Source organism: Enoplosus armatus, chromosome 3, assembly GCF_043641665.1.
Source record: "Enoplosus armatus isolate fEnoArm2 chromosome 3, fEnoArm2.hap1, whole genome shotgun sequence".
In the NCBI taxonomy this organism is placed as follows: Eukaryota; Metazoa; Chordata; class Actinopteri; order Centrarchiformes; family Enoplosidae; genus Enoplosus; species Enoplosus armatus.
The window spans coordinates 2,602,052-2,741,371 of NC_092182.1; the positions used below are offsets into that span (position 1 = coordinate 2,602,052).

At 44.7% G+C, this 139,320-nt stretch overlaps 12 protein-coding genes and 1 non-coding gene across 18 annotated transcripts in view; 5 read left to right on the forward strand and 8 right to left on the reverse strand.

Annotated features, from left to right (window-relative positions):
* Positions 1–10,724: 10,724 nt before the first annotated feature.
* LOC139283010 (zinc finger and SCAN domain-containing protein 22-like) lies at positions 10,725–13,023 on the reverse strand. Its single transcript, XM_070902946.1, has 2 exons — positions 12,837–13,023; positions 10,725–11,684 (listed from the first exon to the last, which is right to left on the reverse strand). Exons 1-2 carry the CDS (start codon positions 13,021–13,023, stop codon positions 10,864–10,866), a joined length of 1,008 nt encoding a protein of 335 aa, XP_070759047.1. The 3' UTR covers positions 10,725–10,863.
* Positions 13,024–13,767: 744 nt separating this feature from the next.
* On the reverse strand, positions 13,768–23,045 carry zc3h11a (zinc finger CCCH-type containing 11A). 2 transcript variants are annotated; one of them, XM_070902945.1, is made up of 17 exons: positions 22,975–23,045; positions 21,303–21,374; positions 20,670–20,817; positions 20,453–20,572; positions 19,743–19,866; positions 19,448–19,630; positions 19,275–19,340; positions 18,960–19,133; positions 18,284–18,361; positions 18,089–18,187; positions 17,847–17,909; positions 17,203–17,733; positions 17,031–17,086; positions 16,420–16,945; positions 15,955–16,127; positions 15,562–15,764; positions 13,768–15,126 (listed from the first exon to the last, which is right to left on the reverse strand). In XM_070902945.1, exons 3-17 carry the CDS (start codon positions 20,721–20,723, stop codon positions 14,907–14,909), a joined length of 2,670 nt encoding a protein of 889 aa, XP_070759046.1. In that variant the 5' UTR covers positions 20,724–20,817; positions 21,303–21,374; positions 22,975–23,045; the 3' UTR covers positions 13,768–14,906. The 2 variants fall into 2 exon arrangements, with proteins under 2 accessions (XP_070759046.1, XP_070759045.1); XM_070902944.1 differs by having other exon boundaries at positions 17,031–17,089.
* Positions 20,273–20,391, reverse strand: LOC139283517 (small nucleolar RNA SNORA26). The gene has a single exon (XR_011597321.1). It is a non-coding gene; the product is annotated as a small nucleolar RNA SNORA26 (small nucleolar RNA).
* Positions 23,046–24,330: 1,285 nt separating the features above from the next.
* Positions 24,331–35,535, forward strand: sypl2a (synaptophysin-like 2a). Its single transcript, XM_070902315.1, has 6 exons — positions 24,331–24,471; positions 24,680–24,754; positions 29,301–29,422; positions 30,813–31,011; positions 32,099–32,269; positions 33,538–35,535. The coding sequence occupies exons 1-6, from the start codon at positions 24,457–24,459 to the stop codon at positions 33,661–33,663; spliced, it is 708 nt and encodes a 235-aa protein (XP_070758416.1). The 5' UTR covers positions 24,331–24,456; the 3' UTR covers positions 33,664–35,535.
* Positions 35,536–37,967: 2,432 nt separating this feature from the next.
* Positions 37,968–52,892, forward strand: atxn7l2a (ataxin 7-like 2a). The gene is made up of 10 exons (XM_070903030.1): positions 37,968–38,097; positions 39,156–39,224; positions 40,143–40,482; positions 41,493–41,749; positions 42,813–42,895; positions 45,833–46,044; positions 47,628–47,808; positions 49,128–49,249; positions 51,052–52,048; positions 52,517–52,892. Exons 1-10 carry the CDS (start codon positions 37,968–37,970, stop codon positions 52,532–52,534), a joined length of 2,409 nt encoding a protein of 802 aa, XP_070759131.1. The 3' UTR covers positions 52,535–52,892.
* Positions 52,893–54,737: 1,845 nt separating this feature from the next.
* cyb561d1 (cytochrome b561 family, member D1) lies at positions 54,738–59,932 on the forward strand. Its single transcript, XM_070902686.1, has 3 exons — positions 54,738–54,894; positions 55,317–55,354; positions 57,197–59,932. Exons 1-3 carry the CDS (start codon positions 54,738–54,740, stop codon positions 57,701–57,703), a joined length of 702 nt encoding a protein of 233 aa, XP_070758787.1. The 3' UTR covers positions 57,704–59,932.
* A 141-nt stretch (positions 59,933–60,073) lies between these two features.
* zbtb40 (zinc finger and BTB domain containing 40) lies at positions 60,074–66,669 on the reverse strand. The gene is made up of 11 exons (XM_070902933.1): positions 66,518–66,669; positions 64,331–64,764; positions 64,011–64,204; positions 63,676–63,892; positions 63,150–63,554; positions 62,692–62,898; positions 62,272–62,436; positions 61,896–62,110; positions 61,622–61,778; positions 61,133–61,371; positions 60,074–60,893 (listed from the first exon to the last, which is right to left on the reverse strand). The coding sequence occupies exons 1-11, from the start codon at positions 66,667–66,669 to the stop codon at positions 60,678–60,680; spliced, it is 2,601 nt and encodes an 866-aa protein (XP_070759034.1). The 3' UTR covers positions 60,074–60,677.
* A 1,573-nt stretch (positions 66,670–68,242) lies between these two features.
* usp48 (ubiquitin specific peptidase 48) lies at positions 68,243–80,698 on the reverse strand. Of its 4 annotated transcripts, none has more exons than XM_070903419.1 (27): positions 80,565–80,698; positions 79,914–80,034; positions 79,521–79,662; positions 78,531–78,658; positions 78,254–78,378; positions 76,836–76,944; positions 76,517–76,650; positions 76,261–76,346; positions 75,725–75,904; positions 75,339–75,476; positions 74,938–75,087; positions 74,361–74,561; positions 73,826–73,937; positions 73,588–73,730; positions 73,056–73,109; positions 72,774–72,898; positions 72,471–72,593; positions 72,289–72,350; positions 71,948–72,058; positions 71,590–71,720; positions 71,068–71,174; positions 70,836–70,943; positions 70,082–70,264; positions 69,773–69,898; positions 69,630–69,678; positions 69,498–69,524; positions 68,243–69,045 (listed from the first exon to the last, which is right to left on the reverse strand). In XM_070903419.1, exons 1-27 carry the CDS (start codon positions 80,696–80,698, stop codon positions 69,023–69,025), a joined length of 3,132 nt encoding a protein of 1,043 aa, XP_070759520.1. In that variant the 3' UTR covers positions 68,243–69,022. The 4 variants fall into 4 exon arrangements, with proteins under 4 accessions (XP_070759520.1, XP_070759521.1, XP_070759523.1 ...); XM_070903420.1 differs by having other exon boundaries at positions 73,056–73,118; positions 76,255–76,346; positions 78,531–78,663; positions 79,508–79,662; XM_070903422.1 differs by lacking the exon at positions 74,361–74,561 and having other exon boundaries at positions 73,056–73,118; positions 76,255–76,346; positions 78,531–78,663; positions 79,508–79,662.
* A 35-nt stretch (positions 80,699–80,733) lies between these two features.
* On the forward strand, positions 80,734–96,085 carry camk1ga (calcium/calmodulin-dependent protein kinase IGa). Its single transcript, XM_070903424.1, has 12 exons — positions 80,734–80,757; positions 85,861–85,946; positions 89,947–90,072; positions 90,268–90,342; positions 90,932–91,070; positions 91,351–91,474; positions 92,505–92,580; positions 92,915–93,027; positions 94,018–94,096; positions 94,211–94,298; positions 94,943–95,295; positions 96,022–96,085. Exons 2-12 carry the CDS (start codon positions 85,861–85,863, stop codon positions 96,083–96,085), a joined length of 1,323 nt encoding a protein of 440 aa, XP_070759525.1. The 5' UTR covers positions 80,734–80,757.
* Positions 96,086–97,401: 1,316 nt separating this feature from the next.
* Positions 97,402–111,318, reverse strand: lamb3 (laminin subunit beta 3). Its single transcript, XM_070902471.1, has 23 exons — positions 111,251–111,318; positions 111,088–111,136; positions 110,046–110,200; positions 106,309–106,423; positions 105,905–105,978; positions 105,585–105,776; positions 104,647–104,710; positions 104,367–104,557; positions 104,043–104,163; positions 103,753–103,941; positions 103,174–103,329; positions 102,641–102,834; positions 102,380–102,476; positions 101,472–101,847; positions 101,161–101,312; positions 100,736–100,947; positions 99,884–100,090; positions 99,586–99,730; positions 99,257–99,464; positions 98,881–99,022; positions 98,617–98,793; positions 98,269–98,431; positions 97,402–97,804 (listed from the first exon to the last, which is right to left on the reverse strand). Exons 2-23 carry the CDS (start codon positions 111,110–111,112, stop codon positions 97,665–97,667), a joined length of 3,495 nt encoding a protein of 1,164 aa, XP_070758572.1. The 5' UTR covers positions 111,113–111,136; positions 111,251–111,318; the 3' UTR covers positions 97,402–97,664.
* A 5,060-nt stretch (positions 111,319–116,378) lies between these two features.
* Positions 116,379–117,293, forward strand: LOC139283348 (G0/G1 switch protein 2-like). The gene is made up of 2 exons (XM_070903345.1): positions 116,379–116,429; positions 116,792–117,293. The coding sequence occupies exon 2, from the start codon at positions 116,804–116,806 to the stop codon at positions 117,149–117,151; it is 348 nt and encodes a 115-aa protein (XP_070759446.1). The 5' UTR covers positions 116,379–116,429; positions 116,792–116,803; the 3' UTR covers positions 117,152–117,293.
* A 6,404-nt stretch (positions 117,294–123,697) lies between these two features.
* On the reverse strand, positions 123,698–130,940 carry ldlrad2 (low density lipoprotein receptor class A domain containing 2). Its single transcript, XM_070903542.1, has 5 exons — positions 130,844–130,940; positions 127,917–128,402; positions 125,842–125,991; positions 125,527–125,667; positions 123,698–124,002 (listed from the first exon to the last, which is right to left on the reverse strand). The coding sequence occupies exons 1-5, from the start codon at positions 130,938–130,940 to the stop codon at positions 123,698–123,700; spliced, it is 1,179 nt and encodes a 392-aa protein (XP_070759643.1).
* A 3,138-nt stretch (positions 130,941–134,078) lies between these two features.
* nampt2 (nicotinamide phosphoribosyltransferase 2) overlaps positions 134,079–139,320 on the reverse strand; it is an 11,863-nt gene continuing 6,621 nt past the window's right edge. Inside the window, exons 7-11 of one of the 2 annotated variants that reach the window (XM_070902724.1) lie at positions 138,959–139,184; positions 138,409–138,528; positions 137,966–138,106; positions 137,688–137,813; positions 134,079–137,496 (exon numbers count right to left, since the gene is read on the reverse strand). In XM_070902724.1, coding sequence (XP_070758825.1) covers positions 137,329–137,496; positions 137,688–137,813; positions 137,966–138,106; positions 138,409–138,528; positions 138,959–139,184 — 781 coding nt within the window. In that variant the 3' untranslated portion in view covers positions 134,079–137,328. Of the gene's footprint in view, positions 137,497–137,675; positions 137,814–137,965; positions 138,107–138,408; positions 138,529–138,958; positions 139,185–139,320 lie in introns of both variants that reach the window. The other variant, XM_070902725.1, reaches the window with a different exon arrangement.

The window sequence follows — 139,320 nt, forward strand, 5'->3', positions numbered from 1 at the left end:
TCCATCTTCTTTTCTCTCTCTCTCTCTCTCTCTCTCTGTCTCTCTCTGTCTCTCTCTCTCCGTCGATCCTCTCATCCCTCCCTGCCCTCTGAGGAAACAGCAGCTTCAGTGAGGCGTTTAAAAATAGAAGCTGCTGAAAAGCGGAAAGTGATGGACACTTGAAGGCACAGCTCAGGTAACCTGAGAGGAACTGCAGGTGGGGGGGGGGGGGGGGCGGGGGGGGGGTAGGAAAAAAAAAGTTTTCCATTAAAGGACAGCTGCAGGGTGGGATGATGTAGCGCATGCAGCATGGACGAGCCATAGCCACGGAGATAAAGATACACCTGTCTGGCTGTCTGGAGAATTTCGGATTCAGTTCTGAAATGCCAGAAAAGATAAAGCTCATTGTGTAAATTGTGAATTTCTATCATCTGCATCAGCTTTCTGCGAATAAAAGAGAGAGCCCCATAGGAGATAGATGGGATTCGTTCAGAAATGCGACGAGCAGATACGGAGACAGTCTTTCCAAATTGATTAGCTTGGTCCATCCTGCTATCCAGTTTCATTAGGGAAGACAATTCAGTACAGGAGAACTGCACTGGGACCTGCTGAGTTGCATCAACTTGCACTGTAGGTTAGGTTACAGGGACAGCACAACTTCAAAAGGTGCCAAACATGGCATTAGAAAATATTATAGACTGTTATATATATATATAGATAGATAGATATACATACACATACATATAACATACATACAGTATATTAGATAGTAAATGATAACAAGTCAGAGCATCTACACACTTAACTCTATTGAAAACACCCGTATCGTGTATGCTAAAATTCAATGGGAGGATGCATCAGTTCCCTGCTGAAGGTGCAGCACCCAGTCGGCCCATTCTTCAAATAAAGTCACTCGGCAACTGCGGATCAAGTGGAAAACCATCCAGACGCTGTTGTCTGGCTACATAGCCGTTCCCTGCGTCCCTCCGGCAGAGTCAGACTGGATGCTGACCTGCAGTTCAGACTACATTCAATGCCAGGTGAAGTATTAAAACCCCACCATTCAACCCAGGGGGGTGGGGGGGGTGGGGGCGGGGGGGGGTGATTGTTCTGAATCCCGTGCCAAGTGAGCAACACGCACATACCTAGACACACACACAATGCCAGGTGATCATAGCGATGCCAGCGGGCTTCCCTAATGCAGAATTAATTTACCCATCACTGGGCACCGCCCCATCTTACCCACAATCCACCTGGCCTGACGATGTCCCATCTGCACTGGCTGCTCCATTTAACTGAATGGGAGCCAGGAGAGGGGATCACTGGGAAAGCAGCCATACGGCCTGCTGACGCTGCTGTGTACCACGCACTATGTAACCCGGCGCCTTGATTAATAAAGGTTTTTTCAAAGGAGATTTATTTATTGTGCCAATATAATGTATTTCTAGCGCTTTTCTGGGCAGAACAGCGTCTGCAACGGCATGGTAAAATGGCTACATTTATATATAGCGCTTTTTATCCAAAATCACTTTACAAGGTTTTTGCCGCTCATTCCCCCATTCGCGCGCACACTCACATGGCAGAAGGTGCTGGCAGCGATTTCAGCGTCTTGCCCAAGGACACTCCGACATGTGGAGGGGATCAAAGTGTCAACCCGCGCCGCCTCCTGAGACACACACCGCCCCTTAGCATGAACTCCACCTTGAGACACAAAAGCTGAGGTAATACTTCGGGTAATAGTAACATGCATGGTCGTGTGGAATCAGGCAAAATGTTTGAATGACCCTTAGCTGGTTTTAGATGTGGTGTTATGGTTGTACCCTAAGACATACTTTCCAGTCATGAGGAACGGGCAAACTATTCCTGGCTGTTTATAGAACTATGCTGTAAATTTGATGAAATTAAATGATGCAAAAAGCACCAAAACATCTCCATGTAGCAGTGTGACACCAGCGTAAATGTTCCATCTGTGTCTGTGTGTGTGTGTGTGTGTGTGTGTGTGTGTGTGTGCCATACACAACAAAACACTTCAACACACGAAGCAGCTTGACAAACCAGTGCGACTGAAGGACACACATGCATGCAACCCACCGAGTGACAGTCTGCATGTGTGAGCGTATCGAGGAAACGTGTGTTGTGTGTTAAGACACTGACATCTGCTGGCCAAAAACCTGAACTGCAGCGGTGCTGAATTCAACAAACTTCCAGCAAGATCCCAGCAGGAGTTTTCAGAAAGAAGCTTTAGGGAAATTATTACAGGATTATGGCCACTTAGATATTTTACACCCACATGACCTCTTTCCTTTTCTGTGTTCTTTATCCAAGGGTACCAAACTTTTGTCATGTCAAAGACATATTAAACGGACATGGTTCAAAGGCCCAACACAGACTTGCTGGATTCCAGTGGCTCCTAGAAAACCTGGAATTATCTAATTGCAGCTTAACAGTCATTGAAGAGTCCCAGAATGGCAGAAATTGGACAGAATATCCTGGAAGACTGTTGGATGTCAATTACAATCAGGCTGTTGGACTGTCATAGGCCTCACTAACACGAACTTGTCGGAAAAAAGGATTTCTACCTCTGATGTCACCACAGCGGCTGGCAGAATTATGTTCTGAGATGAGGCACACGCGGTTAAAAGACAAATGAGCAACTCTCAGCGATGTGTTGCCAAGCCCTTCCATCCATGTATGCATGCATGCATTGCACAGGCGTCAGGGACTGTCCATTCTAATGCATAAACCCACAGCAGCACACAGAAGTTTGCACCTCAGAACTACAATGGTATAACAGTGTCTAGAGATGTGAACATGTGCTGGGATGTGAATCCGAGCCATTAAGGGCCACAGGCTGCTTGAAGCGGAGTGCTTGTCAGGTCGTCTAACAGTGTCTGCAAGTCCATTTGCGAGGGCAGAACTGGGACCATCCCTTTTATAAGCCTTCCTTAACGGACAACTCGACAATCACGCACCGACTTTATCCAGCAACTGGCTGGAAAGTAGGAGGGATGAAAGTGAGCAGGGTCCGAACCTCTCTCAACCTCTCGTTTTCATTGTTTGCATAACTGCACTTCATTGGAGAGAGATCGGGTCGGCAGTGGGACGCAGCCTTTCGGAGCAGGAATAAACACTTTTGCCTTTAGACGTATTCGGACGACACGTCACAGAACATAGTTCGTCTGCATTACTGCATACTGAGGAGAAGTGTCTGGCCTGAGATGATTAAGAAAGCCTGACATATTTGCTGGGTGTCCGCAGCATTCACATCAGAGGAAGTCAGTCAAACTGCCGACACCTGACACCCTAGGGTCAGATTTCTCAGTTAAGGAACGCATACATATCGTCCTACATCTGCATATGTGTTTGGTGCGTTTCTAAGCGCATCGTGTTCATCTTTCCCCACAACCCACCAGATCGGTTTCAGTACAAAACCCCACCGACCATGAAACTACTGCTGACAGATGGCACAAGCCCACTGGAGCCCACCAAAACAAAGCTTGGCCCGAGGTCACGGTAACATGGAAGATGTTCTGACTGCCCTGACATCTTTAATTCATAGTGGAAAAAACATATTCCATTCAGAAGCAGGGCATGCTCTGGTAGATCTAGATCTGCAGCTCCCAGAGCGCCGTGGCCCATATTCAGTATGGAAGCCAATGGCAGACAGTCAGGACAAAAGGGAATTCGTCTGATTTTAACATACACAGTAGATCTGCGACTAAATATCGGTATAATCTGACAGACTCGAGGCGGTCATCAAGAGTCTTTCTTCATCGTTCTTGTCTGAGAATCTTCACCGCCATTTTTTGGTTTCAAATGTAGTTCAGTGGTGTAACAAGCAAAGGAAACATATGCATCGACCTACGTATCGCCTTCATCAGAGGGCAGGCATCGACTTGTTAGCTGTGTCAAAGATTCAGGGACTGGATACTCTGAGCGACACATTCCTCTGAAGGTGGGTCCTTCAGAAGACCTGAAGGTCAGGCTGAACCTGAGCCTCCTCCTGAAATGGGACGTTCTACCTCACAGAGGTAAAAACAAATGGTGGATTCGGCCACTTCTTATCAACTTTTTTTATTTTTTTTTATTTTTATCACCAGTGAGTTGCAAATGACAGTGGTAAGCTGGTGGGTACACAAGGAATTGTGGGGTAGCAAGGGCCACAAAAGATTTGGTGTTTTTTATTCATTTCCTTTAGAATGTGGCCATTATTTTGTAGCTGCCATTTCTCTCTAATATGTCTGTCTGGCCATAAAGTTTGGAAACTCACAAGAGAAAGATTTAAAAAAAGAACTGGCTGACTTTTAGTGCCTAGGCTGTGGTCTTTTTTGCTTAGGACGGTTCCTAACTGAGTGGTTCTGTGCTTCCTTTCTCTATCTCCATTAGCGTTGGATGCACTGGACCATCCTTACGTCCATCCTGCGAAAGGAAAGGAGATAATGCCGTCCCACAATTCCTGGAGGCGGCAGACCCACGTCAATAACTTGCGGCGTCGCACGATTATGTAGTCTAGTGTAAGTGCAGTTCATTTTGACTATCTGACCACAGCCCTTGTATGGGTCAAGCTCCAAAAACATAATGCAATTTTCCCCACAATGCAACTCAAAAGCATCTTTCATTAGGCCCCCTTTGCCTCCTAAATGCCCACTCTTTTGTAAAAATAAGTCTCAAGACCAAGCCAAGATGACGGTGAGTGGCTCTGGAGGGGCCACAGAAGACATTTTACAACTGCTTTCACGGAGTAGTGAACTGAACTTTATGCGTAAAATCGGTCGAGTGCACCTTTAAATTAAAGCCCTTAGAGTTTGTTTCCAACTGACAACTGTCAGAAATGACCTTTTCACTAAATTATTACGAAATGCTCTGTACTCACAGTGGGGCAGATATGTTGGCCAATAGCATTTTGAATGGGTGCACAATAATGTTTTTACCTTGACAATGTTCATGTGTTATAATTAACTTTAATCAATCAAAATGACTGTGTAAAATGTACACCCCACCCATAACAGGAAGCCAGACTACACAATTTAGGCAATTTAGCTGACACCCCAAGAATCACTTCAAGTATAATATTAAACTATGCTTTCATTCAAAGCCACTAAAGACGACGCTCAGAACTTCAGTAAATCATATTATGTCATTACGGGAATCAGATACGAGTCATGGACAAAAATGATCACTTCTCCCAGGTTCATCAGTAGGTTCGTCACAGGAAACCAACCCCCCGATGAATCAGTTACGTTCAAGTGGACGCAACGCAGCGAGCGAAAGTCTGCCGCGGTTCACTTCACTCAGATCAGCATCAGGTCAGCAGGTCAAATCTCGGACTTCGCCCCTCAGAAACCACACAACAGAATCAAGAACCGTTGGTCCTGTTCTGTTAGACCCGTCTCATTAGAACTGAACTCGTTTCCACGCTACGCTGATGGTCATGATGAAGGTGCTATGTGTGTGTGTGTGTGTGTGTGTGTAGCCCCGCAGCCTCACACGTAGCTATGCTGAACTGTTTTGTGACTTGCCCTGCTGTGTGAACAATGCTGACCTCGCCACCTTGTCAGTCCTCTACAGCAGCAGCAGCAGCAGCCAACTCGCTGCCGAGCTGCGGCCCACGTCAGCCACGGAGCACCCTGGCTACTCTACATGTCCTCTTGGCTTGTGGTCGAGGCTCGTGCAGACAAACACCCAGATTTCGTAGAAGAAGCAGATCGGTCAAAACTGGTTTCGTGTGTTCCCACATATCCAAAGGTTGTTGCATTTCCTTCAACAGTGATTTAATTACTTCTGCAAGTTGCACACGAGCTTCTGATTATCCCTTAAATTAAGCAGCGTTCAGAAGTGTTTAAACTTACGGTGTGTTGCATTGCAGATGGTTCTATGCAATCAGATTTTCTTTTGTATTTTAAATCAAGTTTCACCCTATTGGGTGTCAGTTGCTATGTGAATCTACTTGCCACCAATATTACTGATATTGACACTATGTAAAATGATGAATGCTAAATTAATGCTTTTCCAAAATACAAATAAAATTTTAAAGAAATATAATAAAAAATAAAAAGCATCAGTAAGGGGCACTATTAATGATGCATCCAGTCCACATGTCTAAAAACCTAAACATACCGTGTTTTGACCTACGACCCCAGACCAGTTTCCATAGCAAACGTGGGTGTAAACTCATCAAAATCTTGTGCGTTGCCTATAAATTGCATTTACCGTTATAGAATATGCCTATAGTAGTGTGTAAACCTGTGCGTGTGTGTGTGTGTGTAAAATAGTCAGCGAACTGTGAGCTAGACTTCCATGTAAGAACCATTCTGATTGAAATCAGTCCAGAACGAAACATTGCTTGAGGTTAAGCTTAGCATTGGGTTTGAGACTAACTGCCTGTTTCTGTGAGGTTTAACGGAATCTAATTTGGTAGGTCTAGTGTTTAAACCCATAACTTTAAAAAAAAAAAAAAGAAAAAAGAAGAAGCTTAAAATAAGGTATTAATCAAAACCCCTTTTGATTAGTGTGAACAAACAAACAAAATTGAGACCGAGCAATAATTTCTCAAAAGCTTGGTGTGGCTGTGAGTGTGTGCGTCTCCTTTTTTTTTCATTCATGTTCAGATGTCATCTTTTCCTGTATCAAGTGAATCACCAATTACTGTGTCCTTGGAAAAAAAGAAATAATATCACATAATACAGATGCTTCTGTCGCATGATGAACATCTGGCCTCTTGCTGTAAGCCCTGTGCAGTGTGTGCGTGTGTGTGTGTGTGGGGGGGGGGGGGGGGGGGGTGGTCCAGATGCTATGCTATCCTGTCCTATTCTTATGTAAGACCACTAAACTGTTGGCAGGGCACACACACACACACACACAATGGTCAGTATATGTTCGCATACTGCTGCTCAACGGGACTGCCAGTGAAAGCTCATGGTTAAAATTCATTAGTGGAAGGGGGAGGAGATGAGAGGTGACGTCATTAAAATCAACGTGTCACTGGGAGACAAAAAAAACAATGCCACTTTGAATGTTCAAAAAGTGCTTTTAAACAAAAATAGCTCCAACGAAATGAAAACGAACCGATAAGACTCTCTCAACATTCTTCACAGAGCATGTTTGGAGGATGAAGTTTGAAAACACTGGTCAACCAGTCAACCTAAAGCAGGCGAAGAATGTAAATGTAAATGTTAAATTAGTTATAAGCACTCTTTAAAGCCAAGGAAAGAATTTGCTCTCAAAGCCGATGGTTCACTCTGCTCTTCAAACGCCCTCTGTCTGGGAAGCGAGTGCAGAAAGAGGTCAGGCGTTTCTGCTTTTGCTGCGTTAGGCTGTATGAGCTTTATGTTAGAAACTCTTCGTTATTCATCTGGGACACACACACACACACACACACACACACACACACACTCACTTACACTTTCCTCTTTCCATGGCCGAGCACATGCGGCAGGCTCTCATTACACAAGTCAATAAGCAAACAGGCCACAGTCCCCGTATGAGAACATCACAGGAACATCAAAGTCATATAACAGGAGACAGGAGTTATTTTCCTATCTTATGTATCAAGTTTGCACAGCGTCAGTGGTGGAAAGTGAATCTACTCTACTGATCATAACATTTGCACTTAATACCTACACGATATTTCAGTGCTATACTTCACATTTCTACTTCACTGCATTTCAGAGGGAGCTGGCCTCTTTTCTGTTATTCTTATCTGACAGCTAATAGTCGCTTGTGAAGCGTGTCATCGTTTGCAAACTTGCAAAATCATGACCTGCAACATGACGTGTTTAATGTCATCAGTAACGATAAAACACTCTGAAAGCAGTCATTCTGCATTACTGCTGGTGCCTTTTGATACGTAAAGTAGAGCGTGGATGCTGCTGATCACGCTGCTGCACTTCTGCTGAAGTACAGCTGTGAATAAGGGGCTTTTACTGACAGTGTGACGTTGGTACCTAAAGGATGTGAATCCTTCTCACCACTGAATGGATAAATCCAATGCAGTGACGCAGTACACACACACACACACACACACACACACACACACACACACAGCCCGGCTGATACACACTTAAAAGTAACTCAGATATGACAGCAGTCAACAAACAGTGCAGGTTTAGAGGGGAAGACACAGCATAAAGTGACATCCCTGAGCTCACTGTAACACAAGGGCCACTGTTGACACACACACACACACACACACACACACACACACACACACACACACTACTGCCAATCAAGGGATTTAATACTGTGACCACAGTGGCTACTGGGTGCAGACAGGCTGTACTGGACTACTGTAAGGATCATATAGGAAGTCGTCATCACATAAGGCATTAAAACACCGTTAAGCACAACAAGGTCACCATGTAACTCAGAGTCGCTGTGTTTGACTTTTTTGTGTGTGTGTGTGAGAGAAGTGTGTGTTGTTTCGAGGTGTGCATGATATAATCCACCATAAATGCTCTGCTGTCTCTTGGAGTCGCCCCCCTCGCACTCAGATGTGCCCCCGATCCACTTCCAGCGCCGAGAGACAGACCTGACTCACCCACCCTGTGTGCAGCCCAGGCTGCAGCTCCGGGGCCTGTGCCGAACAAGCCCAACTTGACAGCCCTTTAAATGTCCCCGTTCGCTCGTCCTCTGCAGTGACACTTCTCCCCACGCATCACACGCATCACACGCACACACACACACACACAGAGAGAGAGAGAGAGAGAGAGACACACACACACACGCGGGCCTCTGTACAGGTTCAGGCGGCGAGGCCGGGGCCCGGTCGCTTCCCCCGGACTTCGGTACCTTTGCGTGCGATTTGCGCAGAGCAGCAAAAAAAAAAAAAAAAAAAAAACCCACGAAACCGCAGCATCATCCCGAAGATGCGCAAAAAGAGGCGGGGGCCCGTGTGCACCGGTTGTCCGGAAAACACCGCAGAGAGAAGGAGGGGGTGTAAGGGTAGGTTTTCCGATCCTTCCTGCACGGGACGGGAGCTGCAGCAGCGTTCCGTCCTGCTGTCATTTTTTCACATCCCCGGCCCCCCCCCCACCCCGGCATCACTCCGGTCCAGCTCCGCCAGAAGCGGGGGCACCACCCGATGCGTCAGCTCGACCGGGGCTACAACTACCACAGCAGAGAGAGTAGAAAGTGTCCGCCCGCTTACCTGCGCTGCTCCGCCGCGCTCCTCTCCCCGCTGATGCGCCGGGCACCGTCAGCTCCGCAGCGGCATCGGAACAACTGTCCACCTACTCCTCCGCGCTGTCGGCGTCACCGGAGCTCTGACTCCGTGTTTCCCGTCACTGCGGTGCAGCTCTCTCTCTCTCTCTCTCTCTCTCTCTCTGGTGGACTCTCTGCACTCTCCCCCCCCCTCCCTTCAGCTGTTCCCCTCTCGCGCTGGTCCGCAAGCGCGCATCCCCCGGTTGCGTGCGTGTCGCCGCGCGCACACGTAAACCAGGGGCGCTTCTTGGCGGGCTGGTGGTTGGTTGGGGGGGGGGGGGGGGGCAATGGCAAGAACAGGCCCATGTGTGCTTCAGTTCGTAGCTGTTAAAGGTCCCATATTGCAGGAAGTGACATGTCCATGTCTTGTCGGATCATGAAGCAGATCTAGGTGCTGTATAAATACTGGGAACGTATCAAAACGCTCAGTCCACGGAGAAATGAAGCACAGCCCCGTATTCAGACACTGCGCCTTTTAAAACGAGCTGTCGGGACCTCCGTTAGGTTGTGATGTCACAACTGTACAGCCACGCCCCCCCCCCCCCCCCCCCCCCAACAGGTCATCTGCTCCAGGCCCAGTACAGGGACGCCCCTCATCCACCCGCTCAGTCTGTCTTAAGTTATTGGAGCGCTCTGCTCAGGAACTACTCTTCAGGTTGTTGGAGGTTGTTCAGTTTGTCTCAAACGGCTTGTTTCAGACAGAGGGGGGGGGGGGGGGGGCTGTGGGGCTGCAGAAAGGGCCAGGAGGAGATACATCAGGACTTTTTTCCAACTGTGAATCACGCAAAGCTGCTCGAGTGGAATCCCAGAATAAAAACGTAGAGCTGGAAATGAGCAGAACATGGGGGCTTTAACATCCTCCACTAGCAGCCAATAGGCTACGTCATAGAATATAATTGTAGTTTTTACTAGCTAACATGTGAGTAACCCCCACAGAAAGCTGGGTCCTGTCAGTGGCAGGGGCCACCAGAGAAAAGTGAATGCAGCCCGTACAAGCACCCTGCTCTTCGGCCCAACAAGCTCTGTAGGCCTACTACTTTATTTTTAAAAAAAAACAAACATTCTCTGAACCTTAAAACAAAGCTGACAGCGCAGCATAATGTACACCGGTCATTTATGACTAATATATTAACTAACACTAACCCTAACCCAAAGTATAACTCCATCCATTCACTGACACAAGTTCTATTAAATGGTGCAATGGCTCCCGCATGGCCACAGACCAAAAACACCAACTTGGGATCAGTTGTATTGTTTCAAATACACATATAGCCTCCACAACGTCCAGGTGTTATTTCAGAGCCTGAGAGTTAATTACCCCCCTTGGCGGGTGCACACAATGTTCAAACTGACCAAAGTGTGCGAAGCCTGCGAAGCTTCCCTTGAAATTGACATTTCATATGTGTTTGCGTTCATTTCCATTTCCCAAATGAAGCTTGTGCAGCTGTGGCTACACCCTTAACCCCCCCACCTACACCTTAGCCACGAACTACTGGCAGGTAGTTAATGTGTCCTTTCGATTCCCAAGAGTGCGCTCAGTAACAGAATCAGCGGGGTACCACACTTTATTGCACAACAGACAAGACACACAGTCAAACATCATTACTGTACACCTGCAATGTGTCCAGTTAAAGCATCTCAAAAGTTGACAGACAGTCAGGTTAGTTTCCTGCTGGGAGTCCTTGTTCACTTGGAGTGCGGCGCTCTGCTCCAGCCGGCCCTCTCCCTGGTGTGGAGCCTGAAGTGGGTGTTGAGGTGCGCGGACTGGTTGAAGCACTTCCCGCAGACATGGCAGCGGAAGGGCTTCTCCCCCGTGTGGATGCGGTGGTGCCTCTTCAGCATGCTGACCGTGGTGAAGCTCTTTCGGCACACCGCGCAGCTGTACGGCTTCTCCTTGGTGTGCCAGCGCATGTGCACCTCCAGCTGGCAGGCGAAGCTGAAGCCCTTCCCGCACTCTTTGCAGCTGTGCCACCTCTGGATGCTCTGGCCCGGGTGGGAGGAGCGAGGCGGAGGGGGCTTCAGGGACCTCACGTTCTTGATCTGCAGTATGTGCGCGCTCGGTTTCCCATTCGAGCGAAGCGACCCTTTCGCCTGCTGGTCCGTTTTGTGGTTCCTGTGGCCCCTCGCAGCGCCGGCGCAAGAGTCGCCCTGAGCCGCTCTGCAGTGTGAATGGACGCTCATGCGGGACGGCAGGCCGCTGGCCGGCTGCAGTTTCCTGCCGCCCTCTCTGTCACTCTCTGCCTTGATCTCCTGGGGTGTAAGCGGAGGTGGGGAGGCACTCTGTCTGCTGCACACAGTCCGGGCTGGTGGAGGACGTGACCTCTGTAGCGGCTCGGTGTGACTGCAGTTCCCTTCCTCGGAGTCTCTCGCTTCTTGCGAACAGTCCGTTTGAATGTTTCGGAGTTTTGGTTCTTCTTTAATTTGCGGCGGCGGCGGCGGCTCGGCGCCGCTTCTCCACTCGGACTCACAGGGCTGGCCATCTTCCTGGGGCTGCACCGTGTGAGGGTCTGAAAGGTTACAAACACCACAGTCATGCTAGGTGCATTTGCATACACATACTGTATTACTGTGTCTTTTGCAGGAATGCCCAAAGATGACCTTCTTTTTGTATGCCATGGAAGCGCAACTCTAATTTCACTCCGTTTTCTCCGTCTCAACCAAACCCCATTCAAAAATCTGCAGATTTACCCACGCTTTGAGTAATGTTCGCTAAAGACTACAGTAGCTCAGCTTAGTTTCCTCTCTGTAGTTCTGTCATGGTCATCTATTTTTTTTCTCTCCTTTAGTTAATGAGAGATGAATTACAGGAAGCAAAGGCCCTCCATCTCTCCAACATGCCCCATATTAACATGTCCTGTACCCAGCAGAGCTATAAAAATGCCCTTTCCAGCTGATATTACAATACGCTACTTTATTCTGAAAGGGTTTGTAGGCAATTTGTTAGACGGACCTTATTACCGTATTATCATAATGTGAGAAAACTATCTCACATCTACATCGATGTAAATGTAGCTTCTGTAAAGCCCACATTGAAACAGGGCTCTAGCCATACAGACGAACCCTGTGGCAAGACGCCAGTGTATTCATTGCTTTACATTACATTTATATTAACAGATCCAAGGGGACAATATGAACAAATTAAAGGTCACAATAAGTATCAGAGCATTAAACATAAACATTGGTATTTGACATCATTTGTTACAACGTTCTTAAGTCCTCCTATATTTTTCACAACACACGTGTTTTTAATATGTTTTACAAATCCACTTTAAAATTTGCTTGCATAAACCCCATTATCTTGTTTTGAGATTTGTTTCCCAACAGCATCACCAAAGCCACTGCATTCACAATGTAGAGCTATAAAAATGTTTCTAACAACAGATTATTGACTGTGTGGTCTATGTGTATTTTTATTGCCATTATTGTTGGTGTTGCCTTTATGCTCTGATTCTTATACTGTACTGTCAGTTTCCATTCAATAACATACATAATACAGGTGTAGCTAATGCATGACACCGGCTGAGCGTCCCGGGTGTTAGCCACACTGCCCATGAGCATAGGCCCGTTAAAAACGGGCATATTTTGAGTGAGATTTGGCGTGACATTCGGCGCATCAATACACGGATCAATGACGAGCATCACCAGTTGCTGGTCCTCACCTGGCTGCAGCAGGAGCCGCTGGACGGCTACGTTGAGGAGCTGTTTGAGCCGCTCGTTCTCCTCTTTGGCGCGCAGGATTTCGCTCTGATACTCCGCCACCGTGTCTTTCACGGCGCGGAAAATCTCCTCGGCGGCCGCCGTCAGCCTGTCGTTCAGGAACGCGTTCAACAGCTCCAGTTTGGTCATGTCTCCCACTGCTGTCTCCAGAGGCGGAACGTCCTTCTGTTTACATCCGCTCACCCGGAAGTAGAGGTAGACACCGGCTCCTGCGCGCTGTCAGTGTCCGGAGGGACTCTAGGGGTTTGCACCGCCACCTGCTGGGCAGGAGACTACACTGCAGCGTCAAAGACGAAGTCATAATATTGATAAGATCCCAGTTACACTTTCTGCTCGGGTGTTATAATTGTATATATAGCGCAATACAGTTGCAGTTATGAGAATAGTTTTTTGCCCACTAATAGTTTAATTCAGCCTTAATTTGGGGGTCATATTTTCAACTGAAAATAAGATGTCAGTGTATTTATTGTATTAGCCAAATATTAATTAACAGATCCAAATTTTCAGAAAATAAGCATGGGGCACTATGAACAAATTATTACCTATTTCAAATATTTGCTGGGGGGAAAAAAAGGTAGTACTTACCCTTCAAAAAGTTAGAATGTCCAGTTCTTGATGGAACTGTTGAAGAGTGGCGTTTGTACTGCTGTTGAATTGTATTAAATCATACTTATTCCATACTATACATACCTTCACTTCATTGTATTTTTGTGCGGAATAAAACTAATGAATAAATAAACAAACCGTTTGTCAAAAGCTAGGTTGAAAATTAAGCCACCAATTAAGAGATTTCTTTTATGTATCAACACCAGATGTCGGTCCCCAAACCTGCCTGCGCTCCATTTTAAATCATCAGTCGACCATTGATCCAGCTGGTCATTAAAAGCATTTTTTTATTTACATAGTTAATTGTACAAGTCACTTTGAAAAGTAGGTTTGCGGGGAAAGGGTCAGGACAGAGCAAACACATTTAAGACCAAAAAAAACAAGTTGAACTTTTCTCAAACTACATTGATGAGCCAATGTGAACACAAAAGAGAAAAAGACAACTATTGACAGCTTTGTTGAATTGAAATACAGTGTTTGTCAATCATATAAAGAACATATAAACATCAGAAACAGTCCCTGAGGTGTTCATTAACAAAGACCGGAGCACTTATCACAGACTAGTTGTTTTAAAGTATGCCCACTGAATAAAAGAAGTGATTTAAAAAAAAAAACTGTCAAACATTATAAAAACCACTAAAAGGACGAGCTCAGGCAGAAGGTGCGCTCTATAGGATCTGAGTGGGAAAAAAAATCTATAAACCACAAATACCTGATGGATAGAGTGATCCATAGCAGTAACGAAAATTAACTGTAACGCCCTCTCAGGTGTCTGACCTGAGCTCCGTTGACAGGGTCACCATTTTAAGTGAAACTGGTACATTTCAATGTCATAATCTGAGAATTAGCTGGGCGACAGCAGTCCTGTCTGCTCACAGATATGTATAAAAAAATAACAAACAAAAGACAAGTAGTTGGGGGGCAGGCTACTGTAAGTGCAGCAGTATTCAGTATTTCTATATTGAGCTTTCTCTTCCCTTTGCATACACAGTACACAGATACGACTTCTCTCTAAAACGACACATTCATCATTCCCAACATTTAACATTTATCCTCCAGGAAGTGATGATGTTCTTCGCAACATATCCCAGCACCAGAACCTTTTTTTTTCCAATGTGACAATGACCATGGACAGACATGATTAAAAAAAATAATAAATGTAAGCCCTGCAGAATAACCCATGGGCCACCAGATGATCATATGGGCAGGAAATGAAAAAGGAGAGAAGATGTCTAAAATGTACAAGGACGACAAATATCAACCTAAAGCTTAAAATAAGTTGAACTTTTTAAGAAAAACAATCCATGGTGGATAGTGGGCGATGGTCTTCACTAAATATAGAGTCACGAGACAAGGTCGTGGGTGAGAAGTTGGGGCGGGGGTGTCGGTTGTGCTCGATGGAACCCTCAGCTGTCAATCATCTCTGACAGTTCCTGCAACAGGTCGTCCTCTCCGATGCCGGGGTCCACGTCTTCTTCCAGGTGGTCGTCAGTGAACTCGTTGATCAGGTCCTCGAAGTCATCCACGGCTGAGGTGGAGGCAGCGGCGCTGGAGGCGGAGGCGGTGCGGGACGCAGCTGTGCTCTGTCTCCGTGACTTGGGCTGAGTGGGGGTCTTCAGGACCGGGCTGAAATGTACAGAGAGAGGCTTGGTATTAACTTAGTCACTGAAAATGCTGCATTCATGGCGTATATGAAAATATATCAGTACAACAACCGTCAATCTTCACTGGAATTGTCTCATTTTTCTACAGATAGTTTTATAACTGTGGAAATACACTCTTGGGTGTCTTGCTACAGGAAAATAATGTACAGACGGGATGTGAAGTTGGGTTAAATAAAACAGTACGTCTTTGTAAGAAAGGCTGTTGGGACTGGCTCAGTTCAAACTCCTCACTTGAGGAAAGCTGAAATATTTGAGTTCACACTCTAGAGTCAACCAAACAATACAAGGTCGCCAGGAAAAAAAACTGTTGTGAATGTTTTAATGTAGCCAGAAATTCATCTATTGCTCCCTACATCTGCTTGCGGGTATACGTTTTAAGCTCTCTGTGGACCTTTACCTTTGGGGGACTGTACAGGCCTCTCTGGCCGCAGCAATGCTGACAGTCGGCTTGGTTTCTTGGCTAAGACTCTGTTTGAAGACGGGAACAGTCTGGAGCTCCTCTCTCAGTGGGCTGGAGCTGGATCCCGAGTCCATCAGAGTGCTGGGACTGCGGGGAACAGCAGCGCTCAGCTGAGCCTCTGCACTGGAGGTCGGGAAAACCTGACAACGGAACGAAAGTCATGAACAGCACTAGATTGTTTAATTTAACCCAAAATGTCAATGTGTGGAAATATATGGGAATATAAAAGCATATTTGTGCAATATGAAATATGCCATCAAGATTTGAAAAGGTCTTGCCACATGCTCCAGACAGACCGGAAATGTGAAGTCACCCAGCGTGCCACCCTACCTGTCTTTCTCTGCATGTCGTCTCCTGCTGTGGCTCCTCCAGCACTGTGGAGGCACTGTTCAGAGGCTTAACAGCAGCGACGGCAGATCGCTCTGCTCCCCTCCTCTTCTGGCCTGGCTTCACCTGCACTGCAGGCTTCATGACAGACGGCTTCACATTCAGTTTGGGCCTCACTGAAAAGGAGGCAGAGTTTTGATGATATGTACTGAAAGACAAGAGTACCTCGTCTCCCTTTTCTATCTTTCAGGTTACTCTAAGTCCTTTACGCCAACTAAGTAAAACAGGGTTTCTTGTTTACAAGACATTTAAGAAATCAGGTCTCTGCAGAAAACCAACAATTACAAGGTCACTCAGGTGCATGTGAATGTACAGATTGTAGTCTATGAAAAGGTCTTGGGGAGGGTTTCCTTATGCTCAAACAGAAACATGGGTAGCAAAAGTATGTATGAGTTAAAGGGGCGGTACCTTTGGTATCTGGAGTGTGTTCTGGAGATTTCTTCTGATTGTTGTTCACTGTTTTATCAGCGGTTGGGGTCTCTGCAGCCCGAGGAGCTGCTCTGGCCAGCTTGGCTGGTGACAGCGTGGTGGAGCTCTTTGTGTCTTTGTCCGGGACCTCCCTGGAGCTGCCGGGGCTCTGTGAGCGGGACTCGGTCTCGGCCTCCAGTGGAGGAGAGCTCTGCTTCACAGGGACTGAGGTAATGGCAGCCTTGGATTTGAGGGGGTTGGTTTTAGGAGTGGGGAGCTTTTGGGTGGAGAGGGTAGTGTTAGGGGCCAGAGTGGCAGAGGAAGGTGATGAAGAGCCTGACGATGTAAGACTGATTCGAGCGGGAACCTTCCTCTTCAGACTTCCCTCGGCAGTCGGTTTCTGCGAAGGCTCAGCTTCAGCCGAGCCTTTGGCCTGCTCCTCTATTTCCTGCTTGCGAAGGCGCTTCTCCCGCATGATCTCCTCGAAGGTCTTGACCTTGACATTGTTCCCGTTGGCAGCACCGGTCTAGAAGAGACAAGGGAAAATGACCATTGCTATCTAGAGACACCAGAACAACAAGCAGCCAATACTGCAGTATCTCATATCTTACCTCAGTTGTCAGTGGCCTTTCCGTCACTTCAGCACTCTTCTCTGTTGTGACGTTCCCTGCTGAGTTCAACAGACAATTTGTGTTAGTAAATTGAATTAACAACAATTCTGCATGCATTCCTTGTGTCAACCCACAAGGAACAACACTATAACACACCTAAGTGCTATCTTACTTTGAGGAGCCAGTTTCTTGATGCACAGCAAGCGAGGATTCTTAGCAGCAGTGTTCTCCTCAGTGTCAGAGCTCTTCTTGTTTTCGCCCTCCAGGGCCCGCTGAGCCTGAATCCTGGCCGCCTTCTCCCTGCGGATCTCCTCCAGGGTCTTTACTTTAACCCCCCCCGCATTTCTAGCTTCAGGACAAGGCTCAGTCGTGGCAGACACTCCCTGGCTCTTGCCTGGCACTTTCTCAGCAGCGTGCTTGGCCTTTTTAGAGCTGGGGTTCTGCCTCTGCTGCTCTTCCTGCCTTCTCTTCTTGGCTTGGAGGATCTCAGAGAACGTTTTGACGTGGCTAATGGAGTCTTCTTTGACGGTGATGGCCCGCCTGATACCCTTGGTGGTTTCAGTAGCGGTGGTTTTGGTTATGTTGACTTCTGGAGCTGCGGCTGAAGGGCCATTTGTCTTTGCAGCCTTCTCCTGTCTGATCTCCTCCAGGGTTTTGATGCGAATCTGCTCAGGAGCATTCTCTGACTCCATGTTGGTCTCAGCTGTTGGGGAAGTTGGGGGACAACAACAAACAATGTTTTAATCAATGTGCATGATTAATATCTTTCCAAACATAATAGACGATGCCAACCTCTCATACATTCTTCAGACTTACCTGGTTGAGTGGGTGCAACAGACTGAGCAGGCAATCCAAGTCTTTCCTTAATAGGTTTCAAAGCTATGGAAGCAGAAGGAAGAAAAAGATTTAAATGGTCATTATCCATTCCAGACTTTATAAATTATGAGCCCCATCACCTTCCCACCTAAATATGCATCATCTTTCAGCACGATCTGGAATAAAAGGCTACATGTGCTCCAATACCAATGAGCTGGTTCTTGACGTGCCCCGATACTCACCTTTCTGAGGGGGCATGAATGGCTCTTCCTCATCCACAACGCTGCCAAGGCGATCAGCCAGACTCCTTTTCAGCAAGACACCTTCTCCACTTTTTACATCTACAGCAAGGACAAGTCATGAGATTCTAATCCAATCTTGCACTTTTAAGGCGACACAAAATCTGTTGACAAGGTGTAACAAGAGTCCAAGTTTACCGGTGCTGGGCATCTTCCTTCCAAGCCTTTCAGCCATGCTGCCTCTTGACCTCCCAGTTTTTTCAAAGGCAAGTGGTCCTGGGTTAAAAGAGAGACCATGTGCTTGAGAACAGGGTAATAATGATTAGATTTCTCTTTAGGACTGAAAGTAACACTTACTATGCTATCAACTCATTAGAATTCATACATACATACTTTTTTTATAGTTTCCAAGTGGAGAACATCCGGACCAGATATCTTAGCACGGTAAATCCATGTTTCATCTCATCATCAGATGAGAGACAGAGCTAAGTAAAATGCTGTTTCAAAGCTACCATGAGCCAGAGCCAATTATATCTATTTTATCTGTCAATATCTACAATCCAGTCATGGTTTTGTCCAGACAACGCAATGCTTCTGTTAGAAACAGTAGCAACAGCGGTCGAGCTAACCGTCAAGCTAGCATAACCATCTTCTGGATTTTGTTTTATTAAGACCCCCAGGCACTAATATTTATTTAAACTGCCCATACACTGGTTTATTCTAGCAGTATCCATATTGAGCAACACAATTCCTCAAAATCATATTCCAGGACATCATCAGACCAAAAAACATATTACGTAATTAGTAAATAAGTCGAAACTGGGAGGAATGGTGCAGAGTTGGGTATCCAATCTCACAAATATCTGCTCTTTACCATCTCTCGCCTCGAAGAGGGACGGTCGAAACAATGACTGGATGTTTTCTTTCTCTCCGTTGGCCGAGGTATCAGCACTCTGGATGGGGTAACCCGCCCTCTTCATGCTGGCCTTCAGGGCCTTCCTCAGCCGGATCTCCTCAAGGGTGCTAACTCCAAAGTTCAGTGTGTCGTCTGTCAAGACACAACATAGACCCATAAAAAAAAAAATCTATCAAGGTCACAAAACTGTCAAAGATTTTGGGAGTACTACAGCTTCGGTCATAAATCATGATGAATACGTTTGCAAAGTTTAGTCTCTGACAGCAGTCTTACCTGATTTGGTTATTTTTCTAGGAGAAGGGCCAACCTTGCCATCCTCGCCCTCCTCTGAGAACTGGTCTGGAACATAAAGACACATAAGCGGTTAAGACTACAAGGACTAAATTTGTCTCCAAATGAGGACTAGAAGAGACAAAGAAGTACTTTTGAAGTTAAATCTAGCTCACCATCTTCATCCTCGTCATCGTCTGCTGGATTGATCACCACTGGTGGGTGGGTGGGGCTTGGTACTGCCTCCTGAGTTTCTGTCTTGATGACGCCTCTGAGCTGCGGATTGGTTGCAGTGGGGAGAGGGGCAGCTGGCGGGGGAGCCGGTTCCTCGTGTGGCTGCTCCTCATTCTTGCTTAGACCTGGGAGAACGACATCGATTATCATTACCGCCTTTCACCATTGGACATGAGACTGTCTTTAACCATCTACATTTCATTTCATTCAGTGTTTGCTTAAACAAAGGCCTCTCACTTTTATCGGGTGGGACAAGCATGCCATCAATGTAGCGGGACCTTTCATGGAAGAAGGCACAGTGTGACTTCTGGCAGCCGGCTGGCTGGTTCTCCCAATAACAAGGTATCTCCTTTCGGTTTTTCTGTTACGATGAAAGAGATAAAAACATGAAACAGCATGCATGGAGGAGATGGGCTGATCACATCTCAATCAGTGTCCTAATACATTTGACAACACAACTGAATTAAAAGAATGGTAAAATGATCTACAATTCTAATTTGATTTTCACTCTTGTACACTGACCATGTTAAAATATGGTATAATCATTGAACAGAATGGAAGTCTGTGGCCTGAACACATGGTACAGTCGTGACGCTGGACTGTAATCGTGGAGCTATTCTCTCTGATATTATGGAGGAAGAGCCAATATTTCAAATCAGCCTTATTTTCAAAGCAAACATTTAGACACAAGATTTTAGAAATCTGCTAAGGGGGAAAAAAGAAGCATGACATGATTCTACTGTATTTTGAATCACAGATGTGATCCTGTGTGTTCCTCCCAACAGGTCCAGAGGCAGGAGTGGAGCTCCTGCCCAAGGTTTACAGGGAGACTTTTTCTACCCTTCGATAATGGCCACTCAAGACACACGCAACCTCGAGTGGGCAAAGCTTGAAGGATATATTTGTGAGTTTCTGCAGTTTAAAACTAATGTTTAAATTGCACTTACTGTGATCTCCATGTGGCGAAACTTGCAGACGGTACGGAAGCAGCGTCCCTCCTGCCAGAGGTTGCAGACGGTCTCATTGCCCATAGCTGCCTCACAGTGTCTGAATGGGCAGCTGTCTCCCTGCACGATAAATGAAACACAGTGAGACTCTTCCTTCTGGTTACCACTTTCCAACTGGTTACGCTATGTGTGTATATGTGAGATCCGCCTTGCTTACCTTAGTGCAGGTAGAATAGTAAAAGAAGTAGCAGTCATCTCCATTGTTGGTCATAGTAATGCTGGTATGCCTCTTGAGTGACGGAGGTGATGAGGTTACGACCTTTAAACCCAGCAGCTGGTTCTCTTCAGGGCCAACAGGACTCTCCCTGACACCACACAGAGCAGAGCAACACATCAGAAACAGAAAACCTACTCCATTACATCAATTCACCATGCGTTTTGTAACACGTCTGCACATGTAAAACTAATACCAAGAGGCCTATTTGTTTTTCCCCCCCCCCATACAAGACAGAATGACTTGTTCAAACTTGAACTTTGAGGATCCTTACTGTAATTAAGTACACTAGCATATAATTTTAGGTTGTACTTAACCGATTGGGTTTTCTAAGTTTGTCTTGTAGTTATTTAATATGTGGATTATTTTCTTTGAATGCAATCATCAACGAAAAAGTGTCACGTAATTAATGTGACCTGTTGACCAATCAGTGGTGTTTTTTTTCCGGGAATTAAATACAGCTTCTAAGAAATTTGATGGCCAGTGAGGCTTCACATATGAGTTTTTTTAAACCGGTCGTTTCGTCTGTACTATCAAGCCATTTTTATTTTGTTTTTAGCCTTGTGCCACCTTTACCTGAGGTGGCTGAGAAGTTGTCTCCCTCTTGAGCGCACTGCTGGTGGGGTGTCTCCGTGGTGGTATAGAGTCCTGAAGGAACACTTGATCCATGAGATAAGAGGAAAGGGGAGATGGGTCGCCCAGAGACACTTGTCTTCCTACGACATTCCTTTTCTGAGACTCTGAGACATCTTTATCTCCGCCAGACTGCTAAACATTACTGATGGTGGATGCAAGAGTCCTTTGGGGATTTTTTTTATTATTTTTTATTAATTGGTGTAACCAATAAACGAAACGCCAGAAAACAAAAACAAAAAAAGATCCAAAAATGCTTAAATTGATGTGGCAAAAGGGGGACAAACGTGGGATGGTGGGTGGAAAAAAAAATCCTCAGCTTCTTCTTGGGCTTGGAGCCATTTTGTGACTGTGTGACATTTTGGGTGATGGTAGTAGGGGGAAAAATGGGCAGGATATTCAAGCTTCTAGAGATTTTCAGCTGTTGATTACCAATGCTGAAGAGAAAAAAAAATCTTCTGCCAATGTATTCTCATGGGGGGGCAAGCTATCCATATCCAGCGAGGATGGTTTTAAACCTACAAAATCAATCAAAAACACTCCCCAGGGAACTGAAAAAAGGATTATTAAGAGACAGACAGTTGTGCACAAATACATAGGAGACAGTTGGACATTTCCATACAGAGGTACAGCATCATGAGACAGATATGCTCTCCATAATGACTCAAGAGCGAACTGGAATTCGGTTATAACAGGGGTCCAGGTCAATGGACAAACTCACTGTCACTACACTGCATTATCAACCCATGTTTATTTATTTCAAGTATCCAATCCAGAATAAAGAACATCTAAATTTGCCATTTTCGGGAGTCCAGATCTGGGTTGTTTATTTACTATCGACATGGAGGCCTTGGTTCGACACTGATGATGAGCCTGAAGAACAACTCTGGCTTCCATCTTAAGGAACAGAAAAAATGCGCTCTGAGGTAACATAATAGCACTTACATTGAAATAACGGGATAAAAATAACGATTCACAAGTTACAAATTCGCGTTAGAAGGAAAACACATACTTCTCCTGGTGCCACGACCACAATACTAACGTTAGTTAACCGTAAATTGCGGTAAAATATCTAAAACAGCTCAACAGGATCGACGTTTCTTGGCAAATAAAATGGGTCACCTTCAGTGTTGATTCAAGATATGTATAGTCAAAGCTTAAAAACTAACACAGTCAAGAAAACAATCAGATAACGTAACGTTGAATAATAGAAAGTACGTTAGCCCAATGCTAACGTTAGCTGTAACGAACTACTACTGTAGATTGGCAAACATTGGAATAATGTTATGTAAAGAAACAATAGAACGAATTTGAATTTTAGTCAGCCTGGCTAAGTATTGGCTATTATAAGAATACGGTAGCGTTACATGTCACGTTGACGTTATATTCTCAACACTTGACACATAAGGCTCGTGCAGTTGAGGGTTATTTAGCAATATGCTACATAACAGAGGCCTACCGAAACCACCAATTCCTCGCGACCTATCTTTAGCGTTAGCCAGCTAAATGTTGTTAAGACTGCTGTTTATTTTGTAATTACCTGGTACTCATGGTATTCACTTTCGTATTTTAACACTATTATAAGTATAACAACAAAGTATACAATGTTAATTACCAGTTTCAGATTTAAAAAGATTAAAAACTTTGTGTAGTGTAGGAACCCCGTCCCGGTTCGTTGTCTGCCGCAGCCGCACGAAAGCAAAATGGCGACAGCAGGATAAAAGTACGGGGGTGGGCCACCCAGTGTGCTGCATTCGAGTCCAATGGAAAGATAGTAAATTCGAAAACTGGTGCTCTACTCCCATGCCGTGTCCCATTTGATTACCTCTACTCCACTACAAATCAGAGGGAGATATTGTATGGTTTACTACAAAAGCATACTAAAACATTATTGTATCAACAATAATGATTATAACAATATTACATATAATAATATACCACGATCATCGGTGCCCAGTTTCTAAGTACACCAAACTCCATGCGCTCACACAGGTGAGATGTTGAGTTTATAAGGGTTTATAAATATTTCTTCCTCCACTGGTTTTGTTGTGTTGTCAGAGTTCGCTGGTTCAATCCAGTAGACTAATTATGAGAGCCGTCGCCTTACTTCCGTTCACAGTGCAAAAAATGATATTCCCACAAGGGAGCAGTGTGAGCTCCTTTTTTCCATGTGGCTGATGTACGTCGAGAGTGATCATGTAGAAACGTTGTTCATGTATAGGCCTCAACAAATAAAAGTTTTACAATTAGCCTATGCCCTAGATGGAGTCAAGTCAGGTCAGGCCAACTACATATATACACAATAATGATTAGTGTGTATACACATATATGGATGTGAATCAGAAGTAGTAAGTAATGGGAGTCACAATTCCCTCTCATTATATTCTCCACAGAAAACACAGTTACGCTCTATTGTTTTGAGAAATCTTTTTAAGACGTTAACGTATGTGGGGTAGTAATAATGATAATGATTATGATAATAATACCTAATAATACTTCACAACAACAGTCGTGCCTCCTGTATCCGTAAAGCTGGGAAAGGACTCCCACACACTCGCTTACTGCTGGTACATTCATTTCACAATTCATTTTCATAATATAGGTGCTTTCCTCCGACGCACCGGTCACATTCTCAGGTATACTGATTTTGTCTTTCTGTGTGAGTTGTTACAGTAATAACATAATTTGGGACAGTAAATGTGATACGAAGGCAGAGCGCCCAGACTTTTATTGTTCATCATAGGCAGATTAGACCAATCACTTCCAGATGGAATAGAGCCAAGAACTAATATTCTGTGATTGCAACATGCCAACTATATAACAAATGTTTTTCTGCTTAGTGGATTATTTTGAAAAGTAATACCGGAAGTGGTTTTTTTGGTCAGTTTGACAGCGATTCAGTAGTACAGGGTTTGACAGTAGTCTTATCAGTTACTCGCCTGGCTGTTATTCTGCCGCCTGCTGACAGTCAGTAGCCGTTGTTGTATCGCTTGCTACCGTTTGAATGTGAAACGGAGTGACTTTAAATTGCCTTTACGACCAAACCGACAACTTTAGGAGTGAAATACAAGCTGCCTTGTAGCCGTTGCACGTCTCAATGGACACTGTTCAGGTAGGGGAGTTCGCTGAATACCCAGGTTGACTTGAGTTAGCGTTAGCATGTCGTTAGCAGGGGTTGGCTAACAAGGGCAGGGCCAGTTAGCCGCAAGGTGACAAACAGGTAACGATAGTTGTGTTGGTGCTAACGTGAACGCCAAATCGTCACCCTTTTGTTGTGTGCTTTTTGTTGTTCGTCTTTTTACACACCTTGTTATCCCCAGAATTTGGTGTCTGGATTTTCTCTGGACCTAGGACCACTGAAAGAACCTCTTGGATTCATTCGTGTCCTAGAATGGGTAAGTAAAGTCCAAAATAACTTTTAAAATCTTCCTAAATTAGTTAGTTCCAAGTTATTGTTATCTGTGTTCAGCCGGCATATCTACTCAGCATTCCTCTCATTTGATCCTCGTGATGTTTATGTATCATAGTGGCTAGTTTGTCCATTCCACTAATTCCATGCACCAGACAACATGCAAGATATTCTAGTGCACAGACTAAAGTGTAAAGGCTGGAAAAAAGGTTCCTCTGTCTCTGCTTAGTTCATTTGTAACTTTGGGGTCTTGGCTTTTGACCTGGTTCACTGAGTTAAATTATGCCATAGCTTGATCATTTACAATGCATGTAGCCACTGATTTCCCTTCTGCTGTAAGCCCTTGCAACCTTTCCATTGTAAACTTGGATCATGTATAGCAGTGGACCGAACTGGAAGCTGAAACAATTACCAGGAAATTCCCAGATATTGTGACTCCGGCATTGGAATAGTCGAGCTAAGATGATAGTTGTTGCATAGTTTCAGGCAGTTAAGCAGTGCAACCCGGAACAGGAGGGGTTGTTGATGCCAACCCGCTGTTACAGAAAAATCTATGCAGTGTAACGCAGATGGTTACGTAAGGTGGGCCAAAGTGAAAGCAGAGATATGAGTTGGTGCTCCTGTGAACCGGCTCAAAATCAGAATCAGAATCAGAAATACTTTGTTGATCCCCTGGTTGAAATTTTACATGTGCCTCTATGTTACATTTGCTCTATGTGGCTGTTGGGTGGAAGGCCAGCTGTTGAGAATCAAATAGCTTGGCCATGCATGCTGCTGCTCAGTAGAACATGCTCTAAATATCACTACCGTATGAGTTTGCGATTGACCTCATGATGAGCAATCTGAATGGGCCGTATACTAAAAAAAGAAAACAGTCCAGGAATGCCCCCTCGTATGTGACTGCGAATGCTCGTAGTGCCTTGTATTTCTTGTTGATGCAGACTACTTTGCAAACTGCTGTGTTACAGCAGGCAGTGCTGTGTGTTTTTTAAGGTGTGGGCTTGTGACCTGTTGATAATTAACATATGCAAACAGCAGGTATTAACTGCCGCTGTGCTGTGGAGCTTCGCTCAATGAGAGCTGTCTATTGCACTATTAATGTATATTGCCCAATGGTCACTGTTAGGTTTGGGTATCAAACCTCAATACATTAAATATCAACCAAATTGTGACCCAAGTGTATTATTTTCATGGTTTTGCAGGGTGAACCATGACACGTCCGGCGATCAGAAAGGTTGTAGGTCAACAGTTTAGTCGCATTATCTAAACCACTTTATTTGGAGGGTAAAACTAAAGGTGAGGGCAATAATCTTTACTTACAACAACAGCACGTCATCGTAAAATGTTTTGGTACAATATTATTATTTTGCTTCCAGGAGATGCACTGTAAATAAGGACCAGCCTTATTGTGACACAAATATTTGTATATTAGCAGGAATGTAGCACAACATGCAAGTGAGGTGCTTTATTTGAAAAATAATTGTGATCTCATTAATCTTGATTATTATTTTGGCCATAATCGTGTAGTAAGATAGTGTACAGTCTAAAATTTAACTAATTTGTCTAAAATCAGACGTTGTTCTGAGTTTTTAAAACTTGCGATATCATATTTCTCCTGGCAGTTCAGCAAGTTCAAGTTGTTGTTGTTGTTGTTGTTGTTGTTGGTGGTGGTCTGCTTCAGTCCCGTGGCTGAAATAGACACAACGGTGAGGCCTTCTTGTAATTCTTTTGGAAGATGTTTGCCGCAGCCTGTAAACAGTATTAGCATTAGACATTAGCCAGTTACGGCAGTTTCTAACCGTGTCAGGTGGAGGGTGGTCACTGCTAAGGGAGGTGGTGGTCTGGCTATTTTTGTAATCATGACCTGCTGGGCGTGTTTTTGCTACTCTATCGCCGTGATGTGTGCATGATGTGCTATATACAAATAAAGCTAGCTGTATGAAATGCTAAATTGCTATTGTCAGAACCTTGTGACTGGCTGCCGCGGTCTCTTATCTGTCCTGCCACTCCCAGATCAGGAGAGGTAGTGTGGAATGCTTTGGTCAGTCTGTGGGAGGCTGGGTGGGAGACTGGACTCTGGACAGGGAACCCCCACCCTGTCCGGAGGGTTTATTTGGGGTGCTGTCAGATTAGCCCGGGTGGGTCAAACAGGGCTGAGATGAAAGCTGAGCAATGTTGACACCTGAAAGATGAAACCCATTCCTGAAAATCCTCAGTGGGCCTGAAGCTTGCTAAATACTGCACTGCGTTTCTCTGTGTGTGTGTGTGTGCTTCTGTTATTTGTCTTTACTACACTACTGCAGCCTGCAGGCTGCTCACCTCAGTGCCTGGCCCTGTGCTTTTGGCCCATACTTACAACCGTTAAGCGCCCCGATGATTTGGGAATGTGCTTTGGTGTAGATGTGGGTCTAAGTGAACAAAGGACATTATTCTTGAGGAGAAAGTACGGAAGCAAGAATCACATGGCCCAAATCGGAAGCTTTTCATTGGAGGAAGGATGTCCTGGGGTGGGGGGGGGTCCCTTTGTCACTAAGGTACTGTAGTGGTTATTCATACATACTTTACAAGACAGTTACTGCAACACCACCGTTTGGTTATGAGAAAAGAGCAATTTTCTTGTGACCATATCATCATATTGTCACTGAAAACTACGAATCTCCAATTTGGTTGGTTGTAATTTAGTTGAAGGATTGCATGCCCTCAGTGGGTTGAGGTCATTTTCCAACCCTTGTGTCTGATCATAAACAATCAAAACACTTTCCATAATACCAAATATGCGCCGTCATCCAGCAGCAAGTCTGTATTTTGACCGATTTCAGCTTATCTCAGGTGAAGTTGTTTTTTTTATACTCTTGAATTAGGGTTGGGCGATATGATGGTATATACAGTGTGACGGCAGTCGCTGGCGGCAATGCACCTCTAAGCTGGTGTGCCAGCCGCTGCAGAAGAAGAGAGGGACAAGAAAACATGGGCTGTATTGGAAACCGCCTCCGCCTACTATACAAGCAGCACGCACTGATTTGGCCAAAATGTAGCATGTAGTGTGCAAGCAGAATATGCAGTATGTCAACAACACCCGGATGTCGTACTGATTTGACATATTTGAGGTGAGAAGTAAGTAACCTAGCTACTGAATCTCTCACTCATATTAGATTATTAAGTTTATGCAAACAGTGTAACAAGCTCAGTTTGTAAGACCATTACATTTCCCCCCAAAAAGTAGTCATGAGTATCCTAAAACGATTCACACATATGTTACATGTTTACAATGTGGGCCAGTGTTGGCTGCACGCTGCTCTGTTCCTGGTTTGTGTCTGTGTTTTTAGCACGTAATGTCCTGCCTTTTTAAAATGAGCGCACTGCGGCTGTTCAAATCTTGTCCAATCCTTGCTGCTAAATTCATGGCTGAAACAGTCGCAAACTACGCTGTATTTTAACCGAAATCTTCTTTACCCAATAAATTGAAACGCCGGACTGAAAGTTTTTGTGCTGCGCTGCACTTGACTCTCTGGCAACCCCCGGAGTGGCATCACAGTTTTTCTGCACAGTCAGTTCATGTTAAAGGTCAGAGGAAATGGTCTGGGTTCCCCTCTGCTTTCCATTCTTCCTGCCGGTGTCTGCTCTCTGTCAGCATAGTTGAAGGGGTCAGCTTGTTCTTTCCCCCCTCGAGAAGATGTTTTTTTGCTGACATTTATTCGTATGCAATACAAAAACATACTTTTTTACAGACTAAAATATGTATTCACAGTTAGTATAGACAAAAAAATCAAATCTTATTTATGCTTTGTGTTGCCTTCTCAGTGCTGCAGTATGTAAGTATGTTACACTCACAGCGGCTCAGTAATTTCCTAAAGCAGCTGGAGACTGTAGTTTTCAGGAAATGTTACTCAAACAGGAGCAAATAGTGCATTTATGGGGGGGGACTACTTTCAGCAGCGGATTAATCCACATCAGACGCTCTAGTGAGTATTTGTTTCAGCTGGATGGTGCACGTGTTTTTGAGTCAAAATAGACTAAAAAGTGTGTGTGTGTGTGTGTGTGTGTGTTCATGATAACGAAGGAACATGTCACATGTGTTTTCTATGACATTTGACAAGATGGCTTTTTGTAAGAGCTGGACTGGTTGAAGCTGAAGTTTTTGGTGTTGTCAGCTTCATGTTAGAGGGGGAGGGAAGGAGGCGGTTTCCTGTGTGGAAAAAGGATGTAACAACTGCAGGCAGGCAGGCAGGAGAGTGATAGTGAAGTTAGTTCAGAAGGTGAAAAAAAAATCCTATTATGGGAAGGGAAAAGGCTTCATGGTATCAATTTTTTTTTATATTGACTTACTGTAAATGTAGAAGCTTACATCTGATCCTAAAAGGCAGTGCTGTTTGAAAGTGTCTTTGATTTATATATATAATTCACTATTACAGCAGCAGTATCAGGTTTGAATTCCTTTTTAAAAGCCTGATAGCTTGAGACGCCTGTCAGTCAAACAAACGTGCCACTCCCTTTAAAACCTCTCATCCTCACATATTTGTCTGCCTCTGCAGGTCTTCACCATCTTTGCCTTCGCCACCACTGGGGGTTACTCTGGGACGTCCCACTTTACAGTCCAATGCCCGGGATCTAAGGACATGCAGGATGTACAGGCTATGTTTGGCTACCCATTCAGGTACTGTACCCTGGATCACAACACTGCAGAGCTCCCAGTCACAGCTCTCCTATTAAAGCCGTATCCACATTGCGGCTGATGCATTTTGCGGAACGGGAATTTCGGATTGTTTTCTCAAAGTTTGCTGCCAAACGACACAATGGTGGATTACTGCCATCATGTGGTGAAAAAGTATGGTCTCTCCAGGTGAAGCCGGTTAAACCTCCCATTCTGTTACACAGCACTGATGTTCCAATGACATATCTTTATGTTGAAGCATAAATGATTTGATTGTGGGTCTGGGTAACAAGTAATTAAAAAACAAAAAGTAATTGCTGGTCGGCTGCATTTAGATCCACTATCAAATAGGACAGAATACCTTTTTCAAATAGCGTAGTGAAATAAACTCTGTTCCAGTAATAAAATATTAATTACATCAGACAAGTCCTATTACTTATGAAAACAAAAGTTTCAGTCACTCTTAGCTTTCACAGCTTGCATGGAAAGATGAATTTGGACAACAGCGTTTTGGGAAACAACAACATGATATGATCATATCGCCCCCACGCAATCCCACGGAAAGCCATTGAAGACGGGGGCCGTTAGTCGAGGTGGTGATGACACCCGACGGCAGTAGAGGAAACTGTGTCAGCGTTAAATGTATCAGTGGTTTAGCTGACGACTGCAGGAAGTGAACAGAGCAGGGAGCATCAGAGTGGTTAGCAGAAACAAGGGGTGAAGAAACAACATGCATGACACTGCTCTGTGCACATTAGCTAATTTTGAGACAAGACTGGGGTGGGGGGGGGGGGTGAAATTAAAAATGTAACATCTGGGGAAAGCAGGTGTAGAAGGACATGTTTTATCAGGCTCCCATGGAGGGAGTGAGCTGGAAACAGAGAGAGAGAGAGAGAGAGAGAAGTGGTCTTAATACAGTAGCTAGTTCAGGTGATGCCAGTACTCAAATACAAAAAAAACTTCATAATGTTACTTTACAGCTGATCTCCGTTCAGCACCGTTTTAAAAGAGTTTTACTTCTCATTATCATGTAGTGCAGTGTCATTCATATCAGTTAGACGATTGCAGAAGGGATGCAGACGCTGTAATATTCTGATATCGGGGGAGGGTCTTTTGTTTCCCATGATCGTTAATTATTTTAAGAAATGAATTGGAAATCCCTGTGAAATTTCTTCATCTACGACCACGTTCTGTTTCATTTGTACACACACACACGTCTCTGCAGAATCTTACAAGTCTTGCTTAATCCCTTTGTATTTTCTCCTCTTGCCTTCCTCGGATAGAAGAGTAACCCAGGTGAGGACTTGTTTTCTCTGAAATCACACAAGAGAGAGAGAATAAAGACAAGAGTCGACCGCTGAGAACGTCTTCTCCCTCTCTACCCTCCCATCAGGTTGTCAGCGTACCCGTACAAGATACCGTCATGTAACGGCAGTCCGTCCAATGAGACCTTCCTGCAGGGCGACTTCTCCTCCTCTGCGGAGTTCTTCGTGTGCGTCGGCGTGTTTGGGTTCCTCTACTGCACCGCCACGCTGATCCTCTATCTGGGCTACCAGAGCGTCTACCGCCAGACCACCCGCGGCCCCGTCATAGTGAGTACACTTCCTCTGGCCAGCAGTAAGCTCTCTTCATACTCACTAACCTCCTTCACACAGCGAGAGACCCTGGGTATCAGGAGAGTTGGGGTTGTTTTGTTTTTTTTACAACAACACAGGAGGATAAATCCTGAAGGAACGTTGACAGAAAACACACCTTTGTGGCATCTTAGTGCTGTTATTTGGAGCCCCCAAGTGGCAATGGGCAATTCTACCCGTCTACTCTAATTTTAAAATGAATGGCCCTAGTTTAGGGATAAATACAGTAGTCTTACTTACTGTGAGCATTTTGTTAGTATTCAACAGTTCACCTTAATCTATCACAGCGAAGGCAAGAGCATGTCTTTTTGTCACAACAACATCGTCGCGAGGTAAATAGCAGTTTCGTGGATGTAACCCCTGTTCTACGAGTATGCACTTGGTCCTCTACGTATATGTTACAGAGTGGGTTTGCTTGTGGAAAATAAGTGAAAACAGTCATCAGTTTAAAATCTGTGCTATGCTTTGGGAAAATATCCCTGCTATTTTGTCACCAACACCAACCCACCCACCCCCTCCTTTTAATGAGTCAAATCTTGCACTGTATTAAATTGCATAATCATTCTTTACTTTGGTATGGCCCTAATCTCACTTTACAATATCTCCACTTCACTGAGCTCTCCTACTACTTTATATCTCATGCAGAACGTTTTATTTTGGAGCACATGTGCATAGAAAATACTCGAGAGGAAATCATAAAACATGCGGATTCTCTTTTATGAGGGGCTCTAGCCCCCCATGTAACCCTGAACTTCAATGTGGAAGCGTAGAGAATGGATGGATGGCATAGTCGCCAAAAACGGCACACCATATAAAGATTATCCACTATAGTTTGACTGCGAAATTATTAATTTTATGAAGAATTCTCAATTATTATTATTATTATTATTATTATTGAAGGAAGTAGCCAAAACATCAGTGTAGCCAAGATTTTCTTGGAATGAGCGCATACTCATTTTATATAGTATAGGATCATGTGTGGATGCTCATGTGACATTGATGTGTACGTAAACGCGCTCAGTGGTTACCGTGTGCCCCTCGCCAGGACCTGGTGGTGACTGCTGCCTTCGCCTTCCTGTGGCTTGTGTCCTCCTCAGCCTGGGGCAAAGGCCTGACTGACGTCAAATGGGCCACGAACCCGGAACATCTAGTGGAGTCATGCAAGAACTGCCAGCCGGGGGAGTTTCCGTCCATGGGCCGCCTCAATGCCTCTGTGGTAAGTCGTGGTGAAGTGATGCAGCTGCCGCAGGCCGTTTTTTTACCTCCCTGTTAAGAGACCCGACATTCTCAGAGTGGCCATATTGGTCCTATAGAGGAAACGGAATGTTAATAAACTTTTATAACCTTATCTGCTCCAGGATTTAAAAGAGCTGCGGAGATGTCCTACAGCTGGTGGGGGGAAAAAAAAAAAAGAAGTTTGTAACCAGGTCACATTCACATTATTTTATAGGCCTACAGAGTTATTATGAATACAACACATAGGCTAACTAGCAAATGACATTTACATTTGTTTATAATTGTTGTATAATATATTTATATCTTTTACCTATGTATGGAGCTTTACATAAACCTGAAAGTGATGCTGCTTTCTGTTTTTCTAAATTATTTCTCCTGCATTGAATTATATAGAAACACCTCTCAGTCAACAGCTGAAAGAAATCCAAAGGACATCATTTCATGTTATCCATCGTCCTTGCTGATGCCGTGTGTAGGGTGCTTCATAAATAACTGTTGCTTTTCACCCGTACCCAAGCGAGTATGCACTGCTATACACTATTCACGACGGGCTGTAACTGCCCCCGTGAACAAACGTCACTGATGTCCACCTCTCAGCCAAACATGCTCCCTGCTGACCGCTTTCGCCAGCTGTGCACTGTCCGTTTTCAGGAAGATCACAGTTGTAAACGTATACGCAGATTAGCACCTACTACCAACCTCGGTACCGCTATTTTTTGTTTTTTTCCCCATTTTCACCATACTGCTGGAGGATTGGCTGGTAGTAGATTATTGTTGTATATGAGCGCTCCAGCAGCAGCCAGTGCAGCCAGCGCCATCTGGTGTTCAAAATAGAAACGGACACTCCCTGCCATTGCTGGGACTGCTTCACTATTTACTATTATACGTGTAATACAATTTTTATGCACTTTATAGAATAGAAATGTACTTTTACGGTCACATTTTTTTATTTTCCATTTTTGGATGCGGTATTTGAGTCAAAATAAATGTATAAATGCAATAAATGTTGGAATTTTCATGTCCTAATATCTACATTTATTGACAATAATGTAAGTGTTGATGTACAGGTAAAACCTAATTTTTAAGCCTTACTTTAAGGTCACCAATATTCAAATATCAGTGTGTTTATTACAAAACACTAGTGTGTGTTTATAGTGTTACCAGGATAACGCTGTAAGCTTTAAACGTGCACTGTAAACATTATTTGTTGTCACTAATCCTCTTGTCTGTTTTCATGCCTTCCTGCAGATTTTTGGTTTTTTGAACTTGATCCTGTGGGCAGGCAACTGCTGGTTCATTTACAAGGAGACCCCTTTCCACAAGGATCCCAACCCACCGACCACCATGGAGGAAGGAGGGGCCCCTGGCCCTTAGCCATGTCACTGAGTGTCCTCGAGCACAGATAGCCCTGTACCCACAGCAGAAATGCTTTGTGCCTAACACTGGTCTCTGATGTTAACCTGCAGTCATGGAAAAAAAAGGAAGGCTATTGTCCTAAATACCCCCCCCCCATTCCTCCCAACACTTTCAGTTACGGGTCTTTAGCTGAAGCTAACTCAGTCCCCAATGACTGAGAAACACTGTTTTGTTTTTTTTAAATCTGTCATCAACTCCCAATCCTTGTATGCCTTGAAAACACTAAGTGCAAATTCAAACTAAAAGATGCTTTCGCTTACACTACAATAACAGTTACTGGGAATGTAGCCTGAGTTAAAAACCTAAAGCTGTATGTATTTGGTCTTCAGAACAGCAGGCAACTGCAGTGCATTTGCTCCCACACTAAACACACTCTCCTCCCTCGATGTCTGCCCTTCAGGGAGCCACAAGGTGACGTAAGAACCTTAAACCTCCGCTGGTCCTCAGCCGGGCCAAAGGCAAAGGATTAACGGAAGTTGAAATCAAACGGCCCTCATATCTAATAAAACCAAGTTGCCATAAGAAACAAACCTTTCAGGTGGGAGCAAATGCACACCTGGAGTCCAGTAAGGGCCTGCTCTTCTTCCATCATGTAATAATATGTAAGAGGAAGTGTTACAGCACATATTCCAAGCACTGTAATTCTAAACACGCCAGTCACTTCAGTTTCAATTGATGAGTCGCATCCTGATCGTTCAAGTATGTTGAATGCTCCTTTTCCTCCAGTTAAAGCAACAGCTGGTACCAGAGCCCTGTTGTGTAGTGAACAACATACATACCCACCAACGTCCTAATCTATACACACACACACACACACACACACACGCACACACCCCCTCATAGCCACATGGATGTTGCAGTTTCGTGCGTCTAACTATTGAAAGTGGTCAGCCTTTTATCTAGAACAAGGCATGTTTACTACACCAGCTCACAACAGTGGAAGTGACTGGTGGCTGTCAGGCGTTTCGTTCCTGTTCAATTAAATTTACACTACTCGACAACACTAAGACTCATCCTTCTTTGGATTATCTTTTGCAAAACAGTGACTTGCAGTGCCATTATTTATATACAGTTCACATGTATTTTTTATCTGCATTAATTGGTCCATTACATATTTTTAAAAACCAACGTTGGGTCTCTGTTTGTATTTCCCAATGGAAAAGTGTTGCTGTGCAGCTTCTCTTTTGATTTTTTTTTTTTTGTTTGTAACATTTTCAGATTTGTTGTTAAATTCGTTGTAGTAGCCTTTAGGTTTAATCTTGTGACGACAAACACTTCAAGAAACAAAAGGTGGCTAAATGTTGCCAGATTGACGTAATCCTGCTGTATTTCTTTCTCCGTGACTCGTGCCCCATAGTTCCGCTCTACTATGTAACTCGACAGCCAGTGCCATACAATCGAAGGTTTTGGGTTGAACTCCTGCAGTTGTTCAGAGTCACTGTTGATGGCTATGTCTCACTACATTGACCATTGCACTAAGAGGGATCTAATGATCTCTATGAAATAATGAAGTGTTTCGATTTGAGTAACCGGTTCGTCTGTGCAGCTGTTTTATTTCACCGCCATAGCCTCTGTAGGGAATACACGAGGGGCTGCTTGAGTCACTAAAAGTAAAGTAATATATTTTCCACATCATATTGAAATTAGACAACATATTAAGTAGGATGCTTTATCAATTTTAAAAGAGAAATCTTAGTTAATTAGAGCGCAGCGATATGGGGTGTTTATGTAATGAATTCTTGACATTGGACTTTATGTGTTTTATGCCTTGTTTGTGCAAAAAGAAACTGGTTTATCTGTGTTGACTTGTGTAAAACATGAGAGCTGCAACTGCTGGTTTCTGTCTCCTTTCTTAACATTTCAAAATAAGCATATCATTTAGCACATTTAAAGCCACTGCGTGCAGAATTCATTCATTCATTCATTCATTCATTCATTCATTCATTCATAGTCTTGGGGTCAGAGCCAGTAGTTGTGCTATTTATGGCCAAGAGAAGAATAAAAGAATAAAAAGACAAGAAATTAGACAAGAAATTATAGAAAATGCCTGTATTCCTTTAAGCACTCAGAGGGGGCAGATGAAGTTGGGAGCCACTGCCATAGAGGTAACATCATTTCAAGTATTTCCTCCTTGCTACTGGTCCCCCACTAGGTCATAACAAGGCGCGAGGAGAGTAATTCGGGTGGTACTGTTTTAACTAAAGGAAACCGTCTCGTATAATAGCCATTCAGCTCATAAGACTGCTGGAAAAAAAGTTCAGTTACAATGAAAAAAGTACATCCTCACGCTCAAGCCCATTCCTGCAAATGTTTCACTCACCATTGTCATTGTTTTACTTTGAGATGATCAACTAATATTGTAATCAACTACTAATTGTCGGCGCTGTAGGAGAGTGTGTGTTTGAAGAGCCATTCAGGAACAACGCTGAATGGAGAACAATGAAAGTATTGGGAATATGGAATGAAAAGTGAGCCAATGAGAAATGTGGTGGCAACGATCTAATAAGATCATTAATAGAAATACCAATGCAATACCTACTTAAGTAAGAGTACAGAGGTCTTATCAGCAAAATGCAGTTAAAGTATCAAACAAAAATATTAGTGGTTCTGCAGTAACATGTCCCCCGCGGCTGATGTTACATATGACATCATTTGATTGCTAATACTGATGCGTCAATCGATGTGTAAGCAGTATTTTACTGCTGTAGCTGCTCAAGATGGAGCTGGTTTAAACGAGGTCATTTTGTCCAGAGGGGACACGAGATGAGAGGAGTTTTGATACACAAATAAGGGCCCCAAAGAGATGCTGTGTTTTGTAAGGGGCCAAATGGTTGGGAAGCATTTGTTTAATCTTAACAATGTATTTTATAATCTTATCATATGCCTTTTTATGTAAAATCTCGCAAAACTAATGACTATATGTGTCAAATAATTGTCAAAAGTACAATATTTCCCTCTGAATTGTTTGGGGGGGGGGGGGGGGCAAGCTTTATGTACTGGACATGTAGAATAGAGGCACCACTCCCTTCACATCTCCAACAAGGGTCCTCTGGTATTAATTTCCAATTAGAGTATATTAAGTGTCTTGTATCCAGTGCCATCTGTGTATTAATATAAGTTGGATGATGCTATTTTCTACGTGTGTATATGTTGCACACATCTTTTTCCTGAGTTTAAAGTATGATGATTTATGTGCCATCGGGACAAGACCCCCCAGACACACACACGGTGCGCATGTGATGTACAGTTACATCACGCCTTCACGGTGAATAGTGTTTGCGGCCCTGGCAAGCTGTGTGAGGCTTAACCACTTACAGGGATTTACGGAAGGTGTGTTCACGTGTGTCTACCTGTGACTTCTGACCGCCACGCTTCACTCTCCCGGTGAACAGTAGGGTGTTTGTCCGGTGGAGAGAATGCACATACACATTTATGAATGTAGGCTGAACCACATGTGCCACTCCTCAATCGTATCACTGATGATTGACGGCAATGAGTCACAGATGTGAGTCACTGGACTGATATATTTACCCGTGCAAATATATCAGTCCGGTGACTCACATCTGCTGTGTGCAGGAATGGTTATTAAGAAAGAGTCTGTCTGAACCAGGATAGAAGTTTACACAGGAATGTTTGGACGTAAATAGTCCACTTGCACTGCTGTTATAGTAATAGAGAGGGCCTCTGAGGAGGATGCAGCTGATTTGCAGATTTTGAATTTTTTAGGACCTTAGGACCTTGACTATTTTATTTTACAGTGTGCTCACATTGGTGCATACAGCTAAATAAAGTTGTGTTTAATCTAATCACCGAAAATGAACACACGACACAGCAAAACCTGGGGCCAGGTAGGATTCCAGGACAAGAGCGCTGGTTGTTTTCTGGGTCTCTGGGTATATAATAAAGCCACAATGTCTAGTCTGTGGAGTGCACTGTATTTAATGGGAACTTGGAACTGATGTGGTACACACACACACAATGCACAGTAGATGGGAGGTGGTATTCAGGGTCAATAGGGACCCAACAGTGGGGCCGGCTAACAGATTAATATCCTTACATTATTTTTGAATGTGATTAAGTACATTTAGTCAAGTACTGTACTTAAGAAGAGTTTTGAGGTACTTAAAGAGGTTAGAAAAGACAAAAGTGACATCATTTACAGACTTGTTTCTTTGTGAGTGGGTGTCCCAAGAACGCGCACGCAGGAAGTTCCTATCCTGTCGAGAGCGCGAAATATGACGTAAGTTGCTTGCCGCGCAGTGATGATGGCGGTGCGTGAACGCGCAGTAAAAGTAATGGCTGCTCTGGATCGGCGGGTGCCTAGCCTCGATGATTTCGTGGGTCAAAGCTGGACTGCCTGGGCCGAGTGGGCCGGTGTGACAGCGGCGGATGGTAAGGAAGCACACTGACGCAAACACTGGCAGCTACGAAGCCATTTAACCAAAGCACTGGGGTTTATTTTCGTGGAAACGGCGGACAGAGCTAACCATGTTACCCAAACAAAGACCCTGCCGGGTCCTAGCGCTGGGTGGGTAACATGTTGCTCTCTCCCAGGTCCCACTGCATACGCTGTTTTCAAGAAAAAACAAGTGATGGTTGTGAAGATATAGCCATTATAGTGTGTGATTTGCGGCTGTAGCCATGAAACAAGCTGCCACCTTTCAATGGATGCGTTTCATTTGAGTGAAACCAGCCGGGCAGCGGTGGCATCAGAGCGGAAGGAGGCTAGTGTGGATGGTTGGGCGAGCAACTTCTTGCCGTGGAAAGCTAGGCTAGCTAGCATGCTAGCAAGCAAGCCAGACTAGCCCGTTGACGACGAGGCAGGTAGCGTTAGCATGCTAGTGCTAGCAGCAGGAGGATTGAGAGTAGACACCGGGAACGGAGGAGGAGTCTGATGCTGTTGCCACCATGTAAATGCTGGCCCAGCCTTTGATATTGGCTAACGTTACTCTGTGTTCTTTTCGCTCAATTTGAATGTTCCCCCTTGGATTGCCAGTGTCGCCGCTGCCATTCAACTGATGTTAACATTGCTGTATGCGACAGGGAGATCTCATATGTATGACTTCTGCCCTAAAAGTGCTCTTGCCCTTCCCAGCTTTTAAGTGTGTGCGCTCACTCATTGTCTGGCACCCCTCCAAGTGCTACTTTGTCCATAACTGTCAAATAAAGTCCTCTTCCACCACGCAATACCTCTAGCTACTTATTGTTGTAAGCAAACTCTGACAAAAATGACTAGGAAAAGGAAATTGACCAGCAGCAGTCAGTGGGGAAGCAGTTGACCTGTAAATCAGTCCTTTTTATATAACACAGCTTAAGGGCCTGTTTATGTGCAGAATTTGTAGAGTATGGTTAGGTTTTGTCTTGCAGATGAGCCGGACACACAACCTTTGGAAAATATCTGACCTCCCATGGGGCGTAATGAACATGTATGTAATGTGTGATCTTTCCAGGGCCTGATGTGGACGACTGCAACAAGAATGGCAAAAAGGCTGCAGAGGCCATGTCACTCAGTAAGGAGGGTAAGTCTGCACTATATCATCTACGAGGTATAGCAAAGTCTGTTGTTGTTTTTGTTGTCGTTGTTGTTTGGGACATCTGAAAACAAGAAAGCGTACACTGATAATCTTCCTTGTGTGTGCATGTGCATTAACCCGTAAAGCCTCAGTGAACTGTGGCTTAGCTTTCCTTCGGTCTCCAGCCCTGCCCGGAGACAGTGGGGAAATGGAGGTACTGGTTCACGGAGACCAGAGCGAGTATTAAAGCTGGCTGCTGTGTTGTGCTTAGGCACCTTCTGGCACCTAACCTGGCTGTCTGTAGCAGCAGCTGTCCGACAGACGCTCCCCCCTTTTTTTTTTTGTGCGTGCGTGTCGAAGCATGTCATGATAAATCAAAAGGAGTTAATGTCTGTGTGTGTGTGTGTGTGTGTGTGTGTGTGTGTGTGTAAAAATGTTCACCCTCTCACACTTAAGCTGCATCTACGTCACGTAATAGCCAAAACAAGGTGACGAGCAAGAAGAATGAGCTGGGGTCCACACGTTTGCTTTGATTTGAAGTTTTTAATTCAAGTTTTCTTTCTGCTTTCTCCTCACTTCGTTCCCTGAGGGATGTACTTCAGTTCATGCTTTACAGAAATCCAAACGTTGCCAGATAAATATCCATCCATCCCATCCATGACCTATACCTGCTTATTCTGTTCAGGGGTGTTGGGGCTGGAGTTACCAAATGGCATTAACCAACTAAAAACTGATTTTTTGCCTCTGTTGTCCAGGTCTGACAGTACTTTTTAAGTGAGAAGATCTACAATCTTTCCATAATTCAGCATCATCCCTCCCTGCTCCACAAAGTGACATTGCCATGTTGCCTCTCCTGCAGCCTGATATGTGCGTGTCCATTGTATTTCCTCTCCTCATCATACCTCCTCTCCCCCCTCCCCCCAGACATGTCCATCTTTGGCCTCTACCCTGGCCATGATGACTTCTACCTGGTGGTGTGCAGCCACTGCGGCCAAGTAGTGAAGCCGCAGGCATTCGAGAAGCACTGCGAGCGGAGACACGGCCCTCTGGCCAAGCTGTACGCCAGACTGCGCTCTCCCACCCCTGCGCCCCAGCCCCAGCAGAGGCCCCACCACGGCCACTCTCCCTCCCATGGGAACAACTCCGCTTCTGCTTCATCCTGGGAGGGTCGCGGCCAGGGGGTCGGCCAGCTTAGGGCAGCCCCGCCTTCACCTTCCACCCCACCCCAGTACAGACACTCCAAGAACTCCAAGGATGGAGTACGGTAAGAACCGAGTGGGGCAAGTTGGGGAGAATGCTCCAACCAGAGCTCAGGGGCTCGCAGAATAGAACTTCACAAGAAAGTAGAAAAAAAGCTTTAAAGAATGGCGTGTATGTGTTTGTTTTGATGCACTAATGCGATACTTCCAGTTTTCTTACATTTAAAAAGCCTTTAGTTACATTTGTGTGCAGGGCTTGGTTGAATTAATGGAAGAACATTTTGGGTAAGACGCTTATTCGCTTTCTTGCCACGAGTTAGATGAGAAGATCAATACTACTCACGTTTGTCTGGTAAATATAGGGCTACAGCCATTAGCCAGTTAGCTTAGTTTAACATAAAGACTGGAAACCGGGGGGAAAATGCTAACCTGCCTCGGTCCAAAGGTAACAAAATCTGCACACAAGCATCTCTAAAGCTCATTGATGAACACAGTATTGATACTTTCTTTTCTGTCTTGACCGGGAGCAGTAACTTCCTGACATCTTGTCATCGCCATGAGGTTGCCAGGCAACCTGCGGAGACGCCATGAACTTACTGCCCCGGCCAAGAATCGCAATATCAAAATGGAAATATCAAGCAGCCAAATTTGGGAGGCAAATTGTACTGCTTCCCATTTCAGTTGTCTGACCCTCAGCCAATCGGATTAAAGCCAAACAATGACTCTAAACAGACAGGATTTTTGCAGCTTTAAGCGAGACCACAGCAGTCTCATGAACGTGCACAGGCTTCCATTCAGGGTTCCGTGCCGGTCCGGTGTTCTGCGCATCCACACTTCCCGATCCACACTGCTTTCCTGTGTGTGGCGGTAATGCACCATAACGTTGTTTGCCAACCGCCATAAAAATCAAGTGTGTTGACGAAAAAGACAAAAAGAAAATATAATGTGCGGCCGCTTAACGAGAATAACTTTTGTTTTAAAACGTAGATTTTTTTAATGTTAATTTTTGCCAGTGTTGTTAAAAGTTAAGCCAAAAAGTTAACTTTGCACTTGCTGTACCTCCTCCAACCCCTAGACATTCCCCGCTGGAGAAGTCCTCCCACAGCAGCCACACAGAGTCATTAGTATTCAAGCAGCCGCCGCCTCTGGAGCCTCCAATGAACTCTCCACCTCCATCACTCAGAGATCCGCCCTGGCCACACGGAGGCACCCCGCCTGGCAGGCCTTCACCCAGTGACAGGCCCCCCGCCCAGAGCCAGAGGAAGGACTCCCCTCTGCCCTCTGCAGTTCAAGGCCACCGGATCCCCAGACCCTACAACAAAGTGGCCTCCAGTGAGTATAATTTGGGTACTATGGAAAGAGTAAGCGTTTGAGGGATGGATACATCATGTAGTCTGTTTTAGTGATCATGTTACTTGCTAAATAATCATGGTCCTATCGCTTAGATATAGGCTGAAAGTCTTTTTAAGAGGAAGTTCCTCTGATGTAGTGTCCTCACCAGCATGCTAAAGTATACCTGGAAGTCTACTGGTTTCAGCAGTTTCAGCTCAGATCCACAGCACATGACAAGTTTTGTTTACCTCGATCTAATGTTCAGACCAAGAACAGCGTTGGAGCTGCATTGGTGGGGCATGTTGTAGAGTTGTAACAATGAAATGCCACCCAGGGAAGGCAAATTGGAATGTTCAGCCTCTGAGCTTGAAGGCCCATCAGACGCCAAACCGCCGCACAATCTCAACAGTAACCAGTAGAATTACGCAGTTCACATTTAACAGGAATGGGCACGTGCATGTATTTGATTGGCACAGAAGTTGAGTCGGGTTGAACTGACCCTGCAGTGTCTTTTTCCCAATCTGCCAGAGCCCTCTGCGTCCCGGCTGTACCAACAAAATGGTCTAGAAATGCCAATGTCATTCTGAACAGACTTGCACTGTATCTACGCAGGCTGTGTAGGGGAAGCACGTCAGAAGAGCAGCAGCTTCAGCTTTCCGTCAGTGTCTATATAGGATGTGTTCGGAGACAGCATGGCTGCATAGTCACCCACGATTTGGCAGCATTCAGAGCCCAACATACAATCATTGTAATTGCGCGCGTAAAAGAGAAGAAGATGGACTTGAACCTGAAGGCGTTTGGGTTTAAGGTGCGACTGAAACACAAGCCGTTACGCAGCCTGTGTAGATGGCTGTATTGATTAAGATAGATGTGTGCCTTCAGCCGGGCGGACAGCTGAAAAACATGGCGGCGTGTCTAGCGGCCCGGAATCATTCTGGCGAAATGTTTGCTGGCATTATTGTCAGCACCGTGTAGGGGGTACAGAGATGTTGTACAGAGGTGTTCTTGATTTTGCGTTGCCTGTGTGATGCTGCAGCTGAGATGCTCTCTTGTGTGTCCTCAGAGAGGGAGTGTGACTTGGACAAGCACTGCGGCGTCCTTGACCCCGACAGGAAGAAGGTCTGCACTCGCCTCCTGACATGCAATGTAAGCTCCAAACACACTCTGCTTCACCAGACTCATGCCCTACTTCTTGTGCCTCAGACTCTCAAATTTTCTGTCTCATTTCTCTCTTTTTTTTTCTTCTTGTTTTCATTTTTTCCCTCTCTCTATTTGTTCTGTGTAGTGCAGTAAAAGGTTGAGAGGCTTAATTTCAACATCCGGTCCTCTCTTCCCTTTTGCTTTTGACCCAATTAGTACACATCAGAACAGGAAAGTAGGTTGTGAGTTTGTGGTCCCTTCATTGCTCAGACATCAACAGCCAACAAGTCAGATAATATGTTTGTTATTGTGTCTTTATCAGATAGTTGACAGCAAATAGAAATATGTCCATGGCAGAGATAAGTAATCTGGAATTGATTTTTCAGTGTCAGTTTTCTTGAGAGTTAGATTTTGGGTGGACTGTGAGGACGGAGGAAGTAGTGATTTTTTTTTTCTTCTGTCATTTAAATCAACAAGGAGTGCCTCTTTTATTTCCATTTAATGTATTTTTATTGTTCCCTGTTAGATCTCAAGGACTGTCAATATTTCCTCTAGGGTTGCACTGAGGATTTACCAGTCGTGATGTGCATTCCTGTAGGATTTTATTTTCCCAAAAATATTCCCTCATTTAGTGTTTTGATGGTGGTGGCGGTGGTAGAGAGTTCTGTTTAACACAAAATCTCCCATAGGTGTCTGTATCATTTTCATACTCATTCAAGCCAGTGTTCAGTGAGCCCTCATTGTTTTCACTGAATTAAGTTTTCCCCTTTTTTAATTTTTTAAAATGTTATTGGCATGTGTGCACTGATTCCCCCAAAAAACTCTTATGCCAACAATTTACTTCCTAATCAAACCCACTCTTGGTCTGGCCAAAAATAGGAGCTTTTTGAGTAATGCGATGATGGAACAAGTTGAGTTTTCGATGATGAGCATCACCTTCCTCTTGTGTTTCTATGTCTCTGTATGGTTAGTTAGGCGAGCCGCCTTTTGTTACATTGGCCGCCACCATTGTTGAGAGGAAAAAAAACGGTGGTGCCTTTTTTTTTATTTTTATCAGCGACCGCTCTGATGTGCTTATACCGAGCGTTTAAGCGTCCTGTTTCATCCGTTTAACCAATCCAGAGTTTTAGTAAAGCCATGGCGATACATTTCAAACAATAACCAGCGCTAGAAAGAAACACTTTGTCGCAACCTTTGTTTTTCAACTTTTTGTTCCATCTTGGTATAAAATTTAAATCCCTATGGACACTTTCATCTCTCAAATCGTGATCTTTTAGTCACTTAGGGACTCTAAAGGTGCACGCACAAACTGTGCATACCGCTCATGCCACACACACGTTCTGCAGCCTTTGGAAAACCCTGTTTAATGCACTGTGAGAATTGCTTGTCGAAGAATTGGTTAAAATCTAGCATTCCACCGTAAATGCTTTGTTCTGTGTAAAGGTGTTTGCACAGGTTGGATTTATTATGCGCTCTACATTTCATCAGTGTTTCAAAAGTTCATTTTTTGCACATAAAGCTGTGTGATCCCATTGTTGGATATCTTTTTAAACGAGCCCACTGAAATGTATCAAATCACAAGACGCGATAGGATCCGGAACACACTGAAGGAAATGAAATCACCATTGAAGAGAGTGATAGCAACGTTCAAATGAATGAAGCTGCAGCCACTGCTCCTTGTTACCGATCAGCACTGATACTAAGCGGTGAAAATGCCTCCCAGCACAGGAAGAGGCCATATATGGTTGTGTGTGTGTGTGTGTGTGAAGGAGGAAGTGAGTGCGAGAGGCCACATCCAGCCGTGTAGAGACACGATGACCTGATTAACAGGAAATGACAGGAGTGACAGGGAAAGACGAGCAGGGAAGCCGCCTGTACCTTATACCTGCATCTGTAGGCAAACAGACTCCTCCACCTGCTACTAGGGAGGAAATACGTTACGTCGTCATTTGAACTATTCATTCACTATTCACGATTTCAAATTAGAAATGTGTTATTTATACGCAATAAGTAAGTAGCATTGGACTGATAACAGCAACAGTGCTACTTGATAAAGCCCCTTGAATGTTCCTATTTAATAGAATAAATTACGCCGTAAAAGACGAGAGACACTTGCCTCCGACAGGAAATTGAATGTTCCCTTTTAATTTACTTCTTTTGTCTATTTGATTTCAATGTAAATTGAATGCTTTTTGTGTTTTTTGGAAAATAGGCAACTTGGAGACACGGGCGTGTCGTTTGCGTCGTCGTTTGAACGCTTATTTAGAGATCCAGCTCAAGACACAGGATCAACTGTAAAGTCATTCAGTAATTTCTGCTCCTGTGTTGTTGTTGTTGTTGTTGTTGTTGTTGTTTTGCTCTGGCTACAGCTACAATTAAATATAGTTTCTCCAGGACCCGGGTTATAAAAGAAAAACATAAAAGCATCAAGACCAAAATATAAGACCTCGACAATGTGTGTGTTTACTCCAATGCAGCATACTGGGATAAGTGTCAAACTGGGAGAAATTGACTTAAGAGGGCTCGCTTTGCATCCCTACTATCCCGCTGCTGCTGCCCGGAAACACTGGAATTAAACCGTCGATGGGGTCTCGGTGGTGTGCTACCCAGTTAGAATCAGGTTCCTCTCGTGCATTCTTATGGATCCACCACAACAACCCTTGCTCTTAGCTTAGCCTTAATAACACCCAGCCCTCTCTCACCCTAACCCCAACACGTCCCCCTTTTTGACTTAAAGGTGCCTTCATACAGCGAGAGGTTACTTTTCATGATGGTTCAACTTTTTCAGCTTGCCTATTCCCTGCATTATACACCTCCTTTACCAGCAGAGGACAGCTTTGGAGCAATATCAGCCCCAAAGTTTTGATTATCCGGTTTGGTCCAATAAGCAACGTCCATCATAATGAAATGGTGACTAACTGTGTTCCGTGTCCTGGTCCTCAGATCCACTCCATCCACCAGCGGAGGAAGGTGATGGGCCGCAGCAAGAACTTTGACCAGCTGGTGGCAGAGCTCAAGACCAAGGTACGCGAGAAAGGGGCCCTCTCCCTGGAGGGAGGCTCCTCCACTGGACGGTCCCCCAGCCCGGAGGCCCCCAGGGAGCAGGCTGGGGCTCCACACTGCAGGCGACCTCTGGCCAGCCTCCCTGCTTTCAGGTCAGTGAGCTTTACTGAAGCCTGAGTCTGCATGGTGGCAGCTAGGGCATTTCTAGACATTATAAACATTCATATTCAAATGAATTTAGTTTTAGATAAAATAACTGTTGAATTAAAGAACGCCTTTAGGCTGCAAAATAAATAGCCTTAAATGTCAGCGAATATGCTAGCAGAACAACCACGTGAGCCCTTATGTCCCAACTAACCATAAATTCCATTTCTATAGAAGCACTTGCCTGTGCATACAACTGATTATCAATTATAAATGACAAACAAGGATTATTAAGCCCCATAAATTAAATGGCGTGACACTTCTGACAGAATCAACAGTAGAATAAACCATCCCCAAAGCAGGAAACATGGAGCTGTATAAACAATATAAACTCCATTATAAAAGCTCATATTAAAGCAAAGGAGAGACTGCCCACTTACTGGTTACACACCACGTAGCGCGCGCACATCTGACGCTATTTGCTAGGCAGCATTGATGCTCTCTGCTGACGGAACGTGTGAGTGATAATCTGTGAGTTTGTCTGAACGGCATTCTGTGAGCCTTGTGCACCTCCGGGTCCTCCGCAATTTGCTCCCTCACGTTTTAAGAAGTGTTGAGCTGAATGGTTAAATGACCTCCACCCTGAGCATTTTAGCAGACCCGGCACACACCTGTTGTCAACGCAACATCGTGGGTGTCTGGATTCATTAAGGCCGAGGTCAGGGCTGAACAATTAATCAAAATGTTAACGAATCGCAATACGGCCAAGTGCAACAGCTTCGGTTTCTCTCTTAAAGGTCGAATGTGTCCGTATTATCCAGATGTAAGGGAACATGCTTGTTTGGTACAGACCCCAGGGGGAAAAAAAATCACATCATCATTTTCATTTTTTTCTGAAAAAATGACCCTTACCACTAAAATCGTCATATCGCAATAAGATTTTCTTGTTTTTTTGCATATCGTTCAGCTGTAGCCGAGGTACAATAATGCTAACATTAACCCATGATGACGTCATCCTTAATTGTATTGCATTGTTGAGGATTTTTTTTGTACTGTTTACTACTGTTTACTAATTGACAGGTACAGTAACAAGAGTAACCCCCCCCCCAACTGATTGACTGGTTAAACTGCAGGTGACAGCATTCACAGACTGCAGTCTGCAGCTCCGTTAACTTCTCTTCTGTTATCTAAATAAAGATCCTAAATTGTGTTGTATTATAGCGACGGGTGTTTTTTTAAATTACTTTATCCACCCCAAATATAATATCAATGACGGTAGCCTAAATAAACAGAAGCGGCTCCCTGTGTAATGCAAAGCAGTTTAACAGCTTCCAAAATTATACAGTCGAATCAACACAGTTTCAACAAAAACGTGACAGTTATAACATAACTTAATGAAGGAAGGACTGGTATAAGGGAATGGTATAAAACTCGACAAGTTAATGTACTGTAGAGGCTCTAAATAGACAGAGACAATGAGGGTTAGGGTTAGAGACAGTGAGCATCAGTTCGTTATTGGATATTATGATTATATATAATATATTCAAAAGCAACAACTTGAATTTGTTTTTTTGGGTTGTTTTTTTTACAGTCGGCCTACAGCTGTGTCAGAGAGCACCCCAGAGGAGGAGAAGCAGCGGCAGGATGAGGGAAGTCTCAAAGTCCCATCGCCTCTCGTCCACGGTCGAATCTCCAGTGATGAGAGTGAGGCGGAAGGACCCGAGGAGCCCGTTGAGTTCCCATCCTCTGCTGCACCTCCCAGACCACTAGCGGTGAGCAGTTCGTCTTTGGATGGGAAAAGGCCAAATCTGTCTCTTGTCCTCCTTGCACAGACACTAGTTTGCATTTTGGGTTGTTATTTTTTTAAAGCTGCATTAAGCATTTTCTGACCCCTATGGGGGGCGGAAAGCCTTTAAATCAAATGGGGCCCTTTTTGTGAAACAACCAATCACAGCCTAGAATGGGGCGGGACATTAAAAGGGTTGACATGCCGCTGTAAACTTTGATGAATGTTTGTTAAGCTCATTGTTATGCATGAGTGGTTATGATTATAGTAGTTAGCAGTATCAAATTAGAGACTACTAATACTATTTTATGGAATTATAATGAATATACTAACATTATACTTTTTATTAATGTTATAATATTATACTAGGTACTCATCCAGGTTGTGGATAGCGCGCCTGCAGTGGACAGATGTATGTGCTCCTTCTAGCCAGCCTCCTCCTAAGAGCAACACGTTCCCTTTGTTCTATTATACATCTCTTTTATTAGATTTATTGTTATAAATATAGTTCAGTAATCTTGTTTACACAAAGGGCAGCGTGGGTTGTGTAGGTGGTGCTGGCGTATCATGTATTTTTCACTGTGCTCCTAAATGTTGCACATGTTGTACTCCTTGGAAGAAAAAAAAAAAGTCAGCGTGGAGCCCTGGTCTTAACTGTGAACTCTGAGCTACTATAGCCGTATTTCATCATTACCCATATCCAAAATATACATTTTCACACGTTTTTACATACTGACACTAGCAAAGCATACTAGTTCCACTGTCATGCCATTTTCGCGTGTGCTGTTTTCTCCAAACCAGTTTTGTGTCACCCGACTGCAGCACTTTTGTTTCAAAAAAGCCTCTGGCTTCTGAGCGTTCCGTTGCACACTGAAGACATTGTCTCCTGTGATGAGATCACAGGTAACTTTTTTCCTTGCGAGGGCTGATCATGGCAACTCGTGTTTGTGCAAGCTATGCTGCTCAGTGGACCGTCGCACCGCTGTTCCTGCTCCAGCTAAACCTCTCCTTCGTGCTCTTAGCAGGAAAAAAAAAAAAAAGGGAGGAAGTAAAGCGACTGACTACTACTGACAGGGATATATCAGGGATTTATCTCGGTCTTCCTGATTTAGTATTGTTTTATGACCTTGATATACGTACATGGAGGGTAATCGTGCTGTTCCCCGCAGAGGTTGTCACGGTTTTGATCCTGTTTCACCCAGAAATGCATCAAAACACAGAAGGGAGTTCTTTCTAAGCCCCCACAGACCACCACTGGTACAGATAACAAAGAGGAGACACTTACAACAAGTCTCCTTTCTCCAGGTGTGTTCATTCGGCAGCCATGCGATGGGCCACGGCATCTACACGTTTGACAGGAGACTTCATCACCTGAGGTCGGCCCTCAGCAGCATGCTGGAGCAGCACATCAGCGCCCATCTTTGGAAGTAAGAAACCTGAGCTCACATTCCTGCCTGGCCTTTTTTTTTTTTTTTTTTTTTTTTTTGGGTTTACTCTGCTTTTATGGTGGTAATCCTTTCAGATTTTTTTTTCCAAGGAAAAAGTTAACTGGTCACTTTTTCTCACTGGCATTTGTATTTTTATTTTATATTATAGTAAAAGGTTTGCCTTGATTTCTATTTTTCATAGCGGGTCACTGAAAATAAGGCTCATCAGATGGTGCTGATGGTTGTACCAACACCGGCTCTAATCTCTCTGATAAAAATGAGCTGTCGGTGTCAGATGGGTGACATGCCTACACTACAAATGTTCAGCCCGCTAATGCAAATTGGCTGAATTGGCCCTGATCACCACAGCTGAAATTTGCCAATCCACAGGTGATGCATTGTTTTTTTTTTTTTTGTGTGTGTTTTTGAATGTGGAATGATAATCGCCAGATTGCACGGGATCAGGTGTGCCGCTCTCTCCCCACTCTCCGTCCAATTTCGGTTTCTTTTGTAGACTCTCTCCCACTGTAAAATGGACGAGGGCTAGTTGCATCAGATATCCTGCGCATTGGTAAACACCAGATAAACTTCAGCGTAACCCGCCGCTTAGTCACTAACGGGTGAAGCAGATGGCGCTTTCTGCTGCCCAGAATAGCAGCGGTGGAGAGTCTGTGCAGTTGGCAGCGAAGATGGAGACTTGATTTTCCCAGAATATCAGCTGACATTGACTGTGTTTACATGTACATAAGAAGAAAAGAGCCCTGCAGTTACCTAGTTACTAGCAAATCTGCGCTTCAGTGTAGCTGGTCAGTAATCAGATTTTTTTTTTTCTACTATATTTTTCAGGCAAGATTGGTCTCCTGTATCTTAATTGTATTAGGATGATCCTACATATTGAGTGAACAGTGTAGGACTTGCAGCCCTTATTTGAACTTCATTGTTTTTTAAATCAAACAAAAGAACATGATGACCAGAATGAGTACAAACTGAATGCCCTCCCCACCCCAGCCACAGTAGAGACAGATAAATTTTGTGTAGATGGGTCAGAGAAAAACCATATCCTGCCACCCTTGATGTCCATGATGACGAGGGTTGGTGCATCAGCACCAAATGAGGTTTGAATGCAAACAGTCGCGCAAGAATTTGCAGTAAGCAATAATGCACAAGAAGGTGTTGCGACGCATGAACATAATGGACGACGCAAAGGTGAAGTTTGCCGTTCCGCTTTGTCTCACGGCGTTCTTCACTTCAGCCGGGTACAAAAAAAAAAAAGAGAAGCAGTGTTTAAATCACCAACTGTGACCAACCAGTGAGAATCAACTGGGAGCATAGCACCAAGCAGAAGTCCTGTTGATGTGTTACTTGCAGCTTAAAATAGCAGGGATTTCAGAAAAGTAGTTAAGAGTCGACAGAAATTAGGTTTAATGTGTACTGTGGTATTTTATAGTATAAATCTCATATGTTAATAAGTATAAACATATGAGATTTAATTCATGAAATAATTGAACAAGACCGCGCACTTCATGCTATACTTGTTGCTATGGACACAGTTCAGTCGGTAGCTAATGCCAGAGTAACTGTAAATTCTTGTAACCCTTTTATAAGAGTGTTGGCGTGACATTTGTCAGATGCTCCATTGTGGCATAAAACACTGGATTCCAGAAGCACAATTTAGGAAACGTGTCTTGCACAAACTCGTCTGTGAATAAACGTTAGAACTGCATGAATGTCATTCAGGTCAAATACTTGTTGCAGTTTTGTTCTGATCTATTGATTGATGGATTTATTTTCTCTAAATCCAGGAAAATACCTCAAGCCACAGACCTTCAATCTCCGTCTCCCTCAGCCAAGGCCATCAGGTCCTCGTCTCCCTCATCCATAGCCGCCGCCGCCTCCTCCTCCTCTTCATTACATTCTAAGGTACGCACAGGAAGTCATATCAGCTCCTCCCTCAAAACGGCATCCTCCTCCTCCTCCTCGTCCTCCTCCTCCTCCTCTTCCAGTCGTGGTCCAGGGAGACCCCCGACAGCCATACAATCAGAGAACTCCGGGGGCAGTGGCAGCAGCACTGGTGGTGGCCACCTGGTGTCTCCGTGTAAGCCCGTGACCATGCGTCAGGTGGGTGCCGGGCGGCCCAAGAACCCCGTGGGGCGGCCCAGCAAGCAGATGCTGAAGCTGCGAGAGGAGGCCGCCGCCGCCGCCGCCCTCCGCAAGCGCAAAGCCCCGTCACAGGAAGGGGAGCACTCAGGCCCCGACAGGAACTGCATCATCCTCCAGGACCGTGGCCGCCCACCTTCCGCTGCCTTGTCCTCCTCCTCCTCCTCCTCATCTTCCTCTTCTAAACCCCCCATCCCCTTGCCTCTCCCACATGGACAGACCAATGGCACGCTTTCCCCCAGCAGCAAACCCCGCCCCCACCCCTCCCCCTCAGAGTCCCACTCGCCAGCCGCCAAGGCAGTCTGGACCTACAGACGGACACACACACCCCTGGGCCATTCATCACCCCCGGACCCCTCCTCTGCCACCAATAACTCCCACAGCTGGGGTGGTGTGGGGGACTCAGGACTGCACGGGCAGGGCAGCGGGAGGGGCTTTGAGCACCAGGGCCTGGTGAAAAAACGCAAGGGTGGCGGCATGGAGGAGCACTCGCCCTCCTCCAAGCCCTCAGCACACCGCCTGCCCTCCTCCTCTTCCAGCTCTGCCACCTCCTCCTCCCCGCGCTCCAACTTCTACCCCTGGAAGGACAGTAAAGGTGGGGGGCTGGCCGGGGGCGTCGAGAAGAAACTGGGCACACAGAAGGTGAGTTTGGAGGAGAGAAAAGCACGGAGCCGAGCAGCACACTGGGCGACGGGAAAAATGATTTAGTAGTTAAATAGGCTGCTTTTCTCCCCGAGGTCAGTGTCCCAACACTGAGTGGGGGCACGCCACAGACGTCTCAGAGCCACCTTTGCAAAACGACGAGCTTTAGACACCAAACACAGATTTTCTGTATTATATTTCTGTAAAAACAGATACCTGTTGTAACCGATTTACACAATGTCTTAAAACAAAAACTCAGAATCAACGTGCAAATCAGCCACTGAATACATCAACTGGTGGTCTGTGGGTTGTCGGGCTAAAGTTAAGCCAGCGCTAGTTCTGCTCTCGACCTCCGACTGTATGTCAGTTTGTTTTTAATTTACCCCCCATTTCGCACAGCTCTGAAGGGAATATACAGACCAGTTGTCAAACTGAAAGTAACGATTTCAAATCTCTTTTGTCCCACAGCCAAAACTGCACCATTAAGTGTGCCTGCCTTACAAGCCACTATGAGGGAGCCAGCTCTGCTCAGTCCAAGACTGAGGCAACAGGACTCAAGTGTGTGCGTGTGTGCGTGTGCGTGCGTGTGTGTGTCCGTCTGTCTGCCTGCCTGGCTTTTGTCTATCGAGCAGATGCTCTAGTATGAGTGTGTCAGGTTGTTTGTATGTGCAGACCTAGTGCAGTGTGTGAATCTGTTGTCTGGATGAATGTCTGAGGGAGAACTGGGAGCGGGAGGGCGGGATGAAATTCAGAGTATGGATCTAGATATACCTCAAGACCATCCGGTTATGCTGCTAAATTAAATATGTTGGTTTATAAAAATGGATTAAAAATGTCCTTTACACTTGGTTTCTGTGACTTATTTTGTTTTTTAAGCTTATACGTGTTTATATTTAAGCTCTTGATTTTTTTTTTTCTCTTTCCCACATTCCCAGTTTCTTCACATTTAGAACACCCTCCACAGTGTCTGACAGTATCCCAGTAATGTTCTGTATCCTCTTGTTTCAACACTTCATTGAATCTATATGATGCTCACAGTGAGTGAGTTTCTTTCAGATTTCCTCAAAATTCAGACCGATATATTATATTTGATATCTTTTGGAAAAAGTAAATATTTGTTACTGCTGTGGTTCCACAGCTAAATTCAGATATTTTGTAAATGAACCTTCTTCTGGTGAAGTTCTGTTTAAAACTTTTTAAACTCTAACCCTCAAAGACATGCTAGTTGGTTTTCATTGTGGTCTGTGGTGTCTGCGGGGCCTGGTTCCCTCTTTGTTCGATGTGATGACTTGCATTGTGCACCTGATAACAGTAATTATTTTAGAAAGAGAGGAAAAAAAACAATTTGACATCTTAAAAATCAAACCTTCATTTCTGAGTATTGCAGCTTTGACAGGGTTAAAATTAATTTATTACAGAAATAACTGATTAATAAGTTCAAGCCATACATGGTAACCATAGAGATCACGTACAGCCTGTGATAAAAATTCAAAACAGACCGGGGATCATACCTTAGTAATTTTTATTTTTTTACGATGCCCTTTAATGTATTCGAACAATGTTGACGGAATGTAATAGAGAATACATTCAATTTGTACTTGAACGCACCAGTTTTATTCCACCTCTTGTTGACACGGTCCCCTAATTTGTGCCTCTAATGATGACGATACCTTAATTATTTTCATTAATAATAATACATGAGCGGTACGCTCTTAAAGTAAAGCCTGTCGGCCGTTTTCCTCCGCCAGACCGCCATCTGACTAACTGCGTACCATGCGAGGACTATTAGTTGAAAAGGAGGAAGTCGAAGAGGGAAGCATCTCGCTGCTTTCGTACTCTTTGGCGAAGTTTGGGACTCAAACCAGGAAGTGAAACCAAAACACGGGCCACCAGCAGAGAAAGTTGCGGGGGGGCGGGGTTACAATCTTTTTTTTTTTATCATTTTGCAATTTTGCAGCAGGCTTTGGTTTCAGGTGTGTATGTGTGTGTGGGGAGGGGGGGTGTATGGGACAGCAGATGGAGAGAGAACAGCCTGTCTGATGGTGTATGAACTCGGAGGAGAGGCCGCACGGCCCCCCGCTCCTGATGGCGATGTGTCTGCATTCAGCACAGCCGTCAAACCAGTGTGTTGGGTTTTTTTTCTTGGTTTTAATCCACAGTCGGACCGCGTTAGCCTCGGAGGGATTACAGCGCCCGCTTTCTTTGTTTTAGTCAAGTCGGCCGAGCGGGACCACAGGAGCTACGCAGCGAAGGAAGCACTGCAATTGAAAAAGTAAAACATTCAGATCCCCTATTAGCTTATTTAGCTATAGCTTTTAATTATGAACGTGTGTGTGTGTTTTTAATGATGACGCTTCAATCGTAGATCTTAGATTAGACCGATGCGAAGAAACTTAGATGCGGAGTCTGAAATAAAACTTGCACACCGGAAGCAGTCCCGTGTTGTCATTGTGTCTGGCTTGGCCGCGCCGCGCCGTGCCGTTCCGCGCCGTGCCGTGCCGTGCCGTGCCGTTCCGTCTCTGTCCGGGTCTTCCACCTTCTCAAACTGGACGACTATGGAGCTCGCGCAGCTTTCCGGCCGCACACGCGCGCCGCGTCTCTCCGTTCTAGCGCACCTTTTGCACCCGCCGGAGTGACCGGCAGGTAGCCGGGCAGGTGGTGGTGGTGGTGGTGGTGGTGGTTCGGCGGCATGCGGTCCGACGTAGAGTACAGCCCGGTGGGAGAGGGGCTGGGGCTGCGGGACTTCTGGCTGTACGTGTGGCTGCGGAGGGCGGCGGTGATAGCGGCTCACGTCACCGGCCTGGGCCTGACCCTCATCATCTCCCTGCTGTCCAGACCCGGAACCAGTGAGTGTGTGTGTGTGTGTGTGTGTGTGTGTGTTCGGTGTAATGGGTTACTAATGGGAATAAACCAATTAAATGTACTACAAATACACATATAGCTTTAAGCTGTGTAACCCCCCCCCCCCCTCCTCCTCCTCTTAATAACCACCTCAACTAATGTGATTATAGGTATAGTACTCCTTTGATATTACTCTGAAACACCGTACTGCTATATTTGTGTATTTGTGTACTATTTCTATTGATCTGTATTAGGGTATACAAGGGTATAATAATATACACAAATAATAAATATTATTATAATAATAATATTTTCATTACACAAAGGTTATAGTGATCCCTACTGAAGCCCTACTACTTGTGTTTTGTCATTAATGAATTTCCAACTTCTTAAAGATGCTTACCGGTGTTTCTCCCCCCCCCCCCAGGTCTGTTTTCTTGGCATCCAGTGTGTATGTCTGTTGCGGTAAGTTTACAGTCCATGCATGCATGACCCGCAGTGCTGCACAAACATCAAGTAATTAAGCATATAGGTTTGTCTATTTATTTATTTATTTATTATCACTTTGATTGTTTTTCTCTGTCCACACATGCATTATATTCACCAATGGAGGGGGAAAAAATGGATATTTTTTCTTGTCAAAATCTATTTCAAGACCTAGTTTTGATGCCTTCAATAGATCAGTTGATATTATGCTGGCCCTGCTCCTAATATTGATAAAAATGACAAAATTTTTATTATAATCATGAGGTAATGATCTAGTAATTGTGGAAAAACAGGGAAAAGGGACCACTGTGACACTGGCTTGACATGAGTTTATTGGCTTTTTATTTTCCTCCTCAGTTTGTCGCAGCATCACATCTCAGTGTCACTGAGTTGACGAATTCAAAAGAATACAGTGTATGATTTCACACGCCTGTCTTTGTGTCTCCGTCTTCTTTCCACTGTGAATAATGGATGGGAGGGAGTAGGGAGGAGGGAGCGCTGACACTAACGCCCATGTTGCGTCACTGCGTCGGCTATTGTGTTACAGACTGACCCAGAATGTTGGTGGCGAGGTGGCTTTGTGCTCTGAAATGGCTCGCAAGGTTGAAGTTGTCCGTCACGGCTCACGGCAGTATGAATCAGCCCGGACGCGTCGTCACTTACTGTACAAACCATCATGCCTCTCCTGTCCTGAAACAACTCTTCCCTTTGATTTGACCATTGGCCTTTTTTTTTTTTCCCCCACAGAAATGCATTCAAAGCATATACGATGAGACCATTTATGACAATCTCATAGTGACATAGTGGTGAAAACAAACAAACAAAAAAAAGGACAAGTTGGAACAGAATTTGTTTCATGACGCAAACATACCGTAATAACGCTGATTTCCGATTGGCTGGCAGGTACCTGATAAATTGTGTATGTGGGCACCTCATACTTGCTTGTAGTGGACAGTTGAACCACCATTCAGAATTCCTGATCAAACTGCAGGTTCTCCAGCTATATCACCGGCACTTAAATGATTAAGCTGGTATTATACTATATATTTCTCTTATTGTCTGCAAATTCCATAAAAAAAAAAAACCCAACCCAACAATGTGTCAGTCCGTCCTCTCGATACTTTCTGACTTCTCTGTCCGTGGCGCTCAGCCCCAAGCCCACTGGTTCCTACTGAAGATTGAAATCTTTAAATGCAGGTCACGAGTATGGTTGTAAAAAGGCTCTGTCATTTCCCTAAAACAGCTGGCCACTGTAATGCCTCTCAAACAGGAGGAAATGGTGCGTTTGTTGTGGGACTATTTCCAGCGGTGGATTAATCCACATTTGGTGCTCTAGTGAGTATTTGGGGCAGCAGGACGGTGCACGTGGGATTGAGTCAAAATAAATGTAATAGTTTTTGGACAACAATGGAGCTGAAGATATATCAGGCTGTGATATACACACACAAGACTTGTTAGGATATATTCATGGTTGTTATTGGTTCGGGTCTGCACATATAGCTATATATATATACATACATACATACAGAAAAATAGAAAATCACCAGACTTCAATTTTTGTGCAATTCAAGGATCATTCCGATTGCTTACCATAGTTTTCCTGTACAGTATGAGCTGAAGTGACCACAAACCAACAGCCTATATTTTTTCCCGTTAAGTGGCCATGGTCTAACAGCCGTAATGCACAGAAGGTGTCCTTATATAAGAAAATAATGGTCTTGTTATTCGCCTCCACCTTATCCTTTATTTTCTCACAGCTAAGCTAAATAAGAAGGACAACACCTTTATTAACGCATTTCTGTCTGTCCTCTCCCCCTGCAGTACTGCCTGTGTATGACTGAAGGCATCCTCCTCTTCTCGGCCGAAGGATCCCCCTTCTGCTTCAAGTCCCGGAAGGGTAAAGTCCGTCTCCACTGGTTCTGTCAGGCTCTGGTCCTGATAGCTGCGGCCACCGGGCTGGGCTTCATGGTGGCCAGCAAGAACGTGTCCGAGCTGCCCCACCTCGTCACCTGGCACAGCGTGCTGGGCATTGGCACCCTGGCCGCCACCGCGCTCCAGGCGGCTTGCGGCATCTGTGTGACCTTCCCCAAACTGCTGCGCCCCTCCTCCCCGCCACAGAGGCTGAAGCTGTACCACGCCACCTGTGGTCTCGTGGTCTACCTGCTGGCCACGGTGACCGTGGTGTCGGCCATGTTCTCAGACTGGTTCCAGGCCACGGTGAAAGGGGCGGCCTGGTGGGCCTTCCTCCTGCTGCCCCTCTTCCCTGCTCTGGTGGTGATGAACCAGATCACGAATTCCTACCTGCCCCGCAAGAAGATCACCAGCTAGGAAGCGCACGGCATGAGGCAGATCCGCTTTATTCACTCAGTGGCCACATTGGATTTACGTTGTGCTCAGAGGCCCAGAGAATCAGGTTGGAAGCAAGAGTCCTCCGCTCAAGCAGCAGCCTTTAAGATGACATAACTATAGCAAAGCTGTGTGCACACCCGATACCTCCCCCACACTGAAACACACCGCTTTCTTGAAGCCAGCATCTAGTAGCCGATAGAGGAACTGCAGCTTAAAACACTTGGGACTCTTGCATCTTCAAGCCGCTGAGTCCTGATGAAATAAGCTACACAAGGGAATCTGACCACATGTACGTATACACGCACGGAGCACAGGGCACGGCAGGGCACGGTTGTCCTGACAAACTGCTGGAGGCTTTCCTCCGTCGCCTCTCCAGAGGAGCGTTTTGCACTACATATGCGCCGAAAAAGTCCCGCAGGCGATGCATGTGGACTGGTTTCTGAAGGGAAATGATGAAGCACCTGCTGCAGCTTCAGCCACGGAGGTGCCGTGGATGATTGTATACCAGCCTGTAAACTCTTATTTATTTACCCATTTGTGATATTTATGTGTTTGTGTGTTTGTCTTAGGGGTGCTAGATGAAGCAGTTTTGACCCAGTTTTTACAAAAAGGCTCCTTTAGCTTATTGTTTTGGTTTTATGGTACAACTTCTGGTTCAGTCTCACGGCTCCAAAGCACCCACCTGCAGATAGACACAGTTAGCCGCTAGCTGGCGACGAAAGTTAAACATTTAGCCGTTAAAGAGAAAGATATTTTTTAGGAATTTGGTGGAGACCAAACCAGAGCTGAAAGGATAATATTGGACTTGTTGGACGTGTTGAGCTAACACATTAGCAATAACGTTGTTGCAGAGTGCTTTTTCCCTTAGTGGCTACAAAAATCAATGAATGCAGCTTTAAAGCTACAGTAGGCAACAATATTGAATTATATTTCCGGCAATAATATTGCCTACTGTAGCTTTAATAGAGCCCGGCCACATGGGTGTAAATGGGACCTCTGAAGAGACTTTGTCATATATATGTATTTGTACACTGAAGCCACTTGGTTGGATTTTGGAGGGTCGTCTTCCAGACCACACCAAAGCTTTCAGACTGATAGAAAACATACAGTCCTGGCATGTATACATGTGACCCCTTTCTGTCCTTTTTAAGAGGCTGTTTGCTAGCCCCCAGCTCTTCGTGCTTTGTTTGCGTTTTGTAATCAAGAGGAGAAACTGACGTGCGCTCACTTTCGTTGTTGCTTTGTCACACAAGGCCAAAGGCACAAGCTTGCTGCCATCGGTCGGTCCCTCCAGAAACCCCGGGCTAACGCAAAGCAAACGAATCCCGCCACACTTGCAGGGGGCTTCAAGCTCTGTCCAGTCCAAAGTCCAATATCTCTGCAAAACAGTCAAATTAGAAGACTTGAAAGCAACAAACTGGCTTCCTTTTTTATAAGTGAACATCAGAGAGCTTCTGAAGTGGATCTGCCTTGACAGACCGGACGATAATCCCCAGCGTCTTGCCCCGATTCAAACATTCCTACCTGTCTCCAACCATTTTAAAGCATCAGACTAACCATTTGTCAGTGTACACAAAGCTTGTTGTGGAAGGCTACACAGCATGGGAGCAAGTCCTGCCTGACAGGCGGCATTCAGGGCAAATAAAAGTACTCAAACAGGTTGATTTTGCTCCGCAGGTTCTGCTGTTTCAGGCCGAGATAATCGGGACACTCAGCGAGACGGATGAATGTGGACTGTTTTTTTTAAATTGGTGTCAAGAGAACGGGATGCACAAAGACCTATTGGATGTAGCCCTACATGCACTGATCCTCCAGCACCTCGCCTCGACCTCTTTGTCTTCCTCACTGCTAGGTAGCTTATGCAAATACAAAATCAGCAGTGCTTTCCTTTTCGACATAATACTGAGTCCGTGACAAGTCATACAGATCATTTTGAAAATTCAACATATCTTGGTCCAGATTCCAGATTCAGAGTGAATTTTGTAACCTTCTCTCTTACCTTTTTTTTTAAGAGACCCCCGCTCATTAAATTGAATGAACATTGTACTGCATCCCGTCGAGCACAGCTCGCTAACAAACGAAGGGTTTCTTTGTTCGACTTTCTACTCAGGACTTTGTCACGCGGGCCTGTTCAGAGGGTTTCTGAGGCGATCGGAAACGTAGGGTGTCTGTGAAACCTTCCATAATAAACAAGTCAATACATCTGAATTTTTTGTCATTTGTTTTTTTTTTTTTTTTTTTATTCCTAATGAGACTTTTTACTTTCTGATTTCTGGACTCATGAGCTTGTTTTGATGTTTTAATGTTCCTGGTTAACTGGACAAACAAATATAAACTGTGTGACACATCGAGGGGTCCAAGGGTCCATTTAATGGTCCATTTACAACACGAGGTTGTATAACGAAATGTTTGCAGTCCCTTTTTGCAACACACACATAAACACGGCAAAACAACATAAAACTATTACATTTGACGGAAGGAGGAGGTTGAATTTAAAACAGTCTCAGCCTGAGGAAAGAAGCTGCTCTGCAGTCTGGTGGGTGCAGCAGCGAATACTTCTGTATCGCTTGGCAGACGGCAGCGGGGTGAACAGGCTACCCACATGTCACAGAGTCTTCGACGGTCAGTCAGTAAACGTTTTATCCGTGGCCTAACCCTCCCCCTGCTTTTGTCTTTCTGTGCTCTTTGGAGACGACTCTTATGAGCCAGCCGGGGTTTCTGCACATAATAACTGCACACATTCACCACATTTATTAAAACTGCAAAACGCTACCAGAGGAAATATTTTGGTGGCCTAAACATGAACCTGCAACAGAAAGAGTCCTTGGCTTGTGAATTCTGTGTGTTTAGCCTGTGTTGTAGTGTTTATGATCAGAGGAGACGATAAAACCATAAAAAAAAACAAAAAAAAAACAACTGTCCGGCGTGATCCTCTGGGGGTCAAAGTTCGCGGTTAAGAGTCGGGACCTGGCGGTTTGTCCTCGCAGATGAAGGTGACGGAGCTGTTCAGCAGGTCGTACATGTTGACCTCCACCACCTCCGCCGACGACCCGCACTCTCTCCCACCTGCCAGGGCCACGAACACCTGCTGGGCGGCGGCCAGCTGAGCCTGCTCCTCAGAGACGGCTGACTCCGCCCCTTCACTGCCCGCCGGATCTGCTGCAATCACCTGATTGGACAGAGAAGTTGTATAGGAAATATGTATTCATCAAACAAAACAAAAGTTTTCCCATCAGCTGTCGGAGGCAAAAAAAACACCGGTAGTGACATCACTAATTGGGGCGTGGCCAGCTGCTTGAGAGATTCAGCAGCAGTTTTCTGCCCTTGCAATGCAACTCATCTTTATGATCACTTCATCATTTCACTTCTACCATTTAGCACCTGAGCAATATTTCCTGGTATCCTTACCGTGTGGGAGGTGGAGGCCCCCCCCTCTCCGGCTCCCTGCTCCTCTTGCGCCTCCATGTGGCAGGAGAGCAGGTGCTCCTGCAGCTCCAGCTGCGAGGCGCAGACCAGGGAGCAGAGGGGGCAGCAGGACGCCTCGCTGCTCTGGCCGACGTGCTGGCTGCCGATGTGCTCCTGCATCTCCTCCTCCCCGCCCAGCACGGCCGGGCAGTAGGGGCAGTGCACCGCCGAGGCTGCTGAGCCTGGGGGGGGGGGGGGGGACAAATCGGGGTCAGTGAAGACGCGCTACTGTTAGTTATCATTCATTTGCACGTATTTACTTCATTATTATGAGCTTTCGAATTTGAGATGAAACAGAAAATCATTTATTTTTGTCTTTAAGTGGGTCAACTTTGAGAGTGTGTGCTGTTTAGCTTGAAAACGGTCTAAACGTTTGGCCCCTATGCCACTGTCCACCTTCCAGTGTGACACTGTATTAAACCCCCTGCTCACCTTGGTGCTCCGCAGCCTGGTGTTTGGCCACGCTGGCGGCGCTGGGAAAGAACTTGAAGCAGACGTCACACTGGACCAGGGTCTTCAGCTGCCGGGTGTGGTTGGCAAACACGTCCGGGTGGTTGGTCCTGTTGTGATACCACAGGCCTGATAGTTGCTGTGGCAACGGAGAGAGGCGTATACATGAAAAACGCACGGCACACACATATTGCACATAAAACACTCAAACGAGCGGATCACCTCGGGGCTGTGAGGCTGAGCCGCCTGGTCCTACCTGGTAAGACTTGTTGCAGAGGTCACAGCTGAAGGGCTTGGTTCCGGTGTGCGTGCCCTTGTGTTTGTCCAGCAGGGCGGCGCTGGTGAACACCTTGCTGCAGGTGGCACACTTGTGGAACTCCTTCGGGTGGAACTCCTGGATGTGCTGGCGATGCTCCTCCAACGAGGAGAAGCTGAGACAACACTTCTGACAGTCATGAGGCTCCGACAAATCTGACGGGGAGCAGAGAAACAAATATTATTGTTATTATTATTATTATTATGTTCAGTCGATCCAACAGTAAATGATGCACACATAAACATTTCCCTTACAATGCAGGAAGCTAGGACCTGAATGAATGTGTGTGTGTGTGTGTGTGTGTGTGCCTTCTTACTGTGGAAGGTGTGCAGGTGGACGGTGAGGCCGCTGGCCTGGCTGTAGCCTTTGCCACATTCTCGACACACGTAGGGCCGGTCACCGGTGTGTGTGCGCACGTGGCGCGTCAGTTCGATGGACTGGGCAAAGACGGCCTTACAGTACTGACACACATACATCTTCCCTGGACACACAAAGAAGGGGCGGATCGCAAATCACAAAAAAGGGAATCTTGAGATTTGATTGGCCTATTAATGGTGACGGTGGATTGCAGTCAGAAGATAACACAATGATATAATTATGCTGTCATATGATGTTTGTGTGGAACAACAATCTGTAGTTTAAATGAAAGATTTTAATCTCATTGAAAACTAAGATCACCAACATTTTTTTAAATGTGTGTGTGTGTGTGTGTGTGTGTGTGTGTGTGTGCGTGTACCCTCGGAGTGCTTCTTCTTGGTGTGGTATGCGAGCGCGGCGGCCACGCTGAAGCTCATGTCGCAGTGTTTGCAGCGGTAAGGTTTCTCCCCCGTGTGCAGCCTCATGTGATTCTTCAGGGACGAGTTGGCGCCGAACTTTGCGCCGCAGTCCTCGCAGGCGAAGGGTTTCTCCTCAAAGTGCTCTGTGCGCTTGTGGTAGATCATGCCTGAAACGTGACAAACAGAGGCGGGGGGGGGGGGGGGGGGTTGTTTCTGCTGTTCCATGACACATGATAGTGCGGCGAGGTGCTTCGGCAGACACTTCCTGCAGTTGAGTCCACCACTGCTCACAATGACAACAGGTCAGTGCGGCAGCTGCATCTGATCAGTGTTGTGAAGGAATAAACTCAAACATTACCTTTACTTACAAGGAAATATGCACCCATATTTCCCACCCCCGCGCCAGCAGGTTACTCACCTGACGGGTGGGCGAAGGTCCGCCCGCACAGGTCGCAGGCCACCTTCTTCTTCACTCGCGCGCTGTTGCGGTGAGCCTCGGCCCGGTGGCGCTGCAGGGCGCGCTGGTTGGCCAGCTTCTCGGGGCACTGCGGGCACTGCTGCTCACACTCCTGGGACACGGGGCAGCGCTTCACGTGGGCCAGCATTCGACACTTGTAGGAAAACCCCTTCTTGCACCAGAGACAGGAGTAGGGCTTGGAGGGAGAAGAGGACGGGGATGGGGAGGAGGAGTCTGCCGTTGTGGCCTTGGTGGCTTTCTCGTCCTCTTCGGTCTCCTCCTTGCTGTTCTCATCCTCTCCCTCTCCCTCTTCCTCTTCCTCGCCCCTTTTGTCACTCCTGGTGCCGTTCGGCTTTCCCGAGTCAACTGTAAAAGACGGGGGAAAAAAAGGTTACGACGCTGATCTGAATTACGAGCATCATCCCAGGATTGGGAGAATTGACAGAGAAGACATCCACTCGCACAGTCACAAAGTGCTGCTCTTTACCTCCAGTTTGGGCTCCTCCTTCGGACTCCCGCGTCCTCCCCTCCGCCTCCTCCACCAGGGAGAGCAGCGGCGTCGGGAAGGAGGAGGGAGCCTTCTGTTGAGCGGCCCGGAGCAGCCGGAGGAGCGCTCCCTCGCCGAGCTGCCCCTCCTTCACCCTGCTCATCAGCGCCTCCAACGCTGAGCTGGGGTCTGCCTCCTCGCAGCACCGACACACGACCTGGCAGGAGCAGAAATGCACCATTGTTGTTGTCGTTTGTTTACAAGAAAGCTCCACAGGGCACCTTTAACTGGAGGTAGAACACCTCTTTCAGGAGCGGAGGGCGACCCGTTTCTACCTGTCTCTCCTGTTCATCCAGGCTGCTCTGTGCCGCCTGGCTCAGCAGCTCCAGGACGGACGACGCATTGGCGAGGAGCTCCACGAGCTGAGAGGAACGCTCCAGAAGACTGCCGACAGGCCCGGCGGGCACCTCAGCTGTCGTCGGGTTGTCTTCTTCCGCTACGGCGTCTGAGGCTTTGGCTTCTTCAGGCTCTGTGAAACGTGGAGGGACAGTAACACGTTGTTGTTGTTGTTGTTGTGTTGTATACTGTAGGGTTGTTGTATTGGATTGTATTAGGTTGTGCAGTTGTGCCTAATAAACTGGTAACTGAAACTGACCCGAGGACTCAGGGAGCTCCACACAGGTCCTTTTACATGCTGGTTCCTCTGCCTCTTCACAGTCACCCGGGCGGGCTTCCGTCTTCGGCTCACCGCTCGGCTCCGCCTTGTCTGAAATCGAGTCGGCCTCGCCGGGCGAAGCTGAGCCTTCAGGGTTCGCGCTCTGGGCTTTGTTGATCACGGCGAGGCTCGCCGCGTGCGCGGGAAGGACCGGGGCCGAGGGCTGCTGGTTCACGAGGCTGGTGAGGACGTTTTTGAAGCCGACGGCGACGTCAAACATCTGCAGGCTGTCCGCGGCGGCGACGATGCGGCTGACGTTGTGCTTGCCTAGAGGCAGCTTACCGGTGTAGACCATGTCCAGCAGACAGCCGAATTCCTGCGAGGAAACCATGGATGTGTCGACGGAGATGGTGTCGGAGCCGTCCAGGAGAGACCTGAGACAGAGACGAAGAGAATTTTGCTGCTTTTCAAGTTCTTTTCAACTATCCAACTACGAGTCCTCTTTCCTTTTCTTACCCGTTTGTCTTGTGCTACGATTAATGTGAATTTGTTCAATGACCAAAGAAAGACCTTGGAGAGGCGGGACGGCCTCTGACAGGCCTGGTGGTTCTGCCCACCACATCAGCTAAATAACTCCAATTCCTCAATGTCGTGGTGATGTGGACGTCCACTGCTAGAGCTGTAAAGACCTGTTTTGGCAAGACTTGAAACTTGACTTGGCCTCGCCCTCAGGGGGCAGACACTTGGCTTGAGACTTGCATCGATAAGACTCGAGACTGGACGTGGACTTGCTTTGATTAGACTTGTAACTTGTGACTAATAAATCTTGGGACTTGACTTAGACTTGGCCCAAAACCGCAGCTGCTACAAGACAGCATGGAGATGGGACTTGAACTTTTATAAACCTTTATATTCTGGACTTTATAGCTGAAGTACGAAGGCAAAGGGCTGGATAACAAACAAAAAAGACATTTTTGATAACTGCACTGTATATTAAATATATTTAGAAAAAAACAACAACAATTGATTGGATAGAGAACGAATACTGGGATATTTTAGGAAAATGATTTTCTGTCAATACATCAATACCACTTTACATTACTGTGCATTCAAGACAGAGATTTTTCTGTAGCTACACCCTCAAATTGTGCTCGAAGCCTCTCTCCCAGCATATTAAAGAATGCGACAGAGGAGTGAGGGAACTGTAGGAGGCGTGGCATCGTAGTGTGCAGGTCAAGGGACACCGAGTAGAGGACATTAACGTTCTTTTTTTTATATATACAGTGCTTAACAAATTTATTAGACCACCTGTCATAAAAATGAGAAAACAACAAATATTTTAGAAATCTGTCAAAAATTTGTTTCAAACAAAAAAGTGTATTGTTATTTATTAGGCAAATAACAAACTGGAACAACTAAATGGTCCTTATTCACATATATTAACCACAAATCTTAATATTCTGTATGACCTCCTTTGGCCCTGATAACAGCTTGCATTCTTTGCAGCCACTAAAACAAATGTTTCTGTTCAGGAATGCAAGTAAATAACTGTCATTTGGCATCTCAATCAAAAAATAATAAATGTGCTTTACTATTTTCTTTCTGCTTTTTTGTAAAACAGTAAATTTTGAGAATTCATGGATAACAACAATAATTATATTTCAGCATTAAAGAGATCATTTTGATTAAAGAGCTTGGCTTGCACATACTGGTGGATTAACCATTACAGAGACATCAAATATTTTGGTCATCAGCGATACTGTTCATTTAGGGCAGCGGGGGGCAAACGCCTCACACTGGGTGGGGGTCTGATACATTTGTTAAGCACTGTCAGATGATGTTTATAATGTGTAATTGCGATGGGTCTGATGAACACTCGGACTTGCCCGAGTGAGTATTTGTGAGCAGACTTTGACCAAATAATCTTAAAAAAAAAAAAGGCCCACTTTCAAGCTTTTTTCCCAGAGCTTTCGACCACACGTGAAGTCTGCGGGCCGCAGTCGAAAGCCAGTGAGCGGACCTTGAGTTAAGATTTGAAGGATTCATTTGTCAAAACTATTTTTTTTAAAAAGGTCAACCATGAGACCCGAGACTTCGCTTGGAATTGCATTGAAACGGCGCGATGAAAAGACCCGCTGGGTGTGAATTCCAAACCCACCATATGTGCGCCACTTTAAACCGCACTACCTGAAGAGCATGCTGGAGGCGGCCAGCACCAGCTTGTGGGCGCGGTGAGGGTCGTCCCCGACCAGGATGGTGCAGTCGCAGAAGTGGCCCTCCTTCCTCAGGGCCCACAGCTGCTGCATCAGCTGGCTGCTGTAGTTGGGCAGCTCCATCATTTTGGTTGTTCCGCTCTCTCTTGCAGGGAGAGAACATCATGTCAAACTCAGCTCAGACATTGACAGTTCTTTTTAAAAAAAAATATATTTTTTAATCATTTTAAGCAATCAGCAAACGAGGGTATTACAGCATTGAAAGTAGCCAGCATACTGAGCATTTTTTTTAATGCGTATCTTAATGGTGGCATGGCACACACTCGACACAGAAAAGGACGTGCCGCATTTACTGGAAAGTTCAGCGTTTTGAATTGGTTTATGATGGTTAATGCGACCGGCTTCCACACACTAGCGTCATATTCGATGATGGGAACAGGAAGGAGGCGACTGGAGTGCATTAGTTGGGACTATTTTTATGTATTGTGCACGTTTTCCGCATTATGTATGCCGAGCCAGTAAATGCATCACAAATATTCATAATAAGTCCCATGTTGCTTAAGTTCTTTGAGTTGTGCGCCTGTATCAGTGCGCAGCCCCTCATTTGTTTTCTCTTTGAACGGAATTTGGCAAATGATGAAAGGTGGAACGTCACATAACGTTGCTATTTTGTAAACTAGCGTTACCTGTGCCTTCGCAAAAGTATAATTGTATTTTAAAATATACGTTTTATTAGCAGCCGGCTGGTTAGCTCGGGTTACAGGTTTCAGGGCGCCGGTGTTCACTTGGCCTTCGTTCAATATTTACAAAATAACACCCAAGCTAGCCAGCTCATTAGCTTTAGCTACGAATGCTAATGTAACGTTAATCTGGAAAAGGTGATTTATATTAGGTCGGTGAAAAAGTCGTTGGGATACAGGCGCAGTCCTACTCTGGACAAAACCCTGACCACCGTCCGACATGCAGCTCCCAGTCAATGGATGTCTTTACCTTGAATGATTCAAACGATCCGTCTCTTTATTTAAACTTCTCTGCTGAACAACCCTGATGCGCGCAATAAAGCTTAGCCGTTTTGAAAATGGCGACGGGCGGTACGGCAGCGAAATAGGGCCGGTTCCGGTTGAGGAAAAAGTCCACAAACACGGTTCAGCCAGGGAGCACATAGCACCTCCCGCAAGCAGACAAAAAAAAAAGAATTTAGTTTAGTATCATTAATCATTAGTATCATTATTAAACAGCTAATGTGGAGTATGATATATTTAAAAGTCCAGTGTCTTGTTTTAAAGTATAGAACATCTAAGGAAACTCGATTAATTTAGATAGATTTGTTCGACCACATGAATAAAATTCACAATTACATTTAATTAATTAATTAAAATACCTTCCTGTAAATTGTACTAGCCGAATTACCCACTTACGAGATACGAGAGCTGGGCATTTTCCTGTTGTTAGAAGAGGATTACTAACATGTTCTTAGCAATAAAACAACCGGAATTTAGGGGACAGCTTAATACATGGAAATTCACTTGAAGAATTGAAGAAATAACCCACTGGAACAGTGACTACTTCATGACTACACTTGTGATGCTGCTGCATAAAGTATTGGCCTTCACAGGACCGAAACAATCCTAGTGCCATCAATAACACATTCTACTTGGCAGCAAGTTGAATCTAATAATGATGAGCATGCGAGGACAGGTTGCTTTGAAAATAACTTTATTGTCCATAAGAAATAACAGTGAAAAGAACAGGACATATCACTGCTTGCATTCTGCTTCTCACTTCCACCTCCCGAGGTCTGCGCCGCTGAAACGTATACAGGAATCAGCCTCTATACATACCGTGTAGCTATGTATCTCTAAATGCCACATGGAGTATATAGATATAGATTTGCTTGTAGAGGTAATAAATGTTCTAACATTTAAGAGCAGTTTATACTGTATTATATTTGTAATATTTAACAGTTACTTGTGCATTCTTTTGACAAACCTGGAAAACTCTGCAGTGAGAACGCAAGCTTCCACATAATGGAAAGAAAGAACATTTGTTGTGATATTTTTTTTTTCCATCTGCCATAATTTAAAAGAGTCAAAAAACAAAGCCCATTTTCTTGAGTAACAGGAGAACTCAACCGAAGCCAAGCCTCCGATTACAATGGACCCACTCAGCTTCCCCAACCTTTTGTCTTCTATTAGCCAGGCAGAAGCACTACCACACAGTCCTTCAGAATGATTAGGAAGTTTAAAGATCAAAAAAAGGCCAGCTAACCTTATGTAGAGGGAAAAACAGCGGCTTTGCAACAGAGTCACAGTTTTATTAAAGAAAGCCTACTCAAAACGTAAAAAAACAAAAACAAATTAAAGCACTTATTTATATATGGACACTTGACAAATTCAAGCTTCTTCTTTTTTTTTTTCTTCTTCTTCAAATTTCCATCTGTCATCTGTCCAATTCAAGCATAGCTACAGCACAGCTTTCCTCAGTGACCGAGAAGCCCAGTGCCTGCAGAGAGGGGCAGAAATGATCACATCAAAATCGGAAACCCAAACACACTTCCCACCAAAAAAACACAAGTCCAAGTCCAAGAGTTGGCCACCCAATACAGTATAAAATGAACAAAACCCTCATTTGAAACATCATGAAATCTATCTAAAGTATTACACTTCAATACCAAGCCCTAAAAATAAGTCCTACACTAGAACAAATTAAAAGTGTGAGTTGGAAATTCTACGGCGAGGCAAGGTACATATAACAATGCTATGCTAAAATGTGTAGCCCATAGTCTAGCCTGGGTCCAGACCTCTGAATCTCATCCACACCTCTCATGTTTTACAGCAATTCAAACAGAATAATGAAGTGAATGAAGTCTGATTATAAAAGGGTAGATGTTAGATGTTAACTTCCTGCTGGATGAAGGAAAGAAAATCCTTTTCAAGTCAAAAGAGCACGCTCACCTTTAAATCCCTCTTCAGGCATTCTCACTGTGAAACAAGTAGAAGATATAAGAAAACAGTATTAGCATAATTATGATCTTTTTTTAAATTCTTTTAAATCAAGGTAGAACAGGTGAAGATATCGCCGCTTACCCTGATAGACATCATCCATTGCAGCATAGTCTGCTATTGGCTCATCAGCCTGTGAGAAAACAATGGAATTAAAAACAAGGATAATGTGTGGAAATCACCATCAAGATGATGTGATGGGAGCCAAATTTAAAGCTCCTATGTACCTTTAGACAGATGATGCTCTCGGGGATGACGCCCAGACTGCCCAGTGTGGCCGAGTCGTCTGTCAGACTTTTCCCATCGATGGAGAGGTTCTGGTCAAACGGAGCCACGGAGAAGGCGTGCATAATCTACAGAGGAGGCACAGCAAAGTCAGCCACTCATTACCATTGGATTACAGTCAGCACAATATTCACTTCTATTACAGAATCTGCTCTGGTTAAGGGCTTCCACATGCCTGTGTAAAGTATATCTTTTTCACATGTCATTTCCAACGCTCCGGGCTCGGATTCAGGTGCCCGCGGAGCTCTCACCTGTATTTTCAGCTCTTTAAGCGTCTGGTTCGCTGAAACGATGAGCGCTTTCTCTCCTCGCAGTTTCCTGTGCCGGGTGCTTCTCCGTATTCCACCCAGCTTGGCGACGTTGGTCACGGGAGCAGCAGCTGCAGACGCTGCGCTGCTGTCGCTCATCTTTAGCCGCTTTGCACCGTCTTGTGACTGAAAGAAAGTCATCGGATTATTAGCTGTGGGAGGGGCTGCCGATCCATGACGACTCTATTCCATCGTCTTTTGCTAACAACGAAAAAAAGGAGCTTAACTGTCAAGACATTTTTTTTTTTAGAGATAAAACCAAACATGAAGGTAACCTGTGTGTACTGCTACTTCATTTATTCATACTGCACACATCAGGCGCACAATTATAACCAAAGGAAACTGGAAATTGTGGTGAGAGAAAAAAAACAATGGCTGCAACAAAGAATTGATGATTTAAGTTGTTTTACTCCGTCTAATGCTAAAAATAATGTAAATAAAAGGAAATTAACGAGAAAAGAGAGAGATGCTTTTGTGCAAAGCAACACAACCAGTCACGTGACTATTTTAGACCAATCACGGACAGTCACATGGCGGAAGCCTGTAGGTTTCACTAACTTCAGACAAGGAGTATTTGGCTGCCTTAACTACTGTCACTGTGACTAGTTGTAGTGTTCTGGTGCTGCTAGCAGTTAGTTGATATTGTGTGTGCAGCAGCATCCATTCGTTTACAGCTACAGCGTGGTAATGGACTTACCTGGCTGAAGTCCGGGTCTTTCTCTCCATCCACCTTCGGATGCTCTTCCTTCTCCTCCTCGGCCTCGGAGCTGCTGGCGTTCAGTTCCGGAGCCGCCTCCTTTATCAACTATGCAGACGGCAACGTGACAACACAAAGTTCGAGACTTATGATGGAAAATCTGTGGATCTCATTTTAGGTATTATGTGGAGGAAAAAATACAGTTGTCACTGTTCTTTTTTTCTCTTCATACCCTCTTGTCTTCAATGACTTTGCGGATGTAGATGGTTGCTTGGGTATACTCTCTGAGGTCCCTCTGCTGCTGGAAAAGGAAGCTCTCTCGGCACTCCCAACACAGATCTGAGCACACACGCACGCACACACACACACACACACACACACACACACACACACACGTCAATATCAAATGAATCAAATCAAGGATGTTGAGAAGCCAAAGCGGACGATTGAGCGGAGCGGAGGAGAGACGGGTGAAATGAAATTCAACTGTGCTGTTCTGCCGGGACATGCAGTGACTTCAACAAACGGTGCGTAAGTACCAATAACATGTAAAAGCTATCAGTAGAGGAAAAAGTCTGCTAGTCGCTAGGCTAATTTAAGCAGAGTAAAATGCCATAGATTTAAGCTAATAATGGTGACTAGCAAAAAAAGTATTATTTTGTCTATGTAGCTGACTACAGCCTCTGCTCTCCACAGAGAGAGTGTGATTACAATTACAACAAACACACTGTCCCCATGGCTAATTCACTCTTACCAGGCTGAGTGGTGTACTGAGTGGTGGGGCCACTCGGTGTGGTCTGTTTGAAGCAGTGGATGGAGATAGGTTGGTCCACGATGAAGAGTCTGCTGATCACTTCCCATTCGCTGGGCCAGAGCAGAGCTATACTGTGCAGGAGAAACGGCACGACATGAGACCACGGCAGTGTCCAGCCAGTAACACACACACAGTGTCAGGGCCGATGCTGCCTCACTGGGTTCAGGGTTTAGCATTAGTAGAGTTAAAACAGGGACGGCAAATCGCAACTGCCCGTCCAGTTGGAAACACAATTTATCTTTAATGGTTTTGTGCGTGGGAACAAGAACTATAGGTCGGTTAAATAAGCAGGACTCACTGTTGTGCATCCCCGTTGATCAGGGAGTCGTAGGTGAACATGAAGCCTCCGTGGGGACAGAGCAGCAGAGTGTTGCCCACATTAGACACTGGAGAGGATTTAGTGGGCCTCCTACAAAACGCACACGCAGATGGGAGAAAAAAAAAAAAAAAAAAAAGACCATTTGAAAGGTTGACATGCAATTACACAATCATTAGAGACCGGCCAACTCAGAAACCAAAAGGGACAATCTTAATGCAACCTGTTCTTGAGCGCATACAGTCAAAAACATGTATTTTGACAACGAGACAACAAAACAGTAATATCATTTTGTTAGTTTCACTGCAGAAACAAAAACATACCTGATGAATTTTCTCCACTCGTCGACAAAAAACAGAGGGACTATGTAAAGTACATCGGTGCCCTGGGGAGACGAACAAGAGAGGACTTACTGCATCCACCTGAATCACAGTTTGTTATCATTGTACTGCACGCACGGTCACATGGACGGATTGACAGGTTCGGCGCTTTGCTTCGTGTCTACCTGAGGCCACTTGGTGAGTGTTGGCCGGTTCTTCTCATGGAAGAGGTTGAGCAGCTGGTTCTTCTGGTCCAGGGCCATCATCTTACTGACCGCCTCATTGTCCTTTTCTTCCTGCTCTAATGTCTGGACACACAAGAAGGAAAGGGTTTTTTTCCCCTCCACGACTAACACACTATCACAGAGAAGCAACTACAGCAGACCTTTTACATTTCCAATTTGAATGCAGGCTTAGAGGAAATACTTTTGGAGAAATAATGCAGATGTTGGGGTATCAACAAAAATTGAATGTCAATGTCTACGCACCAGGCACTGCTGACAGGGCTCTTGGTTTTGGGTGAATTCTGGGGCTTTGGGGAAGTATGCCCTCAGCTTGGTCCAAACTTCAGAGGATACTAGCTTCCGTTCAGGCTCCAGGATACTCAGAGCCCCTACAGCAGGAGCAAACACACACACACACACACACACACAGCAAAACATATGAAAGATTATGTAATAGCAATGAAAACATTTTTTGTTTGTTTGTGCAAAGTCATTGTTAAAAGTATTTGTCTAAGATCAGTCTAGGTGCTGATGATGGGACAGTACCGTGACTGCAGACAATGTCTTCATTGAAAGTCTTCATCTCGTCCTCGTTGCCCTCTGAGAGCTCTGGGCCGAACTCTACAATCAAACAAACAATTCACCAAAAATGTTAACCATGCTCACAATCCAGAGAGGTTGTCGGTTAAAGGAAATCAAAAATAAAAAAGGACGCCAAACAGATGAATATGAACATATTATGCTATGCTAGTAGCGTGGCTCTAGGAACTAGGTTTCGACAAGTACAACATTTACGCACAGATCAACATTATCATACGGACTTAAAAGAATCCAGTTGAAATGACACTGGATCTCACGTCATAATGGCTGATCAATTAATTTTACATTTCATGTAAAATGTCAAACAACAGTGACAAATGCCCATTATAAGTTACCAGTTGTTTGGTTTTTTTCCCCTGACAAACCTTCCCAAAGACAAATGTGTTGAGTGTGAAAAGCAGCAAATGTCTTGTACACAAGGTGACATTATTTTCTTTTCTCCAATCTGGTTGACAGGTCAGGCATCCAGTCCTCCTACCTTTGCTGTTGTGGGTGTGTGGTCCCTGTCCATTGGTCTGGCCGTTGTTGTGTTTGGTTTCATTTTCGTCCTCCTCCAGCTGTTCCAGAGCCAACTGCCTCCAGCTACGCAGAGATGCTTTGCCCACCCAGTAGCCCTCACCACTGGCACACACACAGACAGACAGAAAAATTGACGCTAGATTTAACGTAAAGGGGTGTGTGTCTGAGCGAACGTCATTTAACCTGAGCGCGCTTACCTGAGCGTACGTTTGACCAGGTTGGAGACTTCCTTGAAGTCTTCGTTGAGCTGGTTCTTCAGCCGCAGCACTCGGCATCGCTGGCCAACACACTCTCTACACAGAGAGGAGCCTGAGCAAACACACAAAAAGTGGAATACGTGAGACATGTAGAAGACTAACGTTGCTGTTTTAGGAGCAGTCAGGATAAGGGTTTTTTTCTTCTTCTAGTGAGTGAGATGTGCTTCAGAGTATTTCCTGATTTGACAAAAAGACTTATCAGCCATTTTTATATAGTTAGTTAAAGTGAACAGCCTGCAAACATAACCAACCCCTGTGAAAGCATAGAATGAAACACTCAAAACATACCTCATACTACTATCCAGATGCTTAAAGCTTGTGAATACATGCGTACATACCTGATTTGATGACTTTTATTTTTATTTCAGAACAGTAAACTGATCATTGTGACACCTAAGCATGTGTAACTATTGAACTGGAAGCACTGAAACCTCCTCAGTTTAGCAGGAGAGACCACACCCTCTGGTTGACTGACCGTCTAGTCTCGGCCCCCCGCCGTAGCGCTCGTAGAGGAGCTGAGCAGCTTGCAGGGAAACCCTCTTGGAATCTCCCACTTTGTCGGGGTGCAGTTTGCCGTGCGAACACAGGTAGAGGGAGTTGTCGATTTCTTTTGTGGCGGTGGAGTCCTCCAGCCACTTCTTCAACCAGTCCAGGGGGATGAACTCATACGGCTCGCCTGAGGCGGGAAAGTGGAGAAACACATCAAACATAAAAGAGACACAGGGCAGGATTTTAATCCCTGTATAAAATCAATATCCATATAAAAACACATGTTAAGTACGGTTGATATTCTAATACACATCAAGACACAATATTTGCTTTTGGCATAAATCACAAATCATCCTGGTTCAGTAGGGTGTTGTGTTGTACTAACAGTATTACTACAGACAGGGGAGCTGTTGCACATCAGGTCCCCTGTCCCCCCCCCCAGTACTTTGACTTGTCCCTTCACTACAATGCCTGTACTTTTAGCGTGTCACAACAAACATGTACACTTGCTTTAGTGTTTCTGTTAGGTGGACTGTGGGTGATCAGGGAATGTTTTTACCGACCGTCTCTTGCGGGTAAAAGCTCGTAGAGCTCCTTCACCTCCTCATGCTTGGCTTTGCCCTTATCCACGCTCTGTTTTCTCATGTCGGCCATCTCACTGCACCACTCCTCAAATTTATAGTTGTCTTGGTCCACCAGCCTCTGAAGGAAGGCTGAGAGCCAGGACACGGGTAAAAGAAACCACTCAGACAAGCAACATGGAGCAGGCTGAAACCTGGATCTTTACTATTAAAACAGGTTTCTCAAGGCGTGTCTTAATTCCTTGATGCAAACAAAAGATAGAGACCAGAACTTGTCGCTGCTTTCCTGTCTGGCTGCCATCTTTGTTCGCGTCAAGGAATAGCAACACATCACACACAAAACCACGCAAAAATGTGAAACTGATTAAAGTTCTGCCGCTCACCTGGCACCTCGACATTGGTCCTGGAGGGATCAGAGTTCTCCTCTTCCTGGACCTTATACACCAGCATGTAGGCGTTTCTGGAGCAGTGGTAGCCTTTACTGCACTTTGGCTTTCGCGTCTGGGACTTCACTGTCTCAGCTGGGGAGAAAGGAGGCCAATGAGGAAGAGCAACAACTTTGAGAAAGTTGACGTGACCCGTGCTGACAACACATGATCGCGAGTACGCATTTTCCACAAAACTGGCTTACATGTTTTGTTTTGTTTTTTTACCAGTGAAGAACATTATTCTACATTGCAAATAATACCGGATAACAATACGACTGGTAGAACATAGCACTACATCAGGCTATACAGTAACTATACAGTGTCCATTTTGTATTACTCACCAATGTCCTCCTCAATGCCAAGCTGCAGCTTCTTGCCCTCCATCTTCTCAATTTCCTCATCATTGAATTTGTACCAGTCGCCGGTGCGCGCGTCCTTCACGTGGGCGATGTAGTGGCCCGAGTAGGCGCTGATGCCCCGATGGATCAGCACCGCGTTCAGTTCATAAACACACTTCTGGTCTAGAGAGACACAAGTCGGTCCGCACACGCAAAAGTATCAGCACGCTTACTTTTCAAAAGGAGTCACCGGCAAGAAATGTCTGCTGTTGCTTGGCGACAAGATGTAGCAATACATCGCCGATATGAGGCTGCTTTGACACTGTTGGCCACGTTTTGAGGACTATTGGAAATTTCACTCTTGCTTTCTGAACTCAAAAAGGACTTGGTCTTAGTCCTTTCAATTGAGAGAGATAAAGAGTAGCGTATGTATTTTGTTTCTTCTGTACAGCTGACACATGCCGGTGTGCACTGATTGTTAAGTGAAAGTGCAGAATGTGTGTGTGTGTGTGTGTGTCAGAGATTTATATTGCTAATACCTTGTTTTCCTTCCAAAAAAGGCCCCATGTCCAGCTGCTCTGGAAAACTGATAAAGGTGTTGAGCTTCTTCTTGTGGCCTGTTTGTCTGGAGAAGAACATCAGCAAAATAAACTGTTTTTTGTCGGTTTTGTTGTCAAAAAGCACTAAATAGTAATTCGTGAGAGAATATATCGTCTTGCAAAAGTGACATAGTCACAATGTGTGCTATATATGCTATGCCTTTTTTGCGCAATGCAGTACAAAGTGATGGCAGACCTATCAAAGACAAAGCGCATGAGCTGCAGGTTGAGGGTCGGAGGAATGCTGTGCAGTCTGATCCTTCGGGTAGCGCTCTGTTTACTCTGACAGCTCTCGCAAGAGTAGCGGTTCTCCCCATCCAGCTTCTCCTCCTGCAAATTGCAAATGACACACAAATGCACGAGACGTTTTCCGACGCAGACATTTAACTTTGCTGCCATCTTCCCAATTATATTGTTCATATACACTCAACATTATGCAATACACCTCATCTCCAAATATGATTTACAGGAGTGGACGTGGAGACATTTGGCGAGGCAGGGAATGAGAAGGCTACCTTCAGAAACTCCGTGACGCACTCGGTGAGGTTCTTGTGGCCCTGGATGTTCAGCTCCAGCTCGTAGAACCGGGACGGCAGCGCAGATGATCGTCCACACTGGTTACAGCTGGAGAACGGCCAAAACCAAGAGAACAGATCCCAGCACAGCGGAACATTATCTTGTCAGTGGGGTCATTTTTGCTGCCGTGATGAGTTTTCATATGCAATGTCAATTTGAATGATTTCAATTCAATATGTTGCGAGTCCTGAACTTCCAACTCTTAACTCCCAACCAAATAATAGCTGTGTGCCTCTGCATGATTCTGGTCCCAATCCAAATGATGACTGTAATAAAAAACCATAACCTTTACCTTCACTAAACCAAGCCTTATAAAAATACCTGGTATCTAGCTTCCTTCACTAACGTGACAACAACAGGGCTTTCATCTCCCTGAAGAATGTTAAATAAATGGCTGTTAAACCTAATTTAACCTCTGACTGGCACCACGTCTGATTAAAGTGTCACACAACTGACGTGTGACTTTTAACAAAAAAATGTCCTTAAGAAAGACGAACAGCACATCTCCCTGAGCAACAGGAAAACTTCCCCTCAGCAAAAGCCCTACCTGTTCCTGGATTCAATATTATGGCATTCTCCGACATGGCACACAAGTCAAATATATGACACGGTCTAAAAAGGAACTTGTAACTAAATGTTCATGATCCAAAGAATTGTGAAAAACAGAAAGGGGTATCTGTACGATTGGTCCCAGCTGTGAGCCGAGGCCCTATACCTCACTCACATTTGAGGTCCAGCCTGTATTTTTGTGAGGCCATCAAGGTGATAAATGCCAGTTCATATTCTAATACACTACAAATTATATCTAGCTACCAAAAAAAAAGCCAGTCGTTGCTATGGAAATGACATTGGTATAAATGTTGCAGACCGACTAACTTTCAACTCATCTCGTCGCAAATCTTCGGTCCGACCGCCCCTTAAGGCCTAATTTATACTTCAGCAAAGGAGGAGTTGTGCGACCAGACATGGGCCATAATGCAAAAATAGACCGTTTTGACATAAAGCCAGCACATTTTGTGCATCTGCAACAGATGTTTACAATTATCTGTGATGGCAGAATGCTCTAGAAACATCCTTGTGGAGTGGTGCCAGTGTGCCCTCACCTGCCTGACAAGCCAGTATTGTCTTTTTATCTCCTATGTTATTATCAATATAAAATGTTCTCATCTGCCAAAATATCACAGTCTTTGTGACTTGCTCAGAAATGTGCACAACATTCAGCTCACTTTGGCCTCTGGTTGCAACAGCACGCAGTTAACGAAATACAAAATTGTGAAATTTTGAGGAGTTTGGATATCCAACACTTTATAACTCAAACATTAACTCGTGTCAGGATTTGAGTATCGAGTGGTCTTACACAGTAACGTAGGAGAACTGTCCACAGAACTGCCTCTGGATGACATTCTGCAGGGTGGTGTTCTTCTGCTTGGACAGTGTGTCCTCCAACAGAGACAAGAAAAGCTTAGAAAACTCCTGTGCATCCTGAAAAATAAAGAGGTTTGAATTCAGTGCACTCAAAAACCTCACCACTGATAAACATGCTGGCAGTCCCATTCTGTGTGTTAGTCCTGCTGTGTAATCCTCCATTGTTTTTTAAGTTACACTAATTTGTCAGGTTTCATGCAGTGATTTACCTGCTGCTGTCCTGTGTCCAGGCCCAGTGCTTTGACCAGCCCTGAGGGGTCGATGTACTTTCTGTTGCTGTTCTGCAGGAGTGCAAACAGATACTGCAGATGCTCACATATGGACTGAGGCTCATAATCTGAAAAAAGGCAGAGACGTCTGTCTGAGAGAATGAAATGGTTTCATCGTAAAAACCTGCAGAGCAGTCAACATACGAATTTGCAGCATCATGCTAGCCTCAGCCACGTTAAAACACTAGCCAACACGCAAGTGGGCCTTCACCCCTGTCGAATCATTTTAGTCACGTGAAATTATTAAAGAAAAACTAGAGATTGCCAATTTCCATGTGCAAAAACAAATGAAAGAATTTGTAAAATGAAAAGAATTTGATCCAGAACTTATGAACGGATCACAATGTTTGTGGAGTTTTATTGGTTTACAAAATAATTATAATCAAAATAAACAAATTTGATATGAATTGATATTGATGATTTCTTTGGGTATAACATTTAGGTGGATATTTGTTCTGCATTGGAGGTCGTTTGTATTTTCTGAGTGCCTTCTGCTTTCATATGTGAAAGAAATGTCAGACAGTCTAATGACTTGTATATTTGTCAGGGTAATGACACAACTAGAAACCTCTTTAAATAAACTTTAAATATTGCATTATTGTGACTCTGTATCTTATATAAGTCGGGACACAATAAATCAAGATTTTGGTAAAGGATTTGATCAGTTCTGCTTTTGGCTCATGTAGATATGTCTATGACAGTCTTTACCTTGCAGAATTTATGTAAACATTTTGCTCTAATCAGTACTAAGAAAGCCTGAATCTCTCTGGTGGTGACAGTGAAACCCCAGGATAACACTGGAGGCTGGTTGTACATGCACTACTTGAAGTGTATGCACAAAGAAGTGGAAAATACATCACAATATCTGGCTTAAACCAGGAAATCAACAAACGTAGAGAAGCATCCCCAGTATGTAGTTTTCAGTTATACCAGACTCAATATTGTGTTCCTGTGCTCGGGAATTGTGGCACTGATAGAGGCTCCTACGCAGCTCCAGGTTGTGGAACCACACTTGCAGGAATGTGTTGACGTAACATGTTGCACCCAGGTTGGTCAGGCCAACAAATGTGTTCTGGAAGGGGGCAGAGACAGAGAGAGACAGACAGATAGACAGACAGACAGACAGAGAGAGAAAGAGAAAGAGAGAGAGAGAGAGAAAGAGAAAGAGGATCAACTGTCTCTTTAGATATTCTTCCATCTCTGGCTTTATAATAACTTCCCAGGACTTAAGTAGTCCATCTACAAGAGATGTGTCTGTGGGAAAAAAAAAAAAAAAAAGGCAGGTGAGCAAACAACTTGCGGTATGTCTGGCCGCAGAAATACCTTGTCTCGACGTTCTGAATTTGGGTCATCAATATTGTGGAAGGCATTTTCATCAATCTCCCCAAGCCACGCCTGCTCACCAATACCCACAAGACAGTTGGGATTCCCTTTGCAGTTCCTCCTGCAAAAAGCAAGTCATGATCATTAACATCCCAACACCTACCTTTAGAGGTAACATCTATCTGCATCTCTCTTTTATGTGGAGGCAAAAGTCATGTAAAACTCCATCTAAAAAAACAGTTTAATGATGTTCTGCATACAAGGCTACACACCCTTTGAAATTAGCGTTTTAAACGCAGTTAGCAGCCACAGAGCATGATAAAGTTCAGTAACATTTCAACTGTAGGAACGGGTGCTCACTGTGATGCCCAGTGCCCACCATACTGTATATTAGAGCCAATTTGAGGTATGCCGAATTGAAGAGTGGAGTGGATCTACATGACTTTTCATACACAGTCCACAGAGCTGCCCTGCATGCTATGAGGGCTAGGCTGAAGCAAGTAAACAAGTCAGACTTTTGATGCACATCCCTCTGCGGAGCTGGCAAATAAGCCCCCGTCTTTGCAATCACATTTCACATCTGCTGCTGGTATTTCTTTACTGGCACATGCAAGCACAACAGAGCCATGCTCAGAAATGTTAATATTGTACCTGCAGGTTCCTCTCTTGCAGGCCGAGAGATTGACGCGATATGCTAGTTCGATATGCTCCTGCCTGATTTCTTCTGGTTTCACCGTTTCCACCCAACGCCAAGCCGCTTTCTCCAGCTGTAAGCGGGGCGCCATAATCCTACGATGTAACGTCAACCACTCAGTCAGATATATAAGTCGAAAAAAGCCACAATGCAATGGCCTGAGGTTAGCCAAACTGTTTCCATGAATGCTAACATAGCCGGCTAACAGGAGCTAAATAGGATCTCGCAGGTCATAGCTTGGGTCCCCCGAAGCAACTTACCGTTAGCTATGTGGTGCTACTTAACCTAGCCATGTAATATTCGCTTAGTAGTTCCCTCACTACCCTACTGAACTTAAAAAATGAGCATACCACACCACACATCGCAACAACACATAGAACACTGAAATACAATAAATCACGACAAACAGTATTTGAAGGGTAACGTCAGGAGTAAGGACTACCCTCGTGCTAATGCTAGCTAGCTAAAATGTAGCTAGCGCGACCGGCAGAGTTAGCAAGTCATTTTCCCTGCATTTTCCATTTAACGCTACCTGACGCTAACGTAACGAGTGTATTGTGTTAAGGTCAAATATTATCGAACCTTTCATGCGTGCAGCTGCTTCACCAAAATATTTTATGTATTTTCACATTTTATTCACGGTTTATTTTAGATTTAGCGCCCTTACGTCAGTTTATAAATAAATTATTTCTCCGCTCAAAATCAACACGACGTCATCAACTGACGTCGGCGACGTCTCTTTGTTGTGACTGGAGGGAGGAACTGATCCATGCGGAGCCTTCAGGGGCCTCTTTTCTGTCCGAATTAACATAAGTGGCACTTCAGTGCTTTGCTGGCTGTGAATAAAATATTTTATTGTGTCAAATGTGTCATTCAATACATTTGTTTCTTTCCATTTACTTTCATTGTGAAAAGTGTGTTTTAATTGTATTCATGTCTTGTGATGTCAATACCTGTCTGTATTATGGAGGACCAAAGCTGAATAAATGCAAACATTTAAATAAATTTAAAAAATCTAAGAATTCATAGATAGATAGATAGTCCTGTACTCTTTATCCATTATGTATTTAGTATTTTCAATGGGCTGTTTTTCAAAGTCTATGTTTGTCATGATAAAGTCAAAGAACAGGACAAGCTCCTTTTAAGTTGGTGACTAACTATGTTGTTAAACGTTGATGACTCACGATGTAACTCACATATCTAGCCTGAAGTTTAACTGAAGTAAACTATTCCTAAGCAGGGCTGCATATGAGCCCATTTGAATTCAAGTGTTTGTTTGTAACATTTGTCATTTATTTTCGTTATTTTCTCTCTAAATTTCAATGGTCATTGTACACAAATGCAAAATAAATTCTGCTTCTGGTCCCAAAAAAGGCTTTGGCCCGCCTTCTTAACACAACCTTTTCATATGATGTACCCCAATATTGTCTATGTTTGAACAGCAGCAAACTCATGTCTTTGATGTTTGCATTCAGAAAATGTTTTGTTTATGCCCTGGTCTGCTCTCACATGTATAAATACTAATCTAATTATGCTCTTATATGGCCTACTGGGCATCTCGCTGCATTAGCTGTTAATATATATATAATCAGCTTAGCTGTGCTATCAATACCCTGCCACTGAGGGACATGTCTCGTGCTGCAGCATTGCATATCTTCAGGCTGTACAGACTGCTGAAGTCATGCATGACACAGTGGAATGTTGTTTAGTTTATATTCATACCACGTCCTTTATAAGGATAAAATGTTGCAAAAGTGAAACTGTTTGCATATTTTAAGCTTGTGGTATAGACTGCAGACATGACAACATATGTGCAAGGATGGTAAACAACTGATTCACACGTGACAAGTGCAGCAGCCAAGGAACATACTCATGCAAATGGTTTATCATTACACAACTGCGTTGTTAGATCGGAGAGCAAATGGCCTTATGGTAAGGTCATTACGGCAGGTATGCTGACTGTATGTATGAGATAATCACACATAATATCATCGTGCTGTGGCTGCTGCTGTTCACAGGAATTCAGCATGTGTGTTCACGTGCAGCGAGAAACAGATCGTGGATTTTAGGGAAAAGGAGGCCCCTGTCTACATGAGTGGAGCTGAGGAGGAGCATGTGACCAGTTTTAGGTTCCTGGAAATCAGCATCACAGAGAACCTGTTGTGATCATCACATGTCTCCACCCTGGTAAAGAAAGCTCAGACGTGGCTGTGTTTCTTAAGGAAACGTAAGAGGGCAAAATTCTCGTGCCAAGTTCTTGTTAACTTTTACAAAGGAGCAATAGAGAGCACCCTGACAGGAAATCTCACAAACTGGCATGGGGTGTGCACGGCCCAGGACAGGAGGGGCTCTGCGGCAGGTGATTAAACCCGCCCAGAACATCATTGGTGCCCATCTACCAACAACAGCCCAAAGGATACTAAAAGACAGTAACAGCCACAGCCTGTTCACCCTGCGGCAGTCTGGCAAATGATACAGAAGTATCTGCTGTTGTATCACCAGACTACAGAGAAGCTTCTTTCCTCAGGCTGTGAGACTCCTCATCCTCTACACACCATAGATAGATGACACGAAACAACTGACATTGCACATACTGTACATACTTTCTGGGTGTATATGTGTATAGGTACATATGCATATAAGTATCTGCATATACTGTTTTATTTTATTCTAATCTAAATATTTGTATGTATATGTTTCGTGTGTGTGTGGCATGAAGGGGCTACAACTTATATTTCATTGTGCAACCCTATGTTGTAAAATAATAAATAAATGAACCTTGATACCTTGATCAGGGACTGAGGCCCAGTTTGAGGAGAAGTACCACACAAAGCATTTAATCAACTAGACTGTACTGAGACTAAGCTATACACTCCATGAAGCCCATGCATAACAAAACATTTATGATTTTCCAAAGAGAAGAAAGCAAGTGTTTATTTTGGCTTCAGTTAAGTTCCTCACCATCCACCACTTGATGTAGACTTCATGTCTCAGAAATTGCTAATGTGTCTAATCACGTATCTCAAGTCAAAAACATTAAATATCAGAAACATTAAACACCACACCCAATTGTTTTACCATTTAAAGTGACTTGTTTTGTGCATAATTGAAAAATCAGAGGGGGTTTTAATAAAGGAATAAAATAAAGGAATTCTGTTATCCTAATGGTACACATTTGACTTGTGGTCAACCATAACAGTAAAAAAAAAAAAAATGCATGGGGAAATAGGCCAAACAAGAAGAAAATCATTGCAACTACGGTAGACAGAAAAGGTGCCTTCACGCCTAGTATGACCAGACAGAAAGAAAAATGTATTCCCTGAAATATGTATCAATTTGCTGAACGACGAATCGATAATAATTAAAGATCATTCCAAATGTAAAGGAGAACGAGCTGCGGCGTAACTGACGAAATGAACACCAAAATTGTGTTTTCAGTTTTACTTTGTGCGTGGTGAGTCGCAGTTTCCCAAGAGTCTTTGAATGTAACATGTTGTCGGACTGCTGAGACCGAGGAGATGAGTGGATGAGGCTCCGCCCCCCCCCTGCTCGTGAAGCGCTGCAGGCTACCTGAGGCAGTCAGGTACGTTCACGGATACCTCAACCCAAGCATCTCTGCCTCGCTCCTCAGGTAAGAACTATCTTTATTCAACTTGTATGACGACAGAATGTCTTTTTGTCGGCACGTAGAAGCTGTATGGATAAAACGAAGTCGTCTCTGTTCAGAAACATGCCCTATGCTCACATATTGAGGTGTATGATAGATATTTTAAAAAAGAGTAACGTTCAGAGATAATTTACCAAACTAGCTAACGCTCAACCCGGCTGGAAATAAATATGTACGTCACGCCAAACTAAGGGTACATGCTTCATTAAAACCACTCACATGAAGCAATTGGGAGACAAAACAGCTAAAACTATCTGAAGACAGTCTTTATAATTTTACCCCCTAAATTCTGGGTTGCCTAAATAGCTTAATTATATGCCTTAGTTTTACCATATAAAAACTATAGCTGAATGGTTAAACGCCTCAGCAGCCTGAATAATGTTTAGGGCTGTAGAAACAAATGATTCAAGAGATTCTGTTCCCCAATGAGTGAAGAGCATGAATAAAAGTTGAAATTGTAAGTCTGTACTTCAATTTGTTTTCTAGCAAAATTCTGATGGACTTGTAGCAATGAAATTTAGTATATAGAGTTCAAATCAATCAATCAATATGCAAATCAAAGTTTTTTTTTTTTGTTTTTTTTTACATAACCAGAATGTAATCTGGAAAATGTGACAATGCATTTCTGATAAAATAACTTTAATGAATGAATTTCATTATTTGGCATGTCACATCATTTGGATGTTCCACCTAATAATGGTGCATGTCAGCAAATAGTTTTGGGAGGCCAGAGTTCGAGGGCCTTTCAAGGCCAGGATTATAAAACGACCCAGTTTTGGAGTCAGCTGCTAATCTGTTCCCACAACAGACTCAAGGGAGTCATTCAGGAGATGGGCATGAGGAAGGCCAGGAGGGATGGCTGAGACGATTAACCAACCACTGCTATTTACCTCTCTAATCCTCTGCCTTTCTGAAGCATGTGTAACTGATAGGTACAAATGGGCTTTAGCCAGCAAGGACTGACCTCAGTCATGGGCATGCAACTGTTTATGTAACCAAAACAGGGGGGGGTGGTTAGGGGTCAGGGTGTACAGGGATCCAGCACATACTTACTTATAACCACAGCACATGGACCAGATGTGACTCGGGGGCTGAGAGCATCACAGAATAGGATTAAACAAAAGAACATGTTGCACTTGAACACGTACACTGAGGTTATCAACCATGCCATTTTGATTCTTTCTGCAAAGATACAGTGCATCAGATATTTTTTGCTCTGCCTATGTTTTAATTCAATTCACTTTGATTTATTTTGATACTTCCACAAGGTATAAATACAGTTACTAAAAGTAACTAAACTGATTCAGTCATTAGTAGTTAAACACAAGCCTTACACCAAGATGCTGCAAATACCAGAACAAGATTTATTTATTTATTATTTATAGAGTCAAGTTAAAGTGGGTGCACAGTACACAGTACAAAGCATTTGTTGAAAAGAGACCCATATTTATGTGATACCGATCAAATTAAAATCACTCCAGGTTTTTAAGTCCGCACTGGGGGCTTTCCAGTCATAACCCATGAGAAATGTAAATCATTTACGTGATCTGTGCTTCAGGAGTCTACGGCAACGTCAGAGCCAGAAGATGGGGCGGAAGGAGATCATCTGCAGCTGGAAGAAAAGCACCAGCAACATCAAGGATGTGTTTGACTTCAAGGGGAAAATGGGAGCGTAAGTACCGCTGCTGGAAATAAAGGCCGACTGGTGAATGCTCTGTGTGCGTGTCGAGAAGGGAGGGACTAGTCCTGCATACATGTGTCAGGGCTCATTGACAATTAATTGCAGCATGCACGGTTTTTAGTTACTTTGTAAGACATCCAAATTGCAAAAAGTTACTTTTGAAGGCCATCAATTCAGCAATAATGGACAAAAAACGTTCCTTGGCTTTTTAGCAAATTAGCAAAGAATCTCATTGTTCAGGTGCAATCTGATCTGCGTTCATGAGGGTTCAAGTATGGTGACTGCTTCTATTTGCAAGCACGGAAGTGGGGGCCAATAAGACCCACAGCAGATATGTTTGTCTGCGTTGAGCACGTGGGTGGGATGGTCATCAGTCTACCCGTTAAATGGAATCCTGTTGAATCGGGACTCCTGCACAGACTTCAGCAGCAGGTGGGCCTGGTGCAATGACTTGTGGGACTGAACGGTTGTGTCAAGAAATCCTGCAGATGCAGGCTGATGCACTGCAGTAAGCGGTAGAAGAGGTGGGTGTGGTCTTAAAGACGCCTGCCCAAAAACAGTCTAAAACACAACGCGGATAGAGCTGGAAATGGCAGGAATGACTGCATTCAGCACAGCATTCTTTGTGCAGCCTTAACTTTTGACTCGGCTCCTCTTGAAGGTGGAGATTTCCCCCCAGGGAGGATGCTCGAGTCCAGATTTGTATAAGCTGTAAATACTGTGAACCGCCATCAATCACTAGCCTGATTGCAGCTGCCACTTTACAGTGACATTAAAACCAATTTCAGAGGGCTGTTGCTGGATGGAAGTGGATGCAGTTACCAGGCTCAGATTGGCCTACAGGCCTAGGATAATCCCATTCATCACCTCGCGGAGAGCTTGTTTTATCACTGGAGCCTCTTACACTGTCTGGGTAATCTACTCACAGCTGAACCTGCTAGTGAAGGACTTTACATTGATAACCTGTTGGAAGACAGCAGGGACCACACACTGTATAATAAACCTAATAAACTTGATCAATAATATTGAATATTGTTATATATTAAACAACATTGACATTTTGTTTCGAGTGGCTGCAAAATGTCAGCTTGTTTAAACTTTAAGATACACTACCTGATTGGATCCATACAGCTGTTTGGGTACCTGAGTTTCAGTACTAATACCAAAAAATACTTTTTCAGTACCTTATTTTGCTTTTTTGTTCTTCTACAGAAAGCTTTTAATTTCCCATTTAAAGGGCACTCAAGTCCAAGTCCATTTTTTCAGGAGAATCAACAGTGTCTGACAAAAGACGCTATCCAGTTGCATCACAGGAAAGGTAGGATCCAGCATTTTTTGGAGCTTGGAGCCCATACGAGGGAATGAAAGTCAGGATATCTGAGCCGCTCTCTACCGCATCAATTTTGACCATTCTTTTTTTTAACAACTTCATAGAGGTGCCATACTAAATGGCTGGGTTGCCCCCTTTAACAAAATAAGCCTTCAAATTTGTTGATGTTCATGTCTCAACACAAGCAGCTTTGCGTCGACTTTAAAATAATGAATACAGTGTAAAATGAACAAATAAATGAGACTGAACAAGCATTTGGTGCAAACTAATATTGAGGCTTTACGAGCTATTTGCTTTGTCTGCACCATTTCCAGAAATGTAGCGAGGCCGGGTTGGCTTGATGTCACTGGTCAGACCTGAAACAGATGGTTGTTACTTTAACTGAAGGTGTTGCTTCCTTAGAGCTGTCCTGCAGGTTCAAAGCTGCTTAAAGTGTTCCGTCCTCGACTTGGCTGTGAATGAGTGGGGCTTCTGAGAGTGTGTGTGTGTGTGTGACGTCAGAACAGCAGTGTGGGAACATCCTAGCACCACTTCACTTATCGGATTAAGAGTCTGACTGTCTATATTAGTGCATGAGTGTACGGAATGTATATGAAGGGAGGTGGCATGAGCAGGCGCAGGTTTGCACTTGTGCAAACGCGTGATTGAAACGTGTCACCACATCTTCACTTGGCAAATCCTTTTGGAGATGGACTTGCATTGCTTTGAAAAGGCACATTCGGTTTTTAATTAAAGTAATAAAGGAGATGATTTATTTTGCCATTTCAATCTCTCCATGGTTTTCATATCAAGTGAAAAGTATAATGGGCGACAATGACCTTCCTATGTTGTGAAAGTTGATAAAATTATTTTATTGTGCCTAAGTGTAGGATCAAATATGCTCCATTATGTAGAATTTTGGATCATTTCCTGCTCTAAAAAAAAAGGAAAAATTCAGGCTCAGATGTGACTTTCAATACATGTATCAGTATGTGAGCCTAATCTTCGTTTAGACAAAATATAATAGCATCTGGAGGTCTGGGGTTTAATCGTCTGAGACGTTTCAGGTCAGAGCTGCAGCGTCATCTGCACAGATGCTCGACACGGCGGCCAAAAAGAAGGATCACACCCCTGCTGCCCTCTGACTGTGAGCCTAAACAAAGACGGGTGCCATTGTGGATGCCCAGCCTGCCTGGGTCACATGGGGTTGCCGATTTCTAACTGCTGTCTCAGTCAGAGATGTGTGCTTCTGGAGCTTCAAGTCATGTGGTGTCTTTAATCGACGGTTGGTAGATGTCGACGTCAGGCCTATGCTGTTCTGCCTAACACTCAGTTAACGCACTCACTCAATTAGGTCATTCAAGTACATTTACATGCATTCGGATCACTGAGATTTTGTAATTTGCTAAAAGCATTGATAAATAGTTGTAAATTACATTTCTGATGAATAAAAAACAAAATAGTTAAGCTGCAGCATAATTACTTAGAACCTCGCAAAATCAGATAGACAAAAAAAAAGATGTCAGAGTAGTTAATCAAAGGAGGAGTTCCAGTTCATGAAGTTCCAGTAGACATAGATAGATGACTTATTCTATTTTCTGACCTGTGGGGTCTTTCAAAATCTTCCAGTGCTGCCATGTAAGTCTTGTTAGCATTTTGCGTCTGCTATACACGTAAAAATGAAAGTACTAGGGGGACGTATTGGCACCATATACGTGCACAGAAAAAGCAAGCAGAGAAAATGTTATAATTGAATCGGTAAATAGGCCATTCTTGCACTCTGCACTCAGTAGGCATGGCCCTTAGGGCTGCGTCATAACCAGTTGTATCTATTTTCAGTGCAGAAACACTGCGGCTATGAGCAATTACTGTAGCACCACATATGGACACACAACATGTGTTTAGCGCTAAATGCTTGATAAAATTTGAATAAGTATAATTAGTGCTTAGCGCCACATATGGAGACAAATTAACTCAAGCAAAACACAGCATTTAGCAAAATATAACGAGGGAACACTGTCAGTGGTCTAATTTAATGCCAACATTAAACTAGTCAATTAAAAGTGCTTTACATAGGCAAAGAAAAGGCATTAGAATGACATTAAAAACCAGAATAAAATGAAGTAAATCAATCCAAACCAAGGCACACATCATTCACTAAACTCAAACACTAACAACACAAGAGAGGTTGATGTTTCCAGTTTTATTCCAAAGGATATGTTACATCAGGATGTTTAGCTTCTGCACTTTGTGTAACGTCAACCGGGTTATATTCTTTAGGTAATTCAATATGTCTCCTTCACACCAAACGCACTACAGGGAAGAATATTTTGCTAGCTTCTTACCTGACAAAAAGACGCTCTGCGAACATTTTCAAATCTGGTCGAATAAAATATGATAAAAAAGTGACCCCAAAGGAAGTGACCCACCTCATGCTCCTGGGCACTCTCTTTCCATTGGCTCCCAAACCTGGGCTCCACATAAGCGAGGTCTGCAGTTGGACCCTCTTGTTTCAAGGGCTTCAGATTTAATAGCACCCGCATCTAGGGCGACTGGATTACTGTTTATTGAGAAGTGTTTGCAGATAATTGTCCATCACTGATTTCTCTGCGTTAACCCCCCCCCCCCCCCCCCCCCCACACGTCAAATTTATGCGTCTCTGTCTTTTCTGTTTTTGTGCAGGGGGTCGTTTTCGGAGGTGTTTATGGTGAGAGAGAAGACAACGGGAAATCTGTACGCCCTGAAATGTCTGAAGAAGAAACACCTCGCTCATAGCAACCTGGAAAATGAAATCAATGTCCTGAGAAGGTAAAAAAACACACACGCTCATTCTTACAGGTGATTTTCTCATTATGTTCTAGCCAACAGAGAGCAGTGCAGCGGCAGTTTTCTGCTCCATACGAAGTCAGCGTAGACTTACCTTTGACTATAAACGACCGAGTAAGGTTTTTGGTTCTTCGACGCTGCTTTAAATCTTAACCAACCTCTTTCTTATGATTTCAGGATAAAGCACGAGAACGTGGTGGGGCTGGAGGATTTCTATGAGAGTCGAACACACTATTACCTGGTCATGCAGCTGTAAGTGGACTCGTTATTATCGGGGGGGGGGTTTCACAAATGATTACCTCGGTTGAGCAAAATGTTGACAGTGGATCTCATTTTGAGTGAAATCTGACAATAACAACAACAGTAAGCGAGCGAGTGTGCCTCCTATGTATATTAATGCCTATTAATCCCACTGGCAGACTCACACACAGCTGTATATTGTGCCTCTGTGCATCTCCATAATGCCATTAAATCCCTTAACATAAAGTTTTCCCCGTTCGCACACTGAGTGAAATATTCAAACCCTAAGTTCCATGTTGTTTATGGCTGTACTCTTCCATCAAAAAGAGTGTGTGAGAGTGTTTTATGCATCATTTCATACACATCTTTATACACCCAAAATTCTAACCTGACATGTTTGGGAACTGTCTGATCTTCGCTGAAATTTAAATGGAGGTTACCAGGGTTGAAGAGGTCAACAAGTTCCCTAGAACGATAGAAACACTGCTGATTAACCTTTGTGTGTGTGTGTGTGTGTGTGTGTGTGTGTGTGTGTGTGTGTGTGTGTGTGTGTGTGTGTGTGTGTGTGTGTGTGTGTGTGTGTGTGTGTGTGTGTGTGCAGGGTGTCAGGCGGGGAGCTGTTTGATCGCATCTTAGACAAAGGGGTTTACACCGAGAAGGATGCCAGCACAGTCATCAAACAGGTGCTGCAGGCCGTCAGCTACCTGCACGAAAACAGCATCGTGCACAGGGACCTTAAGGTAAGACATACACACACACACACACACACACACACGGAGAGTAATTTCACCCAGAAAGACAAACACATTTCAAGATGACATATTTGTCATGAGACGCACCTACTTAAACCAGGTGGCTTGAGATCATCCGGGGTACATGTTAGTCAACAGGGGATGCATCAAATCAATTATGGATTATTGTACACACACACACACACACACACACACACACACACACACACACACACACACACACACACACACACACTTTTGATCTCTTCCTCTCTCTGTCCCTGAACAGCCTGAGAACCTGCTGTACTACAACACAGATGAGAACGCTAAGATCATGGTCAGTGACTTTGGTCTGTCTAAGACGTTGGAGCACGGTGTGATGTCCACAGCCTGTGGTACACCAGGATATGTTGGTGAGTTATTGGGGAGGGGCGTACACATACATTAAATCATTAAAGTTACATTATACAGTGTGAACAGTTTCATATACTTATACTATATACTTATGCTATATTATGGGAGAAGTTAGCCTTCAGGCCTTTCTACCAGAAAGGCTTTCTAACACATCAAGTGTCTATTTGAACTCTTTTCTCTTTTCTTAAACCTAACCAAACTGCGACTGAAAACTGAAAATAATAATAATAAAAAAAAACTAACCTAACTAAATAATAAGTCAGCGAAGTTTAAAAATGAGTCAAAGCAGATTTTTTGTTTCACAAACCCTGGACTCCTTGGTGAAAGTCCTGCGTTTGACCCATTCATCCACCACAACTTCCCTCCCTTCATGGACTTTGTTGCTACTCATATGACATCACCTGACCTCCTAAAGGCTTTCTGGCAGAAGGCCCTGAAGACTAACTTCTCCCAATGCCACCCTGCGTGCCTGCCATTGCATGATCAACACGCTGCCAATCATCTAAGTGATGGTCATGGTTTCGACTCTCTACTAATTTTGCCTTGACTTCAAAATAAGAGCGCACTGTCATTCAAGATAAATTCATCCGGGATTAACAAATCCATCTTCAAACTGAAAAACCAAATTAGCTGGATGAGAATAAATAAGGATTATTTTAGCCTGATAATAGCGTGTTAGGGCCCAGGCGTCCAGTCAGTTTATAATCAGAGGGAATATGTCATACTATATTTTCAAATGTAGTAGCAGCTAAAAAGTACACTTTGTCATAATGATATGTTGAAGGTTTTTCATACTGAAACTCTATTAGAACTAGTACTATGGGACTTGTTGCAGTTGAAATGATTAATGATATCATCTATGATATAAAAACGAGTGTGATTTATGCAATTGAAGAGATCCAGAAAACTTTGGCAACTTTCCTATGGTGACATTTAATATCCCAGAGTAAAAGTAATCCATTTTGAACATTCATTTTTGTCTTGCTCTGCTACCTGTCATGATACCCACTGATGCGTGTCATTCTACAGCCCCTGAGGTTTTGGCCCAGAGACCCTACAGCAAAGCGGTGGACTGCTGGTCCATTGGAGTTATCACTTACATCCTGTGAGTACATGTCTGTTCTCTAACAGTAACACAGCTCTTTATATGTTCATGAATAGTCATTACAGACTGGAGAACTGGGAGCAACCTATTAGTTGTGTGTTACACTTGTTTACTTTCAATGATAACCGAAATGTCAGAAGCACACGTCTCACATGTTACACAGTGAATACTTCAGCGACTGTTTGATCAGATCTGTGAAACCAGAGTTAAAGCGTATTTAGAACACCCAGTTGCCGTAACCACAAAACAGAACACTGGACCGTAGCTGCTAAATCGTCCAAAATGTAGATGTGAAGGGATTAGCTGAGTTACGCTTGTCGTCTCTGTGTTGCAGGCTCTGTGGCTACCCTCCGTTCTTTGAAGAGAATGATACTCGTCTGTTTTCAAAGATCATGAGGGCTGAGTACGCCTTTCATTCACCCTTCTGGGACGACATCTCCGAGTCAGGTATGAAAGCAGCAGAAAACATTTTAACACCTCGGCCTTCAAAAAAATGTTGAGACCTCGAAGACCCCTGCACTTTCTCTTTTGGAGTTTCTTTAATTTTTGCACATTGCAAATCCAAATGACCAGACTTGAAAGTGGCTATAATGACTATTTTTATAATAACAAAATAATTGTTTGCTTCGGATTTGATTTAAAACTTCACTTGGACTTACCTGTCAAGTGTCTTGACTCACTTAAGACTCGTCTTTGTAGCAATGAAAATGCATTTCACTGTTGCACTATTTAAAAGGGAGTGTTGAAAGCAAGTGTCATGTTATTGTACAGGGTAAGGTCAGCATGCATCTGGACTTGCAATATTCTTTCAAAGTCCAAAGACTTGGTTTGTGATTGGCCTCAGAAGAGTTAAATCCAGCTCCGGTTGCCTGCATATAGATTAGGATTCGGTCATGTAACCTTAGAGCTTATCCTAATATAGGACAGCTATAGTGGTTTGCACCACTTGGATTAGGACAGATATGATTAACATAGATACCAAAATGGGCAAGGACAGTTCTCGCCTGCCTGAGGGATTAAATTAGCTGGCGTTAAGAGACATGTCAAACGTCCTCCTTACCTAAAGAAAAAACTGTAGGATTTATACCAGCTGTTATCTAAGGCTCAGCCTCTCTTAAACACACAAGCATGAGATTTTCTGTTAATGGGCGTCATTCGGCACAGCACTTTACATCTTTGACCTCTTTTTGTGTTTTTGGTTCAGCTGGTAGGAGTGTCCCTGTCTTTTTGCTCTCATTCGAGCTCTTTATAAGCTATTTTTATTTTTTTATTTTTGGTTAGGTTAATTATTTGGGTTTTATTTTGTTGGCCTGGCTGCAATTGCCTTCGGGTTTAAGTTTAAAGTGAAGTGAAACGTGTGTTATTGTATGCTTGCAGCAGGTCAGAGTGCTGAATTCTAATCAGAAGCTAACAGCTGTCCGTGCCATCTCTCCACAGCCAAAGACTTCATCAGGAATATGATGGAGAAAAACCCCAAGAAACGTTTCCTCACTGAACAGGCACTCAGACACCCCTGGTTAGTCCTTTCTCTTTGTCTCACACACACACACACACACACACACACACACACACACACAATGCTTTTTTTGTTTTCCAAATTAACTGTCAAATGTCATCGACTCGATTGCAGGATTGCTGGAAACACAGCTAAAGACCATGACATTTCTCAGTCTGTCTGTGAACAGATAGAGAGGAACTTTGCCAAATCCAAATGGAAGGTAAGTGACACTATTGGCTCATGGACTATTTTACATTACAACATGCATTTGCTTTTGTTGGTTATAGGCAACCAACATGAGCTGAGCTAACCGCACAGGATACAAACAAAAACAGTGTATGTAGCTGTATTTCAGCAAAATATGAGCATTTTGAGCATACTGAGCATGATGACACACGGTGGCAAGTGCATTATTCTAGAGAAGAAGTTTTTTATGGACATTTTAATATGTTTTCACACTATGAAAACTTGTGAACATCCAATCAGCATTGTAACTCATAAATTCAGACCACAGCTGTTGTTCTCTATAAGGGGAAAAAAACTCCAGAGCCAGCAGTCCTTGAACAACACCTTTAAGGCCTACAGGGGAAAGTGTTTCATACTAAAAAGATGGTGACTCTATCATTAAAAGTTATAGTGACCTAAGGGAAGCTCAAACTTCAAATACAATGTCAACTATAAACACATAATGCACTCTAAGTGTGAAATACTGTAAACTCTGTACTGACACTGTAAAATGCTCTCAACACTGTTTTACGTTTAATTATATAATTAGGACAATTAACTGACCATGACATGTTAGTGACAGGCAGTGTCCTTACTAATTCAAGACAAATATGTCATGTCTTTCTTTGTGTCCAACAGCAAGCCTTTAACGCAGCCTCAGTAATCCACCACATGAAGAAACTGCAGTCGTCCCAGACCGAGCCCTCCCCCTCTCCCCTCTCCATGCCCCGCATCATACTACAGTCCGCCGAGATGGATGACCCAGAGGCGCTGGGACCCTGCCACGACGAGGCTGGCGCCCTCGACCCGAACGGGAATCCAGTTCACGATGCCAACCATCTCCCCTGCAGTAATCCCGAGTCGGGCAGAGGTCTCTGTCCACCACTGAGAGCCAGTCACAGTGAGCCTGGCAAAGACCTCGACGTTGATGAGTCAAGAGAAGTCAGTAGCTTCCATTCAGAGATCGAGGCTCCTTTCAGGCCGTCTAAGAGGTGAGAGCCCTGTTCCAGATGCTAGAAAATGGGGCGTGTCAGATTTACCAGAAAAACAAGAAAACAGTTGATACAATATTGCAATAATTTAGGTATGGATATATAGAGCTGTAAATTGGCAGAGGTTGAGGTGATTTTCAAATTATGCAAAGAGATCGCTTTTTAATGAAGTCAATTTGACCCTTCAGTGACAGTTAATCATCAAATGGCTGTGTCATTTCTGTGTCAGAGGTATGCTTTTGAACAGTGACATATTGTTAAAACCTTTTGGTAATGTGAAGTCATCAAGCAAGATTTAACGGTTCCTATTGGTTCTGAAGCCTTTTCAAGAAATATTCCAGGGTTCTTTTTTTTCCACTAGGTACAGTAGATAATATACCTCCAGTATGAGTTGTAATATCGTCATAGAGGTTGAGTCATTTTTATGAGATCTGTATTGACAAAGTGTATTATCTTTGTTCAAATGCTTTAAGAGTCTATCTATATTTGGAGGTTTGGCGAAGCTAGTTGGTTGAGAAAAGAGTAAAAGTATTGAAAAAGCTGTTCATTACTTAATGCAATGCATTAATGCAAAATTGCCATCCCTTTTTTCCGTTATTTCAACATGGATAAAATGAAATGCCTCCACCCAGAGAGAGTCAGCTGTTGTATCATTTGTCATCATTTTCTCAGTCTTCATCATTGTGTCATTCTAATGAATCCTGATTTTGTGTGATGTTTTTGCAGCCTGGATGCTGTGGCTCAGAGGAAGGACCAGCCGCTTCAGTCCGGAGTGTGTTCTGTCATGTGATCGGCGGCCAGCCTGAGATAAATCTCAATGTAGGTGAAGAGTCATCGGAATTTTAGGTGTCGACTGTTGTACGAGTGACTTAATCAAACCAGCCTGTAACTGATAACTCATTTTCCAATATCTCCCTTTCTCTCTCTTTTTTTTTTTAGTTTGTCTCTCGAGTTGGCGGCAGTTCTTTTTCGCGTCGGTTGTGGTTCCCTGCTGCAGAAAGCTCCATGGACAGACACATACAGTATCTACACTGTAAAGAAAAAAAACTCATGGAATGACTGTCTATGTGCAGTGAACGCCACACATTAAAACAGACGCAAGCAGGAATTCATCATTTACGATTCATATAAAATGCGGTCACGCTGATGACATTTATTTCCTATGATTATTTATTGTATATTACTCTCAACATGTTACTAAATACCATTAAAAATGTAAATGTGTAATATATTTAGCTGACCTATGCAGTGTTCCAGACTCTTGAAACTTCAGAGTCATGTAATGTATGTGCTCTGTATATCTTTACTAAGACACATGCGAAGTCTGGGAATGTACTGCAGTGTTTGGACTGTGTTTTCAAACGTTGCAGGCAGATTTTTGGACATCTGTTATTTCTGTTTATGCTGGATTACATTGACGGATCCAACTTCCACTTCACCCAAAGAGATTAAGCTTTATTTCGAGTTGGAGTCACTGACCCACAGCAGCCGTGTGTTTCCTGTGACGTGTGCATGAACCGCTCTCTTGCTAAAACGACTGAATTGATCAAGTGCCACAAGCCGCTGTAAAGATGCCGTCAGCGCTAGCGATGTCATGGATGATTCCGAAATTCACACACATTATTGTTCTTTTTTTTTGTATTGTTTTCTCAATAAATATGTAGGAACTAGTCTTCCGGCTTCTTCTTGCTTCGATTGAGCATCTGTAGTACCCATGTTGGCCTCTCCCATGAAGTTTGACAGACAATGAATCGAAAGTATTAACAGGCTTTTATTTAAATACTGCACAAACAGCAGGTAAAACAAACAGACAGACAAAATAAATAACGTAACATTCACCCTTTCTCCAGTTCTGACACATACAACAATGGTGGTGCAGGGGAGTGTATTGCTGCTGCTTTCTGAAACAGTCAGAAAGTCGGAAGCTCTGGCCTTATTTTAGATAAAATGCTAAATGATGAAAATGGTATTGACAGACTCACGATATCACAATGTTTTTTGACCAAATATTCATATGTGCCCATATAATGTGATAATATGGTGCTTTTAGCAGGTATTTCTGATGAGTAAATGAAAGCCCCCCCCCCCCCCCCCCCCCCCCCCACATTGACATTACTTATCACTAGTCTTAAACGCTCATGTTATTTATGATGAGGAGTAGTCATTTACATCTCCCTGAACCCCTCTTTTTATCTCACTCAACCCCAGATAATAGTTTCCTACAATTCCCACAATGCTTTTTGACAACTGCCAGAGAAGAGGTACGGCAGTGTTGCAGAGTTCGGGGAGGAGTTCTCTAGATTGAAGGCTTTCTTCGGCCAGCAGAAGGCGTGGGTGGCGTGGTAGGCCAGGGGGCAGCTCGGCCACGCTCAGCCCTGGCAGGAGCTGAGGTCGTGGGCTTTCTTTCGAAGTTCAGCCAAAAGGTTTTTAAGCTTAGCGTCAAGTCCGTCGAGCTTTGTCGACTTCTGAAGGACCTCATCCTGCAGCTGCTTGAGGGAATCTGCCTTACCTGGGAAACAAAAAGATAGTACAGGGAGTCGTGACTTGGGATGTAATGAAAAAAACAACAACAACAAAACACTGCAAATCGCGCCTCAGAGGACCGGAGCTCCGCGTTTTAATGACCTGTGTTCATTTATGGACGTTCAAGAACTGGATGTTTGAATTTTGTTTGAAACTTTGAATTTGTCTATCTGAAGACCAAGGGGAAAAAAGCATTTTGTATCATCATGTATTAACTCATGTAGTAACTCTGGGACAAACAACTGCCTTTAAAGGAATGATAATGTAATTAAACAGTGTAAAAAAAGAAAGAAAGACAAAGAAATCCATATTAATGGTTATAAAAAATGTAAAAAATGGTAATAAAACCACCACCATTTTTAGTGCCTGTCCCCTAAAATAGCCTACTTGTATATATATAAATATATTTTTTGTAATACAGACTTGTGGTGCTGTGTTCTGCTGTATTACCTTCCAGAGCCTTCATCATGTTGTCCGTGGTGTTGGCCAGAACTCCAGCATCCTGCTGCAGCTTCGCCAGTCGATCCCCCACCGGCCCCGCCTCCTCCCCTGACCCGCTGGGTGGAGCCAGGTCTTTGAGGCGATCCAGCTGCTTCACCAAAGACAAGAGGTCCTGCAAACACACACACGCGCACACATATTTGTATTAATACATTTATTAATCATTATAGTATTTTAATACTAAATTCAGGGGGATGGAAAGCTTTACAACACCCCCCCCCCCCCAACATTGCAGTTTAAGACACTGAAGGCCAAATAGCTAAATAACCTAATCTTATATTTCAGCAGGTCTCTCACCTCATCTGCTTTAGCTGCTTCATCCTCAGCTTTGTCTGCATCTTCCTGTGCATCCTGGGCCTGCTGGCCTCCATCCTTCAGCAGCTCCTTGAGCTTGTCCAGTTGAGGCTTCATTGGCTTTACGATCGCCGATATGTCATCAAGAGCCTCCTCCGCCGGGCTGAGCTGGTCTTTGGCCTGCATGAAGAGAACCGCTCTAAAACTCAGCTCAGGGACAAACGGGCCACTGTGACACCCATTGTTTGACGTGCCCATGCTTCCTACCTTGGTCAGGCTGTTGTTGAGGTTGTCTATGAGGTCCATGCTGTTCTGCAGCTTGCCATCCAGGTCAGAGAGGGCGCCCTCCGTCGAGTCGAAGCCTGCCAGCAACCCGTCCACGTCGGCCTTGACTCCCAGTGCCGTGTCCCTGCGAACATGCAACCAGAGGAAATCGTATCATTGCCACAAAGACATATGAGCGCACTCTGAGGGCTGAAGGAGCACCCTGTAGGCCTTCAGAAAGAGACCGCAGCATTTTCAGATTTAACCTCACTACGACAATAATGCAAGGACAACTCTAGATTTAGTCTTACATGATTGACATTTAGGGTTATGTGTGAGTGAGTGTGAATTTTATGTGCGAGTGAGTGTGAAGGCCCACCTGGCGTCCTGGGCCTCCTTCAGCAGCCTCCTGGCCGTGTCCAGCTGCGGCTTGGCCTCATTCAACACGGCCGTGCTGTCCGGCAGATTGGCCGCCAGGTTCTTCAGCTCCTCCAGCTTCCTCTTCAGACCAGCCAGGGTTAGAGGCAGCTTGGCGTTCAGGATCCAGTCGCTCACCTCCTGGATGTGTGTCAGGTTGGAGGACGGGTCTGTGCAGACAGAAACAGGAAGTGTTGGAGGTGGCAAAGTGGCAAAGGAGCGACTGGTTTCCCCCCCCCCCATGTATCAGCCCACTCGTCCATCTACCCTCTGTGCTGAAACAGTCTTTACCTGACAGGAAATCTTTGAGGTCTTTCACAACGTCACGCGTCTCTTTTAAGTCTTCCTCTAGCTCGTCTCTGGTCTGCTTCATCTTATTGGACAGCTCCTCTGCAGACTGTCTCACCTGATTGGTTGTCTCCTGTGTTTCCTGGAGCTGTAAGGAATTGAAAAGAACTTAAAACATGCTTTAGAATCTGTATTTTGTTGTAATAATCAGGGGAATAATCTATAATATTCTTGAAAAATCTAAAATTGCTCATGCTTTTGTAGAGTGACGTGAAATAAAGCCATCAGAGTATGTGTGCACCTTCTCTGAGGCTTCTGTGATCTTCCCAGTGAGCTTGTCCAGTTGGTCTTTCACGTCCTTAGCATCGGCGTCAGCCCTCTTGCTCAGAGGCAGTGCCCCCACGCACTTCGCCCCCTTTTTGCAAGGTGGGGTTCCCTCCGGTGGACACAAATCTCCACCCTCGCACTTGAGAGGGGTGCAGGGCTCTGAGCGAACACTGCCGCAAACCTGAAAGGCCACAGATGGATGATGATTTAAAGGGTCCTGACACTATGACCTGCAATGGTGTGTCAATATAAAAATGTCTCAAAATGTGCAGCGAATGATCCCTTTTGTTTTTAGAGATCCTTTGAGCTTTCCTCTAGTGCCACTCAGGCCAAAATGTCCACTTGTGGAACGCACACAAGAAGTCTAAAAAAAACGGGCAGATTCTCATGAGTATATTGATGCTCCCCAGATGATGAACCCTGTCCCTTTAAACAAATTAAAATGAACTTTTGGGGTCATGCTCTGCAAGGCATACACCCGTTTTGTTTTGCATTTTCGGCCTTTCCTCTTGGAGATAAAACTGACATCTTAAGGTAAAACTAAGGGTGATGCAGATGGATACAAAGATGTGGAGCATCTAATGGGAACTGTAAGGTGCCCTTGCGTTGCGTAGATCCTCATTTGGCACAAACAGCTTTTTCTGTTTGGGGGGGGGGGGGGTCAACATGTGGAATCCCTTACCTACAAGAACTCAAACTGGATCCTGACTGGAGTTGTTTTAAACTCAAACTGACACTGTTTTTGCAAAGGTACCAGTCCTGTAGTCTCCCTAACACACAAAAGCGCCACCGCGTCGTGTTGACAAAACGGGGGCCTGGTGGTTACCTGTTTGGCAGTAGGGGTGAGGTCAGGTCGGGAGGCCATGTTCTGGTTCAGCTTGTCCAGATCTCTGGTGTTGGCTGGCTGGACTTTGTTTTTAAGGTCCTTGGCCTCTTCTCTAACCTTAGCTGACTCCTTCACTGTGTTTCTGCTGTCATCCACTTTCTCAGCCGCATCCGTAGACTCATCATAGGCTTTCTTGATGGCAGAAAATGCCTCTGAATGGGACAGAAAAACTCAACATGAGTACAATGTTTGTAGAGACAGAAATTGGTGGCGGTGGTTAGATGGTTCAGTCAGACATTCTGCTGTTTGTGCCATATTTATTATCGGAAAATTACATTTTAATTAGAGCCACTCGAGGGCGCTGCTGCTCAATTTATGCTACCAAAATGTAATGTAGCAATGGCCGGTGTGTCTTTGTCTCTGACCTGCATTGCCGGAGTTCGCCACTGCATCTTTCTTGGCTTTGTACTCCACAGTGAGGCGGTCCAGCAGAGCCTGTAGTTTGTCCAGCTCTGAGTTTAGACCGGGGGTTTTCGCCAGGGGCGGAAGGTCATCGTTAACCTTGTCCACATTGTCCCTGTGAGACAAAAACAAGAGTTTCAATTAGTTTAGTGTTTCCATCCAAGAGTTACGGTGAAGAGATGACATTCACGAACGTCAGAAAACACATTCACAACAACGATGGAAAGCTTTAAAAAGAGAGTTTTTTCCTCTGAAGATCTCATCAGCCCCCTACCTGAGCTTGTCAAGTTGGGACAGGGCATCATCGACCTGTTTGGCAGTACTGGGTGGAAGGGTGATGGAGTCCCGGATCAGGTTCAGGCTGGCCTCCAGGGCGCGGATGCGAGGCCCGAAGTTTCCAAGGTCGCCAGAACTTCCGGGACGAGAAGGAACCCTGGGGGAGAGTTTCTCCACAGCCAAGCTGAGGTTCCGTCTCTGGGCGTCCAGGGTGAAGAAGCAGGAGGGACACGTCTCGCAGGCAGGGAAGGAGTCACAGTGTCCCCGACTGCAGGAGTCACAGCGAGCGCCGGTGGTGCCCGGCCGACACAAACAGGCTCCCGTCTGCTTGTCGCAAACTTCGGGAAGGCTTCCTTCAGCATCACACTGGCACGCTGCGGAGGAAGAGACAAAAAAAAAAATAAAAATCTGAAGCCAAGAAATACAAATTCAAGCACTAATTGGAGGGCTTCAGGGGGCCCCCACGTACTTAAATGTTGTTTTTTAAAAAGGTTGCACTGCTGCACCCAGTACCTCAGCCATAAACAGGAAGTACGAAGTTAAAGGATTGTCACAGAATTGAAATGTAAAATAGGTATATTTACTTGTTTTGACATAACCCTAACCCCAAAGTGTGAGCTAGCACTGACCAAACCTTCATGGCCTTACACAACGACAAGTTTTGAAAAAAAAAAAAATGCCCCCAAAAAATCCACAACACAGAATGTTCACTTCCTTCATTAAGCCTGTGGTTAAACCTGGGCTTTTTGTGTGTGAACGTGGGGCATTTACGAGCCGGGGTGACCTTCTAAAATGGAAATCCTAAATGAAACACAAACTAAACTGCAGCCTCCCGTGGAGTCGTGACTGCGTCCCATGAATCCAACAAACGGCCCATCAACAGTGAATGGAGAAATTCTGACTCACGCTGGCAGCCGACGAGAGGGTCTCCGTACGCGTTGTCAGGGCACTCGGTGCACGTTCGACCTCCGATGCTGGGTCTGCACTGACACTGACCTGTCGCCTGGAGAGAAGGTAGCGGAATAGATTCAAACTCTGCCTACAAATCCCTCTACTTTTCCTCTGCTGATGAAGACTGGCAGTAGTAGCACTACCAGCTAATTCAGTCATACTGTGCATAGATTCAGTTCAAGTATAGTAGTATAGTATTGGGGGTGGAGGTCATACCTGGTCACAAGAATCACCGTATGACCCGGTGGGGTCGCAGCCGCAGGGTTCGCAGCGTCCCGACAGGGGTGGGCTCCAGTAGCCTTTTGAGCACACTTCACAGGTCAGGCCGTGGAAGTGGGCGCGACAGGGACACTGGCCGGTCACTGGGTCGCAGGCGTCTGACCGTGACCCGTCTGGGGAACAGGAACATCCTGGACGGCAGGGGGGGGGGGGGGGGGGGGGGCGACATCAGCGTTAGGATGAAGGTCAGATTCATCCACACAAGTATGCAGAACTATATTGTTTGTCTGAAATTCTGTTCAAATATTAGCAACAGTATCTTTCTTCAAAAACACATACAGGTCAACCTTAATAGGAACATTTGGACACACATGTACACTTTCACCATAGCGGAACGGATCAGCGGCCTACATACTTTGGAGGATTAGGTGTACCTATGTATGTATGTAAGAAGAAGAAGAAGAAGAAGAAGAAGGAGAAGAAGAAGACTGTGGTGTTAAAGTGGGATATGAAGGTGTTTGATGACTCACTGGAGCAGCCCAGAGGGTTGGAGGCGCTCAGGCCGTAGTAGCCTCTCTTGCAGCGGTCACAGCGGGGACCTTCGACGTTCACTTTACACTGACACGAGCCCGTGCTGTCGTCACACCGGCCCCCATCCACTGTCCCCTCGGCGCTGCAGACGCAGCCTGCGAACGCAGCAGCACACACACATGACTGCATCCACGTGGAAAGATTTTGCACCTTTTTTTTTTTTAAAGTTTAAGTTTAAATCCGTGGGGCACGTCGCCGTCAGATGTGTTGCACTTCCTACCCTGTGGTGTGTGAAGGGCCTAACTTAAAGGTCCCATATTGTAGAAAGTGAGATGTCCATGTCTTATTTGAATATTAAGCAGCTCTTGGTGCTGTATAAATACTGTGAAAGTATTATAACTCAGTCCATGGAGAGACGCACACAGCCTGTATGCAGAAACTGTGCCTTTAAACCAGCCGCCGGGACTCCCGTACGGTTGTGATGTCACAACTATACAGTCACCGCGCTCAGCCACACAAGCATAATATGGGACCTTTAAAGTTCAGAGTGCTTGTCGTTTCACTGATGGGCCACTTACGTATGCAGGCGTCGGGACGGTCCATTCGGCTGCGGGGGTTTGGCTGGTAGCCTGGGGCACACTGGTCACACTTCGGCCCCGTGGTGTGGTGCATGCAGCCCTCGCACACGCCTCCGCTCCTCCGCCCACTGGCCTCGTACGCCGCCTGGTCAAAGCGACAGCGCTGGGCGTGGTTGTTGCACTCGCAGCCTGAGGAGAGGGCAGAGGGGTTTAGGTCTCAACAGTTACCTCCACTTCCTCGTAGAGTGGGTCTTTACATTTTGTAAAGTGTGGATCGCCCTCCCTCTTACGTTTGCAGGTGTGAGTGTTGCGCTCCTCCGCAGGCCTCCAGGGCAGGTCATTGTACAGGTCGGCACAGCGCTCACAGTTCACACCTGCGGTGTTGTGCTGGCAGTCACACTGAGGGTTCACCTACGAAGAGGAAAAAAAGAGAGATGTCCCATTTGTTGTTGAAGAGGTCAGCTGATTCGCTGTGGCTGGCTGTGATCAACAGAGGCACGGCTATCAATGCACTTCAGTTATGGCCTGCACCAACAATGAAAACCTATGTCAGTATGCGCGCAAAGTTGGGAGTTGAAGTCTACCAACCACCCCAAAAACACCTGCATACACACCTGTACGCTGTTGGACTGGGGGCTGCTGTAGACCTCTGGCAGGCACCGGTTGGCGTGTCCGTGGCACATGCAGCTGCCCATCACCTTCATCTCCTTCAGGGCGTAAAACCTACTGAGAGCTCTTCCCGGCAGACGCGGCACCTCGCCAAGCTCCGCCAGCTTCACCCTCAGCCCCGTTAACCCAGACACGCCTGTGGATGAGACAGCCGTCAGTCAGCGGGGCTGCGCCCTTTAAACCAGGTCATGATTCAGTGGGGTACTTTGCACCAGACAGACTTACCTTCAATTTTTTGGCTGTTGGGAGCTGGGACATAAGCATACTGACGCAACGGACTGAACTGGATCTGGAGAACAGAAGTGTACATCATTTTTAGGCCGTATATACCATCATTTATCTCCCCTGTGTTATCTCAGAGATGTGTCCTTATCTATGCTATAACTTTATGTCTTTAAAGATGGAAAATGATAAGCTAAACATAAATCATTTACACTTTCAAATTTTTAAGGCACAAAACCTGCAAAAAATAAAAGCCAGGTTTTATAAAAAAGGTAAATTTGAAGATTATACAGTATATTGACAGAAAACTTTAAAGGGAGCAGGTGCAGCCTCCAGTAGCTCCCTCTAAACCTTTCTACATTACTTGTTTGTTTGTTTGTTTGTTTGTTTGTTTTGCCTTTTTTCGACTCATTTGCATTGGAAAAGTGCAGCGGACCCTGTTGCTGCTGTTTCCCCAGACACAAATCCAAAAAATGCCTGACAGAATTATCACTTCCTGGGGTTGTGCATGTATAGCTGTGGATGTACGTAACTGTACATATTGTGTATATATTGTTTTATTTCATTTATTTTATCCTGTTCTAAATTCAAATATTTGTGCACAAGTTCTGTATTTGTAGTACGGAGGCCACAACCCTGCGTTGTGAAACTGCAAATAAATAAAGACCTTGACTCCTCGATCAGCTTAAACTGAATTTGCTCAGATTCTACGCCTGCAAGCAGCTAGCAAAGACAACCGGTCCTCAGAAATGTGCTTCGGTAACAGAAGAGAAACATGGGGAGAAGACGCGGAAAGCAAACGAGCTGCTGATTGTTTGACAAAGTAATTGTAATAAAAAGTTAAGTGGTGTTTGTCCTGCAAATGGTACTTTGTACTAGTACAAATAAGAACATGTGAATAGCCTTGACTGAAGACGAGGTAATGGATGGCTCGTCCTTACTGTGTGGTCTTGGTACGGGTTTGCTCCAGTAGGGGGCAGTGTGTAGCAGTATGTGTCTTCCAGGGTCAGAGGCGTCGTTGTGGGGACGCCAGGGAAAGCCCTTTGACAGTCTGTGGCCAAGTAGAGAGCGGGCTGCCACGTCCTGCCGCCGTCCAGCGTCCTCTCTATGATGAAGCGGTCGGGACGGGGGCCCTGCAAAAAGAATGAATGAAGGGAAAATACTTCAGGTTTTAAAATCAACCAAAAAATAAACAGTATTCACAGAAAAACAAAGTGAACAGACTCGTGGTGTTCGTGTGATCCAGCAGGCTGTCTCGTACCTTGAAGCTGAGCACCAGGTTGTCGAGCTGGAACAGGTCGTGGAGGTCCAGCTGGAGAGTGACTGGATTCACCTCTGCGGGACAAACCAGCAGAGCAGACTTTCCGTCAGGTACACTACATGTGTACTTTTTCTTTTTTTTACAGGAACATACTTTGGTTTGGTATAAATCCATTTTCAGATGGATTTGATGTTGTTTTTGTTCATGCAGCTCAGTTAAGAGGGTCCTCTGGTGAGGACCGCTTCTACTGACAGAAAACTAAACTGCTCAGACAGCTAAAAGAATAACTGTACACAAACAATGTACCACTTCACTCCTGCCAACAGAAAAAGCTCTTTCTTTCTCACTTTAGTACTTTAGTCTTTCTCTCTTTCTGTCCTTGTTTTTTTTTTTTTTTGGCCCACCTTTCTTGGACTGCCACCATCTATCTGGTCCAGAAGTGGACAAGACTTCCTGGAGAGTGTGGGCCAGCGGACCGTTTGGGTTCCTGGAGTCGCATGGACAACACTTCATCCTCCTCTAAGGAACAAAAAAAAATAAAATAAACACAAACAAATTAGTAACAATAGACGTTTCCTGCATGGTAACACATTTGGTGCATGCATGTATGGAACTGTGTCGCCGTGAGTGTCACAAGTGTTCGTCCTGGAACTGATCCATGGACCCAACACCGACTTCTGAATGTGCCTCTTGAGCAGGTCACACAGTCGCCAGAAGGACAGGAAATCAGTGTGCCTCAGCTGGGAAGCCTGATGACTCACAGTCCGTAGCTTTATTTTGCGTTTTGGTCAACAACTTGGGGGGGGGGGGAAACTTTGCCCCAGTAACAGATAGAGGAAGTGTGCTGACCGCGTTTAAATCCGACCACGTTTCACATGAATTAAGGAACTTGACTTGGGAAAACCACCAACACAAATTCCATTCATTATGTATATGTTTAAATATAACTTTAAAGAAATAATTATTCTAAATATAGAATTAGGTTCGGGGTGACTGTATATTGAGCCCGAGTCAGTACGTGCTGAGCTACGTGCTGTTCATGAAGACAGCTGGTATGTTTGTGAATCTATGTACAAATGCTCAGATGATCAATATTTATTTGCCCCCCCCCCCCCCCCCCCCCTTCTGTGCTCGCTATTCTGGGCATGGCTGCCACTCTGGCACACAGACCATGGCTACTTTCCCTGTAGGGAAAAGTTCCCCTCTGGGTTGCTGATTGTTACACCGTAAAGGCCTCAGTCATGTTTTCCCCTCCAGCCTATGTGTCTGAACGCACTTCCCCCACGTTAGCAGGCAAATTTACAGTCAGGACCGCTTCGATTTGTTTTCCACCGAGGCAACTGTGGAGGGGCAGAGGTCAGGTCCTGGCTAAAAGGCTGTATTTACTCTGCAGAAGTCTCTGTCATGTTATGTTTGATGGGAAACTGTAGCGTTATGTGAGGAACTTTCTGTCTATTATCTTCATATCTTCACTCATGTCAGTCAGATAAGAGTCCGGCAGATAAACCCCCCGACCGATGCGTGACCGCTGCCTGCGCAAAGCAGCTTCAGTGGGTCCCGCACCGACTCTAAGCAGCTTTCTAATATATGATAACTCGTCCTGCAGGCCTTGCGGGAGAATCCATTCGATAACATCTCACTCCAACTTCAATGCATTCCATTGAATGAATCTTATCTAATCTCAGGTGATAAAGATTTGAGTCCACTGCTTCACCTCAGTTACCCAAGTGACCCATGACAGTGAGATTCTTCTTGACCTTGCACATGTGGGTTAAAAGTGATTCAGCGTGCACTGCGGTGTGTCACGCTGTTTGCATTTAGTCATTGCCGGCCAACGGTTGCATCAACGTGTATTTGATTCTTAGTTAGGATATAAAGTCTATGTGGCCTTGTTATGTGGCAGAATGGAACGGAAATTCCATTAAAAAACGTGCTCAAAATAAGCGGATGAAACTTTGATCTAGCTCGGGTACATGACAGATTTCAAGGATGACTTCCCAATTTCCCTCCAATACCCCCCCTAAAAATGTCATGTGTGGCAAATCTGACACTTCCCCTGATGAAATTATAGGACACATCATTATTAATTATCGAGCATGTTCCTCACGTTTACAGATAATACAGCATCCCCATTTAAAAAAACGACCTCATATTACTACAAAGACAAACCGCTGGGACTTTCAATGGAGTCTGTGTCGGTGTGTGTACACTGGTGACCCCCACCCACATACAATTACAAAAAAGGGGAAAAGTAATACTTCTTACTTGCTTCTTTTGAAATATCTTTATGTATATTTCATTATATTTGTCGCAGAAAGAACAATAACAGCCCAGAACAATTAACTGTGCATAAATAGTGGAAGTTTGTGAAAAACTAGAAATTTGTACAAAACTCTGAATAGAATATTTCCTGTGGATATTGCAAAGTATCAGAGGATTCTTATTAATTTCACTATCATGAACACGTTTTAATAGTCCAAGCAGCCTGGCTTTATAATGAATACATAAAGATGTAAACTTCTAAAACGACCTTTTTACATTTACTTGTCTTCTTCACAGAAATGAATTATATTTGAATTATATTTTTGTTTATCTAATTTTCCAGGATGTGCGGAGCTGCATACCTTCATTGCCACATTTCTATCAAAGCGACTTTCAAACACTATCTATATTACTGTCAAAACATTCAAGGCAACTCTAACTCTGTTGCACTTAACTATTTGTAATGAAATCCCGTACTTGCGGCAGTGTGATGAAGCATACCCAACAAGATCGGACTAGTGTCCCGCGGTGCCTTCGAGGGCCTTGGTCTTTATCATTGTTGGTCTTCACTGGTAGTCATGTGTTTGCTTCTATGTGTCAGCTCTGAGCGGCAGCTGAGTGTTCCTGCCCCTCCCTGTCTGGACGAGGTGCGGCTCAGGTGACAATAAAATAAAATAAAAATAAAAGGAAAAGGAAAAGGAAAGAGTCCGCGCCTTTCACAGCTATCCAATTCCCTGAGGCGGATATTCAACACAGCGCCCGTCACAGCGGGAGTTATGAAGGTTATGCAACATCTACACAAATATTATCCTGCCCTGTCTTTTAGGTTTAGCTTAGGCGGGAGTTTCTAGTTACTTTGTAGATGGAGACCATCAAGGACCATTTGTGGCACCTTGGACCATAGCTTGGGAACTGCTGGGCCACAGTCCATTTGCTCCTGACCTTTGCTGCCCTCTCGCTCCGTGTTGCGTCATCCCTCCTATCATTATGCTATTGCAAAGCTAAAATACTGTTGAACATGTTAAACATCTTTTAGAGCATCGCTTTTAAGTTCCGCGCAGATACACGATACCCAATGTCAACTTTGACAAGATTTGGTAGTCTCAAGCTGCGCTGTTCGACGTGGTTCCAGAGCGGTTTGACTTGTCTCAGTGGATTTTATAAACGCAAGCTTCAGTGTGATGCCCGCTTAAAGAAAAGAGCTGATCTCTATAGCAGACAAAGGTTTTTTTTTCTTCTCACTTTTCTATCTTGTTTGAGCAAAACTGAAAATTGCAACATTGCAGGCCTGGCTCTTGCGCACCACATGTCCTCTGCTCTGGACGGTTAATGTTTTATTTCATAATCAAAAGCATTTAAATGCAGTGGCGGGAGCGGGTTTCCAGACACTGGTCAAAGAGTACAGTTGCAACACGAAGCCCTGGCGCTGAAATCAGACTGTTTCACAAAATGGACTTGGGGGGGGGGCAGTCCGGCCAAAACCAACACAGCCTCCCATCCTGCACATCTGTCCGCTCACCAGTGACCTCTGCTCACCATGATGGTGCAAAGCCCCCACGTAGAGAGCCATGCAAGGCCCGGGTGGACACAGCTGGCCGAGGCAGTGGCTGTGTATATGTGCTGCGCTTTGACTGAATATCACTATTTCATAATTGAAGCTGCTAATTATTCTTTCGCTTTCTCGCTTTCTCAGTCTTTTCCCCACGTGTTTGACCGGACAGTTCTTCCAACCAGCCTTCATCTGCAGAGAAGTCTCCCTTGACGAAGATGATTTACTAAGACCTGACCACAGTGGGCTCTTGAAAAAGCGGCTGAAACCAAAGAAGTGCGACACAAACTTGCATCGCAAAACATCTCAAACACAGGGCTGTGCTCCTACCTGTTGGTATGGGGTGCAGTAGACCTCGGAGCCCGTGAGGCCGCAGGTGGAGGAGGCATGGAGCCGGTCAGCCCTGCCCAGCAGCAGGTCCCTGGTGGGTGGGTAACAAGCCCCCTGAGAGCAGTCAGTCTGGGCCTGTGATACCGCAGCTATGGCTGTGAGGAGGAAGGCAGCACGATGTGAGGCACGAAACGTTACAGTGCGTTGTAAAGTACTTACCAAGAACAATGTCCCAATTCACAATAAACACTCCAAGTGAGGAAAGAAGGGCCTATCGTACAATGATGCACAACAGCACTTGAACCACACTTATTCTCTGGCAACATTTCATTCTTTTTTTGAAATCTAGCTAGTACTCAGACATTAAAGCAGAGAGTTAATGATTACATGAGACCAGCGAGCCAATGCCACCTTCAAAATATTTGCAAATATCAGGGTTACAAATGTTCATCAGTTGCCACTTAAGCAACAAAGCCCCATTGCCCCACAACAGATTACAGGAAACAGTGACTTTCGTCCAAATGGCCTTGTCTCTAAACTTAACCTAAGCATAAACATGACGGCATTGAGGTTAGTGTAGATCGACGGACCGATGACAGAGCTTGTGTCCATCACTTGGCTGGACTTCGATCAGCGATTCATTTAGCATTAAAGAGCTTTGCTGAAAAAAGGGATGCTCACTTGTGGTTCCGAGTCCTAGTGTCTAGAACTATGCATGTCTTATAGATAATACGTTGATTTGAAGCCTGACACTAACAATATTCTGTTCTGGGTTTTTTTTAGTCCAAAAGTGAAGGGTGGAAGAAGCAGCCCGGGACTAATGAAATCCTTTCAGGGTTCTAACAACTAAACATGTGCCATCATGACCAGAGAGTATGCAGGTTTGTATTCCAACCAATCAGGTCAGTTCTTCCTTTCTGCCAGAAAATGACTGTAAACATCTGGTCTGGAAAGTCTGAGGTGAAAGCTGCGGGACGACCTTGAAAGAGACTTTAAAGGGAGGACGCTTCAGAGAAGCATTTCAATATTAAAGCAAACTTACCAGCAAGAAGTAAAAGTGCTCTCATGTTGTGTTCCTCCTATGAAAATGTCTGGAACAGATGAGCCAAAAACAAACAAACAAACAAACAAAAAAAGATCAGCAAGCAGGAACAGTCAAGTACAATCCGAGCCGGGCTGACTGTGTTCCTTGATGTGAGACTCACCTGGTAGTCGGCCCTCTTATCAGCTCTGTAGATCTGCTGTATCAAATTATGTGTTGCTCCCAGGCTGCTGCCTTTTAAACGCCGCCTCACCTGGACGGTATGATACAGTGTGTGTCAGAGCCACACCCTTCACCGCCACTCCCTCCTCTCTGTGAATCAACACGCAGGCAGACACACAGTCACAACACGAAGGTACCAAGGAGCCCCAAACACACCTAAACAAAAGCTGAGCCAGCTGCGGCCTCAGATAAAAAAAAACAAAAAGAAGAAGCTAAACCCGAGCTCTAGTGATAACATTCTGGACAAAAGATGGCTCAACATGCTTAACATTATACATGATATTATAAAAAAAAAATCTTGGAAAACAAAAGTATGAAAAACACTTTAATGTCTCTTTGTGAAGTTGAATTGGCAGTAGCTTTCCACATATATTACATACCGTTAGTATATAATGGTTATGTATGTCGATTTTTTTGTACCCTAACTGCTGAAACAGTATAATGATTAGTGCGCTGTACATACTGTAGAGAATTATGTGATGTGAATTCAGTTTAGCATAGGGAGAAGGGACTGGTGTCAGAACTCATTTGGCTAAAAGTGTACGTGTATGTGTGAGATGCATTACGCATGTATATGACTTAGTATGTGTGTATGTTAACACCACATACATACATTCGCCTATAAACCTGCAAACATTTCCTCAAGGCTTCTGTAAGAAAGTCGCACCTCGAACCAAACCATTAAAACCGCTATCAAATATCGAATAAAAGTTCAGCTAAAATATTCGTAGAAACATAAAGGCTAAACCGAAAAAAAAGGTAAATGAAGTATTTTGCAAAATTATAAATGACGAAATAGACAAATAACAAACATCTGTAGAATATAATAATGCAAGTTTGCATTTCATTTGAACACCACTAGTACTAGAACTGACAAAATGAAGTACTCAAAAAAAGCAGGAAACACACAGAATAGTAAAGTATGTTTATTTCTTTGTGTACTAACTGCCAAAACTGGCAACATACTGTATGTACACAGTGTCAAATGTATAGTATCACTGTGTACTACAGAGGTGGACACAGTGCCTGTGTTTGGCTTCTTCTCCTCGGCGGCTGGCAGAGACTGGAAACCACTTGAATTCCTTAAATGCCACAATTTTAAACAAGCCTGTCTCAACAAAAGTCACGTCATATCATACATGCAGCGTGTGTCCAGAGACTTAATGCAGGCGTATTGATCCGTAGTACGTTTCATGATTTATTCCCTATAAAATAGTAATTGCGTAACACTGTTTAAACACTGTTTTGTGGTCTTTTCCATCCAGAAAAGAACAAAGTTCTTGTCACACACAGGCAGACTCACTCCTCCCTCCCCAGACACAATACATGCCCTGTGGGCAGTGTTTCAGCTTTGACAAGCTGTGTGGCAACTCTGCTGCGTGCTGGAGTCCTGCTGATCGTCACCCTGTGTGTGAAGGAATAGTAGCCCGAGGGCCAGCTGAACACACACACACACACACACACACACACACACACACATTATGTTTTTCTCCATTCTCCGCAGACACACTGACTAAGTCCAAGTACAGGGTGTGTCTTCTGACTCAAGTAACATGCACATGGGCTGGGCCGCTGCGCACATACAACTCCAGACAGGTACCGTCACGCCTTCAGTCGCTCCGGATGGTAGCTGTGGCTGTGACTTATGTCTCGGTAACAGAGCAGATAGAACAAGATACAGGTGAACTACAATGTGGATTTGCAGACGCACACACACACACACACACACACACACACAGAGTGATAAGTGTGTTAGGCACACCTGTGCAATCTAAGGCATACCCAGGCAAGACCTGCTCCAGGGACTGTTCCCATCTGGCGAGGTTAAAACAAAGCCAAATCAAACATTCGCTGCAAGTCACCGTCAAAAACAAGGACATTCTCCGAGTAGAGTACAAAAAACAAAACAAAACGAAAGTACAAAACGACAAAAACTACAATGCACGTTGAAAACAAAAAGATAGGCGAGTAGAGAAAGTTTGATGCATGGTGCATTCACTGCAACAAACTGTAGACTTCTCAGTGTTAGCCAGCGGTTCGTTGCAAGGGGTATTTGCGTGTAACATGCTGCTTGTCTTCAAAAACCGCAAAAATCTGAATTGACACAAAAATGGTGAATAATTCAATAACATGTCTGCTCGTGCACATCTGCGCGGATGCTTTTACCAGCCCTGTTAATGTGCTAGCTTAGTTACCGTCAGCAGTCATTCTCAGAAGCAAAGAAAGCTTGGTAAAAAGTGTAAAAAGTGTAAAAAGTGCGCTGGAAAGCTAGCCTGAGTACTATTATTATCATTATTATTACTATTAAATACATACTTAACCACAAGCTCACGTGCTAAATATCAGCCAGTGACTTAAGGCTCCTAGGAGCCCCCTCTAAAGCTCCTTTCACACAATAAGATTAATATTAGCAGACTTACAAGATGCTCTCCCACCGCTACTTGACCCAATTGTACTTGATCCTCTGATTCCTTTTGAACAATGGAGGTCAAAATAGTCCAGGTGGCTAATGCAAAACCAAAAAAAATAAATAAATAAATGACACAGACAGTGACAAGTTAACAGAGGTGGGGGTACACAAGGATGATTTGGTAAATTAAAGGCTTTATTTGGCCAAAATCAAACATTTAATCACTAGGAAAAAAACAAAGTTGCAAATGTTTAAAACACATTCCAAGCAAAGGAAAAAGGGCATCAAAAATTCTAAATCTGGGCCCTTTAAATAGACTGGGGTCAACAAAACAATAATCCAACAGAAGAATGATGAATAAGAGAATACCCAGCCAAACTCCCTCCATGCAGCATGTGAGCCAATAAGAATATATGTATATGCTCTTGTAAATGACCAAGCCAAAGTCCTCTTGGGAAAGTGGCTGATACATTTTTGGATCTGCAAGTTTATTCTGATCAGTTGAATTGAAGGTTCCAGGGGGGGATCAGTCCCTGATGAATGGAGCGAGGTTCATGCCGCCGTGGAGCGGGGCTAAGCCCTGTTTGCCTTTGTTTTCATGTTTGTGGCGTGGAGTGCACCCCCTGTATCTTCTGCCGTGGCAGTTGTTTGTCCGTGCCGAATGTGTCATTATTGACACTGGTGCTGGTGAGCAAATGTACTCACGAACATACTGCCGTCCTGATTGTTCAAATCAACAGTTTGAGTTTCATTTCAATCAAAAAGAAAGAATTCTCTAGAGAGAAGAAGAAGTTCGATGAAGATCTGTCATAGCAGGAAATGCACAGGTGTGACTCATACTGGTGATAACAGTGACGGTTCCATTCCATTCAAGGTGTGCCGTTGGGCCATCCCGGTGAGCCAGCAGTAACGCAGTAACGGGGCTGTGAAATCGGAAATATCCATGCAGCCATTCATTGATGTTATTATTATTCCAATCTGCCTATTATCTATAAGTCTATTATAGATCCTGACAGCCTTTACGAGTAGAAGCGATCTGATTGGCCCACCAAAGGTCACAAAGTTTAGTTAGAAAGTTAAAAAAGTGTCCCTTTTCAATTGGACACACACACGTATAGAATGTATATTTTTTCTGACTGGAAACGGAAAGGCTCGTCTCATGGAATTATTCTAATAACAATCCTTCTTGGTAGTTCTTTGAAGACGCGTGTGAAGACAGAACAGCCGACGTCATGGTGGAACGTCTGACCCGGCTGGCATACAGAGAGACAGTAGCGGACAGTGACGGCAGATGTTGCGATTCAGAACAAAGATCTCTGCACCGCCTGCGCTGCCCCACAAGTGTGTGTGTGTGTGTGTGTGTGTGTGTGTGTGTGTGTGTGTGTGTGTGTGTGTGGGGTACGTGTGCCACAGCAGCGTACGGCTCCACTCTGGCCACAGTTGGCAGCAGCAGGGCGACCGAGGTGTACGCACGACCTTTCCCCTGATTTGGTGACTGTTGATGGTGGAAGATTCACATGGACTCCATCATCATCAGCCGAATGGACCCCCCCCCCCCCACCCCACCCCCCCCTCCCTGGTCACCTGCTCTTTTAGCCTATTACCCACATCCCACGCTGCACCAACCAAATGTCATTAGTCGGGCCAGGAGTATTTCTTTCTGATTAAACGATAATTTTGTTCATTCCACGCGGTGTTATTTAGGTAAAGCCATAAAGAGCAGCTTGCGTTAAGGCAAAATGAAGAGGCTCAAGTTAGTTCAGCGCACTGTAACTCGGGACAGATGGACGGAAACAGACAAAACACAAGCTAATCTTGTTTATTTCTCTCAGTTTCAACATCCTAATTGCAGGATTACCAATATCAGTGGTTGGCTACACAAAACCGGCGCTACCCTCAAAAGTTTTTAGTGTCCGATTTTTCCAGTATTTTGTTTTTCTAAATGCGATGTATGGGAAATGATTTCTTTCATTTTTTATTTCAACAAAAAGGGGTGGGGGTGGGGGGGCTATTTCAGTAGTCACAGTACAACAGGGATTCATCACAGGGATTTGTACCAAAATACAATAAAGTAACAAAAGTAAATGGCAGTAACATTAATAACAAAAGTTATAATATATATATATATATAAGTACAATTTAAGGTGTATTGGTGCTGGTACGACCTCACCATAACTAACATAACCTCACTCCTTATACGCAATTTGACACTTGACACAATTTTATTTATTCATATAGCTCCAAATCATAACAGAAGTTATCTCTGGGCACTTTTCACATAGAGCGGAGCTCTTTATAATATTAATATAATATTATATATCAGAAATCAGAAATACTTTATTGATCCCCAGGGGGGGTATATATATATATATATCATAACATTGAATTTAACTTGTACAGCAGTCACTATAAACTCACCTCAGCCTAATGGAGTATTAGCAAGAACATTAGTGACAGTGTTGGCCGTGTCATGAGCCTACACACAACTGGGTCAAAGTTTCTGGCTCTGAGCCTGCGCGTTGTGGTTTCCAGGGACTCGCCCCCCCGGGCTTCATGAATATTCAGCAGCTGTCGGGGCGCGTGGGTGGAGAGAGTGGGGCTATAAATGGCCACAGTGTGCAGTAAAGGTGTCCTCCTCTTCTTGCCACAAGCTGGAGCTCAATGAGCGCGGTGAACCCGTGACCAGAACAGGCAACACACTACTTACAGAGTAAGTCGTCTGTTTTTCTTTTCTTTTTCTTTTGTGACATCAGCCGTGTGAAACGTAGCTATGGGATATCAGACTGCTGTTGCATGAGTGTGTTTTCAAACAGCCAGGAGTTGCATGAAGCCTACAACGACACCTGAGACATGCATGTCAAATGTTTCTGTTTGTTTTTTTGCATTTATCCTCGAATAAAAGTAAAAATGTCATGTCATTATGCATGTGTAAGTCCATGAAAGTGGTCAGTTCCCAATGCTGCTGCTGCAGTGTTGCTGCACATCTGGAAACAGCTGGAACCATCTAACGTGGGCCAGCTTTATGCGATTAATGCCACTGACTGACACATTTTTGGTTCATTTTTCGAATAGGAGCCAGTGGAAATGGAAAGCATGCAGGAGCTGATCCCCTTCGCCAAAGAGATGCTGAGTCAGAAACCGAGCCGGGCTTTGCTGAGGGTCTACCTGCTGGGTTCGGTGTTGACGGTGCTGGGGACGGTCATCGGCCTGGTCGAGACCGTGTGCAGCCCTTTCTGCTCCGCTGAGCCCGTGGACTCGGAGATGGCCCTCATGTTGGCCCGCGAGCAGAGAGCCGCTGAGGCCGGGATGCAGAGCAGCGTGGGGGGCCAGGAGAAGGAGCAGGAGCCGGTCCGTGAAACCCAGAACGTGACCCTCCACAAGACTCAGAGACTCAGCCAACGGAGCATGGCCAACCGGCTGCACGCCTCCTAAAGCCAAGAGGGTCAACCCCAAGTGACTTGATATTTATTCGGGAGCTCCTCCCGCCACACCACTGAGCTGTGCAACACCTACATAGTCTGAAGCTTCATAGGCAGAAGTGCCTGACTGGCCTGCCATGCTGTGCTGCTTATTAATGATGCCTTTAAGTGCTGTTGGAAATGTTTCTCAGTATGCCTTGAAGCATTGGACAGACATGAAAGACCACCAAAGGCCCCAGTGGCAGCCTGCATGGACGTTGTGAGAGCATGGAAATCATGTCAGTCATACTTAAAATGTCAAAAAAAAATGTAGTTAACTTCTCAAAAAGAGGAGTTACCGAACAGTGGGCTGTAGGTTCATGTGAAGCCAGGGTTACAAGTGCAAGTTCAAAGATAAAAAAAAAAGGTTTCTAAAAGAAAAAGGTACACAAACAGCAGACAGACAAGACTACTTTCTACAGGGTCCATTTGGTTCATGTGAGAGCTCGAAGTTAGGAGTTTATGAGGAGTACCTGAAGGCAGCATGGCGGTGGCGTTGGTCCTGCGCGGCTGCGGTAAACTGCTGCGTGGCGCCGCCTGTTGTCTGGTTGGTGGATGTATCTGATCCGCATGACGTGTTCGACGACAGGAGCTTTTCTTGTAAATATTACGCTGTTTGCAAATACTGTAAATACACAATCCTTTTATTTTTCACACCAATAAAAAGTTCATTTTATTTATTAAGTCTGGTTTCACTCTGGTTTGATCCCTTCGAGCGTTTGATGCGCATTTCATTAGCCAATATATGTTTATGATTTCTTTTTTTCTTTCTTAAGTCCATTCAGCCTTAAGCACAGATTAATTTATATGTAAATTGTAAAGAAAAGTGTTGATGCCTGCCTCACACACAAAAATATATAGAGTTAAAGTTAATTACAATGAAAAGGAATAAAACCAAACTCCTATGTATTGTATCTTTAAGTCAGAATGTATAAGATTAGGGCCCTGTTACTGCAATATAACTGAATATAATGCAACTTCTGAACGCAACTTTTTACAGTGTACACACCTGTTGGAGGTTTCATGTTTTATTGTTTTTCCAACATTGAATTCAAGTAGATTTAACGTGGCTTTTTTTTTTTTGACACTGGCCATCAGGAAAAAGACCACAGTGAACACAGATCTCTACAAAGTAACAGAAATGAATGACAAATAAAAAAATTTAAAAAATTCACCCACTTTAATAGGACACACCTAAAGCACCCCCTTTTGCAGCCAGTTGGTTTTTACAAGTCACATAATTGGTTCAGTGATGATCACCTGTGTTTAGTCAAGGGGAGATACGCCTGTTGTCTGAGCTTTTGGTGAGTCGGTGCTGCGGCAAGAATAGATACACGGTACATTTCCAAGGCAGTGAACACCTCTTGGAGTACAGTTAAGTCAGTCATCAAACTGAAAGAGTGCGGCAAATCTGCAGAAACCGAGTGAAGCCGATAGATACCCGTCCTTGCATACCTGCCCCACATGCGCGTCCTGGAAACGCCGTCGTCCTCGCGGTCAGTCACCCGCATTGAAACCACGAGCTGAATTTGTACAGAATCAACATCAAGCTAAAACCCCAAAGGTAAATCCATCATCGGTGAGCTCCAGTCGGTTTGATGAGGCTTTATTTAAGCTTTGCGGCTACTAGGCCGCCAGCTGCACGACCAACCGAGCCAAATGGCCAAAATCAGTGAATGAAGTTATAATAACTTGTGTTTTTGTACAGTAATCCGTGAGGCATGGTCCCCCCCCCCCCCCGAAACAGGTTTTTCCAACCTGCTTCTCGTCTCATTTGCGGTGTATGTTGACACCAGGCCTGAGCAGGGCCTAGGTTTACACTCCAGTGGTGACTGTTTGCCCTCAACTCCTGCTGCTTTGATGGCTGCCTGCAGGTTTTTTTTTTACAGGGTCACAGGACGGTTCCGGGGCTGGGTCCCTAACAGGTCCAGCAGCGTGGCTCGCTAGAGATAGCACGTCGACAATGGGACAATGGCGCCTGACGCGTGAACACACATGAGCGGGGACCCTGAGTCAACATGACACTCTTTGGTCTAAGAATAGTTTGAGTGATGGCTGGAAAGGATAACATTTAATCTCTGAACACAGTTGACCTACACCCCCCCCCCAACAGTCATGTTGAACTGTGTGTGAATCAGCACGGTCCTTCAAAGCAGTGGATGCAATGTAAATTCACCCCAGCGTTTGCAGCTTCATGGTGGATCAGTTTCCGCTGTTTTGCCCGTTACGGTTTCTTATCTTATACCTCAATTTTAGCTGAAGTTTACTTTGAGTTTAAGGGGGATTTAGTACAGTTTAAGGTTTTGTTAAACTAAAGAGTTTGTCGCATAGACGGACGAGACTGTGCAGCTCTGTTTAAGTCTATTCAGCAAATCAAAAGACGTGAAGTGTTTTCATTGTCCAAAAATCTTTTTTCTGACATCGATGCCTCTGCAGAAATTGTCTTCACGCATTTGATATAATCATGAACCCTTCAGCTGCACAACTTAACCAATTTAAGGGGGGTCGGGGGTCAAAAGGTCAATTACAGAGAGGCAAATCAAAGTGATAAAAGGGGTTGGGGAGGGATTTTATTTTTTCTGTCTTTCTTAGAAACAGAGATTTGACTTGAAAGGTTGCCCGGGGATACCAGAGGCAACACACACACACACACACACACACACACACACACACAGTGTGAAGCTGCTGATGGTTTGCCAAGCCCTCCCCAGTGTCAACCAAGCAGCCTCTGAGTCAGATGAAGGACAATAGGCTGCACACCAGTGCTGCAGACCAGGACGTGATTACATCCTGGTTTGAGTTCTGCGCTTGGCTTTAAAACCACCATGTATGGCTCAGAGAGTCATCTGTTTTGTTTTCTTATCCAGTTAAGAATGCATCAAACAGCTTAACATAATTTAAAACTGACCCACACGCAGTGGTGGAGAACGTATTCAGATCCTTCACGTGAGTAAAAGTACAAATACCACACTGTAAACATACGCTGTTACAAGTGAGAGTCCCTCATTGGAAATGTCACTCAACTTAAAAGTATATAAGTACTATCAGGAAAATGTACTTAAAGTATTAAAAGTACTACTATTACTTCTACTACTACTATTATTACTCATCATTCATGTAAAAGCAGGATTTTACTGTTGTAGTTGGTTGAGGTGGAGCTCATTTTGAACTATTTTCTATTGGAATGCAACTAATGATTATGTTTCATTCTGGATTAATCTTGCTTATGATTATTTTCTCCATTAATCGTTTGGTTTTGTGAAAATAGTGAGAAACGTCGTCACAATGACCCAAAGTGCCACCCAGGTAACAGTAAAAATAATGTTAAAAGTTATTGAAATAATTCAAAGGAAAAGCAGCCATGAAATGTTTTTACATGAAAAATGACTTCAGTTCATTTTCTCTCAATCAACTAATTGATTAATCATTTCAGCCGTACTTTTTTGCATTCTGCATTTTCCTACGTTGTGAATGCAACGCATCTGTAACGTAAGTAGTAACTAAAGCTGTCTGATAAATGTGGTGGAGTACATTATATTATACAGATCACTTTTGTTGTGATTTGGTGCGACATACATAAGACTGATTTGAATAAAAAAAGTACAATATTGCCCTCTGGGAGGGGGGAACTCAACTAAAGTGCAAGTACCTCAAATTTGTACTTGAGCCACCGCTCACAGAACTTTACTGTAAAGTCAAGTGAAGAATTTTCCAGGTTTCCCACTTGATGGTGCGGTGCCTCCGTGAGTGACAGAACACTGAAAAATTGCCTTTACATTCCCAAAATGTCCGGCAGTTGTAGGAACGGCAGTGCGTTTCTCTTTTCCAGCATTTATTAAAACATTACAGGGACCTTTCAGAATAGAACATATTTGTTAATTCTGTAATAATTTGAGCAAATCTTCTTGTTCGGTGCTCATTAAATGTAAGCTTCCAGTCAAATGTAAAACTGTCGGATAGCTGGAGCGCTGACCTTCTCCACGGAGTGACGCACATGACCACGCGAGCTCTGTGCGAGTTAAGTGGACGTACACTGAGTGTGTGTGTGTGTGTGTGTGTGTGTGTGTGTGTTGTCTGATAGGCATATGGATGCACGCGTGTTCCTGTTCGGCCTCAGCAGAAAGCGAGACAGATAAAGCAGTCTGCATACTTCAATGTGCTGCCGCCCGGCAACCTGGAGGTTAGAAACGCATTGTTTGTTGAAGCATATGGCCTTATGCCTTACCAAAGACACGAGTCAAAATCCCTAAAAAGACAGTAGAGTGGGGGGGGGGGGGGGGGGGGGGGGGGGGGGCTCTGTGTAATGTAGTCACACAACACACAGTGTGGCACAGGGAGGAAAGGTTATGGAGCTACTCCATCTAGAGGAAAGTTTGCCCGGCGGACACATGAACACAGGTTTCCCCTCACATGGAGCATCAATCTGGGGGTGAAAGGACGGGGCTCGACTCTACTGTACTCGTCACTGCACATGAAGCCTGGGAGAGCACGGACTCCCCCCCCCCCCCCCCCTGCATTTTGATTCACTTCATGGCAAAAGATGTACGTCATCTGTCGGTTTGGTTAGTTCACACCCTCATTTCCAATTTATTTATTTATTTTTTGTTATATATAAACCTTTATGATTCACACAAACATACGATTACGCTACAAGCATGTAGACACCCCCTCTCCACATACTCATGTCTGGGTCTGTTTTTTTTTCCTTCCTGGTTTTGGATAGGTCCCCGTAGTTCCAATGCATTAGTTGAGGCCGGTACAACGGCGCGCTAATGCCCGCGATTTTTGAATGACATGTTCCCCAGTTACACATTGATTACTTCACTAATGGTTTTCCAACAAAACTTCACAGAGGTGCCAGCAGCTCCGTTTGGCACGTATAACTTTTACCATGTTCGCCCATCTTTGTTTCGCGTGTTAGCATGTTGCTAAGTAGTACCAAACACAAAGCACAGCTGAGGCTGATTTGGGCATAAACCAAAGTATCTATTAGCCCAAATAAAACTATAATGATGGCGCTAGATGAGAGTCACAAAAGGATGACAAAAGTTATTACGATTCAACCTGAGGGGGGCATGACTGTGTGTAATCCATGTGATAGTTGTTATTTAGTTATTTATTTATTAGAGATATTTCAGTCTGGATTAAAGTGGTGGCAAAAAAAACAGGCTTAATTTCATGAGGACGAAACCACTATATAAGAAAAACCAGACTTGATTTAACTGCCACATGGTGTTGGCAAGTAATGAGAAACATGAGCAAATTTACCCCCCCCCCCCCCCCCAAAAAAAAAAAAGGTTTGTTTGAAGAGTCTCTGTTTGAGCTTAGCCATTAGACAAACTTTACACATCGGTGGAAAACAGGCAGCCGTGACTCAAATAGTTCAGGAGATGACAACCATAGGCTGGCTTGAACGCACTTGAACGCACCGAGAGATGGCGGAGGCCACTGCAAACACTGACAGTGAAAAGTGTCATTCAATTCTACTTTCTTCGCCTTGTCTTTAAATGTACTGTAATTGCAAATGATGGATGATGCAAAACTGTTTTTTATTTCCATCACGTCATCTTCCAGCCCCCCCGCCCCCCCCCCCCCCCCCCCCTCCCGGAAATGTGCCCACCACAACTACTGAACCTATCTACAGGAGTTGAAAACACCTGATCGACTCAAGTTGGTTAATTAACAAGAATTTCGGCTGTGATTCATCAGACGTTTATTTTGCGCACACAATAGCAAGTTCATACACGTAACGTTTCCCCCCCCCCTCGCTGGCTGACTTTGCGCTCCGTTGTCCAAACTCCACATTGGCTTATGTGTGGAACAACAGGAGGGGGGGGGGGGGGGGGGGGGGCATTTCTCCAGAGGGGAGAACAGCTGCTGTCCCCAGGTGGGGTGACTTTGTAGTTCTGGGTCTCCTCAGCATGTGTCCACAGCGGCCTGTTGGTCAAAGCTGCGGTGGACTAAACTGCTGCTTCTAAGACAGGGCGGAAAAGCACATTTACAAGGAAGAAACAAATACGTGACTAAAAACGAACAACTTAACACTCCTCGTTGTCTCCTCGGAAAACTGGCCAAGCGTTAAAGGCTGCACTTCTCAGACTTCATAAGCAGCCTCTTGAGCGGAATGTGCCATAACATGTAAGGGCTGACATCAAAACAATGTTTCGCAATCCCGTCCTTTCAGATACATTCACACTTTTCATACAATCCATAGTCATACTGTACCCTGCTTTACCTTCTTATAACAACACACACCACGGCAGTCTCGTCACCTGTACCGGCACATTTAAAGCACACGAAACCACAGTTGAACCGAAAACCGCTCAGCCCTGCTAATTTCGGCGTCGCAGACTGGCCCACGTCAGTCCGACCTCCACTAAAAAGATTCTTGGGTCATGTTGCACTGCCTAATGCAGTGACTGTTCATGTTCACCGCTGATCACAGCTCAGCATCAGCACGCTGTACCCACGCCTCTGTACGCCAAAAATAAAAACCGATCAACCGGACAGTCCCTCTGCTCTAAACGGCCGCCGTGGTAACATTCTCGTCAGCGCTGTTGGCGGCGGCCGCCGTGCCCGTCGGCGTCCCGTTGACCGGCGTGTGTGGGGTGACTTTCGCCAGGCGGTGCTCCTTGCTGTGGGTGCAGCCGCGGGCGCAGAGCTGGCAGGAGGCGCAGGCCGAGTTGCAGCAGGGTAAGAAGCGGCAGATGCTGACGCGCCACAGGAACCAGCCGGGTGACCAGCAGCACCAGCAGAGGACCAGGCCGCCTGCCACCACGCCCAGGATGATGTAGAGGACCAGCAGGGACAGGGAGGCGGGGGAGTCTGGGGATAAGAGGGGCAAAATACAATTTCTCTTTATTCACATGGCAGCCAATGAAGCCAATGTGGCAGTGCCTTAAACCTGCATTCTTTCTAATGGCCAGCAGGGGGCGACTCCACTGGCTGCAAAAAAAAAAGTCAGATCGTATAGAAGACTATGAGAAAATTACCCTACTTCTCTCTTGATTTATTACCTCAGTAAACATTTTCCTAATGAGTTTAAGCTCTAAATTGCTGGTTTCAAGTCTTCGTCAATACAGCACGATGTTCGTTTTGTTCAACTTATTCACAAGTTGCTGCCACAGCGACCTGTCAATCGGGATAGAGGCGTTAGCTTGTAGTAAAAGACACTCTGGGAGTCGGTCTGAAATAAGGGAAGTCAACGGGAGAGTTCTTCGTCATTCTCTGCACTCACTGACGACTCGCTGGTGGTGCAGTGTTAGCAGTGGTGCTCTCCACCTTCAAACAAAAGAAACCAGAAACTTACACAAGCTCATTAGAGCACCAAATGTGGAAATGTGGATCCTCCACTGAAAATAGTCCCCTTACGTTTGCTAAAAACTACATTTAGATTAGCCATAGACATAGACAGGGTAGGGATTGTACAATTCAGATAGTATTCAACACATTGTTGTCTTTTCATGGGATTTGTTGACAGTATAAAAATACTGTCATATATTATACCACCCTGTTACTCTAAAGAGCCGCGTTAGCACTAGCATGAGTGCCCTGTCATACGTGCAAGTGGCACCTATAAACGGTGCTGGAAGTTTGGTGAGGTAGTGGCTACATGTGGGTCGCGCAACACAGCTAATACAGTATGATGGCGTCTTCCATTTTAGACTCTCTCTGAGGTGGTTTGCGATTGGACAACAAGCATTTCAAAGTTCACAAAACCTGAACTCAGCGCGGCAGAGCCGTTCATATCGACATGCCCGGAACCCACTAACTGTTCAGATTTCCAGTATTTTCACCCACAGAAAATGAAAACAGCCCGTGCTCCCTCACTGTGGGCAGACCAGCGCGCACTGAAAGGGGTCTCAGCTAATAAACAGCTGGCAATTTGCACAGCGGGGCGATTGTGAACCCCCTTCTCCCTCTCTCAGTTGAGCGGTCGGAACAGAAGGATAGCTGTTTTCTTAGGCCAGACTTGGCCGGGTCTTAAAAGCAATCAGAGGCTGACAGGCGGGCCAAGACAAGTCTTTGTTTGCCCCACTGACGCTGGAATAAAGACAGATCACTCAAAAGGCTGCTCTCGGCCGTAAGAATCCATCACCATTTATTGGTTTACGAGTCTTTAGGTGAAACGAAACAACTCAGTGGTCACCTCCATTAGTTTTATGCCCGGCCATCAGGACACTTTGCATCCAAATGGGCACTTAGTTCATTTATTTACCAACCAGTTGACTGCGGGACGTAAGCATGGTGTATTTAGAAGCTGATGGATTCCTGCCGGTGGGCAGAGCGTTTCTACAAGTTGTCGATAAATAAGGAATAAATATCTATGGTGTCACAACGGTCACTCACCTGTTACTGACTCGCGACTGGGAGCGCTGTCTGGCACGCCACAGTTCACGTGTGAAAGAATGGGCTCTGTGGGTGGATTCCCGAAGGGCGGGGGTGGGGTTGCTATTGGCGGTGGAGGTTCGGGAGGTAAAAGTTGACCTGCTGGTGAAGGACAAAATTGGGTCAACTTTTAAATGGTAGGAAATGATACTTTGCTGTACTCTAATGACATCCCCTTAAATCAAAGATGTTCCTCCCAACGCTGAGATTCTGAAACTTTTGGGACCGTATCTTTAAATGTCGGCATCACAAGAGTCACCTCATCCCCCGACTGACCTTTACAACCCGTGGTCAGGTTCTCCTCCAGGTCACTCCCATCCCCACAGTTGTCGATGCCTTTATCATCACACACCAGGCCAAGAGGGATGCACTTCCCGTTCCGGCAGGTGAAATAGGGCTCACCGCTGCACTCTGATTGGTTAAAACCTGAAGAGGAAGATAACAATTGAGGGACGGGAAGGGTCATGAAAACACACAAAACCATTGGCAGGAATGTTGCGGAATCTCCACCCTCACGTGCATCCTCACGCCCAAGAGGAGCTGTCCGTTGTCGGCTTGATGGTTAGCAGCGTGGACTCACAGATCACAGATCTCAGAGCCTCAGTGCACCACACGAACAAACCAGGGATCAGCCTTTTCAAGTTGTGCCACTAGTTCAGCGCAATCCAGACGCGTGTGTGTCGCGTACTACGTGCTACTGTGAACTTTCAGCAAGCCATTTCAATGCAGCCATAAGGCAACATTCAGCGTGTGACAGATTACAGAGCTGAGGTTAAGATTCAAGTGCAAGTAGTGCACCAATATCACTGTATACTGAATTATAACATATTGGACAGTAATGCAGAGAATAATTCATTTATGGGGATCAAACAAATTTTGACCACATGATTGGACCCGGATGACTTAGTTAGGCATAGTTTTATGAGGGACATTGGGTGTATAGTTCTGCCGTGCCTTTAGGGCAGGGGTATTCAACTAAAATTCAAAGAGGTCCAGTTAGAGAAAATGTCCACAAGCAAAGGTCCGGAACATCCTAATGTCTAACTTGCGTTGTGATCTAGTGTGATATATATTGAAGTAGCCAAGTAGTTGTATCAACGTCTGCATGTGATCAACAACTGACTGTCAAATCAAATGAAGAAAGTACAATTCAAAAACATTCTGACAATATTTACTGTCACTTAACATTGAACTCTACAGATGTATAATACTGTAGATGTGTATAATGTCCTTCTCTCATTAAGTAAAAGAAGGGCTGCATTTCAAAATCAAATAGAGAAAATAAATAAAATTGCTTTTGAAAAATTGTGCATCTTCAAATAAAGTGCTTAATTTTAGAAAAACAAAATAAAGTGTAGCAGCAGCTCGAGTTTCCCTTTTTCTTTGTTAACTGTTTCACATCTTGACTGACTGTCTCTCTCTCCCCGTATAGTTCACTCGTCTTGTCATCTGTCACTCGCCTCTCTCGTCTGTCTGTATTCAGAGTCGCGATGTTTAGCGCCTGGAGTGCACAGATTTGATTGGCTGAGTAGCGTCACGTGGGCCGGCGTAACTCCTATGCAATTGGTCTGTGAGTATCTTGAGCCTCTAAACCAGCGCCGCAAAGACTAGAAAAGCTGCGCCGGTTAAAACAGGAGCGCCCCGTCAAAATTTTAAATCCCTTAACAATTTATTGAATATAGGTCCGGGTCCGTATAGGACGGCGTCTGGGTCCGGACTCGGACCGTGGTCCGCCTGTTAGTGACCCATGCCTTAGGGTAATGAATAATTCGAAACTGTGCTAAAGTATTTGTGCTAAATGTGTCAAAGGTAAATCAACGTGCATGTCTCGGCTAAAGGAGGATGCTGAATGATGTCCTCTGAACCTCATATTGAGTCTAAGGTTGCGTGGGAGTACGAAAATGAAAATTTATTAGCATTAGAGAACATGTGACTCCGGTTGGCTAGCATAAAACAACCACAATTTAAATGAACAAACACCTGAAGCATAGCTCATCGTCAAACAGTTTAACTTTCTATCTCAATCTCTGTGCAGGTAACCATAGCAACAACACTGATGTTTCATGCTACGCTACCAGTTAACGTTCACCGGTAAACGTGCCTTTTCTACACTACCCATGTGTTAAACTGGCTACAACCTGGCGTACCTTTGGTTAAGTGGCTATTGTATGAGCGATAATGCACTCCAAGATGTCCGGTTATGCAAAATAATGGACCTCATCCATTATTTTCTGATTTCAGGACATCAGGGTCATTATACCGTCATCATGCATTAGTTTATGTATGCATATCTCATCCTGTAAGGCACTAAGCATCGGTGGAATGAATAGACATGTTTGTGTCTTTCCTACCCAGTCGGAAGGAGGTGAAGTCCCCCACAAAGTCGACCCTGGGCTGAGTCCCCCGGGTCACCAGCCTCAGGGTCAGGTAGTTTCCTGTGGACAGTACCGGCCGGGGCGGGCTCTTCCCGCAAAGAGGAGGCCCGAGGGGAGGCGAGCTCCTGTCCCGTCCGTCATAGAACTGAACGTACGAGCCGGCGTGACAAGGGTCCGCCGAGCTTTCGCCGGAGGTGGGCTCCAGTCTGGGGTTGAGCGGGGCGGAGCCACGAGGGGACTCCGGGAAGAGAGGGGCCGGGCTCAGAGGGGCCACTCGTAGCAAACTGTAGACCAGGAAGAAGCGGAACTGGAACTGGACCTTGTCTTTAGGGGAGCTGGCCTGCATGGTGAGGTGGCAGTCGGTCCCCATGGTCACAAAGTAGTACTTCTTAGATTCCTGGTGCGAGTTGACGATCATGCCGTCGCCCTGGATCGTCTGGCCACAGAAGTCCACCACATTCACTGACAAGGAAAAGACACCTGTGACAGAATCCTCTGAGACAAACTGACACATGGAGCATTTCTGTAGCGGACAACTGTGTGTGTTGGGTTCTTTTTAACATATTATATTACGGATCACAAAAGGGACCCTGACTTGTCTGTTTTGGAGTCTCATCTTTGGCAAAGCACAAGATTTTTAGCAACCATGACCACTCTCAGCCTCCGTTCACATCCTAGGGCCGTTGTAGAGTGCTGGTGAATACGTAAAGCTATTGCATTAGCACCTGGCACATCGAGGCGGGAAATGATGCGGTGACTCGCAATAGGTCTTTTTCATAGGTAGGATGAACACAGGTATCACCAGCGAGTCAGGGTTCTGCTATTGTGCGTGTCGGCTCCCTGGAAAGGCTCTGAACGGCACCTTAATTAACTGGATCAATTAAACGTGCGCTTACCTGCTGTTTCATGTCACTACGGCTGCTGTGAAAAAGGTCTATAAGCTCATCGGACATACGTTACATCGTCATGGAACAGGGAGTTACGGGATTTCAGTCAAGAATATGGTTGAACGTAATACAACATTTATAAAAAAACTCATGCAGCACCCGACAGAAGACTCCATACGAGACTACAACCCATCTACATTTGTCCATCCATATCATTTCAACTCAACAAGAATGTGTCCTCATATGTTTTGGGGGTTTTGTGAAAATTCAATATAATCCTAATCCATAATCTGATGGTGACTCTCATACAGACCTCAAATTGATGATACATGAGGTGTCATTTCCTGCTTTCTGCCCACGGCGATTGTTTGAGAAGCAGCTAACTGCTCATCCACAGGCAGGACCGAGACAGATGGGTGGGCAGATCCGGCTCCAGCAGCCCCCCCCCCCTCCACAACCCAGCCGCCCACCACCCCCTGCCTCTGGGCCACAGGCCAAATAATGAGAAAATTTATGATCACCCCTGGAGTTTATTAGCTCCGTTTCCCTGGGAGACAACTAGATCCTCCTGCACTGACCTCCAGGAATGTCCCAAAGCCCGGGAGCCCCTGTTGGTGGGAAACGGCTCGTCCCCTCTGCACCGCACAAGTAAATACAAAGCCTCAGGGGACACTGTCCAAAACATGGGTGACCAGAGGACACCAAGTCCCTAGTAAAGATTTTTGCAGGCTAAAAAACTCAACTCGGTGGAAACACTATCATTGTAAATGGAGTTCAATTCAGAGAGCAAATCCAGGGGGCGGGTGAGGGCCAAGGTCCTGGGTGACACACCGTAGTGAGAAATGTCTCTGAGACAGCATTGTGTGGAAAAGGGCAGCAGCCCCACTGTCCATCCATGTGTTCTCCTAACACCGGTGACTCAACACAGGCCTCCATTATATCAGCTTTACACTGATTCAGCAAAACACAGTATATAAACAGCACAGTGAATCATACCGAATAAACTGGCGTGACGGGCTGCAGCAGGGGGGGCGAGCCAAATGCTGTATCACATCATGTGCAATTACGTGCGGCAATGTCGACATAGCCCACGATATTGACACACATCACGTGTATATTTTCTGAAAGTTTTTGAACTTGGATCTATTGATCTTCGGCTTCTTAAACGGCTTAAAGAAATGAGACATTTTCTTTTCAAACAGTACTGCTCATTCATTTTGTTTAACGTAGCCTACAGTATTCAGTAAGAGAGGTATTAAAGTGGGAGCCGCCTCGACGTCATGATGATGCTGTTGTGTTTACTGCTCCGAGAGTCCTTCGGCCTCCCATTCACTTTTCGTATAATCTGAACAAACTGACTTGTAACTTTGACAAAAACGAACGCAAACGTGGTATTTAATGTGACGGATTACACACAAGTCAGCTGGTTGTTGTTGTTTTTTTTTTTTTTTTTTTTTACACCAGACAGATAAGAATGGAAACCAACGCGTAGAACTGTGGGGGGGGAGAAGAATGTTACAAATAATCTGTGAAAGTAAAAGCCCGCTTTCAAAAATGGTCAGCGAGAAAGGTTTCTAGGAGACACACTGTGGCCCTTTAAACTTAAAGATCTCACCAGCAATTACAGAATAATGACGTGTAGAACAAAACTGTTACATCACACGAACCCAATACTTCAGCCAGCTGCTGCTACTACTTTTACTATCACGATTGTAATACTTTTTACTTCTGTGCAGGGGTATTATCTGTTATAATAATAGTCATACTATTCAGTGTTCAAATGGCAATAAGGCTACAACTCCATGCCATAGTATCAAACGTAGGCTGTGTTGTGTTGCAATAGTAAATCATTTTTCAGAAACACATGATTAGACTTTTTAGCCAAGACACAGAAACAGCAAACTACTCCTGTTCTTCTAAGAGCACTGCGCGCTTTACGCACAGAGACAAAGGGGAACTGCGCAAAAGTTACCCGTCAGTCAGAGAGACGGAGAAGTGCTGCCCGGTGGCTCTTACCGGTCTCGATGGCCGAGCCGCGGAGAGTCGCGAAGCAGAGCAGGAGGAGCACCGTGAGCGGACGCTGCCGGCAGCTCTCCGCCTCCAGCTCCATCATCCGAGGGCCGAGGGGGCAGCGTGTGCGCAAAGAAGGGGGCGAGGGTTGTCCGCTCACAAGAGGAGGCGTCGCGGTCGCTGTCCAACTTGGCATCGACGTGTCGCGGCTTTAGTCGGAACGCACGAGACAGCGAGGGAGGTGGGTGGGGGGTGGGGTGGGGGGGGGGGGGGCGGGTCTCCATCCAGCGTGTAATACGTCTCGCCGCGAGCTGAGGCCAGCTGAGGCCAGCCGCGCTCCGCTCTCCATCATAAATACTCCTTCTTAGTATTCCAGTCAAACCTCCTCCCGGTCCCGTCCCGCTCACATGTCCCGCCATCTCCATGGCAACGCACAACCAATCGGCTGTCAAGCAAGCTGAGGAACAAACTGATGTAAACCTCCACAACTTCCACGAACTGTTACAGGTTAGAATTACGCATTGACGCAGTCACAGAAGAATCACCGTCATTTCTCGGTGGCTGCACCTTGCATGGCTGCAGGGGCCAAATCCAATAGAATAAAAGTGTTCGTTAAGTTAGAGCTAAATAGAGCTGATTGTAATCTAACTACAGGCCTGCTTCATTTCTCTGTTTAACTATCCTTCATTTTAAGGTGTCAGGGGGACCTTTTTTTTTGGTTTACATTTGCTCGGATTCTGTCTGTAATTGGGCTCTCCGGTTTCTCCAGAGAATGGCTCCTGTCCCATATACCTCCTCTGTTGGGAACACATCCCACAGGATGCCATTTCCAGTGGATTTTTCTTCTTCTTCTTCTTCTTCTTCTTCTTCATGATTTCAAAAGCAAAAACAACCGCAGCAGACAATGCTTCAGCCTACACGCGCAGCGCTCTCTTGTCGTAAAGTTTCCTAAAGTTCGGAGCTCACGTCTCTCAAGCAGGAGGAAACATTTGCATTTGCTGGGGGCTATTTTGAGCCGCGGATGAATCCACATTTACTGCTCGAGTGAGTATTGTATGTGTGTGTGTGTGTGTGTGTGTGTGTGTGTGTGTTCATGATAATGAAGGAACACATCAGGCAGTGCAACAATGCGGCTCATTGTGTTTTTAATAGTTTTTGGACAACAATGGAGCTGCAAAGAGGAAGAAGATATATATATATATATATATATATATACACATAGATTACTCGTTAAATTGGATACATCCATTGTTGGCTTGGGTCTGTGGGGTTTGTTGACAATGAGAAAAAAAAAAAAATACAGATTATTACTAGACTTGTCTTTAAAATCTCCGTCACTTGTGACACTTCAGCGGGCATTCGACGCCGCATGTCGGTCCGAGGGAAATCTATTGAACTGTTTTCTGGCACAAATAAAGTTGGCGTCAACAAGAGATTACTGAAACACTGAAAAAATAAATTATATATATGTATATATATATATATATATATATTATAATCTTCATGCAAGAATGCCACGGAATGGAAGCAAAGGAAGGTGAGCAAGAGAATATATATAAAATGTGGTTTAATATCTAAACTTCAGTCAGTTTAAACTTTTTTTCATTTTTTTCAGACAGTGATGATGAGAAGGAGAGAGCGTCCCCCCCCCTCCCTCTGTGCACTGCATACAGGTTTCCTATGATGGAACACTACCCCTCCCCAGATTTGCTGTGTGGTGATTTGATAAAACGTGAAAGGTCTTAAAACTGTATTTTTGACACAGGGGCCCCTCATGATCATGATACAAACCAGTTGACACAGAGGGCACGGAGCTTTCGGGGGCCCATGAGATCTGTGTCTGAGGTTTCTGCCTCCACCCCAGTTATAACAGAGGAGCACTGGAGCACTGCTCGCTGCACTGGAAATGCACATAAAAACCTTCATATAGCTCTGACACACTTTTAAATCAAGTTCACTTTAGGCCAAAAAAAAGTTGTTTTATGTTGCTTACAGGTGCGGAACCTTGAGAAAAGACAGTCAGCTCTCGTGCCGCAAACCCAACACGAGCTAGGCTGGAACTCCACCCTTTCTGGCTCTGAAGATTTGAAGACCTACGTGAGACTCGGCTCTGCTTCAACGCTGTTCTGCATTCTCATCTCTCGAGCAACAGGGCCCGAGCTTTGTTTGACTCTGCTTCTCCCTTGTGGCTACGAAAGAAAAGTGCAACAGCTCTTTCTTAAATTGAAGGGTCTCAAAGTCGAGATTTCAATGGGGAAACCAGTAAAATGATGTATACAATTTTAAATAAATGCCCCACTTGAAAGTATCCAAAAGTTGTTTGTTGTAATGATTCTATTTCAGGTAAAAGGGGTGAGTTTATGGAAGCACTGAAGCTAGGGGCTTAAACGTCAAAGTGGTCAAAGTAGCAATCAAGTGTGGTAAGGATGCTGCGACTTTTCTTGAACTGCGCGTGATGTGATGTGATGTGATGTGATGTGATGTGAGAGGTTAAGTTGAAAATAAAGGCTGAAATAATCTTCAACTCAAAGTGAAGCTGTAAAGTCAAGCACATTTGCTGATCGCGTCCGCTTTCCTTCCGTGCCGGAGAGGCGGGAACACTGTGCAGGACACTGTGAAGGACACTGTGCAGGACACTGTGAAGGACGCTGTGAAGGACACTGTGCAGGACACTGTGAAGGACACTGTGAAGGACACTTGACTTAAAAGCCAACGTGGGTAGAATTTGTATCAGTATGTGATCAGAGCATCATTCTCGATGGTTCTGGCGGCATAAAGCTTTCGTTTGCAGGAAAGTGAAACAACTCCGGTTGGCAATGGCAGCGAGGTGCGTTGCTGTCTGTTGGGTGTGGTTTCTGGTATGACTACACCCACAACCACACCCACCGGTGATGTGAAACTAGCTTGAAACTCTCAACTCAACTTGAAAATGATTGAATGATTGAAAATGATTGAATTGGGTTCAATGCAGTGTGGTATCGAGTGCTTCCAGAATAACTTATAACTTATTGTCAGGGATGTGAATAAATGTGCAATTTAAACACCGCCGCTCACATTGTGTGTCTGCTCAAAATTAGCCCGCATGGGTCCACTTGGCAAATTCAGCCCAGCCAAATTCCCTAGGCCCGTCCCTAACTGTGTTAATGTGATAATATGTCATGACCCTGACCCAAGTATAGAGTGTGACCACGGTAGCATGAGCTTCAGGAAAAAACAAAAACAAACAAAAAAAACCCAGACGTCGCACATGAACAAAGATTTATTCCTCTTCAGTGGAAGTAAACGCAAACACAAGGGCCTGCCGCCGGGCCCTGAATGTGCTTTCACTTTGTTTTCCAGCAGAGACACACAGAGAGCCTGACTGGTGCCTGCTGCGTGGCTGGTTAGCTCATTCACGTTTACATTCACACCTTCAGGCAATATAGAGCTGGCGATTAACCAGAGACAAACCCCACGCAGGCATGGAGATGTTTTTAATCTTACAAAAAGGCCAGAATTTTAAAAACAAACCGAAAGTGGGAGGGGGGGGGGCCAGAACATTTAAAAAGATACAGATCAGTTAGAAGCAAATCATTTTCAAGTATAGTCACAAAATGTAATGACATGACACATATGATTAGTGCCACAAGAGGCGAACCATGTGTCGTTCCAGTGTTGGTGGTGTCACTGCTTCATCACTAATCTGCTATCGAAAGCAAACCACTGGTTATTGTGGGGATTTGCTGCAGAGTATTAAAATAAGACAAAACACACGGTGACAGAAGAAAATAAAAGAGAGAGTGAGGAGGAGCGACACTTCAAATGAACAGAAGGCAGCAGTAGCTTTGAAATCATTCGTTCAAATGGATCAAAACACAGCCATGTCTAAAGCCGGGACTGCAGGTTATTTGAACGTTTAAAACCCCCTCAACAATGATATGAGTCAAAACTAAAAAAAACAAAAAACAGAACGAATTTCCCCCAAGAGAGATTTAACAAAAAGGACTTCTGTGGCTCGCTTGCATCCGTTGTGACCAGAGCGGGCAGCATGTTCTATATATATCGCTACCTGCCCGAAACAAAAAAAACAAAAACAAAAGGCGCCACTTAAAATGTTAGTATGGTTTAGTTTATTCAGTGTGCTGGTTAAGGCAGGTACGTGTATATGCGCTGCATCAGTCTGAAAACCCCCAAAAACACAGGTTTATGTGGGTCTGCAGAAGCTAAATTTGTGCCTCTTTGATTTATAGTAGAAGTAAATAATGCCCCTAGTGTAGAGGTTGTTGAAAGGCATTCTGGGCAATAAAATCCTTATGTCTATATGTATCATTCCAGAATCTATTATTATTATTATTGTTATCATCATCACTTCATCTAGGGATTTCCCCACATAGGCGTTTTTCCCCAATCCAGTTTGCTAATATCAAATCATGTCTTGACATATTTTATAAGGCAAGTCATTTTAGCAGCGCGCAATAACAGGCCTACATTGAATTTAGTAAAGGCAGTTTAATGTCCGGTTGGTCTGCACAAACAAAAGACTGTATGAAACAGCGGAAGGATACCAAAAAATTAAAAAAAATTAAAAAAAAAAGAGAAATATTGTGACTCAGTTTGAGTTGAGTGATCCTGGACTTTGTTTGCGATCCATGAACGTGATTGTGGGTTACATCCGACTGAACCCAGATCAGACTTTTGTCATAATCACACGGAAGGACAGTCGCACTGAATTATCGTGTCAACACTGACAAATGACATGTGACAGCGGATGAGGGTGTAGTGCAATGTGCCTTTCGCGGCGTGTCTTCAGGGCGGCACCGGCACTACGGCCAGTGCCTGTGCACGGATACCTTTGTGTTTCTACGGGTGACGTTCACTGCAGTCGGATCAGCACATCGGTTCTTGTTATAACGACACTGTCGGGATCTCACTGTAACAGGAGGACATTCGGCAGTTTGAGTGTTTCAATGGAAATAGAAAACCAAAAAAAAAGAAAAAAAAAGTGTCTTTCTTCGAGAGAACACTGCAAAATCGCTATATGCTTGTGTACATATGGAAATATAATTTGGCTGAATGCCTCCTCGGGTCTCAATCTGACATAAAAAAACAAAAAGGGACTCTTTGGGTGGACTGCTCTCACGGCTCACAGATGCATAGACAGAACCTGTGATGAGCAGACACTGCTTCACTTTAAAAAGGCTCAAAAAGCTTCCAGAGGCAGAATTCACCAGACGTTTTTCGAGAACTGTTAACTAAACGATAGGACCGTACTGGGATGAAACGCGTACTTCCTGGTGTTAATATTTACCACTTCTTACCAGATTTCATGGGTTAAAAATGGCTCCACGCGCCATATACTGTTTTAAATCAGGCCTGGACCTTACAAGGACATGAAATTTATATAAAAACATAACGTTAAAGCCCTCTAATCAGTGTCCCCTGACCCCCACACATCACAAGTCCCTCACTCCTCTGTTGCATTCTTTAATATGCAGGGAGAGAGGCTTCTAGCACCGTTTGAGGCCGTAGTCAGCCTTGAAAATAAATGATGGATTGACATTTTCAGAATAATGAGTCGAGTTTCAATAATTTCTTCAACTATTTCAGTCGGCTAATTCATTCGATTTTACACAAATGATTCACATGATTGTTTGTTTCCTAATATCTTTTTTTTCTTCTTAATTTACTCTATCTCGAACACTTTGGGGGTCCACAGAGTGTGCTTTGTGGGCCAGTGGCATTAGAAATCATGAAACAGAAACAACAGGTATGGCTTCATTGACTTAGCTTTTTTTTTTTGCAGTGCAGCACAATCTGTTGTGTTCATTTTGCACTGTTGTGTCCGCATTTATATGATGTGCATCAAACTGAAGGGCAGAAAGTAGGTGCTGGAACAATGTATTGTTCTGCAGATGAGGCTGACCACTCAGTGTAACCCATACCTGAAGATGTAGCACAACTACCATCTCTATATTTTTTTTTTTCATAGTAAATGTTAGTGTCTTGTGGTCTAAAATACTGCTAATAACAGCGCTAAAAAAAAAGTCTAATGGAAGCTCGGAATATTTGGAAGTTTACGTCATTTTTGTCCTGAAAATGCTCAGATACTGCATACGAAAATACCTTTAAAGATACAAATCTTAATTTTTCTTCTAGTGTTCAGCAGCAACCCCAAACTCAGGAAATGCTTTCAAACGTGGATTTACTTTATCATATTCGACCCTGAGCTTCAGTTGTGGTCATGGCCGTGGCAGGGCAGCGTAACTGTCTGCTGTTTGGCCAGAAGAGAAAGTGAAATGAAGCCGATCTATCGGAAAACGGTGCTGCCGCTGGGGTGAAGTGCAGGTGGTGGTGGTGGTGACTACTGTGAGAAACAGCTTTTCACTCCCCCCTTCAACGTGTTGAGTTCATACTTTGATGGCTGCCTCCTGAAACGCGGCGGTCTTCGCTCCCGCGGCACCCCGTCAAACACTGAGGTGTGTCGCCCCCGCGAGAGGCTTTGTGGGGCGACCCTAGTGAATCCCGTTGATGATGCGATTGTGCAGCAGCTCCTGTTCCTGTTCGTGGTTGTGCAGGGTGGGGTTGGCCTCCTCGTCCCTTAGCCGAGCGTTCTTCCTGATCTCCTCCAGGGAGTAGTCCTTCAACAGGCTGCCGTTCTCGAACACAGTCACCAGCAGGTCCTGAAGGGCGCAGACAGCACGCACACACACGCACACACACAGATCAATCTAAACTATTGGAACGCATTCATGTCGGATCTAGTTTAAAAACAGAACATTCTCTCCAGCTACTGTACTGTTGTGTTTAATGGTCATTTGCATGATGCATTTTGTGACCAAGTAAGAGTTAACAATGAAACGGTGGGACTGACCTCCTCAGGCTTGCCTGCCCCCCTCTCTATTGTCTCCAGGAAGCCGTCAGAGTTTCTCCTCAGCGATAATCGACCCCTCTTTGACCCCTTGGATGGGTCGGTCACCGGCTGCTTGTACACGTCCATCTGGGAGGGCAGGGGGGGGGGACACATACAATCAGGTAGGTCATATTTAGAAACAATAATCTGTCGATAATCAGCGAAGTCAGTAAAATTAAATTTGAAAGAAAATCCCTTAAGCATCCAAAAATAATCAAGCCCCAACCCTTTCCTCGTACCCCCTTGCCGTTGGTCTCCACATAGCTGCACTTGAAGGCACAGCTGAGTGTATCTCTGTTGAGCTTCTGAAGCAAAGCGCTGCCACAGCCGAAGAAGACGTTCTCGGCGCTCCAGCCCTCGTCGCTCAGCTTCTCAAGGATCTGCGGGGAAAAAGCACAGAAAGGAATGCTTCAAATACAACAGAGGATTATACGTCATGTGGGAGTCTAGAGAGTGGAGCTGTAGCTGCTAAGATTAGCGTCAGGGTTAGGGTTTAATAATTATTTTTGACCGTGACACACACACACACTCGCTAATATTTCGACACGGTGGCTTTCAGCGTAACAATGCCGACCACTTTAATGCATCCTTAAAAGGATGTAAGGAAAAGAAACCACAAAAATAACTGCAAATAACTGTGATTATGAATGTGAGTCAAACCGATTCAACCGAACGTCCTCACCTCGTCCACCGAGCTGAGGTCAATGCCGTCTCCTTGAATAATTCGCAGGTAAGAGGGCAGCACCTTGTATCCCATGGAGTTCAGCGAGCAGCCAAAACAGTCCTCCAAGATCTTGATGACCTACGAGTGGCATTTCAATGACGGTTATTTTGGAATTTGATACAAAAATGTCTAATGTACAAATTCAAAAACGCACAGGTGAGACAAAAACCTTACATCTAACCACAACAACTGCCACTACTTGAAATACTGTCCAGTAATAAGTAGTATGAACCGTTAAAAACAGCATTGTGCTGTTGTCATCGCTTTGCAGGTACAAGGCACACCCGTCAAGTGAAAAGAGTCAAGTTGGAAGTTTCTAGCTGTAATACTGTAGCTGGAAGTATGAAGATTTCTCTCTTACGTTATTAAAAGAGAGAAAGTATTAATAGCCGAGAAGATAACAATAGAATTTGTTGTGAAAGTAAAGATTCAAGGCAGAAATTTCACATTTATGTTCCTGTGTTTTTTTTGGTTGCCCAGCACTGACTAATCCAGCCCTGTTGTTTACCTCAAGAAGAGTCTCCGCGGGGTCTCCGGAGTCCGGACGGATGACCAGGCACGAGTCCTGGCTGCGCTCCATCACCCGCTCCTTCAGCTTGTCCCCCCAGATGTGCTTGCAGGCGTTGAAGATGTCGTAGCTGTCGCTGACCACCGACACCGGCCCCGAGGAGAACTGGTCCAGGACTCGCTCAAATGCCTCCTTCTCCTTGCTCCTCCCCCAGGAGATGATGGTGCTGGACGACGGGAAGGGAGTAATGAGCTACTGAGATATCAATACTGGTTCTAATATTTGAAGATACGGCCGCTGATGGTTTTTGACAATTTAATCTGAATTAAAAGCCAAAATAAATGGAAAAAGTTACAAGAAGG

Bases quoted from the DNA above. Each gene is read 5' to 3' on its own strand.
- lamb3 (XM_070902471.1), bottom strand. From the start codon at position 111,112: ATGAGAGCACTTTTACTTCTTGCTG. The intron at 102,835-103,173 runs GTGAGTCATCAA...CCTGCCGTCCAG, and splicing joins CAACCCTCTGGGCTGCTCCA to GATGTTCCTGTTCCCCAGAC. The intron at 99,023-99,256 runs GTGGGCCTTCAC...GCATGTTCGCAG, and splicing joins AAGGAGGCCCAGGACGCCAG to GGACACGGCACTGGGAGTCA.
- sypl2a (XM_070902315.1), top strand. The intron at 24,755-29,300 runs GTAAGTAAAGTC...CTGCCTCTGCAG, and splicing joins TCATTCGTGTCCTAGAATGG to GTCTTCACCATCTTTGCCTT. The intron at 32,270-33,537 runs GTAAGTCGTGGT...GCCTTCCTGCAG, and splicing joins GCCGCCTCAATGCCTCTGTG to ATTTTTGGTTTTTTGAACTT.
- ldlrad2 (XM_070903542.1), bottom strand. From the start codon at position 130,940: ATGATGGAGCTGGAGGCGGAGAGCTGCCGGCAGCGTCCGCTCACGGTG. The intron at 125,992-127,916 runs GTAGGAAAGACA...CTTCCTCTTCAG, and splicing joins CTTCACCTCCTTCCGACTGG to GTTTTAACCAATCAGAGTGC. The intron at 124,003-125,526 runs GTGAGTGACCGT...TCTTATCCCCAG, and splicing joins CAGTCGCGAGTCAGTAACAG to ACTCCCCCGCCTCCCTGTCC.
- zc3h11a (XM_070902944.1), bottom strand. From the start codon at position 20,723: ATGACCAACAATGGAGATGACTGCTACTTCTTTTACTATTCTACCTGC. The intron at 17,910-18,088 runs GTGAGTATCGGG...CTGCTTCCATAG, and splicing joins ATTCATGCCCCCTCAGAAAG to CTTTGAAACCTATTAAGGAA. The intron at 17,734-17,846 runs GTAAGTCTGAAG...CTTCCCCAACAG, and splicing joins TGTTGCACCCACTCAACCAG to CTGAGACCAACATGGAGTCA.
- zbtb40 (XM_070902933.1), bottom strand. From the start codon at position 66,669: ATGATGGAGCTGCCCAACTACAGCAGCCAGCTGATGCAGCAGCTGTGG. The intron at 63,893-64,010 runs GTAGAAACGGGT...TGCTCCTGCCAG, and splicing joins TGGATGAACAGGAGAGACAG to GTCGTGTGTCGGTGCTGCGA. The intron at 61,372-61,621 runs GTGAGCAGGGGG...CCCCCCCCCCAG, and splicing joins CCAGGCTGCGGAGCACCAAG to GCTCAGCAGCCTCGGCGGTG.
- atxn7l2a (XM_070903030.1), top strand. From the start codon at position 37,968: ATGATGGCGGTGCGTGAACGCGCAGTAAAAGTAATGGCTGCTCTGGAT. The intron at 41,750-42,812 runs GTGAGTATAATT...GTGTGTCCTCAG, and splicing joins CTACAACAAAGTGGCCTCCA to AGAGGGAGTGTGACTTGGAC. The intron at 47,809-49,127 runs GTGAGCAGTTCG...TCCTTTCTCCAG, and splicing joins CACCTCCCAGACCACTAGCG to GTGTGTTCATTCGGCAGCCA.
- camk1ga (XM_070903424.1), top strand. From the start codon at position 85,861: ATGGGGCGGAAGGAGATCATCTGCAGCTGGAAGAAAAGCACCAGCAAC. The intron at 90,073-90,267 runs GTAAAAAAACAC...TTATGATTTCAG, and splicing joins GAAATCAATGTCCTGAGAAG to GATAAAGCACGAGAACGTGG. The intron at 93,028-94,017 runs GTATGAAAGCAG...ATCTCTCCACAG, and splicing joins GGACGACATCTCCGAGTCAG to CCAAAGACTTCATCAGGAAT.
- LOC139283010 (XM_070902946.1), bottom strand. From the start codon at position 13,023: ATGACCAAACTGGAGCTGTTGAACGCGTTCCTGAACGACAGGCTGACG. The intron at 11,685-12,836 runs GTGAGGACCAGC...GTAACCTTTCAG, and splicing joins GCGGCTCCTGCTGCAGCCAG to ACCCTCACACGGTGCAGCCC.
- cyb561d1 (XM_070902686.1), top strand. From the start codon at position 54,738: ATGCGGTCCGACGTAGAGTACAGCCCGGTGGGAGAGGGGCTGGGGCTG. The intron at 54,895-55,316 runs GTGAGTGTGTGT...CCCCCCCCCCAG, and splicing joins GCTGTCCAGACCCGGAACCA to GTCTGTTTTCTTGGCATCCA. The intron at 55,355-57,196 runs GTAAGTTTACAG...CTCCCCCTGCAG, and splicing joins CAGTGTGTATGTCTGTTGCG to TACTGCCTGTGTATGACTGA.
- LOC139283348 (XM_070903345.1), top strand. From the start codon at position 116,804: ATGGAAAGCATGCAGGAGCTGATCCCCTTCGCCAAAGAGATGCTGAGT.
- usp48 (XM_070903420.1), bottom strand. From the start codon at position 80,698: ATGGCGCCCCGCTTACAGCTGGAGAAAGCGGCTTGGCGTTGGGTGGAA. The intron at 72,059-72,288 runs GTATGTTTTTGT...TGCGTTTTGTAG, and splicing joins GAGTGGAGAAAATTCATCAG to GAGGCCCACTAAATCCTCTC. The intron at 69,679-69,772 runs GTACATAGGAGC...GTTTTCTCACAG, and splicing joins AGAGCATCATCTGTCTAAAG to GCTGATGAGCCAATAGCAGA.